The 144,179-nt window shown below is 34.8% G+C and overlaps 11 protein-coding genes and 2 long non-coding RNA genes across 16 annotated transcripts in view; 6 read left to right on the plus strand and 7 right to left on the minus strand.

The window, feature by feature from the left end:
* Positions 1-20,958: 20,958 nt before the first annotated feature.
* On the minus strand, positions 20,959-21,690 carry LOC130645913 (uncharacterized). The gene has a single exon (XM_057452038.1). The coding sequence runs from the start codon at positions 21,688-21,690 to the stop codon at positions 20,959-20,961; it is 732 nt and encodes a 243-aa protein (XP_057308021.1).
* A 1,629-nt stretch (positions 21,691-23,319) lies between these two features.
* On the minus strand, positions 23,320-26,036 carry LOC130646257 (uncharacterized). The gene is made up of 3 exons (XR_008982770.1): positions 24,673-26,036; positions 24,181-24,267; positions 23,320-24,008 (listed from the first exon to the last, which is right to left on the minus strand). It is a non-coding gene; the product is annotated as an uncharacterized LOC130646257 (long non-coding RNA).
* Positions 26,037-33,191: 7,155 nt separating this feature from the next.
* On the minus strand, positions 33,192-33,923 carry LOC130645914 (uncharacterized). Its single transcript, XM_057452039.1, has one exon. It carries the CDS (start codon positions 33,921-33,923, stop codon positions 33,192-33,194), a length of 732 nt encoding a protein of 243 aa, XP_057308022.1.
* A 1,629-nt stretch (positions 33,924-35,552) lies between these two features.
* LOC130646258 (uncharacterized) lies at positions 35,553-38,269 on the minus strand. Its single transcript, XR_008982771.1, has 3 exons — positions 36,906-38,269; positions 36,414-36,500; positions 35,553-36,241 (listed from the first exon to the last, which is right to left on the minus strand). It is a non-coding gene; the product is annotated as an uncharacterized LOC130646258 (long non-coding RNA).
* A 5,322-nt stretch (positions 38,270-43,591) lies between these two features.
* LOC130644258 (uncharacterized) lies at positions 43,592-82,046 on the plus strand. The gene is made up of 10 exons (XM_057449794.1): positions 43,592-44,240; positions 55,109-55,231; positions 56,320-56,446; positions 58,566-58,780; positions 59,490-59,705; positions 61,118-61,303; positions 61,409-61,585; positions 63,192-63,332; positions 79,179-79,465; positions 81,191-82,046. The coding sequence occupies exons 3-10, from the start codon at positions 56,352-56,354 to the stop codon at positions 81,296-81,298; spliced, it is 1,425 nt and encodes a 474-aa protein (XP_057305777.1). The 5' UTR covers positions 43,592-44,240; positions 55,109-55,231; positions 56,320-56,351; the 3' UTR covers positions 81,299-82,046.
* Positions 82,047-101,738: 19,692 nt separating this feature from the next.
* LOC130646259 (carbohydrate sulfotransferase 13-like) lies at positions 101,739-105,900 on the plus strand. The gene has a single exon (XM_057452432.1). The coding sequence runs from the start codon at positions 101,851-101,853 to the stop codon at positions 102,967-102,969; it is 1,119 nt and encodes a 372-aa protein (XP_057308415.1). The 5' UTR covers positions 101,739-101,850; the 3' UTR covers positions 102,970-105,900.
* Positions 105,901-108,225: 2,325 nt separating this feature from the next.
* On the plus strand, positions 108,226-110,636 carry LOC130644260 (carbohydrate sulfotransferase 13-like). The gene has a single exon (XM_057449796.1). It carries the CDS (start codon positions 108,415-108,417, stop codon positions 109,528-109,530), a length of 1,116 nt encoding a protein of 371 aa, XP_057305779.1. The 5' UTR covers positions 108,226-108,414; the 3' UTR covers positions 109,531-110,636.
* A 2,476-nt stretch (positions 110,637-113,112) lies between these two features.
* Positions 113,113-114,688, minus strand: LOC130644259 (autophagy-related protein 13 homolog). The gene has a single exon (XM_057449795.1). The coding sequence runs from the start codon at positions 114,526-114,528 to the stop codon at positions 113,176-113,178; it is 1,353 nt and encodes a 450-aa protein (XP_057305778.1). The 5' UTR covers positions 114,529-114,688; the 3' UTR covers positions 113,113-113,175.
* On the plus strand, positions 114,658-122,207 carry LOC130644261 (ELAV-like protein 3). Its single transcript, XM_057449797.1, has 4 exons — positions 114,658-115,287; positions 118,237-118,866; positions 121,635-121,721; positions 121,866-122,207. Exons 1-2 carry the CDS (start codon positions 114,784-114,786, stop codon positions 118,810-118,812), a joined length of 1,080 nt encoding a protein of 359 aa, XP_057305780.1. The 5' UTR covers positions 114,658-114,783; the 3' UTR covers positions 118,813-118,866; positions 121,635-121,721; positions 121,866-122,207.
* Positions 122,208-123,718: 1,511 nt separating this feature from the next.
* Positions 123,719-126,005, plus strand: LOC130644263 (uncharacterized). The gene is made up of 2 exons (XM_057449799.1): positions 123,719-124,631; positions 124,729-126,005. The coding sequence occupies exons 1-2, from the start codon at positions 124,454-124,456 to the stop codon at positions 125,217-125,219; spliced, it is 669 nt and encodes a 222-aa protein (XP_057305782.1). The 5' UTR covers positions 123,719-124,453; the 3' UTR covers positions 125,220-126,005.
* A 760-nt stretch (positions 126,006-126,765) lies between these two features.
* Positions 126,766-130,039, minus strand: LOC130644264 (TP53-regulated inhibitor of apoptosis 1-B-like). 4 transcript variants are annotated; one of them, XM_057449800.1, is made up of 4 exons: positions 129,491-129,628; positions 128,741-128,892; positions 127,321-127,476; positions 126,766-127,043 (listed from the first exon to the last, which is right to left on the minus strand). In XM_057449800.1, the coding sequence occupies exons 2-4, from the start codon at positions 128,774-128,776 to the stop codon at positions 126,954-126,956; spliced, it is 282 nt and encodes a 93-aa protein (XP_057305783.1). In that variant the 5' UTR covers positions 128,777-128,892; positions 129,491-129,628; the 3' UTR covers positions 126,766-126,953. The 4 variants fall into 4 exon arrangements, 2 of the variants coding, with proteins under 2 accessions (XP_057305783.1, XP_057305784.1); XR_008982594.1 differs by lacking the exon at positions 126,766-127,043 and adding an exon at positions 129,772-130,039 and having other exon boundaries at positions 127,337-127,476; XR_008982593.1 differs by lacking the exons at positions 126,766-127,043; positions 127,321-127,476 and adding exons at positions 127,486-127,873; positions 129,772-130,039.
* A 255-nt stretch (positions 130,040-130,294) lies between these two features.
* On the minus strand, positions 130,295-132,309 carry LOC130644262 (glycoprotein endo-alpha-1,2-mannosidase-like protein). The gene has a single exon (XM_057449798.1). It carries the CDS (start codon positions 131,762-131,764, stop codon positions 130,388-130,390), a length of 1,377 nt encoding a protein of 458 aa, XP_057305781.1. The 5' UTR covers positions 131,765-132,309; the 3' UTR covers positions 130,295-130,387.
* An 8,625-nt stretch (positions 132,310-140,934) lies between these two features.
* LOC130644266 (transmembrane protein 135-like) overlaps positions 140,935-144,179 on the plus strand; it is a 7,160-nt gene continuing 3,915 nt past the window's right edge. The window contains exons 1-5 of the mRNA XM_057449802.1: positions 140,935-141,094; positions 142,185-142,312; positions 142,573-142,699; positions 143,745-143,810; positions 144,042-144,088. Coding sequence (XP_057305785.1) covers positions 140,951-141,094; positions 142,185-142,312; positions 142,573-142,699; positions 143,745-143,810; positions 144,042-144,088 — 512 coding nt within the window. The 5' untranslated portion in view covers positions 140,935-140,950. The remainder of the gene's footprint in view (positions 141,095-142,184; positions 142,313-142,572; positions 142,700-143,744; positions 143,811-144,041; positions 144,089-144,179) is intronic.

The following is a 144,179-nucleotide window of genomic DNA, read 5'->3' on the forward strand; positions in this document are numbered from 1 at the left end:
GAATGGTTACCGTGCCAGAGATGTTGATCACAGACCATTGCGTACAGACTAGAAAAGCTGCAGGAAAGAACCCAATCGTACAAGCATCGTTTTTATTTGAACATTCTAGCTGCGTAAATATAATAAACGACTATGATGTCGATCCTAGAATTTATGCTAGAAAAGCTTCAATGAAATATAATTGGAATAGTTTAAAAATAAACGTGTCTTTCTTATTAATGCTCAAAGAAATAAGAAATAAGACACACACAACTTTAGTAAGAGAGAAATTCTGATCCTTTTTCTACTCTATCGACAATAATGACACAAAAAACCCCCTATTTGTGTACTGATTAGTTCAACTTTAATCAGAATAACACTCAAAACGAAAGTGCATATTTATTTATAAGTTTAAAGGAGTTGTACTTGTTTATTTTGGCCCGTACCAGGTAAAAGTAAAAGGTGTGTCGTGTATATTTCTCACACTCCGCATTTTAATATTATCGTTCCGTTACATCTAGCAAAATTTGCAACGGTAAAAACATAGAACTACCTGAGTTTTTTGACAGGTGTTGGGAAAGATCTGGGTTTGCGCGCCCACTTATAAAGTTCCCGCTATTACGTATTTGTCATGTCAGTTTTGTTATTCACTCGCTCTTTAGAATTATATGCTTTAATTTCTGTTATGAACGCCACTTACGTCTTTGACGTATCAATAAAGTTTATTTAATCGAATTGGTTATTAATGATAGCGTTTGTCCTTCTTCAAATTTAATAATGGTGGTAAAATTGCAATAACTCCCCCTTCTCCCCTTAAAAATCGGAACCAGAAACTCCCTCCTCTATCCCCTCCTAAAAAAATAAAAAATAAAAAAAAGAAGGAAGATACCTAGAGGTTTTTTAAGTTTTGCAAAACATGCAATGTCGTTATGTCGTTTATTTTACTCTATCGATATCTGAATGTATTAAAGAGATTGATCAATATAACTTACAGAACAACATAATCCTGTAAATACTCAGCTGGCCAACAACACTTTTTTTAATTTTCTTTCTTCTTGTATACTTTACCCGTTAGGTGGAAAAATTCTTAATGCAGAACAAAACATAGAAGTACTCCGTTTACCTACGCTTAACCCTATTCGGTTCGGGGTTTTTCGAACATACTATGATCGGGCGGGTAGAATCTGCCCCCCCCCCCCCCCCCTCAAAAACTTTTTATAGGGTTATTCAAGTTGTATCAAACTTGGCACACTTATAGTACGTCATAAAAGGAACAAGATAGCAGCAATAAATTTTTTTGCTTGCGTTAGCACGTTTTTTGTGACGTCATCAGAAGCTTCCAATTTGGTAAAAATGCCAGTATCTGCCTTAAATTTAATTACTTTCGTTTCAGAGCGAATTTTTGCATTCTGTTTGAATTTTCTGAAAGTTAAATAAAAGTTATTTAAAATATTTTCCGGTTTTTACTTGGTTTGCATAAAAAATCGCCCGAAAATCCGTTTTTTTTCTGACAAAATCGGGAAATCGGATTAATCACGTATCCAAACTATGCAAAAGGATTTTTCTTAATAAAACAAAGTTGTGTTGCAAGATTTAAGTTCTAAGGATAATCATAACAAGAGTTATTATATTTTCCCCGTTATAGGGGTTTCATAGAGATTTCTAGGGGTAGTTTTGAGTAATGGCCAATATCAAAGCCTCTAAAAGGTATGGGACATAAAAATTTGGCATGCAGGTGTCTAATAGATAATTATTGAAACTCAGTAAGTTTCATAGCCATATAACATAGTAATAACAGTTATTAAAAAAACCGTCAGGGGCGCGGAATCCCTCCCCCCTGGACCGAGAAGGGTTAAACTAAAATAATGTGATGACAAAAGGGCGGTCAATCCTTCTTACAGGCTAAAATTTTGATTAACAACCCTGATCACAGTATTGGAAAATATCCTCACACTGGTAAGTTCAGAATTTAATCCTTAACTAATTGCAGCTAGGATTCCGAAGCAAGGTTTTCTTAACTTTTTTCAAGGCGATTTCTTTACATCAAATCTATCATTTCTGTCATTTTATCAAATCTTCCGAATCCACAATAATTTTTTTTAATTTTTTTATTTGATATAAGAGAAATGGTCCACCCTGTTTTTAAATTTTGTTCCATGGCATTATCTAAAATATTTTTTCAGTTGAAAACAATTATGTGTGTAGGGGTAATTTCTGTGTATAAAATGTGTTTAGCCTCAATTCCTTCGTATGCATAATGAAAAAAGAAACATCAAAGTGTAAATTACTACGAAATTCTTTCCTAAGAGTTTTTCGTTTATTTTTAGGACTATGTACATGTGATTTTGGATTTCCTTCAATATGCAATCTTTTTTCTGAGTCAGAAGCTTGTGAACTCATTAAAAACATCATTAATCAAAAAAAATACTAATACTAGAGTACTAATAAGGTTGTAATGAAAAAAAAGTTTTTGTGCGTAGTGAATTAGTAAATAAAACTAGTCAGTAAGTCCGTGGAAACACCGACAGAAGAACGATGGCAGCTAAATATTTAGGTTGTTTTATGAGTTTTATTGACGTCAGCAGGGCATCATCTAAATTGTATTTCAGAAAATCTGTTTACGTAGTGCTTTTAAGCAGAACTTAAAACAGTTTTGTAGAAAATGTATGGGATGGTATGCCTTAACGAACCATTAAGGAAGTGTCAGGGGTTAACAATTTTGTTGACGTCAGCATGGACCTGCCAAAACACATGTACATTTTGTTATTAAATTTGTATACCTATTGCCTCCATTGAATATAGCTTAAAGCGATGAACAAGAAAATGTATGGGATCGTACATTTGACAAGGGGTTACAGCATGGATTAAAGCATTTCTGATGCCGTTATCAAGCCTTTTGTTCCAAAACGATTGGGTTGACTGCGGTGAAAACAAATAATGTTGTTATGATCCCAGGAGGTCCCTAGTTACCTACTCGGAAGATTACGTCCCTTCTTTTCGTCCATTTATTTGGCCTCAATTAAAATGTCCAATGTTCACTGACTTAATAAAAATATCGACGTTGATGTGATTTGTCAACATTGCCGCTTAATGTGAAAATTATTATTTTGTCGGTTAGTAATTATTATATATAGTTAAGTGCCTATTTGTGACGGGAAATAGTTGATCACAACGAAGATGAAAGAGGTTACATTCATTTTTTCACAATTGAAAAAAAAATACAAAACTGAAGCTACTTAGTTCATATAACACGATAGTCAAACGTAATATTACGAAAAACAATTTTGTTGTAAGGTTATTAGCAATTAGCTAACTCCTCAAAACCATATATATTAGCGCAAATTTATTGTACGAATCACGCTTAGATAGGTACAAAAAATTGTCTTATATTCTTCATTCAATATTCAAAAAAATATTGCCTAAAACCAATCGAGAATCACTGTTTTGTCAAAATTCTCGCCACAAACCTCTAAATTGTTGGAGTGTCTACACATAAATGTTGTTTCTTCTGTATGCAAATTGGGCATGATCAGGGGCGGCATCTAGGATATTTTTTTTTTGTTGGGCAAAATTTAATAGATTTTTGGCAAAATATCAATGGTCGCGGTGTTTTGTGTTTTTATTATAAAAGGAGCTAAAATATTTCCAAAAGTAACATTTTTAGTTATTTAAAATCCTTCCTAGATTAGAAACAAAAGTCTTTATATCCGAATAAAAGTAACCTCCGTAGTTTTACACTTGTATCCTCGCTAAAATATGCGGATGGAAAACGCATCTGTTTATTAAATTAGACTCGAAACAGGGTTAGCGTTTGCCATCATCATCATCTTACCACCTTTTTTCCGTTTCACGCACATAACACGCGTACAAGTAATCGCCGAGTTACAAATTCGGTAAGTTGGGGAGTTACTTTATTTCAAAATATGCAATAAGTCTAATAGCTAATAATGCAACAAAAAATTACATTACAAGATAATTTTATCTATAGATAGTCAACAGTAGTGAAACGTAGAATTATAGTTTGGAAAATTACAGCCTGTGTTAACAACCTGCAAATGTAAAAACAAAGCAGCATGTTAAAGTATGAAAGTTTCCGAGTAGACTTACAGTGTAAGATAGCAACATATGATAAACGTCTACAAAGAATACATAGTAATTACGGACTTTCATACCGCGCAGGTCTAGGCGCTAGCGAAGCGCTTTGTAGGGACAAATTTTTGGCTTGTTTTCATTTGTCTTGATAGCCCAAGTAATTTTCATGGTCAGTTTTTCACAACTATTTCTGGTTAGTGCTGCGAAAAGAGGCAGAAATGCAAAATCCTGCCTGATGTTTCTTCAACTAATTTTTTACTTTAACTGACGTTTTGCTTTTTAATAAGACATTTAAATGGTGTTGCTAACCCTCTTTGTGGTATATTGACATGGGTAAGATGTTGGAATCGAACAAAACTTAAATTACTGACTTTTATAGCTAGAGAGGCAAGAGAAGACATATTGTTGATGTTGGTTTTAGGGATTAGCTTCCTGAAGTAGCAAGCTACATAGACCATACATTTTGTGTTGTGAGGAATAAAGTAATGGTTAAAAAGAAACACTATTCTATTATTATCAGTGCATTTTGGCAAGAAAAAATAAAAATTACAGCTAGCTATAGAAAGACTTAAAGGAAGTTTTTTACAGTAAGTTATAGCTAGCTAGCTATATATGGATCTGCAAGTTTGACATGGATTAACGTGGAAGAGCATTTAATAAAGGATTTATTTGCAAAGTATAGATAACTAGTTATATAAAAAAGAGCACAGATGAAATCGACTAAAAATAAAATACACACTTCAATGATATAATGACTGGCTTTGGCTTTTCATTAGAAATTATTGTATATGAATATTACATTACTAGCAAGGAAGGGATATATATAATAGCATGTTGCACTGTATTACTGTGTTCTTAATTTTGGTAAAATGCAAGAATAAATTTACGCAAGGTCTACTTTTACAATTTTGTGATAGCTATAGTAATTTTGGTACATTGACAGAAGAAAAATTTGGCAACCGAAAATATTTGACGAAAATAGTTAAAGTCACTAAATTTGTTTAAAAAGTTATTTTCCAGTTTATTTTAACCACAGTATGTTATTTTATTTTATATTTTGCAGCGGTCGAAACTTTGTACTTTAGCTACAGATTAAAATTATTCCTATGCAAAATTGAGTCGTAGCAATTTTTAAGGCTGAGTTGGTGTTTGAACTCCACTGTTAAGTTGAGTGATATTAGAAATGAGTTTTATGATCCCATTTTAAGCATCTGGGCACTTACCCACCTATATATCTGATTACTGTATGAATAAATCTACGATATATGTGACCCCTAGCTAACAAAAACTACAACGAGACAGATACAGCCAGCTTTTTGACAATTTTTAATTTGGTTTATAAAAAATGTAGCTCCGGCCTGGTTAGTTAAACAAAGTTTCTAGCAAACACAAAATAAGAAATTTTGGAATTGTTTTTTAATATTATAGCTAGCTAGGTATCTGTTTAATGAGCATGAAACTATTAGTTTAGAAAAAAACCCATTGTTTTCTTTACTGTGTTTATTCAGCTACATTATTTTGGTTGTACTAGTAGCTATATAAATCTTGAATGATATGCTAGCAATCCCTCTTTGATCACCACTGTGATATTTTTAAGACTATTAAAACTTGTGATGTAACTAACTACCAAAATAAGGTTTCTTTCTCTTTTGAATGCCAACTTTTCATGATGAGTGTACCCCACAACTTGAAGCAATTAAATTAAGAATCAAGTTTAGGTCTTAAACCTTTATAATATACAATCTTATTTCAACACTGAGTATCTTTTCTTTAAATAATTGTAAAATCAATATATCGCACCAGTTTAAAAAGTAAAAATGCAAAGGAAAAAGTGAATAATTCTCTTCGTACTGCATGTTTTTCTTAGCAAATGCCTTTCGCTCTGCGGGGGATATAAAAATTTGTCCCTACAACCGCTTTGCTAGTGCCCAGACTTGCGCGGTATGAAACTCCGTAATTACCCCTTTATGAAGTTAATACAGTTTAATATTAAGGGGACTGGTGTAGTTTTGCACCAATTTCTATTAAGTATTAATTTTAATGTTAAGAAATTTCCACAAAAGTTAAGCAGTTTATTAATGCAGCAAAGAGTTAGAAATCAAAAAAATAACATCATAACATTTAACATGTCTGCATGTTATTTATCCTCACATGCCCCTGCCAACTATGTTTAAAAAGTAGTTTAATACTTTAAAATCTTTAAGAAAGCTTTAGTAACCTGGTCAACTCTGAGGATTCTCATATAAAAAGCAACATACATACAAATCCTACTCATATGCATAAGTATACATGACATTTTCATTGGTTTGCAGTCCGTAACAGAACGTTCTTTAACATGTGAAATTCTTGTGACGATCTGTATCATTTTACGTGGAAATAATTCTATCAGTACAAGTTATTTTGATATATATCCATCCATTTCATATACAGATATATATCCATTATTTACAGTTTTAAAGATTCATAATGAATCTCCTGTGTACTTTAATTAATTGTGATTTTCATTGTCAGAAGAATATTCATCACAAGTACCAGGCTGCTGTACTGCTCAACAAAAAAAGAAGGATTATTATGCAAAAAACTTGGACTATTTTTTGATTAGGTATTATTTCTTTTCTTTGTTTTTAGCAATTTTATCACAATTAAAAGTAACATGGGAAAGTTAAATATCTCCTCGTGTTCTTAAAAGTTTTAAAATAAGCATTCGGATGTTGTATATAAAATTTACTGTTTAAATTTTCCAACAAAGTCAAAGTTGTTAGGGACACTTACAATCGAAAAGTATATGCTAAACGTAAATTTGACGTTGGGACGAGGTAGAATCCTTTGATACTGTAAACATCGATTTGTTAGAGAACGGAAAGTATTTTGAACTGGTTGTCGTCTACCTGTTTAACAGGAGCACAAATCTGAGTGTGTATGATTTTAGGGACTGACAACATTCAAATTATTACCTTATCTGTAAATCCCCAGGGGACGGGAATCTACAGGCCTATTTACATTTATCTTACACCTTTGTGTTTATGAAGGAGCTGTCCCTTAGTTATCTTACAAGAATTATTTCTCTTCTATGCAGTATAATAAATGAACAATGACGCAACAATAATGGCAGAATATTGCAAAATCCAATCAACTACTTTTTTTGAAATTGACATTTGCTTTGCAAGACTAGCATCAAATAAGTTATAATGACGCTGGGTTGAACAACAATACAAAACACCCATTATCAAACACTTGGAAAACAGCGAAATTGAATTTTTTTGTACTAAAACGACATAGGAACGCAGCTAAGCTAACCGCAACCACTGTTGAATTTTTACCGACGTAACCAACTGCGATACGAAAAAACAGTTTTGAAACACCTGGGGAACATCGATACTGCGATTTTTATACTAACACGATAAAAGAACGTAGCCTAGCTAACCGCAATCACTGTGGATGTTTTACCGAAGTAACCTACTGCAATATCGGCTGCATACTTATTATATAGAATGTATCACAAAGAATCACCACTACCACGTGATCCAGATCAAATAAAATGGATATTATTCTATTTGTAACGAATTAGCATATTATGCGTAGTACATGTTATAGCTTGTATTATGTAACAAGACTGAATATACAACTTTTGTTATTTCATCAATTTTTGTTATCAACTCCTTGTGTTTTCAGTGGTATTTTCGGTTTTAGAACTGCTCCTTTGGCTATATTAATTTCAGTGTTCTCGGCCCTTTCTTGCGCATTTGGCCCTGCACAGACCCTACTCGCCGCGTAACTCAACAACCCCATGTGCGTTTGCAATAAATATTTTTTTACTCCAACAAATAGCACCAGCTCTGCAGTGTACCCGTGGTTTTTTCTATTAAAATTACTACAATAATTAATGATTTACGAGAGGATGGTATGGTTGTTTGTTTTTGTTTTTTATGTTGCAAACTACTTTTTTAAATTTTGTGTTAGCATTTGTGGGGAAAAGACCACATGAAAAAACAAATCCACTGAGGGCTGTTGTGTAAGCTAAAGAGTTTTTCATATTTGTTATAAACTGTTGTTGGGGAAAACTAAACTGTATGGTTTCACTTTTTTGTTAAGTGTTTTAAAATTGTAGTAACAACTGTGTTTGGTGATAATGAAAAGATTACTAATTGTTCTGACTAAAACTTTTTGTTTTTTTCATTGTACAAAATGTCTGATTTTTCTATAATTTGATGTGCTTTATAACCTTTTTGTGGAAGATTTATGGGCAATTTTGTGTAAACTGTTGACTCAAAATTTACTCCTTATTCTTTTTTGGCATTTCCGTTTAAAATGGTTGGTAAAGGTCAGTAGAGAGCATCTTACTAAGAAAAGAAATTGTGTCTTCTTAGCCGGTAAATTTTTACATTTTCTGTATAATTTGGGGAACAGGATCGTATGTAACCGAATAAATGATTTCCCAGATATAAATTTGATATTTGTTGACACTTCTGAATAAAGTATAAAAGTTTATCAACATAATCAAACGTATTCACTATGTAAGATGTAAATATTTGATATGTTTTGTGATGTGCATGATTCTATGAATTATTTTGATTAACGTTTTAAACTCTACACATTGGAAGCAATGTGTCAACAAATTTCAGGAAAAAATATTGTATTAACGGGTTACAAGTTGCGGTTCTCCTTTCCAATGTACTCCTGCCTAAGTGGACTTTACAGTGTGAATTTCTAAAAAAAACTATTTTTGTACTTTAGAGGACTTTACTGACGTCAGCATATTAAAACACTTATATTTTCTTATGGGTTTGCGAACACATGATCCTTTACATTATTTTTATCAACGTTTCAATCTGTACGCATTGCAGCCAACAGATAAGCTACATTTCGCCAAATTTGTTTGTATATGCACTGCTGACGTTTTAAAATCTGCAAAACAACCTGATCTTCTGCCTGAGTGGATTCTTCCTCGGGCTTTATCGACTAGTTGTATCATAAAGCGAAATCTGATGTTTCCTGATTTCTTATAGTGTAGCATTATACGAGGTTACAAATGAGATTAAAGCAGCATGTGTAGGTGTGTGTGAAAAAATTATAAAACAATTTTAATAACTTATTTTTAATTTTCCTTTAATAAGAGAGATTTTAATTTTCCTTTAATAGGAGAGATCGCAAAAACTAAATTTGTTTAACTTAGCAAAAAACATATCTTAACGATAGTGAAAGCTTTTTTTCGCAAAGCTAAGTCGCAAAATTAGTCTCTGTAAAACCTAATTTTATCGAAGAAGAAAATATTTTCGCAAATTGTGTGCAAGTGACAACAATATTGCACTTCGAAAGTCGTAGATTTGCTTTAGCGACCACCCACAAGAGAAACAAGTAATATTTTAAATAAATAGTACAGTAACGCATTAGGGTTTAATTTCACATGTGTTGCCTAAAATAATTTTCGGCAAAACTCAATTTAGTAAAAAGTGATACAAGAAAAAAAGTGGGTTTGAACACCTTCATGAATTGTCATGTTAAGATTTACATCCAATCTGTTTTCATATCAATGTTCTTTTAGGAAATCGATGCCGTCAAAATTATAAAAGTTTACAGCAAAAATCAGCACTTCATTGTCACGTTCAAATTTCGGAAGCAACAATAGATTATTAACAACAGCCAGGTTTTACAGCACCAACTTTTAATTTATAAAATTCTCACATTCATCTTGTGAATATGCTAATAAATAACTTTTCATAATATATATTATACATATTTGATTCTAAATATTCGTCAAGACAAAGTGCTTGTCAAAAAAGTATATAAACTATTTGTTTCTTTAAAAAATATTGTCACATTTTCACAGAAGTTATCCATTTAGTCAGATATTGTAGGATTTGGGAAGGTAGAGACGTTACATTGGATCGACGCCATAACTGTACACACATCGATCTCTACTGAACAGTTTTGAACACTTCAACATTGAGTAACAGCCACAGTCACTGTCTCTTTCACATTCTCTGAACAACATTTTGCAATGACGTAGCGAGTACTTGACATTTTCTTTGGTCATTTTCACCTATATAATAATTATCATGATGGTCAAATTGAAAAAAGAGACAAAAATAGACTTTCGTCACCTTTATTAGGTGTTCATGCCATAAAATGCTCACATGTAGGCGAATTACTTTCTACACTTTATTTATGCGGTTTCTTTTATTTATGGGATTGTTTCAATGGACCCTTAGTACGTTTTAATATCTCTTTCAACAAGACCTTTTTTAAACTTTTTTAACTAACCTTCATTTAAATCAGTACTTCAATATACTAAATATAATTTAACTCTTACCGTAATATCTTCTTTGGAATCTGAAATGGGTGGGTTCTTGACAGCATGTGATTTGTTTGCTAGGAAACACCACGTATATACGGTGAGAAGAACCATTAACAAATATACGCGAACCTAAATAATAGTAGTCAATATCATTTTATTTATGATGCCCTATCTCTTTCTCTTTTCTATTTTACTTCGTATAAATACATTTGACTATGCAGGATTTTTCACTTGAAAATACTAAAACAATTACTGCAAGGTCTTTGGTCAATTTTACATGACAATTAGAAATCAGATTTACCATATTAATGAATTCTCACTTCTTTGAACAGCAAAAACTTCTCTCAATTTTTTTTCTAATCGGAATGCGGGCAGCACTTTCGATAGCTATGAGTAAAGTGATGGGAAATGAATATAATAAGGTCTTAAACTTCGTGTTTCTTTGTTTGAATACACCAAACAGAAATTCAAGAAATGTTATCATTAGGCAATGTGGTGTTTTTAAATAAAATACTGCTCCGCCGGAGTTGTGCTTATTGTCAACCCAAACGACGGTCAACAACTGCACAAAATCTCCGCACCACTACTTAAATGTCAGCTCTCTAATAATACGACCTTACTGCGATATATCGAAAGGTCTAGAAGTTCTAGACACTTCAAGCAGTGGGGGCATAAAAGCATTCAAAAACACTCGGAGTATTAGTTAAATACACGTCCTTAATACTAATATTATAAATACAAATGTCCTAACAATAATATAAAAATGTAACTGTGATCGCCGACCGTACTGACCGAGATGCTTCGGGTGATCTTTACGTCCTGTCTTTGTGGTGGTGCGCAAACATCTTCTGTTTCTTGTGTTATACTGAGCAAACTGGTGCCAACGTTGTGCACTGGTGCGTGTAATTACAAACAAAAAGAGCCATTCATGTCGTTCGTTTAGTGCTGCGTTCAGTGTATGGTTGAGCGGGTTTGAAATGGAGTTTAGGTGTTAGAGGCCATACGTTATTCAGGTTTAAGGAGCTGACGCCATCCAATTTTTTTACGTTTTTTTTTAAATAAAAGGCAATAAGAAACTTAAAAAAAATCTCGTTAAAAATAAAATTATTTGCTGAAATATAAAAATTAGAAGATCACTATGATGATTCAAGTTCTTGACAAAAACAGTTAGGCATTTATCTTCTTCAACATGTGAAAACTATCCAGAATGGAAGCATGTCCATGTTACAATGCGTCATGTACACAATTATTTATTTTTTTTCTTGTAGCTGTGTCATCTTTGAAGCAACTACCATTACCATCATGTTATTCAAGCATTGTTGATTATAATATATGCTTACATGGTCTTTATGGCTCAAAGTTTGTTACAACATAGACTTAAAATCTGTTCCGACGGACAGTACCTTAGAAGTTATAAATGGCTTTTGTTGTTGTGTCTCCATGTTTTTATAATTTATTAAGACAAGTAACCTGAGGGAGACTGTTATAATTAATCTCAATAGTGATTAATTATTCTTTCTACTTTTTTAAACAAATTAATGATACAAAAATATCACAATTTGATGCATCAAACAAACAGAGGTTTTCCTCGACAGACACTAAAGAGGAGAGATAATTAAAAAGATGAATGAACTTTGGTTTCTAACGATGTTCTATTTCTAGAGTATTAATTGTATTCAAATTTAGCTGCTAATGGAAAAAAGTGGTTTTGTTAGATTTCCACCACCTTTTTTTAAAACTATTTTCTTTTTCGCATATAATTGTTTTTGCAAAGAATAAAATTTAAGCTTTTCTTTTCTGTAGTAGAATTTTTCAACTCAAAATAAAAGTGAAATTATCCTAAACAAAACGCTGTTCTTTTAATGTCTCTGTAATAATAGCCGTATTAAGTCTATCTGTTCGTGCGTCAAGAGCGACTTGTGTTAACCACGCACGAAATTACGCGCACCTCTCTCATCTTTTCGCTCCGATATCTTAAAGTTTTATTCCTATTTTGTCTTTTGCGTAGTCCAAAAGTTTAATTCAAAAAGTTTCTTATACAAAAGTCATGGATATTTGAATTTTATTGTTCCTTCGATGCAGTTTCTTTGTTATCAATAACTACACGGACAAACAAAGTTGCGGACAATTGACATTACGCTGTCTATTTCATTAAAGAAGAATTTAGTGAGTGATTTTTTGTTCCTTCTAAACATGAATTTGAATATTATTTTGTAAAATTTCGTTTCATCTTCAACTATTTTTATTTTTTTTTGAAACAATAATGCTGAATTAATTTTTTTGCCGAAACTTATTATGTTTTTAACTGAACAAAAAGTGTAAGAAAATGTCAAATTTGTTTTTTAAAAGCTATTTCCAAGAAAGGCCTCTTTTTTAATCTCAATCAGGTCGTAAAAATGCGTCATTTATTGTTAAATATATGAATTTTACGAGAAAGCGGCGTAACACTACTTCCGATAATCTATCTTATGAAAAAAAGGTGTAGTTTACACTGCTTCCGTGCCTATAAGTGTATACTTTCAGGAACCATGGCTACCACAGATTAATCTCATAACAGGTGCGCGAAATAATTTTATAACAGGTAAATAATTACGTCGGCTAATTTCCGTGGGTTGTTCTACGGGTTAAAGGAATAGTTTTGATAAATACCTGAATGTTTTTTTATGCAACATGTCACGATGAGACTCGACTTCAATACACAATTTACCATTCATAACTTTAAAATGGATAAATATGTTAAAGAGGAGAAGGGAAAGAAAAATGAAAGCAAGAAAAAGTGGAGAGAGTTGTGAGAGAAAAGAAAAGAGTTAAACAGGGAAAACAGAAGAAAAGGTCAACAAAGAGGAGAAAGAAGAGGAGAGAAGCAGGAAAAACGGAGATGGGAGAGGGGAAGGGATAATGAAGAAAAGACGGAGGAGAGGGAAAGCCAAAGAAATAAGAGAAGTAGGGAGTAGTGAGCAGTGAGTAGAAAAGAAGCTAAAAAATGGAGAGAGAAGGACGAAAAAATAGAAGGAGAAAAATAGAAGGAGAAAAATAGAGGGAAGGGAGGGAGGAGGGGGAAGAAGTAGAAGGGGTAGGGTACATTACAATGACTAAGGCATTTTAGCACTATATCTTCGTGGACTTATTTTTTCATATAGCAACGGTTTCATTGCAACTGTTATAGATCTTTTATATCCTCAAGAAATTCCAAAGAGAATTCCAGACGAAGCCGAAGCAGAAATTTAGTAAAGTAAAAGTGGAGGAAAAGGCTCCCTATAGAATTTCAAAACTCCACGAAAATTCAACGAATTTATCTCCATTCATTTAGAAGTATTGTTATCTATTTTAATTTGGAGTTGTGGCTATCTAGCTAGCTCTTGATGCATCCGAAACTAGAAAGTTAAATTAGCCAAATACAGTTTGCCGATAAAAAATGTCTTACTGATTTTTATGATTAATGCAGTTAGGTAGCACGCTTTAATGTTGTTATGAAAACTTATTCTGCAAAATGACTATACACTTCAACGTTTTGTTTTGAAACACATTTTGTTTCTACATTTTATTTAAAACTAATGATTGCAGCTACCTGTTATTATATTTGATTCGACAATATAAAGTATTAAAACCATATCCAACTAGTGCCTTAATTCGTACGTGAAAAGTCGTATGGTTGTCTGCTGTTAATTTTTTAAATTTGACGCGACCTTGTTTTTTTCTTCTTCATCTAAACGAAATTTTGATTTATTAAGACCATATTTTAACGAACGGAAGATTCATTAAATATGTATTCTTGTATTCTTCTTATCAAAATACAATGTTGTGTTTATGTCATTGGAGAAAAGTCCGTTGGAAAATTGCCTTACGTAGAAAAACAATAGAGAGTGTACACAAATATACAAAAGTATAATTTTAGAAAAAATTCTACTCGTGGCGCCTTTGTAGAGCTTGAAATACTGATCCTAACAAACGCCTGAGGAGATATAAGGGTTGTAAGAATTTGCTGACGTGAGACGTTTCAAAATACGAAATATTTATAGCTGTTTCAATGTATGGATCTTGAAACGCTGGTTAAGAAAATATTTAGGGTCGTGTATGACAAACGATTGCCGACATAATAAGATTTAAAAATCCCTTGATCTTTAATAATATTATCAACCTGTTTATTCCGAAACGAGGTCGGGGACCCAGGAAAACGATTAAGAAATGACTAATGACACCATCCTGTTTCCAAGTTATTTAACGTCAAAGTTTAAAGGAGAATTGAGAAAGACTGGGAGGAGGGAAAAGGATTGTACTTCCTTTGTGCCTCATTGGTAGATAATTGTGTACTTTTTAGGGAACGTTTTTTTTATAGTGTGATAGAAATTAAAACAAAAAAACAAAAAAGTAAATTTTGACATCAATTTTCCTTTAAGAACATTGTAATGACTTCATTAATTTAAATGAAGATATCGACGTTACATTAATGTAATTACCACCTTGTAGTAACGTCAGAAAATTTAATATTTAAGACATATCTTTTTCTGGCGTCTGCACCTAGACACAGTGTTAATAATATAGAAAATAGTCGTGAAAAAACCAATTAGACCTGATAAAAATATAAACCATAGGTTGAAAAAGGATGTTTTAGGAGTTCTGCTTCCGCTAGCAGGGCTTATATAAAATATATTTGACCCGTTTTAACCCGTTGCCTTTAATGTGTAGAGCTTCAAACGCTGATAAAACGTTATTAGCCTGTTGCCAAGTTATTTAGCCTCAAAGTTATATCTGCAATGCAATGACAATAATCACAATATTGTCAGTGGCGGCTGACGTAAATCCAACATTGATGAAGCTTTTAGCGCTAAAAATCCATGCAAAGTTGTACTTTTATAAAGTTAAAACCGTTATTTTGAAAGAAATGCAATATATCGAGTTGTACAATCCGTAGTGTGCGAAAATGTCACGAATTAAGGGGATGCGCATCGTAAGGTACACTCTTTCAACCGGAAAATAATACTCGGAACGCAGATAATAATAGAGACTTTCGGAGACAAGAAGGCGAACGAAGCAGCATGTGTTTTTTTTTTCACTTAAAAATAACGGCACTAGTTATGAAAACCGATTTCTTGAAGCCAATGAATCTGCTGCAATAAATTTTGTAAACTCACGGAAAACAATAAACAAAAACAAACAATCTACAGAAACGAAAACAATTTATTAACTTTATCAAGATTTATAAAACAGCTTCAAGTTTTTGACAGAAAAACAATAACAACGCGGGATGAGGTTTCGCTTTCTTCTTTTTATCTCATGTATATATATAGTAAAGTCTTTAAATACATTAAAATCCAGTGCCTTTGAGAGACGATATTTTGAGCTAACTTTCTAAACTATAAATATATATCTTTTTGGGAATAGAGTGCTCAAAAAGTATTTACTAAATACAATATGATTGATACATGCTTGATAGAATTAATAAAGCCATGCAACTCTGTTTACTTTAAGGGTTATCTTCTGTTGGGGATTAGTAGTTCAGTCGGTAGAGTGTTCACTTCATATTCATATGGGTTCAATCCCACATAATAGCTGTTCCTTATTGTACAGAAATTTAAAGGGTTTTGCAGCTCAAATGGAAGCTTTTTAGCACTCTAGAACCGTCATTTTGTCCCTTCTGGAACAATTGACAGGGGAAATTTATTGCAATTAATGAGGCTAACCACATAAAATATAGATCACTACTTTTTGTGGCCAAGACAACAAAATTGAAGACACTGGTTTCCATTTGGAAAGTACAAATTGTACTTAACAATTTGCTCAAGGTTGCCCTCATACTTATGGCTTTTTTGGCCAGTTGACAAGCATACTAATCTACCATAGTGAACACAAAAGTTACGAAAAACACAAAATTTGATTAAGGTGTATTATGTGGTTTCACATTCTTAAAGGGTCATTCAAGAGTAGTTTTTACATATCATAACTTAGCAATACCACATTATTGTAAGCTCATGAAACACAATGCAAAAACATAGGGTCGTAAAGAAAATGAAAAAGCCCTAATTTTTTTTTTATCTTTTTTAAATATTACATTAACGGTTGCCACCATTATCGAACAAAAGTCCAATTGGTCATTTGTGACTTCACACGTCGTACCTAAGGTAACTTCTTGAACAATTTATTGCTATAGGTTTGAGTGTTGAAGAATTTAACATGTGAAAGTAGGTAAACAAAGTAGAATTTCCAGGTAAAGGCACCATTTGATAAAATAGTTCAGATTTAGAACATATATCAGTAAAAAGACCCTAAAAGCAACAGTACAAAAGTTTTTAACCACAAATGAGCAAATACCTTAGAGAATAAAGAGGTATTTTCCCGTTAGTTTTGTATTGGTGACTTAAATTTATTTCCACGATGCAACAAAAAAAAGAATTAACTTGAGTTTTAGGAAATATTTAAAAATCGTGTAATAAAATTTAAAAAAAAGAGTTTTGTTAATCACTATGAATTGAATTTTCTTCTTCTGACTGTAGCTAGAAGTATCTAGCTAGCTAGTTAATGATTCGATTGAAGGATGACAACAAAAATAATTTTCCATGGTGGCCATAGGCACCAAAAAGTAATTTAGTTAGCTAGCTACATCGAACCAAAGAAAAAAACGTAAACATAACTTTCAAATCATCCATACCTTCGCAACTCACTTTTCTTCTGCTGTATAAAAAGGATACCACAAACATGCCAACTCATGCTGATAATTTGGTACTAAAATCTTCTTTTTAATGAAGCCATAAATATAACACGTTTTTGCACATTATAAACGTTCAAATTAATATAATGTGTCTTTAAAAGGTATATACAAGCTTTCCAAATCCTAATATTAGGAGAAATAGCATGCCAGCCAAGCCAATTATTATCAGGATTGGTATAAACTATGTATGTATTTGTGTTAGGTCTGTAAAATACACGATAATTCAAATTAGCCGATAGCCGTTTTCTGATTGCTTGAGTGTACTTCCCGGTCTTTCGCTTCCGGCAAACGGAAAATTTGGAAATAACGGGGCGGGGGGGTGGGGGAGGGTACGAAAGACGGAGGTAGGGGGTACAAAGCCTATTTATTGGAATTTTTTGCTAACATTTATAACAGCTGTTTGGTCCAAACTTACTTGTTCTATTAGACAAAAAATAACCTACCTTTTCTTGAAAAAATATCAGTCATATCTCCTTAAGCTGATTTTATATGATTTTTTTTCTGTCAAAATTTTGAAAATCTCAATAATTCTCTTGGTATACTTCGCGTAGCAAACGTGCTCCACGATTTCGCTTTGCTCGCTTCGCTCGCCAAGCTCAATTGCTTCGCAAAAACATCTTTCTCGCTTATATTAAAGAAAATTTTACACATCCACTTTTCCTGTCACAGAAAAACGGACACACCAGGTCAATATCTTTATTTGGGTTTTGTCTTAAACGAACCTGGTCGTATTTTTCGACGTCAACGAATCGTTTTTATTAAAATTGATTTCCTCCTAAATTCGACCACTAATCGATGGCGATTCATTAAAATTTACATTAAAACAATACCACATATTTGATATGAAATAATAATACTGAGCATGCACTTAAAATATCATGACACCTAAATACGATAAACAAAAATATTTTTGTACTAATTTTCTAAAATTTCTTAGCCATTTGCCTCCCGACTTTAACATTATCGAGGAAGTTTCCCAAGACACTGTGATTCGCAAACTTATTCTACAAATTTTATCTCAAATTCTTCAACATTCATCTGCGAATAATTTCTGTTTTGTTAACAATTTTTAGTGTTAAATAGTGTATTGATATTGCTGTATGAAATATGCAATTAAAATTTTTTCATTTCTCAATGATGTACATTTCTTCTTCGATTTGTTTACATCGCGGGGGTATAATTCAATCTTATTGGAAAATTTTAATCGATTGACAATATAATAAAAAGAAATCCTTCGTTTGACAACAAGGTCGACGCTAATGAAGATTAGGCAATGTTCTATTTTTAGTAACATCCATTTGACGTTGATTGATTCGACCACATTGTTGGTATGATACCTGCCTTTAAATTCAACAACAAGTCCAGCGGGTTAAAGGTTCTGGCCATTAGCAATAATTTCAAAAAGTACTGAACTTTAAAGTGAACTTCAGAACCGAGTAAATATATTGCATGTTTTAAAATTGTAAAATTCAATTCTCGATTATTATTATTATAAGTTTCAGTAATTTTTAGCTTAATTACATGCAATTATTTGTAAAGAAAAATAATAATAACGATACGGTTTTAAATTTTTAACCAATAAAACAAAAAAGCACAATGGCAACAATAAAGTTGTACCGATTTTCTCCTTGTTTCTAAGAAACAACATAGGAAATATGTTTCAAGGCAAATTCGACAGAATCAGAAATTTGTAATAAAGTGCAAAATACCACGCCCAGTGAAATATTAAAAACACTTGTATGACGAGGATGCACGATACATAGTATAAATAAGACAGTTACATTACAGATTTCCCACATAGTAGTATTTTAAAAAGAACTAAAATCTTTAGCCCGATACTTTTGCAATTCCCCGTTCCCTCTATACGGCTAATTCGCAATGCATTATGGTAGTTGTATTCTACAGTTTTCCCTCCCAGAAGCGAGAGTTTGTAAATAAATAACAGCATTCTTTTTATTGTGGCGATAATAACAAAAAGCCGTTATTGTTTGTGATAATTTTCAAATCTCCTCAAGAAAATCATTATCTCCCTTATCCAAAACCCGTGTTATTGATGTAAACATTTAAATATTGTTAGTTAGTGAGGTTTTAGGAGTGAAAGAAGTCGAAATGGAAGTAATAAATAAGGATACAGATTTAGATATAATTTTAAGCTCTACAGATCTTGGGCCTAGCTTTTCTCAAAGCTCTTGTGTGGTACCAAGACCTGTTTTTAAAGAATTAACAAATGCCGAGAGGGACGAAGAAGTGGAGGAAAGAACACACGAAGATATAAGTCAATGGTCAACTGATCTTGCAGCTATGCCTTCGATCACCCAGGAGAAAATTCACCAATATTTAGTTCTTGGAAATAGCTGTGATAGCAAGCCGAAGGGTGCTACAAAGCATAAAATTCTTGGATACCAACTATTCAAGGAGAGCTACGTGAAGAAAGTGAGAGTTAAAAGTAATGTTATGGCTGAAAAATTAACTTTTCTTGTGAAATGTTTTGTAGCTGCTTCCATGAAAAGAGAAAAATATTCTGTTTATGTCCACCTGTGTCAAAGAAGTGGTGATATTTTGTATGCGAAATGTTTATGTAAAGCTGGAGCAGGAGGATGCTGTAAGCATGTCGCAGCAGTTCTATTTCAATTGGTTGAATACAAACAGTTGGACTTAAAAATTGTCCCTGATGACAAGACATGCACAGATTTGTTACAAAAATGGCATGTACCTGGAGAAAGTGCAAATTCTGCACCAATAAAATTTTCTGCAATGGCATTCGAGAAAGCAGACCTTACGAAAGACACAAATGAAAGTCGCAAAAGACCGTTGGTCACAGGAAATAGAAAATTTTGTTCTACACCACTGTTTGCACATGAGCCCTCAACCGAAAAAGTCAAAAAATTAGCGACAGACTTATTTGAAATAGGGCAAGGAACTTCAATGGCATATTTATTACAAGGAAATGACTATAAACCATCATCATTTTATGACACATCTATAAAAGAATTTAATTTTGAACAGACAAACAGTGAAACAGTTGAATTACGTCCGACAGTTAATTTATTTTTGCAGGCTCTTGACTTTGAACCAGAAATAGCAGAGTTATCAGATGAGCAAAAGTCATTTGTAAACAATTTCATTCATGTCAATGCCGAACAAGTTCGAGACATAGAAAAATCCACATGTACTCAGTATAAATGTGATATGTGGTACACAGAAAGAAAGAAACGCATAACATCATCCAATTTTGGATCTATTATAAATAGAAGAAAAAATATACATCCAAAAAGCATATTACAAAAATGTCTAAATAAAAATAAAAACTTTACATCAGAGGCCTGCAAATGGGGCTTAGAAAATGAAGTTAATGCTCTAAACTGGTATCAAACCGAGAAAAATATTGAAGTCGAAAAATGTGGTTTCGTTATTAATCCAAAATGGCCGTGGTTAGGTGCAAGTCCTGATGGCGCAACAACTTTGAATGGGAATGCTCGATTGATTGAGGTGAAGTGCCCATATTCAAAAAAGGATTGCTCTATTTCTGACGCATGCAAAGATAAAAATTTTTTTTTACAAATATCGAATGGCAAGCCAAAACTCAAAGAAAGACATAATTATTTTCACCAATGTCAAGGTGTGATGGCAGTAACACAAGTCAATGAAATTGATTTTATTGTTTATACAAAAGTTGACCGACATGTGGAAACAATAGTTTTTCAAAAGGAAAAATGGAACAGAATTACTTTGCCTGAGCTAACACACTTTTATTTCACTTTCATGCACAGCAACATTACAGAACAACAGTGTGAGTAAATAAAATTGTTTCCTCACAATATTGTTTTGTCTTTATATTTCATGATCTAGTATATATATATATATAGTGTACGAAAGTTTATAATTTTTAGTCATTCGTATTTACATCTGGTACCAACTGTGGTAAAAAATTAACTAAATAACAACAAATAACCCATATCTTATTGAGTTCAGCAGCCATTGATAGTTTGAAAACTGTTTGTAAAATTCGGTAATTTTTTATACGTTCGATTGCTCGTTCGACATGTACACGTACAGATGCTATTCTTCTAGTTTCGTTTTCCTCTAATAAACTTAGCTGAGGTTTTCCATCTAAAAATGGTGGAATATTTAATGTTACTCCATCAGGTAAATCTTCCTCGAGCTCAAATCCTCTATCAGCCATCACAGAATCCCCAGGCTCTAGCAAATCGTATATACCACTATCTTTTGTTATTCGTTTATCCGAAAAGCGTCCACCATACAAATCAGAGACAAATGTCACTGATCCATCAGGAGCTATTCCGACTAATCCTTTTGCTGTATTATGGTGTTTGTAATTTGAAAAGGTACTGGACTGTGTGCGATATGACGTAGGCATTTCCACAAATACTTCTGTACAATCTAATATGACACGGGTATTTGGGTAACTTTTTTGAAAACATTTCGGCATTCTATTTTGTACTGTTTCTTTTGAAGCCCATATTGGAAGCATACGGAATTGTGAATGTAAAAAATCTGTCCATGTAATCAATATTCTGCTTATGTGACTTGTCGACATATTAAATCGAACAGCCATATCTTCTAACAAAAGTCCACATCGAATTCGAACCAGTATCATAAAGAATTCTTCTTCTGCGCTCAATGATCGTGATCGGCCTCGTTTTGTAGAGTTTATATTTTTTGTATTTTCAGTGTTAGTATTTGAACCCCAATATATTAGTTTATTTGCAGCTGGTTGTAAATATTCTAAAACTGCTTTGAATAATTTATAAGATTCGAATCCGGTATAAAACTTAAAGTGTGCTTCATTGTGTTTAAACCGGTCAATTGAAAATGCTATGTCACTTATAGTGGCTTGTTGTTTTTCAATAGTTTGATCAAGTTCCTTTTCATGAATTCTCATACAACTAATTTCGGCTCTCAATTTTTCCAACTCTTGTTTTAACTCTTCCTCCACAGATAATTCTGCAGCAATGTCATTTGTCGTAGCCCTCACAGGAGAAAATAGTTGCAATTTACAGTTTGTACTGTTGAGAGTTTTTCTTGGTTTGCTAGCTGTTGGTTTGATAGTTTTTGGGACTATTGTGGGAACATTGTTCATATATGTCTTCTTTCCACCAGTGAAATGAACAGAGCAAACTCTATGCGATGTAGAAGGTACAAAATCCTTTCTACTGATCATAAAAAGCCATTTCTTTCGAAGCTCTGAGTCTTTAGGAATGACATAAAAAGATAAGTCTGGATTCTTCTTTGAGTTGTTTTGACAGAGAGGTACACAGCAAGTTATCCCTCCTCCTTTACTTTTAGCTTGCAATAAAAAGCTTGAACTTGATGAAAAGTTTGAGCCAATGCTTGCAGGAGAGCCCAAGTTTTGAAAAAAACTGTTGTCTTGATTAGAATTTTGTATATCGCTTTGGTTTTGAGTAGAATTAAGGATGAAGTGTACTTGTTCGGCCATTTTTGTTACTACGAATGGTTTGTTTACGTTTTCGCGGAATACAACTACCATAATGCATTGCGAATTAGCCGTATAGAGGGAACGGGGAATTACTATACAAAATTTTGAATAGTCCATGATAAAAAAAGTTATTATATAAAATTTAATGATTCAAGTATAATAACTTCTCAATAAGGTATGAACTTCTTGTTCAATATTTATTCGATCAGCAATTAGCATGTGAATATTTCTGTATTTAGGCGTTTTATTCATTTACTCGTTTTATTCATTTACTCGTTTACTTATAGGCGTTTTATTCATTTATTTTATTTACTCATACTCCCTTGCTCAATATTTTTGATTATGCTAATTTACTTTCCTGGAACATCAACAAGGAACTTTTTAGAAATAAAAATATATTCCAAAGCGTAGAGATTCCTGTAATAGGTCTCATAATGGGTCACTGTTCTTATTATCTTATTGTTAAAAGTCGTACTAGCTTGCTTCCCAGGAACTCAGATATGAGTTCTATAGATTCCAGTACTTTGGATACCGTTAATTTAAAGCATAGAGTCTCTGCCTTCCCTCTGTCTCTAACCATCGGGCATTATTGAAGAGGCTATCTCACTTGGCGATAATCAAGCGATAAAGTCATTACAACCTATTATCAGTTTTAAGCTAAATAACTTGAAAAGAGAGTGGTGACGTCGGCGTTTTTCACTACGTTGGTAACTAGCACCAACTTTTAACTTATAAAATGCTCACATTCATCTTGTAAATATGCTAATAAATATCTTTTCATAATATACATTATACATATTTGATTCTAAATTTTCTTCAAGACAAAGTGTTTGCCAAAAAAGTATATAAACTATTTGCTTTTTTTAAAAAATATTGTCACATTTTCACAGAAGTTATCCATTTAGTCAGATATTGTAGGATTTGGGAAGGTAGAAACGTTACATTGGATCGACGCCATAACTGTACACACATCGTTTTCTACCGAACAGTTTTGAACACTTCAACATTGAGTAACAGCCACAGTCACTGTCTCTTTCACATTCTCTGAACAACATTTTGCAATGACGTAGCGAGTACTTGACATTTTCTTTGGTCATTTTCACCTATATAATAATTATCATGATGGTCAAATTGAAAAAAAGAGACAAAAATACACTGTCGTCATCTTTATTAAGTGTTCTTGCCATAAAATGCTTACATGTAGGTAAGTTACTTTCTACACTTTATTTATGCGGTTTCTTTTATTTATGGGATTGTTTTAATGGACCCTTAGTACGTTTTAATGTCTCTTTCAACAGGACCTTTTTTAACTAACCTTCATTTAAATCAGAACTTCAATATACTAAATATAATTTAACTCTTACCGTAATATCTTCCTTGGAATCTGAAATGGGTGGGTTCTTGACAGCATGTGATTTGTTTGCTAGGAAACACCACGTATATGCGGTGAGAAGAACCATTAACAAATATACGCGAACCTAAATCATAGTAGTCAATATCATTTTCTTTATGATGCCCTATCTCTTTCTCTTTTCTATTTTACTTGGTATAAATACATTTGACTATGCAGCAGTTTTCACTTGAAAATACTAAAACAATTACTGCAAGGTCTTTGGTCAATTCTATATGACAATTAGAAATCATATTTACCATATTAATGAATTCTCACTTTTTTGAACAGCAAAAACGTCACTCAATATTTTTTTCTAATCGGAATGCGAGCAGCACTTTCGATAGCTAAGAGTAAAGTGATGGGAAACGAATATAATAAGATCTTAAACTTCGTGTTTCTTTGTTTGAATACACCAAACCGAAATTCAAGAAATGTTATCATTAGGCAATTTGGTGTTTTTAAATAAAATACTGCTCCGCCGGAGTTGTGCTTATTGTCAGCCCAAACGACGGTCAACAACTGCACAAAATCTCCGCACCACTAATTAAATGTCAGCTCTCTAATAATACGACCTTACTCCGATATATCGAAAGGTCTAGAAGTTCTAGACACTTCCAGCAGTGGGGGCATAAAAGCATTCAAAAACACTCGGAGTATTAGTTAAATACACGTCCTTAATACTAATATTATAAATACACATGTCCTAACAATAATATAAATATATAACTACGATCGCCGACCGTACTGACCGAGATGCTTCGGGTGATCTTTACGTCCTGTCTTTGTGGTGGTGTGCAAACATCTTCTGTTTCTTGTGTTATACTGAGCAAACTTGTGCCAATGTTGTGCACTGGAGCGTGTAGTTACAAACAAAAAGAGCAATTCATGTCGTTCGTTTGGTGCTGCGTTCAGTATATGGTTGAGCGGGTTTGAAATGAAGTTTAGGTGTTAGAGGCCATACGTTATTCAGGTTTAGGGAGCTGACGCCATCCAATTTTTTTAAGTTCTTTTTAAAATATAACGCAATAAGAAACTTAAAAAAATCTCGTTAAAATTAAAATTATTTACTGAAATATAACAATTAGAAATTAACTATGATGATTCAAGTTCCTGACAAAAACTGATAGGTATTTATCTTCTTCAACATGTGATAATTATCCAGAATGGAAGCATGTCCATGTTACAATGCATCATCTACACAATTATTTATTTTTTCTCGTAGTTGTGTCATCTTTGAAGCAACTACCACCACGATAATGTAATTCAAGCCTTGTTGAGTATAATATATGCTTACATGGTCTTAATGGGTCAAAGGTTTGTTACAATATAGACTTAAAATCTGTTCCGACGGACAGTACTTTAGAAGTTATAAATGGCTTTTGTTGTTGTGTCTCCATTTTTTTATAATTTATTAAGACAAGTAAGCTGAGGGAGGCTGTTATAATTAATCTCAATAGTGATTAATTATTCTTTCTACTTTTTTAAACAAATTAATGATACAAAAATATCACAATTTGATGCATCAAACAAACAGAGGTTTTCCTCGACAGACACTAAAGAGGAGAGATAATTAAAAAGATGAATGAACTTTGGTTTCTAACGATGTTCTATTTCTAGAGTATTCATTGTATTCAAATTTAGCTGGTAATGGAAGAATGTTCTTTTGTTAGATTTCCACCTCCTTTTTTTAAAACTATAATCTTTATGCATATAATTGGTTTTGCAAAGAATAAAATTTGATCTTTTCTTTTTTGTAGTAGAATTTTTCAAGTCAGAATAAAAGGGAAATTGTCCTAAGCAAAACGCTGTTCTTTTGATGTTTTGATAAATACCTGAATAAACTCGGTATTGATTTTTTATGCAACATGTCGCAACTTCAATACACAATTTACCATTCATAACTTTAAAATGGAGAAATATGTTAAAGAGGAGAAGGAGAAGAAAAATTAAAGCAAGAGAAAGTGAAGAGAGTTGTGGGAGAAAGGAAAAGAATAAAACAGGGAAAACATACAAAAATGTCAATAAAAAGAGAGAGAATAGGAGAGAAGCAGGAAAAAGGGAGAAGGGATATCGAAGGAAAGAAGGAGGAGACAGAAAGCCAAAGAAATAAGAGGAGTAGGGGGTAGTGAGTAGAAAAGAAGCTACAAAATGGGGAGAGAAGGACGAAAAAATGGAAGGAGAAAAATAGAGGGAAGGGAGGGAGGAGGGGGGAGGAGTAGAAGGGGTAGGGTACTTGACGATGACCAAGGCATTTTAGTGGACTTATTTACCAAGGGTTATCATATAGCAACGGTTTCATTGCAACTGTAATAGATCTTTCATATCCTCAAGAAACTCCAAAGAGAATTCCAGACGAAGCCATCGCGCAAAGCAGAAATTTTAGTAAAGTAAAAGTGGAGGAAAAGGCTTCCTATAGAATTTCAAAACTCCACGAAAATTCAACGAACTTATCTCCATTCATTTAGAAGTATTGTTATTTATTTTAATTTGGAGTTGTGGCTATCTAGCTAGCTCTTGATGCATCTGGAACTAAAAAGTTAAAGTAGCCAAATACAGTTTGCCGATAAAAAATTTCTTACTGATTTTTATGATTAATGCAGTTAGGTAGCACACTTTAATGTTGTTATGAAAACTTATTCTGAAAAATGACTATACATTTCAGCATTTTGTTTTGAAACACATTTTGCTTTTACATTTTATTTAAAACTAATGATTACAGCTACCTGTTAATATATTTAATTTGGCAATATAAAATATTAAAGCCATATCTATCTAGTGCCTTAATTCTGATAAGTCGTATGGTTGTCTGCTGTTAATTTCTTAAATTTGACGAAAAACTTGTGTCACGTAACCTTGTTTTTTTTTATCTAAACGAAAATTTGATTTATTAAGACCATATTTTAAACCAACGGAAGAATCATTAAATATGTATTCTTCTTATCAAAATAAATGTTGTGTTTATGTCATTGGAAAAAGTCCGTAATAAAAATTGTCTTACGTAGAAAAACAATAGAGTGTGTACACAAATACACGAAAGTATAATTTTAGAAAGATTTCTACTCGTGGCGCCTTTTTGTATAGCTTGAAATGCTGATCCTAACAAACGCCTGAGGAGTTAATAGGGTTGTAAGAATTTGCTGACGTGAGACGTTCCAAAATACAAAATATGTATAGCTGTTTCAAATTATAGATCTTGAAACGCTGGTTAAGAGAATATTTAGGGTCGTGTACGACAAACGATTCCCGACATAATAAGATTTAAAAATCCTTCATCTTTAATAATATCATCAACCTGTTTATTCCGAAACGAGGTCGGGGACCCAGGAAAACGATTAAGAAATGACTAATCACACCATCCTGTTTTCAAGTTATTTAACGTCAAAGTTTAAAGGAGAATTAAGGTAAAAAAAAAAGCTTTAGTTTAACCCTATTCGGTCTTGGGATTTTTCGAACATATTTTGACCGGGGACACAATGCGGGGGCATGGGGACATAGGGACACATGGGGAGACGAGGATGACACGTGACGCAAATGTCCCACAACAATAATTTTGTTCCGGGACATGTTGCAAAAGGTGGCGACACGAGCAACATTTGCGATGCAAAATGTTCATCAAATTTTGTCCCTGGAGCACAGGCACAAATAAGATTCTGATCTATTTTGTCCCCGAAGTTGCGGAGGAAAATTTTTGCTCCATGCAACATTTTTTTGCTCTATTGCAATAAAATATAGATATGGGACACAAGAAATTTTTGCATTGCACGTGCAATGAAGCAATGTTGCGTAGCATGCAGATTAAAATGTCCCTCGTGTCCCCTTAGCTTAAAAATCGTAGCCATGCAGCACAGCGTTAAGGAGTTATGAAGAAAAAACCATCATTTTTAAATGTGAAAATAGAAGACCTGGTTCTTATCAACTGTTTGAAATTATTTTAATACTACCAATGGTGCTTTATTTAGGAATTATAGATTCATCGCCTATAGCCAATATTCTGACTGGTTCCATCATTATGAAAGACTGGGAGGTGGGAAAATGATTGCACTTCTTTTGTGCCTCATTAGTAGAATCCGCAAATTTTTAACCTTATATCTCCCTCAAAAATGATAAAATTGTATACTTTTTTGGGAACGTTTTTTTTTATAGTATGATAGAAATTAAAACAAAAAATCAAAAAAGTAAATTTTGACATCAATTTTCCTTTAGGAACATTGTAATGGCTTTATTAATTTAAACTAGTCGATAAGGCCCGTGGAAAAATCCACTTAGGCAGGATAACAGAGAAAAACAACCATCATTTAAATTTTGCAGACATCAGCAGAGACCTGTGAAAACCCAAAAAACATTTTTCAGAAATATGTATACCTGTTGCCTTCATCGTATAGATCTTGAAATGCTGATCAAGAAAATGTATATGATCATGTATCTTTGACAAACGGTTGCAGAGATATCAAGGTTTAAAGGTTTTTTGATGACGTCATCAAACCGTCCATTCCGAAACGGATTCGGGAACCCAGGTTTAAAAAACTTACCCAAATTGGTCCCAGGTTGTCCCTAGTTACCCACGCGGTGAAAAAACATTGACGTCACCACCTCGTTTCCAAGTTATATGGCCTTAAAGTTTTAAGTGCACTGTAACGGCTTCATTAATTTAATATAGGATTTTGACGTTAAAGTAGTGTTATTGACGTCGCGCCGTAACGTCAGAAAATTTAACATATTAGACATGCATTTTTCGCTTACTTTAAAGAAAATTTCGGTAAGATGAAAGGAAAATGAACATATCCACTTTGCCTGTTACAGACACACGGAACTGGCGTATTATTATATAGACTAGTCGATAAAGCCCGTGGATAAATCCACTTAGGCAGAAGGACAATGGAAAAATAGGTTGTTTTAGATTTTTTGCTGACATCAACAGTGCAGGTACAAAAAAAATTGGCCAAGTTTAGTTTATTCGTTGCCTATAACGTGTAAAGGTTAAAACGTTGATCACAATAATGTATAGGATCATATGTATTCGACAAAAGCCTAAGGAAATATAAGGTGTTAAAAATTTTGTTGACGTCAGCAATGGCCTGTCAAACACAAAAATTTATTTTTAAGAAATTTGTGTACCTATTGCCTTCATCGTATAGATCTTGAAACGCTGATCAAGAAAATGTATAGGATCGTGTACTTTTGACAAACGGTTGCAGAGATATTAGGGTTTAAAGGTTTTTTGATGACGTCATCAACCCACCCATTCCGAAACGGATTTGGGGACCCAGGTTTGGGAAACTTACCCAAATTGGTCCTAGGTGGTCCCTAGTTACCCACGCAGGAGATGACGTCAGTTATTTCCACCCGTTTCCATGTTATTAAGCCTTAAATTTAAAAGTGCAATGCAATGGCTTCACTAATCTTAATATACTTTCCTTTGACGTCAATATTGCTTTAACGTCAAAGTTTGCTAATTTACAGAACAAATTTATAGGCGATGTTTTATAGACTTTATCAAAGAAATTTTATCCACTTTGCAAAAGTCACAGACAGACAGAACTGGCGTATTATTATATAGATTGAAGATATTGACGTTACATTAATGTAATTACCACCGTGTAGTAACGTCAGAAAATGTAATATTTAAAACATATCTTTTTCTGGCGTCTGCACCTAGATACAGTGTTTGTATTAATATAGAAAATAGTCGTTAAAAAACCAATTAGACCTGATAAAAAAAAGGAGTTTTGCTGCCGCTAGCAGGGCTTATATAAAATATATTTGAATTAATTTTTTTAACCCGTTGCCTTTAATGTGTAGAGCTTGAAACGCTGATAAAAATTTCTTTTCTTGAAAAAATATCAGTCATATCTCCTTAAGCTGATTTTATATGATTTTTTTTCTGTCAAAATTTTGAAAATCTCAATAATTCTCTTTGTATACTTCGCGTAGCAAACGTGCTCCACGATTTCGCTTTGCTCGCTTCGCTCGCCAAGCTCAATTGCTTCGCAAAAACATCTTTCTCGCTTATATTAAAGAAAATTTTACACATCCACTTTTCCTGTCACAGAAAAACGGACACACCAGGTCAATATCTTTATTTGGGTTTTGTCTTAAACGAACCTGGTCGTATTTTTCGACGTCAACGAATCGTTTTTATTAAAATTGATTTCCTCCTAAATTCGACCACTAATCGATGGCGATTCATTAAAATTTACATTAAAACAATACCACAAATTTGATGAATGAAATAATAATACTGAGCATGCACTTAAAATATCATGACACCTAAATACGATAAACAAAAATATTTTTGTACTAATTTTCTAAAATTTCTTAGCCATTTGCCTCCCGACTTTAACATTATCGAGGAAGTTTCCCAAGACACTGTGATTCGCAAACTTATTCTACAAATTTTATCTCAAATTCTTCAACATTCATCTGCGAATAATTTCTGTTTTGTTAACAATTTTTAGTGTTAAATAGTGTATTGATATTGCTGTATGAAATATGCAATTAAAATTTTTTCATTTCTCAATGATGTACATTTCTTCTTCGATTTGTTTACATCGCGGGGGTATAATTCAATCTTATTGGAAAATTTTAATCGATTGACAATATAATAAAAAGAAATCCTTCGTTTGACAACAAGGTCGACGCTAATGAAGATTAGGCAATGTTCTATTTTTAGTAACATCCATTTGACGTTGATTGATTCGACCACATTGTTGGTATGATACCTGCCTTTAAATTCAACAACAAGTCCAGCGGGTTAAAGGTTCTGGCCATTAGCAATAATTTCAAAAAGTACTGAACTTTAAAGTGAACTTCAGAACCGAGTAAATATATTGCATGTTTTAAAATTGTAAAATTCAATTCTCGATTATTATTATTATAAGTTTCAGTAATTTTTAGCTTAATTACATGCAATTATTTGTAAAGAAAAATAATAATAACGATACGGTTTTAAATTTTTAACCAATAAAACAAAAAAGCACAATGGCAACAATAAAGTTGTACCGATTTTCTCCTTGTTTCTAAGAAACAACATAGGAAATATGTTTCAAGGCAAATTCGACAGAATCAGAAATTTGTAATAAAGTGCAAAATACCACGCCCAGTGAAATATTAAAAACACTTGTATGACGAGGATGCACGATACATAGTATAAATAAGACAGTTACATTACAGATTTCCCACATAGTAGTATTTTAAAAAGAACTAAAATCTTTAGCCCGATACTTTTGCAATTCCCCGTTCCCTCTATACGGCTAATTCGCAATGCATTATGGTAGTTGTATTCTACAGTTTTCCCTCCCAGAAGCGAGAGTTTGTAAATAAATAACAGCATTCTTTTTATTGTGGCGATAATAACAAAAAGCCGTTATTGTTTGTGATAATTTTCAAATCTCCTCAAGAAAATCATTATCTCCCTTATCCAAAACCCGTGTTATTGATGTAAACATTTAAATATTGTTAGTTAGTGAGGTTTTAGGAGTGAAAGAAGTCGAAATGGAAGTAATAAATAAGGATACAGATTTAGATATAATTTTAAGCTCTACAGATCTTGGGCCTAGCTTTTCTCAAAGCTCTTGTGTGGTACCAAGACCTGTTTTTAAAGAATTAACAAATGCCGAGAGGGACGAAGAAGTGGAGGAAAGAACACACGAAGATATAAGTCAATGGTCAACTGATCTTGCAGCTATGCCTTCGATCACCCAGGAGAAAATTCACCAATATTTAGTTCTTGGAAATAGCTGTGATAGCAAGCCGAAGGGTGCTACAAAGCATAAAATTCTTGGATACCAACTATTCAAGGAGAGCTACGTGAAGAAAGTGAGAGTTAAAAGTAATGTTATGGCTGAAAAATTAACTTTTCTTGTGAAATGTTTTGTAGCTGCTTCCATGAAAAGAGAAAAATATTCTGTTTATGTCCACCTGTGTCAAAGAAGTGGTGATATTTTGTATGCGAAATGTTTATGTAAAGCTGGAGCAGGAGGATGCTGTAAGCATGTCGCAGCAGTTCTATTTCAATTGGTTGAATACAAACAGTTGGACTTAAAAATTGTCCCTGATGACAAGACATGCACAGATTTGTTACAAAAATGGCATGTACCTGGAGAAAGTGCAAATTCTGCACCAATAAAATTTTCTGCAATGGCATTCGAGAAAGCAGACCTTACGAAAGACACAAATGAAAGTCGCAAAAGACCGTTGGTCACAGGAAATAGAAAATTTTGTTCTACACCACTGTTTGCACATGAGCCCTCAACCGAAAAAGTCAAAAAATTAGCGACAGACTTATTTGAAATAGGGCAAGGAACTTCAATGGCATATTTATTACAAGGAAATGACTATAAACCATCATCATTTTATGACACATCTATAAAAGAATTTAATTTTGAACAGACAAACAGTGAAACAGTTGAATTACGTCCGACAGTTAATTTATTTTTGCAGGCTCTTGACTTTGAACCAGAAATAGCAGAGTTATCAGATGAGCAAAAGTCATTTGTAAACAATTTCATTCATGTCAATGCCGAACAAGTTCGAGACATAGAAAAATCCACATGTACTCAGTATAAATGTGATATGTGGTACACAGAAAGAAAGAAACGCATAACATCATCCAATTTTGGATCTATTATAAATAGAAGAAAAAATATACATCCAAAAAGCATATTACAAAAATGTCTAAATAAAAATAAAAACTTTACATCAGAGGCCTGCAAATGGGGCTTAGAAAATGAAGTTAATGCTCTAAACTGGTATCAAACCGAGAAAAATATTGAAGTCGAAAAATGTGGTTTCGTTATTAATCCAAAATGGCCGTGGTTAGGTGCAAGTCCTGATGGCGCAACAACTTTGAATGGGAATGCTCGATTGATTGAGGTGAAGTGCCCATATTCAAAAAAGGATTGCTCTATTTCTGACGCATGCAAAGATAAAAATTTTTTTTTACAAATATCGAATGGCAAGCCAAAACTCAAAGAAAGACATAATTATTTTCACCAATGTCAAGGTGTGATGGCAGTAACACAAGTCAATGAAATTGATTTTATTGTTTATACAAAAGTTGACCGACATGTGGAAACAATAGTTTTTCAAAAGGAAAAATGGAACAGAATTACTTTGCCTGAGCTAACACACTTTTATTTCACTTTCATGCACAGCAACATTACAGAACAACAGTGTGAGTAAATAAAATTGTTTCCTCACAATATTGTTTTGTCTTTATATTTCATGATCTAGTATATATATATATATAGTGTACGAAAGTTTATAATTTTTAGTCATTCGTATTTACATCTGGTACCAACTGTGGTAAAAAATTAACTAAATAACAACAAATAACCCATATCTTATTGAGTTCAGCAGCCATTGATAGTTTGAAAACTGTTTGTAAAATTCGGTAATTTTTTATACGTTCGATTGCTCGTTCGACATGTACACGTACAGATGCTATTCTTCTAGTTTCGTTTTCCTCTAATAAACTTAGCTGAGGTTTTCCATCTAAAAATGGTGGAATATTTAATGTTACTCCATCAGGTAAATCTTCCTCGAGCTCAAATCCTCTATCAGCCATCACAGAATCCCCAGGCTCTAGCAAATCGTATATACCACTATCTTTTGTTATTCGTTTATCCGAAAAGCGTCCACCATACAAATCAGAGACAAATGTCACTGATCCATCAGGAGCTATTCCGACTAATCCTTTTGCTGTATTATGGTGTTTGTAATTTGAAAAGGTACTGGACTGTGTGCGATATGACGTAGGCATTTCCACAAATACTTCTGTACAATCTAATATGACACGGGTATTTGGGTAACTTTTTTGAAAACATTTCGGCATTCTATTTTGTACTGTTTCTTTTGAAGCCCATATTGGAAGCATACGGAATTGTGAATGTAAAAAATCTGTCCATGTAATCAATATTCTGCTTATGTGACTTGTCGACATATTAAATCGAACAGCCATATCTTCTAACAAAAGTCCACATCGAATTCGAACCAGTATCATAAAGAATTCTTCTTCTGCGCTCAATGATCGTGATCGGCCTCGTTTTGTAGAGTTTATATTTTTTGTATTTTCAGTGTTAGTATTTGAACCCCAATATATTAGTTTATTTGCAGCTGGTTGTAAATATTCTAAAACTGCTTTGAATAATTTATAAGATTCGAATCCGGTATAAAACTTAAAGTGTGCTTCATTGTGTTTAAACCGGTCAATTGAAAATGCTATGTCACTTATAGTGGCTTGTTGTTTTTCAATAGTTTGATCAAGTTCCTTTTCATGAATTCTCATACAACTAATTTCGGCTCTCAATTTTTCCAACTCTTGTTTTAACTCTTCCTCCACAGATAATTCTGCAGCAATGTCATTTGTCGTAGCCCTCACAGGAGAAAATAGTTGCAATTTACAGTTTGTACTGTTGAGAGTTTTTCTTGGTTTGCTAGCTGTTGGTTTGATAGTTTTTGGGACTATTGTGGGAACATTGTTCATATATGTCTTCTTTCCACCAGTGAAATGAACAGAGCAAACTCTATGCGATGTAGAAGGTACAAAATCCTTTCTACTGATCATAAAAAGCCATTTCTTTCGAAGCTCTGAGTCTTTAGGAATGACATAAAAAGATAAGTCTGGATTCTTCTTTGAGTTGTTTTGACAGAGAGGTACACAGCAAGTTATCCCTCCTCCTTTACTTTTAGCTTGCAATAAAAAGCTTGAACTTGATGAAAAGTTTGAGCCAATGCTTGCAGGAGAGCCCAAGTTTTGAAAAAAACTGTTGTCTTGATTAGAATTTTGTATATCGCTTTGGTTTTGAGTAGAATTAAGGATGAAGTGTACTTGTTCGGCCATTTTTGTTACTACGAATGGTTTGTTTACGTTTTCGCGGAATACAACTACCATAATGCATTGCGAATTAGCCGTATAGAGGGAACGGGGAATTACTATACAAAATTTTGAATAGTCCATGATAAAAAAAGTTATTATATAAAATTTAATGATTCAAGTATAATAACTTCTCAATAAGGTATGAACTTCTTGTTCAATATTTATTCGATCAGCAATTAGCATGTGAATATTTCTGTATTTAGGCGTTTTATTCATTTACTCGTTTTATTCATTTACTCGTTTACTTATAGGCGTTTTATTCATTTATTTTATTTACTCATACTCCCTTGCTCAATATTTTTGATTATGCTAATTTACTTTCCTGGAACATCAACAAGGAACTTTTTAGAAATAAAAATATATTCCAAAGCGTAGAGATTCCTGTAATAGGTCTCATAATGGGTCACTGTTCTTATTATCTTATTGTTAAAAGTCGTACTAGCTTGCTTCCCAGGAACTCAGATATGAGTTCTATAGATTCCAGTACTTTGGATACCGTTAATTTAAAGCATAGAGTCTCTGCCTTCCCTCTGTCTCTAACCATCGGGCATTATTGAAGAAGCTATCTCACTTGGCGATAATCAAGCGATAAAGTCATTACAACCTATTATCAGTTTTAAGCTAAATAACTTGAAAAGAGAGTGGTGACGTCGGCGTTTTTCACTACGTTGGTAACTAGCACCAACTTTTAACTTATAAAATGCTCACATTCATCTTGTAAATATGCTAATAAATATCTTTTCATAATATACATTATACATATTTGATTCTAAATTTTCTTCAAGACAAAGTGTTTGCCAAAAAAGTATATAAACTATTTGCTTTTTTTAAAAAATATTGTCACATTTTCACAGAAGTTATCCATTTAGTCAGATATTGTAGGATTTGGGAAGGTAGAAACGTTACATTGGATCGACGCCATAACTGTACACACATCGTTTTCTACCGAACAGTTTTGAACACTTCAACATTGAGTAACAGCCACAGTCACTGTCTCTTTCACATTCTCTGAACAACATTTTGCAATGACGTAGCGAGTACTTGACATTTTCTTTGGTCATTTTCACCTATATAATAATTATCATGATGGTCAAATTGAAAAAAAGAGACAAAAATACACTGTCGTCATCTTTATTAAGTGTTCTTGCCATAAAATGCTTACATGTAGGTAAGTTACTTTCTACACTTTATTTATGCGGTTTCTTTTATTTATGGGATTGTTTTAATGGACCCTTAGTACGTTTTAATGTCTCTTTCAACAGGACCTTTTTTAACTAACCTTCATTTAAATCAGTACTTCAATATACTAAATATAATTTAACTCTTACCGTAATATCTTCCTTGGAATCTGAAATGGGTGGGTTCTTGACAGCATGTGATTTGTTTGCTAGGAAACACCACGTATATGCGGTGAGAAGAACCATTAACAAATATACGCGAACCTAAATCATAGTAGTCAATATCATTTTCTTTATGATGCCCTATCTCTTTCTCTTTTCTATTTTACTTGGTATAAATACATTTGACTATGCAGCAGTTTTCACTTGAAAATACTAAAACAATTACTGCAAGGTCTTTGGTCAATTCTATATGACAATTAGAAATCATATTTACCATATTAATGAATTCTCACTTTTTTGAACAGCAAAAACGTCACTCAATATTTTTTTCTAATCGGAATGCGAGCAGCACTTTCGATAGCTAAGAGTAAAGTGATGGGAAACGAATATAATAAGATCTTAAACTTCGTGTTTCTTTGTTTGAATACACCAAACCGAAATTCAAGAAATGTTATCATTAGGCAATTTGGTGTTTTTAAATAAAATACTGCTCCGCCGGAGTTGTGCTTATTGTCAGCCCAAACGACGGTCAACAACTGCACAAAATCTCCGCACCACTAATTAAATGTCAGCTCTCTAATAATACGACCTTACTCCGATATATCGAAAGGTCTAGAAGTTCTAGACACTTCCAGCAGTGGGGGCATAAAAGCATTCAAAAACACTCGGAGTATTAGTTAAATACACGTCCTTAATACTAATATTATAAATACACATGTCCTAACAATAATATAAATATATAACTACGATCGCCGACCGTACTGACCGAGATGCTTCGGGTGATCTTTACGTCCTGTCTTTGTGGTGGTGTGCAAACATCTTCTGTTTCTTGTGTTATACTGAGCAAACTTGTGCCAATGTTGTGCACTGGAGCGTGTAGTTACAAACAAAAAGAGCAATTCATGTCGTTCGTTTGGTGCTGCGTTCAGTATATGGTTGAGCGGGTTTGAAATGAAGTTTAGGTGTTAGAGGCCATACGTTATTCAGGTTTAGGGAGCTGACGCCATCCAATTTTTTTAAGTTCTTTTTAAAATATAACGCAATAAGAAACTTAAAAAAATCTCGTTAAAATTAAAATTATTTACTGAAATATAACAATTAGAAATTAACTATGATGATTCAAGTTCCTGACAAAAACTGATAGGTATTTATCTTCTTCAACATGTGATAATTATCCAGAATGGAAGCATGTCCATGTTACAATGCATCATCTACACAATTATTTATTTTTTCTCGTAGTTGTGTCATCTTTGAAGCAACTACCACCACGATAATGTAATTCAAGCCTTGTTGAGTATAATATATGCTTACATGGTCTTAATGGGTCAAAGGTTTGTTACAATATAGACTTAAAATCTGTTCCGACGGACAGTACTTTAGAAGTTATAAATGGCTTTTGTTGTTGTGTCTCCATTTTTTTATAATTTATTAAGACAAGTAAGCTGAGGGAGGCTGTTATAATTAATCTCAATAGTGATTAATTATTCTTTCTACTTTTTTAAACAAATTAATGATACAAAAATATCACAATTTGATGCATCAAACAAACAGAGGTTTTCCTCGACAGACACTAAAGAGGAGAGATAATTAAAAAGATGAATGAACTTTGGTTTCTAACGATGTTCTATTTCTAGAGTATTCATTGTATTCAAATTTAGCTGGTAATGGAAGAATGTTCTTTTGTTAGATTTCCACCTCCTTTTTTTAAAACTATAATCTTTATGCATATAATTGGTTTTGCAAAGAATAAAATTTGATCTTTTCTTTTTTGTAGTAGAATTTTTCAAGTCAGAATAAAAGGGAAATTGTCCTAAGCAAAACGCTGTTCTTTTGATGTTTTGATAAATACCTGAATAAACTCGGTATTGATTTTTTATGCAACATGTCGCAACTTCAATACACAATTTACCATTCATAACTTTAAAATGGAGAAATATGTTAAAGAGGAGAAGGAGAAGAAAAATTAAAGCAAGAGAAAGTGAAGAGAGTTGTGGGAGAAAGGAAAAGAATAAAACAGGGAAAACATACAAAAATGTCAATAAAAAGAGAGAGAATAGGAGAGAAGCAGGAAAAAGGGAGAAGGGATATCGAAGGAAAGAAGGAGGAGACAGAAAGCCAAAGAAATAAGAGGAGTAGGGGGTAGTGAGTAGAAAAGAAGCTACAAAATGGGGAGAGAAAGACGAAAAAATGGAAGGAGAAAAATAGAGGGAAGGGAGGGAGGAGGGGGGAGGAGTAGAAGGGGTAGGGTACTTGACGATGACCAAGGCATTTTAGTGGACTTATTTACCAAGGGTTATCATATAGCAACGGTTTCATTGCAACTGTAATAGATCTTTCATATCCTCAAGAAACTCCAAAGAGAATTCCAGACGAAGCCATCGCGCAAAGCAGAAATTTTAGTAAAGTAAAAGTGGAGGAAAAGGCTTCCTATAGAATTTCAAAACTCCACGAAAATTCAACGAACTTATCTCCATTCATTTAGAAGTATTGTTATTTATTTTAATTTGGAGTTGTGGCTATCTAGCTAGCTCTTGATGCATCTGGAACTAAAAAGTTAAAGTAGCCAAATACAGTTTGCCGATAAAAAATTTCTTACTGATTTTTATGATTAATGCAGTTAGGTAGCACACTTTAATGTTGTTATGAAAACTTATTCTGAAAAATGACTATACATTTCAGCATTTTGTTTTGAAACACATTTTGCTTTTACATTTTATTTAAAACTAATGATTACAGCTACCTGTTAATATATTTAATTTGGCAATATAAAATATTAAAGCCATATCTATCTAGTGCCTTAATTCTGATAAGTCGTATGGTTGTCTGCTGTTAATTTCTTAAATTTGACGAAAAACTTGTGTCACGTAACCTTGTTTTTTTTTATCTAAACGAAAATTTGATTTATTAAGACCATATTTTAAACCAACGGAAGAATCATTAAATATGTATTCTTCTTATCAAAATAAATGTTGTGTTTATGTCATTGGAAAAAGTCCGTAATAAAAATTGTCTTACGTAGAAAAACAATAGAGTGTGTACACAAATACACGAAAGTATAATTTTAGAAAGATTTCTACTCGTGGCGCCTTTTTGTATAGCTTGAAATGCTGATCCTAACAAACGCCTGAGGAGTTAATAGGGTTGTAAGAATTTGCTGACGTGAGACGTTCCAAAATACAAAATATGTATAGCTGTTTCAAATTATAGATCTTGAAACGCTGGTTAAGAGAATATTTAGGGTCGTGTACGACAAACGATTCCCGACATAATAAGATTTAAAAATCCTTCATCTTTAATAATATCATCAACCTGTTTATTCCGAAACGAGGTCGGGGACCCAGGAAAACGATTAAGAAATGACTAATCACACCATCCTGTTTTCAAGTTATTTAACGTCAAAGTTTAAAGGAGAATTAAGGTAAAAAAAAAAGCTTTAGTTTAACCCTATTCGGTCTTGGGATTTTTCGAACATATTTTGACCGGGGACACAATGCGGGGGCATGGGGACATAGGGACACATGGGGAGACGAGGATGACACGTGACGCAAATGTCCCACAACAATAATTTTGTTCCGGGACATGTTGCAAAAGGTGGCGACACGAGCAACATTTGCGATGCAAAATGTTCATCAAATTTTGTCCCTGGAGCACAGGCACAAATAAGATTCTGATCTATTTTGTCCCCGAAGTTGCGGAGGAAAATTTTTGCTCCATGCAACATTTTTTTGCTCTATTGCAATAAAATATAGATATGGGACACAAGAAATTTTTGCATTGCACGTGCAATGAAGCAATGTTGCGTAGCATGCAGATTAAAATGTCCCTCGTGTCCCCTTAGCTTAAAAATCGTAGCCATGCAGCACAGCGTTAAGGAGTTATGAAGAAAAAACCATCATTTTTAAATGTGAAAATAGAAGACCTGGTTCTTATCAACTGTTTGAAATTATTTTAATACTACCAATGGTGCTTTATTTAGGAATTATAGATTCATCGCCTATAGCCAATATTCTGACTGGTTCCATCATTATGAAAGACTGGGAGGTGGGAAAATGATTGCACTTCTTTTGTGCCTCATTAGTAGAATCCGCAAATTTTTAACCTTATATCTCCCTCAAAAATGATAAAATTGTATACTTTTTTGGGAACGTTTTTTTTTATAGTATGATAGAAATTAAAACAAAAAATCAAAAAAGTAAATTTTGACATCAATTTTCCTTTAGGAACATTGTAATGGCTTTATTAATTTAAACTAGTCGATAAGGCCCGTGGAAAAATCCACTTAGGCAGGATAACAGAGAAAAACAACCATCATTTAAATTTTGCAGACATCAGCAGAGACCTGTGAAAACCCAAAAAACATTTTTCAGAAATATGTATACCTGTTGCCTTCATCGTATAGATCTTGAAATGCTGATCAAGAAAATGTATATGATCATGTATCTTTGACAAACGGTTGCAGAGATATCAAGGTTTAAAGGTTTTTTGATGACGTCATCAAACCGTCCATTCCGAAACGGATTCGGGAACCCAGGTTTAAAAAACTTACCCAAATTGGTCCCAGGTTGTCCCTAGTTACCCACGCGGTGAAAAAACATTGACGTCACCACCTCGTTTCCAAGTTATATGGCCTTAAAGTTTTAAGTGCACTGTAACGGCTTCATTAATTTAATATAGGATTTTGACGTTAAAGTAGTGTTATTGACGTCGCGCCGTAACGTCAGAAAATTTAACATATTAGACATGCATTTTTCGCTTACTTTAAAGAAAATTTCGGTAAGATGAAAGGAAAATGAACATATCCACTTTGCCTGTTACAGACACACGGAACTGGCGTATTATTATATAGACTAGTCGATAAAGCCCGTGGATAAATCCACTTAGGCAGAAGGACAATGGAAAAATAGGTTGTTTTAGATTTTTTGCTGACATCAACAGTGCAGGTACAAAAAAAATTGGCCAAGTTTAGTTTATTCGTTGCCTATAACGTGTAAAGGTTAAAACGTTGATCACAATAATGTATAGGATCATATGTATTCGACAAAAGCCTAAGGAAATATAAGGTGTTAAAAATTTTGTTGACGTCAGCAATGGCCTGTCAAACACAAAAATTTATTTTTAAGAAATTTGTGTACCTATTGCCTTCATCGTATAGATCTTGAAACGCTGATCAAGAAAATGTATAGGATCGTGTACTTTTGACAAACGGTTGCAGAGATATTAGGGTTTAAAGGTTTTTTGATGACGTCATCAACCCACCCATTCCGAAACGGATTTGGGGACCCAGGTTTGGGAAACTTACCCAAATTGGTCCTAGGTGGTCCCTAGTTACCCACGCAGGAGATGACGTCAGTTATTTCCACCCGTTTCCATGTTATTAAGCCTTAAATTTAAAAGTGCAATGCAATGGCTTCACTAATCTTAATATACTTTCCTTTGACGTCAATATTGCTTTAACGTCAAAGTTTGCTAATTTACAGAACAAATTTATAGGCGATGTTTTATAGACTTTATCAAAGAAATTTTATCCACTTTGCAAAAGTCACAGACAGACAGAACTGGCGTATTATTATATAGATTGAAGATATTGACGTTACATTAATGTAATTACCACCGTGTAGTAACGTCAGAAAATGTAATATTTAAAACATATCTTTTTCTGGCGTCTGCACCTAGATACAGTGTTTGTATTAATATAGAAAATAGTCGTTAAAAAACCAATTAGACCTGATAAAAAAAAGGAGTTTTGCTGCCGCTAGCAGGGCTTATATAAAATATATTTGAATTAATTTTTTTAACCCGTTGCCTTTAATGTGTAGAGCTTGAAACGCTGATAAAAATTTCTTTTCTTGAAAAAATATCAGTCATATCTCCTTAAGCTGATTTTATATGATTTTTTTTCTGTCAAAATTTTGAAAATCTCAATAATTCTCTTTGTATACTTCGCGTAGCAAACGTGCTCCACGATTTCGCTTTGCTCGCTTCGCTCGCCAAGCTCAATTGCTTCGCAAAAACATCTTTCTCGCTTATATTAAAGAAAATTTTACACATCCACTTTTCCTGTCACAGAAAAACGGACACACCAGGTCAATATCTTTATTTGGGTTTTGTCTTAAACGAACCTGGTCGTATTTTTCGACGTCAACGAATCGTTTTTATTAAAATTGATTTCCTCCTAAATTCGACCACTAATCGATGGCGATTCATTAAAATTTACATTAAAACAATACCACAAATTTGATGAATGAAATAATAATACTGAGCATGCACTTAAAATTTCATGACACCTAAATACGATAAACAAAAATATTTTTGTACTAATTTTCTAAAATTTCTTAGCCATTTACCTCCCGACTTTAACATTATCGAGGAAGTTTCCCAAGACACTGTGATTCGCAAACTTATTCTACAAATTTTATCTCAAATTCTTCAACATTCATCTGCGAATAATTTCTGTTTTGTTAACAATTTTTAGTGTTAAATAGTGTATTGATATTGCTGTATGAAATATGCAATTAAATTTTTTTCATTTCTCAATGATGTACATTTCTTCTTCGATTTGTTTACATCGCGGGGTTATAATTCAATCTTATTGGAAAAATTTTAATCGATTGACAATATAATAAAAAGAAATCCTTCGTTTGACAACAAGGTCGACGCTAATGAAGATTAGGCAATGTTTTATTTTTAGTAACATCCATTTGAACGACGTTGATCGATTCGACCACATTGTTGGAATAGATACCTGCCTTTAATTTCAACAACAAGTCCTGCGGGTTAAAGGTTATGGCCATTAGCAATAATTTCAAAAAGTACTGAACTTTAAAGTGAACTTCAAAACCGAGTAAATATATTGCATGTTTTAAAATTGTAAAATTCAATTCTCGATTATTATTACTATAAGTTTCAGTAATTTTTAGCTTAATTACATCTTGGAGGAAAGAATACGGAAGGAGAAACAACTCTTTAATTCTATTGAAACACTGCGTGAGGTTTTAGCAGGTGTCTGTATAGAAACTTAAGCTGAAGTTTTGGCGGTTGTGTGACTAAATTATTCGTGAATAACAATTCGCAACTATGATTGGTTATAAAAACAATTAGATAATTTGATGATGAATTTGATAGCATTATCAAAACAAGAAGCCATATTGAAATCGGTAAAATTTCTTTTGTTTTCATGTTAACATAATTAGCCAAGAAGCACATGCTCGAAACTTTTGTAAACAAAAAGAAAAAGTTTATAACTCGTTTTAAAACGACGTTCTGTTATAAGAAGTTATTTCTTTAGTTAGAATAAACATTAATCCAGCACACATTTTGTCGGCACTCGTCCAGCGCATATCTATCTATATTGTTTTTCATGATTAAAGTGGTATACTCAAGCCTGCAAAAATAGGTTAATATAACGGTTAAACGCTTATTTCCAAACGTATTGTTAAAGTTTTTAACAGCAATGTTTACCGACTTATATTAGGCACACTTTCCATATATTAAAGGAGAATATGAAATTTGATCATTTTTTCGTGAAAAAGACTCGGTCGAGCACCTCACGCACTTATTCTTTTGAAATTAAAAACAATACAAAATTCAATACATTTAAAGCGCACAGAAATGAAGTTGTTTCTCCTTCCGTATTCTTTCCTCCAAGATTACATGTACTTATTTTCTCTATAAGAACAATTTGTAAAGAATAATAATAATAACGATAAGGCTATAAATTTTTAACCAATAAAAACAAAAAGCACAATGGAAAATATAAAGTTGTACCAATTTTCTCCTTGTTTCTAAAAAACAACATAGGAAGTATGTTTCAAGGCAAATTCGTTAGAATCAATTAATACAGTTCAAGTCTTAGAAATTTGTAATAAAGTGGAAAATACCACGCCCAGTGAAATATTAAAAACACTGGTATGACGAGTATGTACAATACAAGAGTATAAATGAGACAGTTATATTAAAGATTACCCACATAGTAGTATTTTAAAAAGAAGTAAAATCTTTAACCCGATACCTTTGCAATTACTATACAAAATTTTGAATAGTTTATGATAAAAAAGTTATTATATAAAATTTAATGATTCAGGCATAGTAACTTCTCAATAAGGTAAGATCTTCTTGTTCAATATTTATTCGTTCAGCAATTAGCATGTGAATGTTTCTGTATTTAGGCGTTTATAACTCATACTCCCTTGCTCAATATTTTTGATTATGCTAACTTACTTTCCTGGCGGATCAACAAGGAAATTTTTAGAAATAAAAATATTCTCCAAAGCGTAGAGATTCCTGTAATAGGGCTCATAATGCGTCACTATTATTATTATTATATTGTTAAAAGTCGTAATAGGTTGTTTCCCAGGACCTTAGATATGAGTTCCATAGATTCCAGTACCTTGGATACCGTCAATTTAAAACATACAGTCTCTGCCCTCTCTCTATCTCTAACCATTAGGCGATATTGAAGAGGCTGTCTCAGTTTAATTTTGAATGAGGTTTGAAAACGTTAGAAACAAAACTGTAATGCAGCAAAATATTTTGTGCACTACTTGCTTGTTACCGGAATTGCATACAACCTGAAATGCCAATCACAATAATAAGATCATGTGCTTTTAAGGAACGCTTAGCAGACATATGTGTTTAAAAACTTTGCTGACGTCAGCAAGACACCGCAAATAAATAGGATTTTTATTTAGAAATTCTTAATCCTTTCTTGTATGTTTTTTTTGCGAATGGTTACAAAGATATTAAGGTTTAAACCTTTTTTAATAACGTCATTACTCCGTTCATTCTAAGACGCATGCCAGGATTCAGGTTTAAGAAAGTTACTAAATTTTGTCAGAAGTTATACCTAGTTACTAACGCAGTGAAAAACGCTGACCACTCTCTTTTTAACTTAAAAATGATAATAGAGTTGTAGTGATTTCATGGCTTTCCGCCAACTGATAGTTGGTGTGACCACTCAACTATCTTTGTTTGTGACACACAATAGGTACAATTAATAGCCGAAACTTTTATCTAAATCAAAACATTAAAACATTTTAAAAAAGGGATTTTTTGATATTTTACAAAAACGTTTTAAGTTGAATGCCAGATTCAATATCTTGATGTGGCAAATTTTTGTAGAACTTTTTTCTAGGAAACAAATATTTTCGCGGAAAACACTTAAATGATTGAACTAGAAAAAAATAATGTTTGCAATCAAAGGAATCGTATATTCCTTGAAAGCAAAATGATGTCAGGAGGGAGTTTCAATTGTATATATTTATATTTTAGCAGTACCATGAAGTATATAAAAAGATTACAAAACGTTACACAACGTTTGGTTACTCAAAAATACAAACCTTATCTTAACACTAAACCATACGAATAAATAATTCATAAACTAAACGACTAAATATTTTTTTATTTTCCTTTCTTTAAAAGAAATTTGAATTTTGATGAACAAATATGTTTTCCATTAGCTGCGCTAAAGGAATCAACCTCATAAACTCGCCGAGCTTGTCTAGTAGTTCGTCTCGCTCGCTTAAAATACGGTTGGTAATCGGGCAAACACCGCATTTATAGGAGGTATGCAGAAAACGTTTTGTAAATTTCCTTGCACAAAGGCTACCGTGATTACTTTCGGTTTCTTCGGCACGAAAACATTGAACAAAACAAATTTAAAATTTGAAAGAAAATAAATTGACCGAGCACAGATAATGTCGTATTATTTTTGGTGATACATCTTTACCCTTCATTCTCTCAGTTGTACTACAGAAACATATTAATATATATCGTGATGCAGACCAGAAATTTGGGAAAAAACTTCTCCCATCTTTACATCTGGATGATTTATACAGCAGTGCTCAATGCAAATCGAGTCTTTAGAAGCTTTTGTCCACTTAAGAACATTTTAATCTAACGATGCAAATTTAGAAAGTCTAGTTAAAAAGACCTACGATGGAGAACAGGAAATAAAAGTGCTTGGGATAATATTAAACAAAAATTGTGATTTTCTATTTTCTGGTTTTAACAAGATAAAAATAAATTCAAATTGAAAACGGCGACAAATCGCAACGTATTACAAGCCTTGGCGTCTATTTTTTATCCTTTCGGTCTAACTAATCCCATAGTTGTTAAGACGAAAGTATCTTTTCAAAGCTTTGCTCGCAAAAAAAATTAAGTGGGACACTCCATGTGAAAACTTCATTCATGAAAGGAATCAAATAGTCATAGAATTGGATAAAGTAAGTATCGTTTACTTGAATAGAAATTTTTGTTGGTAAGATAACGTTTCAGATCCATTATTAGTGTTCGATGACAAGGCTTCAGCGACCCTTCAAGTCAGCATATGGTTGTGTTTTTTACCTACGCTTGGAAACACGCTCTAGAATAATAAAGACTGCTCTTTGTACTATTAAGTCACGTGTTTCTCCTTTATAACCTCAAACAATGCCCAGGTAAGAACTGATAGTAGCATTAATGCTATCCAGATTGTTAAAACAGTTGGTTTATGTTTTTGAGAAAGTTTATACTATTGATAATGAATTTGACTGGATTGATTCTAGTATTTCATATACTCGTGGATTTATTTTAACCTTTTGCATAAACAGATTGCAGGAAAAAAGACTTAATTTAGAATGGAAAGTGATACCACCAGCAGAAAATCCTACTGTTATTATATATATAGGAATGTGCCCCACTTGTTGACATTAATTTGTGGTTTTGTGGTCCTGCGTTTCTTAGTTTAAAAGAAACGGAGTGGCCTCATTTAATATGTTGAAGATAATTTTTATAATCAAGATGAGAAAATTGATTTTGTGGAATTGATTTTCCCACATTAAATGGTGATGATAACTCGTGTTTACAGAGAGTTTATACTGATACTACTGTTAGTTTGTCAGCTTCCACGTGTTATAGTTGTACGAGTTAGACATGTCTGGTGGCGAAAGTGTACCGAGAGGTCAGAAAAGACGGAAAGACGACAGATCTGCTCAGGAAAGACTTTCTCTTTGTAATATTAAAAGTTAAACCAAGTTTGAAAAGGATAATTATAAATCAGGAAAGAAGTTCAAAAAGAAGCCCAAAGTTTCTTTTAAGCTTAAGGATAACAAAAAACAATACGAGTTTGATGAATCTTTTCCACGTGACCTTGAGACGTTGGGATATCTGACAAAGCAAGGCTCAAAGCACAGATCTACAAAAATGTTACAGGAGATTCTTCTAATATTGAAGAAAGAAATTATTAATCAAAAAGTTGTCGAATGTATCGTCGACGATCTCCAATCCTCTAGATAGAATTCAGTTTCAGAATGCTTAATCAGACCTCGAACGAGTTGTTCTCCACAGTGCAACTAACCTTAAGCCAACAGGAACTTGCTTCAGGTCCGGAAAAAAACAGACACGTGCGAACATGCTGCCCGAAGCTAAAAAATAAAAGCACATTTAAAGATAAGTTAATATTTCCTTAATTTCGTCTGCAAGATGTAAATCAAAATCCAATAATAAATTTGAAAGTGTAAGAGGCAATTTAAAAAACAAAAATTTCCTTTTGAGATTCCATAAAAGGAAACAAAACAATTATAGATATCCTAAAACATGGCTATAAATTTCTATTTTCCTCGACCCCGAAAAAAGTGCATTTTTAAGATAATAGATCATCTCGTATGGAGAAAAAATTCGTTACTGCCTCAATAAAAATACTGCTTGAGAGCAAAAGGATTCCGGAAACTGAATTTACTTTTCGCCGTCCCTCAAATACGAGCTAACTCCATCTCAGATTGTATTAATAAGATCATTCAAAACTTACCGTATTCAACAGCGAGAAATTTAGCAAAAATGCTTCTGAAAAAACTTATACAAGATCATAGATGCAGAAATGTCTTAAGATTCTCGAATTAATCTGAAAGAAAAAGATCAGGCTATCAAGGAAATTATCTTTTGGCGTGATAATTTTAAATTGTTTAACACAAGACACATCATTCCCTACAGAATTGTAGAAATAGATGTTTAGTAGTGATTACGTTATAGCGTACGTAAGAACGGACAGCAAAGCATACACCTGTTTTAAGAATTTTAAACTTTATGAGAAAAACTTTAGTTTCACATGGCGTGAATTATATACAGTTCTGTTTACATTAGAAACATTCAAAGCCATACTCCACTCACTAAATTTTATTTCTCTAATAGCGTCCTAAGTCTTAAAGAAATTACATAGACATTAAGGATCTTATTGAAGAAGAACTACTTTGTTCATCACTAACATACTGCCAAGCAGTGAGCGGGATTCGATCCGCGGTCCCCAAAACTGGGAGACGCAGGCGAACCCACTACACTACGTGCTGCAATATGTTAGTGATAAACTCAGATAGTTTATCCGGATGGATATCGGAGAATGATGTTGAGAATGAAATACGGATGTGCTATGATAAATATTCACCTATATGTATTAAGGATCTTCTTTTCCGCTCAGCAAAGTGAATAAGAAAATAATGCTTTTTATTTTTTCAGAATTTGTAATGTTATTCCACTTTGTTGTGATGCATATGTAAAGAAACATTATCAGAACTACTTTTCTTCATTCACACAATCACAGTGCCCGCAAACCCAGTTAATTTTTTTTATGAATTATGTCGTGACATCAAGTTAAGTAAAATCTATTTACACTCAACAATAAAAGTTATGTCAGTTGTAATAGTTATTCATTTAAATCGGTGTGACGTGTATTATGCGTAGCTAGCTGTACAAGGTAACAAAATAACAGGGTCACTAATTCAATGCGTATTAAAAATTGTAAAAATTTGTCAAAAATTAAATCATTCTACTAAACAATAAAATAAAGTACAAATTAAGAAGTAGAACCTATGTGACACAGAAACAAATTTGCATGCGATTGCAAACAATTTTTTCGTTGAAATTGCATAAAACTTTGTTTCTGTGTCCGCCGAAGCTCGAGGTATGGGACAATTAACCAAAAATGTTACTATTTGGCTAAACTTATGGTAAGAGTCAAGAAGTGGGTTTCTAACTGTTACCATTAGATTATCTGTAAAAACAGTGTACAGCTAAACAGTTCAAGTTTCTTATATAAAACTTGGTGAACGCTCTTTGAACGTGAACGAAGAAGGAAATTGTGTGTTTACATGCATTCATGCATACGTGCGTAGAAATTTCAATGTTCACATGCATGCATGCATGCATATAGCAACCTTAACATTACGGCTGATTTGTTTTTTACCTCTGTACAAAGAAGTCATAGTTTAACGTAGCTATAGTTAAAATGTAAAACACACTTTGGGTATGAACGCAATGGGAGTTTCAGTGTTAAGCATGGCTTTTTCTTCCGCAAAATAGTTATATCTATAATATTTTTCGAATGAGAAGACAATGACTGGATGCAAGATGTACTCACATATAATTAATATATTATATATTACTTGTTTCTTTAAGTTTAGGCTTTGTTTACCTGCCACAGGAAAAAGTAAGTTTTTAGTTTTGTTGATATTTGTCAAGTAAATACAGATTGTGACTTCAATAGAACTGCTGCATATATAAAATATATAAAGGCTGTGATTGCAATAAGAAGAATACAATGATACCTTTTTAAGCTTAGTTAAATGAAACAGCCAACGTATCGATCTTTAAAGCAAGTAATTTAGGAACCGAGGCTTTTTTGGTATTCTACTTTTCTTGCTTAGGGTATGTAAAAGAAAATAGGGTCATTATATTTTTGCGTTAACCAGGGGCGGATTTACACATTGGCGAAGTCGGCACTCACCTAAGGAGAAATTTAGCCTCCCCGCGCTTTCTATAATTGTTACAATTAGGTTCGATTTTCACTACTCTTTTTTATATTATGTTGTAGCAGTGTCTCCTTCACGGTGCTTTGCCGAGTCTGTAAGATTTTTCCTAGTGCTACGGTACCGATTTAATATTTTGTTCTATTTCATACGTCAGGCCTATTCCCAAGTGACTCCATAGGCTACCGTGAAATTTGGTAAAGTCGGCGAAAAGCACATTTTGCCGACTGTGGAGTGCTTTTCGGCGACTTTAGGTAAATTTACAGCAGTTTTCTATAGGCCGACAGAAGATCCACCTTACAAAGACAATTGTTTATTTTAATCATTGACCGTTGCATATGACAATCTCGGCAAGATAGGCTGAGATTTCCCTATTTCAATTCTTTTTGTTCACCATGGCTTCAGCAATGAGCACGAGAGAATGCGTAGAGTCTGCTGTAAGATGCAATAAAAGCAACAATGCTAAAATTTTGCACTCAAAAAAGAAGAAACATTACTGGAAAACATTTATTCTCGGTGTCGCCTGTGATTGCAGAAGAAAAGCAGTTTGGAAGAAAAGCAGGTTTCGACTTTACAAAAATAATAGCATTAACTCGATGACTACGCTTTCAGGTACATCTGTTTACTTTTAGTTCCATTGATCTTAGAGTAAGACACACAATTGCTTTCTATTGCTGTGCTAGCAAGTGTGAACATGAAACTGTTTATAGTTTTACTTTTAACACATTTGAAAAAGCTTTGTGTCAATTTTAAAAGAGCTTGAAAGAGCGTTCTCTTGGTTGTTTTTTTTTGTTTATTTTTTTAAGTAACAAAACATTATACAAATATATGTGCATATTTTACATGGCTAGCCTCACAAATATCGAGGGATATACCCTGTCTTTTATTTTCAGGAGGGGCCATGGCTTAGATGGGGAGTCCTAGAGTATGTAATGCTCATTTTGAGCTACGCAGACCCAATTAAGGGCCGCGCTCTACTAGACAAACCTCGGCAACATCCACAGTGTGCCATCTTCCAAATTCCTCCACATGGCTTGGGTTAACATTCACTCACCCTGTTGAATCGCCGTGAAGAGGAGTCGAACCCCGGTCTCCCGCACACAGTACAAAAGCTATAACCACTAATCTACTACGCCACAAAAAGTAATATCAAATTATAATGTCACAATAAATTGAATAGCTAGTCAGCTGGTTACTTTTTTGTAGCTGGTAAAGGTGTAATATGTATAACAATTTGTTAACTTCTTAACAACTTTGTATGTTTACTTTTGTAGATTCAAAACTTTTCAAACGATTTTATAACATGCCACGAGGCCAAGAAAAGATCACTAATTTTGGAAGGAAAACTTTGACAAGACTTTATGATGTTTTGGCGTAAAATCTCGAGCCTTGTATCGAAATAATTCCTGGAAATGGTGCTAATTATATACGATTCGAATAAGGAAAAGGCATGGCTTTATTTAATGGGTGAAATGACAAAAGTTTTTCACATTTTCACTAAAGAAGTTGTCATGCTGATAGACTTAAAAAATGTTTGTTGTTCTATCAACATGGCGAACATGACTTACCATATATATTTACTTATTACAACCATATCCAGATGGACACAAAAACGTGTAATAATCTAGCTAACGATATATATGTTCTTGAATGATTTTGTTTTGTTAAAAATTTCAAGTATTTATAGTAATTATCGCATAACAGCTAAAAGGTAATTTCAAGTTTGATTCAACATTTTAAGGGTGTGAACTAAAAATGGTTACCGAAGAAAAAAACAGTTTTTTTTCTTGCTATTAGGCTAATAGGGCTAAATGTTTTTGACTGAATGTTGTGCTAAATCAGTGTTCATTCTTTCGTTTTTGTAGGTTGTTGTGTTGTAAGGTTGTTTTTAAGTAGCTACATAATCATGCCATTTTTATTTTATTGTATTTATGTGTTGTTGTTTATGTTGTTGTTACTATGATGATTACAAATAAAGCCTATTCACATATGTATTTTGTGTTGCTGTTTTTTGCTTATTTTTCTTTCAGGCCTCCTCTTTCATGTTATTAAATGTTTTGAATAGAATAAATATAAAAAGAAAATTTATTAGTAATATATACTGTTTTGCATTACCGAATTATAAGAATCATATGTCTTTTTTACTCAATCTAGTTGCCGAAAATTTATAGCTTCTAAGAGATATTATATTTACCCATAACTTGCAAAAAAATTTCTGGTTGTGGCAGAAAGAAGAAGTTTTGCTAGCTAGCTAATTTTAGCCTTAATTCTTCTGAAAACATTATTTGGCTTTCATTTATGAATTTTATGATTGTTTTTTTCAAATAACATGTAAGAAATAGACTTGTAAAGGTCCTGTCTGCTGCATTTTGGAGTGCTGAAATAGGTAAATAAGCTAAAGCTTTTGGGACTTCGCCCCAGACCCCAATTGGAGGGCTTACAGGGCCCCCCAAAACCCCCATCTGATTTAACACGCGCAAATTTTACTATGCAAAAATTGCGCATTGCTTCGCTTCGCAAATCCGCCTAAAGGAAAAGAAAAATCCGCCCCTGTTAAATTAATAGACACTTCCCAAATTTATTTATTTCATGTGCCGCAGCTTTTTAAAAATTATTTGGCAGAAAATGGATAAATAACTGAAATACTCGACAAAATTTAATTATCCTGCATTCGAAAAATTTTAAAAAGTGTAGGCTGATAGAAGAAATGAAAAATTTAATGGTTTTACCCTGCATGTTTTAAACGCTGGCTGATTTTGTCGCTCTTATATCCTTGTTATTGTTTATAGTACAACTATGATAAGTTTCTCAAAGACGTAACTGTTTAAAAGTTTTACTAAGTAAGAACAATTATCTAGAAATATTATAGATTTTTAGCACAGAAATTTTTTTAATAAGATCTTTATGTTTCAAACGAGTTGTTAGCCTCTTGAGAGAACTATTTATAATGTTACCCTTTCTTGGTAGTTATTCCCTGCTGTTGAGAACAGGAATGTTTTTGTAATAAGCTGCTTCGTTGTTTTTTTTCGTGTTGTATCTAGTTCTGCTTGCAGATCTCGAAGTTTTTCAGTTCAATAATCGTATTCCTAAGTAATTACGCTCTGGCCTAGTTTGAAGTGGCAAATATTTTGTCACTTTAAGGTCAGGTCTAACCGATAAACCTATTACCTGCTTTTACCATTCGTCTGCTTTTTGTTCTTGATCGTCTGTGTGGCACAGTTTACGGTTCTTATTAATTGCTCCACAGGGAATGGATGGTAGCTTGGTAGCTAACACTTTTACTTGTGGCTTACCCTGGCGTGCGACGCCGGGTCTCCAGGCTGGTACTCATTAAAGTTAATCTTGCAGAACTGTTCAAACTGTTTATTCACAGAAAATAATGACCATGAATTTCTTTCATAGTGTCGACTTGTGAAATATAAAAACAAACATTTTGTTCCTGTTCTCACAAAAAATTTCACATTGTTGCCTCTGATCTAAGTTAAGGTGCAACATCAAAAGCATTTTAAGGACAAAATTATACAGAAATTAATTACTGCTTTTTTAGGCCGGAACCATTTGAGTAACCATTTTGTGTTTCTTTCAAGGAAAATTTTACAAATTGCTTTGTGAAGTAATCCTCAAGGAAAAATTTGTTTTTGACTGAGCAAAATTACTAGAGAATTTTATTTTCCTAAAAAAAACCAAGATGCTGAATGCAAATTTTAAGAGTTAAGATATCTTCCTGTTTGTCAGCCCTATATTTTGGACTTTTAAATAATTTTTTTACTAAATAAGCAAGAGTCTTAAATGTAACAAAAAATAAACAAGAACATTCCAAGAATTCCTAATTCTGAAATCACAAATGTGTAATATGTATGTTGTAAATACTTTCAAAAGTACCCTCACTTGAACAAAAATAAACACCCGCAACTTTTTTTTTAAAAGCCCCCCTTCCCCACCACCCATCCCCCCAGGAAGTATTAAAATTTTGCAATATTTTTTTCATCACAAGCCCCGCTAAAAGTAAGAAAACGTTTAAGGAAACATATTATTAATATTTATATACATGTCAAGCCGGCCGCAATTTCTGAAATAATGATGTTTTTTCAGCTGGCCAGCATTAGCTTTGATTTACGGACAGCATGTGATTGATATCTGAAACTGTTTAGTTACAACAAATTAAATCATGCTCTATACTGTCAGGCATTAACCATTTTCATATCATTCTGAGGATTACGAAAATGTACTGGGTTGAGCCTTAATACCATTCGGTCTAAAACAAGTCTGACAAGCTCAGTTGAACTAAAAATAAGCGTCATGTTTTTAAATAAGTCACTTTGATAAATGAATTTGTACCTATTTCTTTGTTTTTCGGTCCAAATCCATTATTTTCTTAAGACATTCTTTTCTTATAATTACTTTACTCCATAACAACCTTCAAGTCACTAATCTTGATTGTACTCTGGTTATTACATTTTTTATGTACACGAAACAAGCCTCCGAGACGTTCAAGCATGATAATATTGTCATTAAGCTTAATTAATGAAAATTTTTGTTGGTCTGTTTTCTACATACGAAATGCACACTAAAGTACAAGAGAAATTATTTTATAATAAAAATAATAACAGACAAAAATGGTGAAAAAGACATTTCTTCTCAGCAGCGGATCTTAAATACACTGTTGTGACATGGAACCAGAATTTTCTGTTACCGCTTTGTTGCTATCCAAAAATATACATTACAGTTGTTGATGTGAACAAGTAAAATAACAAGAGTGCCTATTTTCGATAAAAAAAAGTTAAAAAAGTTAAAATCAACCAAACCAAATGCACAAAACGTATCAAAAGAAGTGAAATGACATTGTTCACAAATTTTAGAGACGTCTACACTATCTAGCTAGCAAGAGTTTTACAAATATAATATTAGATTATGTTACTGAAATATTATAACCATCAGAGAATTTAGCTGTTTTTTTCCTTTTATCTATCGTTTTGCCCCAACCCCTTTTTCACTTTTGTTGCGACATTGCGACATTGAGACATTGAGTCATTATTATCCAAGGTTCACTCTCATGTGCCAACTTGCGCCATTAGTACTCATAACTGACTTTAAAACTTTTTCTTTTGTCTATCACATTTTGGATGACAAAGGAAGTCTTAGGATATCCCTGAAAACACTTTTGCATACTTGTGTGTCTATTTTCTCATTCTTATAGATACGACAACAAACATCACAGAAAGCGCGTTGCAAAAGAGTGTAATAAACCTAGACGAGCAGGGAGTTCCGAAGGGTATATGGTATACCAAAACAGTTCCCTACAGGATCGCACCTGAGTTCAGTACGTACATCTTGACTCGTCAAATTTTTTAAAGGAACAGTGTTAACAACTATTCAACTGTCTTTTTCGTAAGCCGGTCAATAGCATAGAGTGAGAAAATTTCCTAAATATTTTTTAAGTTATGTAAGTTCATATGGGGGTGCTATGCCCATTAAAAATAGCGAGGAAAATATATTTTTTCATTTAGCGATGTACTTTCCCACTTAAAATTATTTGTATTGTTGTAAATACGAGTTTGCGCAAGTTCACAAAAACCAACATGCTTGTGGGATGCATGTATATTATATAAGATAGCCAGTTTGAGTTGATTGATCACAACTTTTTTCTCACAGGAGGTAAGTTGAAAGTCAAAGCCTGGTATGAGAATGTGTCAAATTTGAGGAAATTATATTTTGTATAATGCATGTTATTCTTAGAGAAAATCTTTAAGGTAGTACTCACTAACTTTGTTCTTGGATGACATTCACAAAGCAATGAATAAATCACAACTAACTGGCGCCATTTTTATCGATGTTAGCAAGACTATCGATACAATAAGTTACAGCGTCATTTGAAATAAACTCCTGAATTATGGCATTCTCGATCATGAAAAGCAATTTTTTACAGATTACTTGTTTTACCGTTGGGAGCACGTTTCGTAAAAGACCGCGATATCTTCGAGTCAACCCGTATTTTGTGGTGCATACCAATTCATTCTTTGTTGGCTGATTTTCTGCTCAATTTTAATGAGGTTGAAAATCAACTCGAAAACTGCGAGAATATAATGTACCTCAACGGGACAGTCATTTACTTTAATTACAACTGTTCGTTTTTAACTAGTATTTTGAACCTGCAAAAATATTATTGACAGAAATAAAAGTAAATAAGTAATAAAAAATAAGTGTTCAAATGTTTCCTACAAGCTCAAACAAAATGTGAAAAGAACCTATTTAATGGAAATAAAACTTTCCACCTTAACTTGATAGAACAAGTCATAAAATTTCGGGCCTATACCTCAACTAGAACAATTAGTGTCAAAATTAAACCGTCGGAATTTGTAAGTATACAAGCATCTCACAGTAGCGCTATTAAAATAAATTCTCATTTAGATGCAACAGAAAAAGCGAAAATTGTAGCCGTCATGGATTCTATTTCGAAGAATTCTTGTGTTAAATTTCAAGAAATACCACAAACAGAAACTAAAACTCATCATATTCGAATCGTCTCAGGAATTGGGTACGTAGTTTTTTGTATTACATGCAATTATATACAAACAATTATATCGTATATCATATAATTCTAGGTAGCTATAATTATTATTTGTATTAATATGTGAAGTAAAAATAAATAAAATAATGGGGGGCATTAGCATATGAAAATCGATACACCTTTCTCGTAGCTAAATTATGTGTTGCAATATTGGCATATAAAGAAGAAACTTCTTAGTAAAATTCATAAACATAAAAAATGCAACCCGAAAATGTATATATTTATATGTTGGGAATGACCTTGTCTGTCTGTCTGTGACTTTTGTAAAGTTGAATATAATTTTATAATAGTTTTAACAATGTCTATAAAAAAACATCATCTATAAAATTCTTCCGTAATTTACCAAACTTTGACTTTAAAACAATAGTACCGTCAAGAATAAATATATTAAGATTAGTTTTAGGGTCCACACAAAATAGGTACTAGCTAAATAAAATTGTAAAAAAATCTTTGTTTATTCAAGGGTTATTGCTGATGTCATTGAAAGTCAAATGATAGATCTTTGTTATTTCTTTTTTGCCTAAATGGATTTTTCCACGGGCCTTACCGACCAATCTCTTATAAAAATACAAAGGGTGTGGCCGTCTGTCTGTGACAGGCAAAGTGAATGTGTTCATTTTTCTTTGCCAAAACTTTCTGTAAGATCGCCGAAAAAAGTATGTCCAATTTGCCAGTGGGTTTAATTTGTATACGTCACTTTCGTGAAAACGACTCAATTTATTTTGCTGAAATAAATTTATCAGCTAACCTTCAAAAAATGGCTACTCTCGACACAAAAAACAACAAAAATGGTTTAAACAAGCATATTTACGAAAGATGAAGAAAGTGAAGAATTGGTAGTAGAAAAGTCAAGTTAAAAGTGAAGAGTAGCGAAGTGATGAAGCAAAGTTAGAAATAGAAAAAAAGGCTAGGCTGTTTGGTTTTTTATGTTGCTGGAGGTTAGTGTTACTTTATTTATGTCGCACATGTTAAGTTGTCAAGCAGACTCAGGAAAAAAACACTTAAAATCTCAAATCCTGTAAGTTTAATATTGTGCGTCGTTTATGGTAAAAAACTTAGCTTAATTATTGTGTCTCCTGGGTGTGTAACTACTGTATTTGTCCTAAAATTCAAACTGTTGCATGAAGGGGGTAGCTGGGTTTTACATTACTAAGGTTTCTCTTTATATGCGTTTTACGAAGCAAAAACGGCTAGCTATTGGCCTAGCTAAGTCTCCACAGTTTAGGGTATTTAACTACCCCTAGTAATCCTTATAAAATCCTTGTAATTGAGAAAATATAATAAATCTCATTAGGATTAATCGTAGAACTTGAAACTTTCTTTCATCAAGTAGAATCCTTCTGTATGTTTTGGACACGTGATCAATCCGACTTCTTCATTATTTCTTGTTGGGCTTAATCGAAAAATCGAAAAGTCGAAAAAAACCTGATTCTCGGGCTATTTTTCGGAATTTTTTAGGCCAACTATGTTAAAACCAGAATATATGTTAAAAAACTTTTATCTGCCTTTTAGAAACTTCAAAATTTTAAGCTTTTGATGACGTCAGAGCAAAAGTGCTGACATAAGCAAAAATTAATTGCTATCATTTTGCTCCTTTTGTGACGTACAACAAGTGTGGCAAGTTTGATTCAATTGGAGGCGGGATTATTAGAGCCAGGATCCGTTTACCCCCCCACCTCCTTCCCTCCTCGGTTATAATTTGTACGGAAATCTCGGGTATGTTATTTTGTTGCAATCTGGTGTAAAACAGTTTATTTTGACCATATAGTAAGTTTATACTGCGGATAATTTGTGCCTCCCACTGGACCAGAAAAACTCTGTATCAAGCAGATCAAATTAACAACATAATAAAATAAAAAAATAAATAAAATAAAAATAAAATAAAAGTTAGAGTACGCTTCTTCAAAGAAATTCATTATTCTTCCTCGTACTTTTTATTAAGTGCCTTAGTCTGACCCTCCACATTGTCATCTAATTTTATGACATAATTGCATGCACTATTTCACTATTGTACTGTATAGAGTTAAAATCTTTGCTTAATACACAACGGGACTGGATTTTATTACCAAATAAAACCATTTTTTAGTTGTCACGCACAAGGTGTTGGTCGAGATCCGTTACGCTACAAGGACTTTCAGATAGTTTCCTTACAAAAAGATTTATGTTTTGAGTTGGTTCCGGGCACCATTGCACATGAGTTGTTCCATATATTGGGATTTACACATGAAATAAAGCGACCGGACCGTGACGTATACGTGAACATTATGTGGGAGAATATAAAAGACGTGAATAAAAATGAAAGTAATTGTACAATTTACTATCTAAATATTGTTACTTACTTCGTTATAGTGAACTGTTACGTTAGCCATATAAAACTCTTGTTAAAGAAATATCTGTAGTTAATTTTGTTTTATATGACTGTTTTACTGCTATGACGGGAATGTGACTGAATGTTAGCAGTGTTTCAAATAAAATACACAACAATGGATAAAATTCAAGCCTTTTCCAAAGTTCATTAATTTCACTAATTATAAAAAATACTTATTTAAATACTTGTTAAAAAATACTATTTCTACCAATATAATGTCAAGGTTATATGTTACAAACTCCATTCTGCTTTTCCAATTGACAAAGCCACTTCTCTTAAAGTATAAAACATTCTTCAGAAAACAAATAACTCGTAGTGGTAAACAAAACACTATCTTTTCTATTGTTGTAGTGAATGCAAAATAAAAAACCTTTCCTTCTCGATGTTTAAAGCAAATAACCCTGACCGAGACTTCGCATACCCATATTGCCTAAAATGTCTGCACAATCACTTTTTTAATTCTAAAAAGATCGACTAGCGGCTAGGAAGTGAAAAAAAATTGCATCTCGAGAAAATTAATTCTCAAAAGGCACAATAAGCGGAAAAAGAGATGGCGTGGATTGTTATTGTTCGAACGTTTTATTCACTATCTTTCGTCATTGACAGATGACAACCAAGTTTCATTAACCGTGTTTATTTTAGAACAATATGAACGTTCATCGCAGGATAGCGTTGAATTTTTTGATGCTCCATATGATTACAACTCTATTATGCATTATAAATGGTATTATGGTACAATCAGAAGTGACAAACCGACGATTGTTCCAACTTCGTTTGACCTGCCATACACACAGATCGGACATTTGGATAAACCTACAGAAATGGATTATCGCAAGTTAAATCTCTTATATGACTGCAGTATGTATCTTTTTTTTCCACCATTAGAAGTGATAGCATTACTATACAAAAATATTGTAAACTAAAGCCGATCTAACACGAACAAATTTTATATGACATAAATTATATGATCATAGAAACTTGATCGAATAATATGTCATTTACAAGTAATTTTTACGTCCTTTCTTCACTTCTGAACGCCTTTCCGGGATTAGAGTTCCATAAAGACCGAGTTGTGGCCCAATAACCCAATACTTTCTTCTTCTTGACTTTTTTTTGAAGACAATTACAATTATTACAGTAGCTGTGGCAGGTTCCTCGTCGTTCATTTTTATGAAGAAAAAGAAGTAAAAGTATAATTTAATGCACAATATATGATCCCAAAAGCTATGGAAGATGGAGAATTTTGGAGAGGGAGAGTTAATATGGTCCGGGAAACCCGCCCGATCCGATCATAATGATGATATGATCGTGTAACAACAGTGCATATGATTAGAAGACCAGATGGTTTATATGAACATATATCGTTAAAATTTGATCATATAAAAGCAGCTTAAGTCAAATGCGTTAACGTGTGAAATGAGAAATTTTTATCCGAATAAATTTACCAGTTCTCGATATTCAAAAGCAACGAGACATTGAAAGTGACTTATTTAATAAAAAAAATTAGTTATTTTAGAAATGATAAAGATAAAACACCGTTAATGTCAAATTCAAATGAAGTATAACGTCTTTTATGTTCTCGTTGTTCCGTTGATTACATCGGTAAAACAAATCGGAACCTACATGAACATTATTTCCAACATGCGACAACAATAGTAGTGTAATTTTAATCATTTAAATTCTTGTCGTAAATTTAATGACATTTAATGACATTATGATTTACTTGAACTTGATAAAGCTGAAGAAAAGATATAGGATGTTAACTGTGTTACAAATAATATTTCAGTTACTAGCTGATAAATGGAACATTCTATTACTAAAGGAAGTAAAGTTTTTCTTAAAAAACAGACTAGACGCCTCCACAAAACTTTTCTTATTTTCTTGTCACTAACTTGTCATTCTATTACTCCATAGTACTTCATAGACTATGGTTACTTTTACTGTCTTTTTAAGCAAACCTTGTTATTAGATTTTTAGTTGCCTGAGAGATGTATACGTTGCTGGAAATATAGCTTTTTAAGAACTTTCATTTCACCTCGTTGCTTTTCAACAAGAGGTATATCTCGTTGCTTTATGAATATCAAGTACGAATAAATTTATTTGGATTAAATATTTTGCTATCCTGGTCATAATTATCAGTAGGTTATGGTTAAAATGAAATCAAAATTAAAACGTGGAAGTTACTTGATAAAAGAAACACTCAAATTTTTTATAATTGTACTATTATGTGCCATATCGACTCTAAATGGTAAATATCGTATACCTTACAGGAAACAACGACAATCCAGTGAGCTCCTGGTCAAAATGGGGTCCATGTCTTGCATGCCCTGATCAACGTTTCAGAAGATTTCGTCAACAGTTTTGTTCACATGAAGATATCAGTAAATGCTGGCCAGACGTTCAGAAACGGGTGAAAACCGAGTCAGAAGATTGTGATGTAACGCTTTCTAGGGGTGGTAAGCTATTAATTATACTTTATACATAAAAAAGTAAGTAAGCTCATTTTACCTAATTTTCTTTTGCTAGAGAAAATTTACCATTTATATCTCTTTATATTTCAGGACTTCCAAGAACCAAAATAGGATCGTGGAACAAATGGACAACCTGGTCTATTTGCGACGCATCTCCCGGAGTAATTTTTGAATCACAACACAGAAGACGCGATTGTCCGGACAAACTAAAGTGTTGGGGCTCTAATACCCAATCAAGACCATGCAGAAACGATGGAACAGTTCGAGGTCGGCGTCGTTTTTATATATACACTGCTCGTTAAACCTGTTGAAAAATTCACTTAGGCAAACGGAATGACAATGGGAAAAATCTGTCACATAAGTTTTAATGATGCCAGTAAATATTACAGTATGTTGCGCACTGCCTTCACCAAAAAAATGAATCTGAAATTGTCAAAAAAGTTCGTTTGTAATTACTAATTCAACAAAATATTTCTTAAAATCTAAAAAAAATATCAAATGTTAAATCGCATTAAATCCTCACATAAAATAAAAAAGAACAGGTTGCAAGATGTAAAATTTAGTTGACAGAAAGTTGCTACGCCAGTCACAACATTGACACTCACAACATTGACACTCACAACATTGACACTCACAACATTGATACTCACAACATTGACACTTACAACATTGACACTCACAACATTGACACTCAAAACATTGACACTCACAACATTGACACTCACAACAACAAAACCAGCAGTAACAACACCGACAGTTATAACACAAATAATAAAAACGTCAGAAATAACACATTTCCAATTGATACATCCTTTAAGTGATTATGTTGAAAACTCAGTATTTTAAACTCGAATGTCAAAAGGAGGCCTGCAGGAGTTACCAAAAATCAACAAAAATAAGTTCTTCAAGCATTTTAAATATCGTTTTCCCCTAAAAGTTTATGCAAAAATACCAAGAAGCCATAGTTTGAAAACATCACATTTAAGTCTAGAAAATTAAGTCATTTTGGTTGCATACCATCCTCTCCAACAAAAATTTATACAAAATGTAAAAATCAACCGTTCAACAACACAAAAATTATTCGTTTTTGGTATGATGATCCATACTGTTCTTTCCCAAACATTTTGAACCGAAATATTAAAAATGAGGTGAGCAAGGACTAAATTTCAAATCAATAAAGACCTTTATTTGAACTCCTTTCTTTTAAAATTTTACACAAAATGCAAGACAAAACAGTTTCTGAGCAACAAATCCCAAGCAACATAAGTCAGTTCATTCAGCATGTTGTACATTGTATTTGCCCTTAAAATTTTACACTAAAGTAACTCACTTCAGTACATTGCATGCAATCCTCGCTCATAAAATTTTATGCAAAATATAAAAAATACAACTTGAAAGACGTAAACTCTTATTGCAAACAATTTTTTAACAAATATTAATTTTCGCAAAACTAAATGAACTTTTTCAAACCGCATTATTTTATGCCCATGACAATTGTCACTATAAAGTACAGAAATGACTATTTCACTAGATATAAATTTAAGGTGTTCCATACTCTGGTTTCAACTTCAACTTCAACTGAAATTTTTCTACTTTAACTTTTAATGTTTTTGATATGTTTTTTTGATTCACTCTACTTATCCACTTTGACTTTCCTTGCTTTTAATATTTGCACTTTTTTATCACTAAGAGATCATTTAATTTGTTTAACATTCGAGAATAAGACATTTTATCCGCTTCTTTAGTTCGCCTTTTATCGAGACCTTTATCGAGAATTTGTTATTCAAAAATCTCGAAAAACCCGTGTACTCAGGTGGTAGTAGAAATTCAAACACAAACAGAAATTTTTTTTATAAAGATATATATTTTACAGGTCCCGAAGATTGTACATTTGAACAGGGCATTTGCAAATTCGAAGACGAAAGCACCAGTAAGAAATACTTTTGGAACAGCAAAATTGGTAGAGGTGAGGTTCTAAGAGACGGACCTCTATTTGATCATACAACTATGGGAGGTAAGATATAACATTGATAAAAACCGCCATAGAAACACACAAAAAAATTAAAATAGACTTACAAACTTAAGTGAGTTTTAAAGATACGGCAAATGCACAATTTATTTCATAAATATTTTCAGAACAAGGACTCTTCTTCTCTTATAATGCTATAATATATTCTGTTTCTCACGCAATTTGTAATTAAAGAAGGGACGGCTCCTTACATTATAACGAAAAGTTGCCAATAAAAGCTCGGGTACTGCTTAATCATTTCGCGACGTGAATCGTCATACGGACTATAGAACATATCCCTAAATGTCATAGCACGGGTCGCACTAATTTTGACCTTATTTTGCCGTTTGAACGTAAAACAGCTATGACAGCTTCAAATTATGAGTTTGTAATTTCCTAATTACGTGCAGAAAAGCGATGGTAAATAGCGTGTTCTAATAATTTACAAAATCGCGGAGCAAAAGCAAAATTGAAATAACATAAAAAACATTTAGAAATTGTAATGAAATGATAGGATGTTATGTTAGTGGCAAAAGTTCATCAAAAGGAAAGCTCTAAAAACTGATTACATTTGTGCGGATTGTCCTTTCTCCACTAGTCTTCACCAATATAATGAGTTAGTGTTAATTGTTAATTGTTAATTTAACGCGATTTTGTTACCCGTGAAAGGCAACATGAATTTCTCCAAACGCAGCATGTGCGTTACATTATCAATACTAACCCCTATGCTCTTGTAATTCATTTTAAAAACTTTTTGTGTTTTGAAAGTCTGCTCCAAAAAGATTGTTTAAGTTTAGTGATTAAAAGAAGATTACAAAATGGCTGCTGTTTTCTTTTACTTTATTAACCTATACAGAGATTGTGTTGAATTATTATCATCACTAAGCTTATTTCCAATATTTTAAATAGTAGTAAATACGAACCACGACCCAAACATGGCATACATTTTACCTATACCTGACTTACTTCTATCTTAAAAAATGTTTTAGAGATAGGAAAATGTTCGTTCTGGGACAGACGACGACAACGTAAACAACAACAACGTAAACAACAACAACGTAAACAACAACAACAATTTCCGAATTCCCCGAATCCGACAATTCCGGGAAATCCGATAAAATCCCACGCATGCGTAATAGCGACTAGCGGAAATAATGCTGACATCAACAAAAATAGAGATTGTGCAATTGAGTAGGGGGAAGTCCCTTATTCGATGACCGTGCGTGAATTTGGGGTAAGCGACAGCGAGAGCGAGTGGAGGAACCAGACCTTGTTCAGTAGCTGTCAAGCTATTTGTAAAGACTATCCCAGCAGCGGGTCTAGTTATTTCGATGAAGATTCATGGAGTCGATGGATTCTCGAAAAATCCCAAGGTCTCACGCGTATAGGTATAGAGAAGCTTTCCCAAAGCGTAAGATTTTACGCTTATCTCATACTTACAGCCAGGCTAACGCGAGGTCCAACATCATCGGCAATCAAGGTAGTTCTATCGATGCGCAGCGCCTCTACTTGACGACTTTAGAGAATTTGTTCCTCCGACCCAGTGACACGGGTGAGGAAATAAGGCGATTCCAAAATGTGCTCAAGTATGCACGTAGCAAGGTCGATATCTCGGTGGCGCATGGAGTACACATAATACCCAGCAACATGAGCCTTCATATCAAGAGTGTCATGAATTTTACGAACAAGATACTCATCAGTAAGGAGTACTTCTCGATTGGTGTTAACCCCACGATGTTGCCAAGCCGATATCCGGCATGCCATGCCGCCCCCCTCAAGGCAAGAAATAAAGGGGGAGGGTGGCACCCTCCCCCGATCAGAGTCGCACACTGCGCCGGGAGTAGATGCAAGTCAGCACGAGGATACCAAGGCTAGCGTTATCACGTTGGGAGTAGGACTGATACTCGTATACATCTGGATGAAGAAATAGGTCTAATGTGTTTATCAACATATTAGACACTCTACGATCTCTTACCACCCTTACTCTTCCTGTTACCTACATACTCAACAATAATACCCACAGCAGCAGCCAAGGCCATGTACAAGTGCTTTGCCGCGAATTCAACAACTCTCGCTGCAACTCTGAAAAAGAAAGACACCACGCTGCCAATGATCCCTGGTAGCGCTGCGCCTGCTTTACCTGCTAGGTACTTGAGGAACCGTCCGAGTCTTTTGAGCTGCTTTTGCACAAAACCCTTGCCACCTCCTCCTGTACTTCCTGCTACGGCGCTTGTGCTTCTTCCAGTAACAGCGAGCACGATGGTAGATATGAGCAAGCCAACAGCACTCACGATACTTCCGATAGTCAGGCCTTGCTCTTTGAACAGGATCTTGACTTTTCGGTCTAGGCTTTATCATCTCCCGCGATCTTGATCAGGGTGTCTTTGATGCTCCTGAGCTGATTATGGATGCTGGAGGCTAGTATGCCGCGTGCTTCTGCTGTAGCCTCTTTTTGACCTTGGAGTTGTTCTAGCTCTTTCTTAGCCTTGGCTATATCCCTGTCCCAGATAGCTAGCTGTTCGTTGGATACTCCAGGTGTGTTAGCCTTCTTCCCCTCAAGCTCGATATCCCCTTCTATTTTTGTGATCTTATTCTCGTATGAAATCATCTTGCTTGTCAGGATTTTCAGGTTACCCCGGATCGTCTGAAGGTCAAGGTCAAGCCACCTTTTCTCGCGATCGCAGAAGCCGTCAAACTCATGCATAAGATTCTCCGTGGCATCGACGACGTTCCTGATCTCCCCCAACGATTGCATCTAAATATTTTCAGTGTTCTCAACCTTCTCGAACTTGTTAATGAGCCTCTTCACCAAGTCCTTTTTTGGCTTGGTATAATCTGTAAAGCCCAGGTCTCGTAGGCGGCTCACACCTGGATCCTTCTCTATCGCGGACGCTTTCCTCAGTGCACCACTCTCTTACGTAAGCTTTTTCCCATCGTAGAGAAGCTGGTTTCCTTCTACCTCAAACATGTCGTAATACCTCGCTGTTGGCTTTATATCCAGCTCCGCCTCACGAGCTTCGTAAAGGCTATTAAATTTTAATTTCAGTAGCTCTCCCCGTGACGTTAGTGTAGTGTCTAGTTCCGAGCCTTCTAACGTGGAGCTGGCGATGCCCGCGAATCTGGGCCCCTGAATATCCTCGGGTCGAAGGATCTCACTCTCGATACTGAACTCCTGAGGCTCGTCTGGAATGCCTTCCCCTGGCGTAAAGTCATCTCCTTCATATATTGGATTAATCGGCATTTATTCAACCTGCAATTGCCGGAACGAAGCTAAATCCGAATAAGGAATTAAAAACAATGCTTGCCATGAAAGGCAAGAAACAGCGTGTCAAGGTGAGCCATGTCCCCTCAACAATCAACCAGAACAAAGACTTATACGTTGATGTACCAAACATGGGTCAGAATGATGTAATTTTCCCAGGCTCTTTCAAACACCTTTTCGACCTGGAGCTAACGGGGACTAACACGAAACACACGATCGTTTCGAATATCGGGAAGGCGCTAGTTCAAAACCTTCGCATAAGCCTGAACGGTCACGAAGTGCAGAACATGTCGGACTACAACACCCTGGCAGTGTATCGGGATCTGTGGATCCCAACGTTTGACCGAGAGAACAACCTAATTCTTGAGGGCATAAATCCCAACGATGGTATCATCAGGGATTTACAAGTAAAAGCTAGTGACCATGTAGGAAATGATGAAGAAAAGGCGATCGTGGCAGCCTATGGCAATACTTTTGCTATTCCTATCGGCATATTTTTTGAACTCACGAGGGATCTGCCATTCTATCAAGCAGGCTTACACGACATGTTCCAGTTCGTAATACATTTTTCATCCTATGACCAAGTTATCAAAGACCCTGGTACGGCTGCTGCTGGAATCACGGAAGCTTAGCCCGCTGATAGTGGGTATAATATTACCAACATCTGCTTCAAATTTGATAAAGTGACAAACGAGGGTCTCGCGAGTGCTATGATGTCCAGATACTCGAGATTGGCCCTGCCGTACGAGCGTGTACTCCGCAGCAAGGTCATAACGATGATGAAAGCTGATACCAGCTATAATCTCCAGATCGACACTCCTGCCAAGACTTTGAAAGGCGTCATATTACTATTCGTAGACCTCGGGAAAGTGAAATCTTCTGCTGGCGCTAACGAGGTCTTCTATAACCCCAAGATCGAGAAAATCGCAATCACGGTAGAAGGTGAGCCTAACAAACTATATTCGCACGCGATGTTGCCGAAAGATCATCGCGAACAAGTTTTTGAACTTTTCGGATCCCATGATAGCGAAGTGACGATAGGCCAGTTCATGACTGAGCGCTATGTGCTGTTCATTGATTTTAGAGCGACACCCGATCACAGCCTACATGGTAGTGGGAGACCCCTGCAGAGGTTGTCAGACGGTATCACTCTCCACATGACGAAGAAAGCTGACGGAACTGGGTATATCAAGGCATATGTGTACTTGCTCCAAGATGCGCAGCTGAATATTTTGGATGGCAGATTTCACAGTGTGGAGTACTAGAATAAACATACATGACAACTATTGGTGTACTCGTAGCAGGTGCTGCTACCAACGCGCTCGCGTTTAGCGGTTCTAATTTCCTTTTTAGCAAGCTCTCGGGACATGGATAAGAGAAGAGAAAAAGACATGATAAAGTTATCAAACAATTACAAGCAGCTCAAGCGCAGTGGGTAAGGGATAGGCACTCAAAGATCGATTGGTATAACAAGCAGCGAGAGCTTAAGCGTCAAGCTGGCGAAAGATTGAAAGAGCTTGATGAAGGCATGGGAGAGTACTATATCCCGACGATCTAAAAAGCTCCCAAACTCTCCGACTATTATATACCCAGCTAACAACAACAAGACGGTGAAGTCACGTTCATTCTCGGATCTTTGGCACTTTTGGGTTTTGCAGTGTACAAGTGTATGTAAGAAGAACATTTTTGACATGTATAATAAACATGTCAAAAGTAAAGCATGTTGTTACCCCTGAAGAAGCCGAAAAGCTAAGCCAAACCTTCTACACCCCGGAACATCTCTGGACTGGACGGAAAGCCATTAAACTACTCTTCGAGCAGAGTAGTCTCTCCAAGAAGAGAGTTATTAGCTGACTTGTCAACTCCTGTGGCTCAGACATATCAAAGGCCCGAAGCGCATCAATTACCCTCATTTCACAATTACAAAGCCGAATGAAATGCACCAATTTGATTTGCTCTACATGCCCCATGACAAAGTCTATGGAAACACCTATAAATACATCCTCACAGGCATTGACGTGGCCTTGAGGTATAAGGTGGCTAGACCCCTGACAACGAAAAAGGCTAGTGAGGTCGCTGACATGCTCAAGGATATTTACAAGGCAGAACCTCTCCGTTATCCGAAGACATTTCAGTGCGATAATGGTTCAGAGTTCAAGTCTGCTGTGAGCAAGCTGCTAGAAAGCAAAAGGGTCGAGATAAAGCGTGTAACTACCAAATAGAGAGGGAGAGGAGTCGAATCGTATAACAAGGTACTCGCCGAGAGGCTCTTCAAACCCCAAGAGGCTCAAGAGTTGGTCAGTGATGAACAAAGTAGTACATGGGTTAAACACTTGTGCACTATCGTGAAAAGTTTGAACAACACCAAGACCGCCATGATTGGTATGAGACCTTTGGAAGCGATCAAACTTGAGGAAGTGCCGCTTGCGAAAAGCGAAGGCCATCCTGAAGAAAAGCCTCTACCTGATGACGGCCTATACTTGTATTTGCTGCAGCCCGGAGAAGAGCATGGGGATGCTAAAAGACGTGCAACGGACGCTTGGTGGAGCAAAAAGACGTATAGACTGGACCGTATTGTGACAGGTACCCGTCTCCTCTTCTATTTGACAGATGTGCCTGATCGAAGCTTTGTGGCGGGGGAGTTGAGGCTAGTACCCGAGGGTGTTGAAGTACCTCCCGAGCATGTCAAGGGGTGGTAATAATCTCGAGTCGGATGGCCATTTCACCGGTTCCCCCGGTACGGGGGGACTTGCTCAGTTGAGATGTGTCGGTGGCACCGACACATATCAATTTTGACCACGTGGATCGTGGTTCCGTCAGTAAAACCGTGTCTGGTTGGGGAGGTCAGTATTGACCCCATTTCCACAACATTTTTAACGTCTTTATATCGTGTTATATACTTTGTTGGGAACATGTTAAAGAGTGGTAAATTTTTCGAGTCGGATGGCCACTTCATCACTTGCTCTGTTGATACTTATAAACGTAGTTTTTGTGACTCATAATAGTCGCAAAATCTCATATAATGCTTATATCATATCGATGTGAAACATCCCCGCGAACAGCTCACGCGTATCATCGTCAGGCAAGCTGAAATGGTTTCGGAGAGAATTTTCTGTCCCGAGGGTGTCGTCTCTAAACCGGCACCAGGCATGCACAGCGTTAGGATCGTCGCATGTAGGTTCTCTCATAGTCATTTCAGGATACATGACTCTTAACGTGCTAATCTCTAAGCACTCTACGCTGACAACGTATCATGTAGTGGCGATGTTTGCCTTTTTTCCACGCTCATTAAGATCGTTCTTGTCAACAACCTGGAGTATCGTATCGTAGGGGTAGCGGTGCGGGACATGTCTTTTTCACAGCTCACCAATTTCTTCCTCCCTCTCCTGGAGGTCGTCCTCTAGGTTGGCGATGGCCACGTCCCTTTGTTCGAGGTCTTCCTGCAGCACTACAAGCTAACAATCCTTATCCTCGAGGTCATCTTCAAAGAGCGCCAAAGCTTGACGCTGCTCTTCGATGGCCACGTCCTTTTCTTTGATTAGCTTGCGCTGCTCCCTGACCTCATCCTGCAATTTTTCAACACCCTTTTTCGCTAGCCACCCCATAAGCTCGACGGCTTTGGGCTTTCTAGAACGACGCACGATGTCCAAGGCACCGTCCAATGTTACGAAAGAATCATGAGGATTTTTCGCCTTGCCAAGGGGATCATTACTAATTACACCTACCTCATGACGTGAAATGGTCGGGATATCTTGATACGACTCTCCAATTCTCCCAATACCTAAAAATCTTACAATGTCAGCACGTTTAAAAATCACTTGTTTTGAGTGCTCATCAAATAAGCTCTCGATGACTCCCTCGGGCACGGTATTAAACAGGGTAATTTGAGACATTTTCTTGTAACCTTGGAGCTCAACGAGCATCATCGTCAGGCAGACTCAGCCTCGGGTCTGCCACACCTTTGGAGGAAGCAATAAAGGCCTGCTTCCGTCAGTGGGTGTAGGTAATAACGTCGCCAAGCCGTATTTTGTACTTCTTGGGGACATGTCGCTGAATAGTTTTTACTCCAGCCCTTTGTTCATACCCTACAGCTCTCCAAACATCAGAGGCTACTAGGCATTTCACGTCATAAAATAAGGGTCGTTAGTAACGATCCCCTTGTCAAAACCACGCCTCGCCATGAGATCACGGACCATGCGTCGGACGCATGGTCCAAGGAATTCGCTGGAGACGACGCTTTCGTCACATTAGACGTCATGCGGATGTTTTGCCTTACCAAGGGTGTATGTAGTACATACACCCACTATTTCCGTCCTTGGATGGGTAGACCCAGATCACTCCAAGGTTTTCCAGGTCCGAGGGTGCTCCGGTCTAACGTACAAGCAAGCCTGCTTGGATTTGCTCAGATCGGCTTTGATAGTTTCCCAGTTGTTGATCATGTTTGTCTCTTCATCTATGAGCTTGAGGTCGCTCTTCTCGTAGGAATACCATGCAAAAATTTGTTTTTTCTGCCGGCGGAGGTTTTTCGGCAAAGTGGTGTATGACTGAGTTAACAACCAGATACTGTGCCCTCAATGTCTCCCGCTGATAGCGAGCTCAAGGAGCGGTTGTCGACGCTTATCCAGACTTTCATTGGCTATTATATCTTCAACGATAAACAGAGTCTCCTCCCCTGCCAGGAGCTTTGATAGTTGCTCGATCCAGTAAAAGAGTTGATCACCCGGCTCTATAAGGAACATGTAGTCATCTTGCCACAGACTGGGTCTATTGAAATAGGTCCTATTCCATCGAATAGTGGGGCGGAGTATAACTATATTGTTGAAATGGTACCTGTTTCATTATCAAGGAGATCCAGGACCCTCTGCGGTTTCCCGCAGCTTGTATGTCCTGTGAGGATTGCGGTATGCGAGTTTTTTACAATATCTACAGTCATTTATTTCTGTTTTCCAGAGTGGCAAACACAAACCTTGTAGGTATTTACTTGGGTTTTGGCACGATGGAGGCGAGAATCAACCCCTTGCCTACAGCCATCTCACGACTTCTACGCCCGGCTGTGAAGTAGGCCACCATCTTCATCACATCGCTGGTATCTAGCTTGGTGCTTGGGCTCGTTATCCCGAGGAATCTCTTACCAACCATGGCATATGCAAAGGTAAAGCCCAGGTCAACGAGAGTTTCATAGAGCATGTCGATGATTTCTTTCTCTTTGAGGGTCATATTAGAACTCATGTTTATTTTAGAGATTATCGCATGTGAAAAAAGTCGGTATCGGGCTGTGCTCTGGGTTTTGCTGAGGCGCACGTACCCCTCCGGATCCGTCAGGCGATGGTTCTGATGTTTCGGCGGGCTGCGGAGACGCTGCGGGCTTTTTACGGAAAATATATTATACCCCTCCTACACAGGCGAGTATAGCAACAAGGCCTCCACCAATGTATACACTACCTGACTGTACAGAACTCACCCCAGAAGAGGTTTTGACGGTAGATTCTACTGTACCCTCTTGTTGCTTCAGATCTTCCTTCCTCTCCTTCATCAGTGCCGCCAACTTGTGACCTTGTGCGACTCTCCCCGGATGCTTTACTGGTACTGTATCTACTCTCTCTTCTTTTTGAACAACGCTCATTTATTGTAACTCGAGAGAGTTACAAAAATCACTTCACTCTAGCTAGCCTTCAAACCTTCCCTGTCGGCGTATCTTATCTTACTCATATGTAGAACCCTCATTAAACTACATGCTTGTAGTGGAAATCGATCAGCCGCTGGTGTCAAAATCACTAGACCGCGTGCGTAACAGTCTCCGTGAACAGCGCACCAGTCCGCATACCGTGCTCGTACTCTGATTTTGCACAGGAGCTTACTGTTTGATCTATCAACTATTTCACAATTGTTCATGTGTATCTATCGCGGGTCACTACGTTACTTATAGCCTTCGTGTACATGCTTATCGCATGGGTTGACAGTGCCTTGGCAGTCTTTGTACCTTTTTCCTGGATCTCACGCTGAACGTACTCAGAGTACACCTTGTCGATAACCTCGTCTGATGCTTTGTCAATATAGGCTTCTGTACACTTCTTTGTTAGAGGGTGTGCCTTACCTTTACGTGCATCTTTCAAAGCCTGACGCTTGTCTATAGGTTTTTCACGGTGCTCAAGCGCTTCTGCCGGGGTATCAACAACATCGAAAATTTCAGCTAAATTAGACATCTTCATTATTAGTCGTTTTTATCTCAAATAGCCGAAGATGATCAAGACGTATGGGAGGAGAATAGCTATCAGTAGCAGAGCTTCCATCATTTATTTGCCGCTAAACGATAATGACCCCTGGCGAGCTTTGTGATCTGGTCCGCTTCACGATCCGCTTGTCGTCTGCCCTATTGAGTGCCAGCTTGTTCACTTTCTGCGTGTAGATTTGATGCCCCTTATTCTGGATACAGACCCAGGTTTTGTATATATCGACACCATCCTCCAGGCAGCGCTAGTAGTCTTCAAAGGTGATGGATTTTTTAGTTACACACTTCTTTACACCTTTCGCTTTGCGATCCCCACCCTCTTTCGTAAGGCTTTTGTATGCATACAGCTTAGCTCTCAGAGTGATGAATTCTGTCATGATTTTACCGCTTAACTCATCCTTCATCAAGCCTACCACCTTCTTATTTTTACCAATGGGGAGAGGCCTACCATCACCTTTGCTATAGGCACTCGTGTCGAAATGTGCTTCTACATCATCAGCAATATTGCGATAAAAATCCTCTGTTCTGATGTGGTACACGAAGGAATCAGTATCCATATAGCATATCCGCAGCTTGCTACCGTACTTGGGCTGCATATAGTCATAGTGGAAGTTGTACATCACGATTTTCGAGTTATCCAAGATAGCTTGACCAATATACACGGGCTTGTTCATCTTTACCTCTGTTTTACCCATATCCACGCCCATGAGGTCACTGCTGAAGTAGTTCCCGCCCTTGAAGTTGGGTTTCATGACGAGCTTGGTGTACTTCTCTTCATTGGTGACCAACTGGATGTTATGGTGGTTCCTTAAATTCTCCATTGTTTTACCGAATACTGAAAGGTTCATTAGCTTATAGAAATCCTTATCAAACTCGTTTTTGGCGGCTGTTCTAAGCCCCGTGTTGTGGTCAATATAACCCCTTACCCATTGTTTCTGGTTAAACTGGATGACTCTATACACTTCCCCAAGCACGAGCCTATGCTTTAAAGCTTGATGAAGGGCTCTGATGTGCACCACGTACTTGCGCTTATGTTCGAGATTTGGGATTAGTTTCTCAACCCTGTGAACCACTTTTCGCTCCGGTAGGAAAGGCAGCTCGTTGTGCTTGTCATGTAGGCTCTTTGGATAATTATTGTCAACCTCCAAGATGTATCCATGCTTAGTGTCAGCGACTAATTTCTCGATCCTCTTCTCTGTAAAGGTCTCAACGTTCGACAGCCATTTTAACCCATGCGTTGGCAGATCTTGACGCATGGCACAGCCATACAAATTGTTGGCATCGAGGTACTGCAAGTATGATGACTCAGCCTTCGGGTCGTATTGATCCCCCATGTAATTGTTGTTGGCTTTAGCATATCTGTGCACAGCTTGGGTTATACCTCCACGGATACCTTTTTCAAACATCAGCATCATGTCAGGATCCGTAAGGAGCTCCAGCTTGATATCTGTGTACTTCAACGCAGCTTTCCATACCAGGCCTGGTGCACTGTAGAAGTGGGGCTTGTAGTTCTCCAAGCACACTCCTCGAAAGCTCTCGAATACGTCTGCTAGTAGCAGGACGTCTGTAGTAAGGTACATATCGTGATAGTCGCCCATGGTAGTCTCGGAGTCCTTCGGAGTGATGAAATTCCAGACTTTTTGAGCGTGTCGTTGTTGCTGATTCCCTTCATATTCAACTTCCTATAGAAAGCCTCCTTTGGAGGCAGCTCCGTCTCCTTGAATCGTCGCCAGCCATCCATGTACTCGTAGAAATAGACGCCTTTTCGAAACATCAGTCTGAAGAAATCATCCCCAGCAATGAACCTTGCCATGGCTGGTACGTTTGCATTTACCTGCTCCATGTCTAGCTGCTTCGTGGTACTCGAGCCGCAAGCCTGGCACCAAAAGCTTGCTACATACTCAGCGCCGATGCTCTGAAATTTCATACATGTATCTGCGCACTGATGACATTCTATACCTGCAGCGTTTTTACCGATGAGGTTGCTTGCCAATTTCTCCAAGCTTGATGTCATGAATCGACAGCTGTCGATGAACCTGATCTCAATCTTCTTATACATTTCATCATCACCGTACCTCATACCTCCAATGGGTACGGTAATTTTTACGTTGAAGGAGATGTATTTTTTGGTGTTTTCGGCGATGCAACCAATATCCTGGGTGTCTTACTTCTCCCCTAGTTCTCGAAGGAATAAGTGGGCGTCCTACTCCGAAAGATTGTGGAAAATCACTGGCACGTGGCTGGGTATCTTATACTCGAAATTGCAGGTGTTGTGCGCCGCACCTTTGTATAGACCTGTGTAGTGACAGTGGTCTCGAACTTTGCGGTTCTTTGGGTCGTCGTCGAAGGGTTTCATGCAGATGTGACATGTCTTTGCCGCTTCGTGCTCTCTTTGTAACACCTCCGTTAGGGGCAGCATGTCATGCTGTGGCAAGGTAGCGTAGAGTTGCTTTACCTCATCCTCCAGATGTTGAATGAACATCTTCACACAGTCCTTACCACGGTGTCTATGCAAGGGATATGATATATCACCATAGGCGAAGGTACTATATGTACACCAGCCACATGGTACATGCTTGTTCAGCTTTTTCGTCTTGGTCTCCTTTGCATTCTCTTTCATTGGGATCAACAGGCTTTCAAAATCCGCATAGATGGCAAATGGTACCTTGAACTGCTGCTGACCATCCTTGTAGTAGAGCCACTTTTTTTTTCGCTTGGCATCGTGATCTTGACCGCTTCGTTGTCCCTGCAGTAGGTATAGTGCTTGTCTCTCGACTAAACCGTTGGAAAGGCCTGCAGACAGTTCATACAGAAGTGCATCTTTGGATGATACTTTGATGTCTCACTACCCAGGAGCCGTGAGAGATATTTGATGGCTATATAATGACTCATTTTATCATCCGTTAGGAGTGGCAGATTAACCTATTTCTTGCGTCCGTTGTGTGTAGGTCGACGCAGGATATTGAAAGTCTTCCCCGTCACATACAAGACGTTCACCGCAATGTCTGGGTTGTTCTTCTCGAATTTGGTGATATCCTTGATGCTTGTGGGAAACTCGATACCCTGCCATTTATACTGTTCCGTATAGGGTCTCAGCTTAGTCATGCGTTCTGGATGATCACCGATATCCCCATGATGTAGAGCGGCGATTATGCTCCATTTGAAGCCCTCCTCGTCTTTGTTCGCGGGGTTAATAATAGCTTTTTTGGTGGCTATCCACTTGGGTGCTTTGATATATGAGGAACCCCTTGTTAGTCGTAGCTTATGGAAGTCCACGTCGAGATGCATGATTCGACCGATTCTAAAAACGCTATTGGGAAGTGCTGGGTTCTCCACATGCGTTTTGACTTGGGCAAACATCGTATCCAGCACCTGGTCCACGACGCTACCCTGAAAGACCGGTGTCATGTTGCTTTAGAATACTTTATCGACTTTGATGAACTCGCTGGTATCATCCACTTCGATGAACTCGCTGGTACCATCCACTGGCTTCTTCCATAAATTCCTGAGGGGGCACTGCACCTTAGCAGACCCCATGTCTTTAACCTGCTTCTCAACCAGGGTTTTCACGTGTGATAGCACCATCCCCAAGTACCCATCGACATCCGTACCGTCTATGCCAGGGATGCGGAAACTACGGAAGGTTTTATGGCGAGCATGTGTATGTTCTTGAGGCGTGAAATCTTGGTTCGGCTGCTGCTCGTCTTGGCATGATCCTCCTTTGCCTCTTCTTCAACTTCACCCATCAGGGTCTTCTTAACTCCATCATAAAGAGCAAAGATGCGATTTTTTTACTGATGTATATATACTTTACACCGGATTTCTAATACCCTCTGGTACATAGTTCACAAGCCAGTAAAACCAGTCCCGCAGCTTGCTCTTGACTAGTGGACGTGTCTTCGCCATCTCTTGACGTTCAAAGACATTCATGGCTTCGGGTGTAAATGCTCCTGCTCCAGGAGCGTGTTGTGGAGATACCTCCAGGAGTGCAACAAGATGGGCTTTGCGTAGCTTGGAATAGCGCGGGTTCTCGCAATAGCGTGTAATTCTTTTACTGTGTGCCTATCCATTTATTATACATTGAGAAGCTCAACGTGCGTTCTGGGACAGTATTCACTTGCGCAATCTCTATTTTTGTTGCTGTCAGCATTATTCCCGCTAGTCGCTATTACGCATGCGTGGGATTTTATCGGATTTCCTGGAATTGTCGGATTCGGGGAATTCGGGATTGTTGTTGTTGTTTACGTTGTTGTTGTTTACGTTGTCGTCGTCTGTCCCAGAACGAACATTTTCCTCTCTCTGTTTTAAGGTTTTTTACATAACTATCTTCATCAGAATAATACGCTGTCAAAAGCCGTCCATCAAAATCATAATTAATATTAAATGTGGTAATGATTATAGTGGAAATAGTTTTCAGCTCCTAATCATTTATTAGTCTCTACCGAGTACATTAATAGAAGTCACATAGCTTTTGTTTTAAAGGAAGAGCACGCTTTATAGACCGCTTACTTTGCCAGGAAATGTTGCCTTATATCCTTTTTTATTATACTTACATCTTCCTTGTTACTGTATACAAATAGCTCAGATATTTATAAAGCGAAGGCTTATTATTTCCTTAACACGATAGTTAGTAGGCAACGTTTTAGGACAATGTACTCCCATCATTGGGCAAAGTTAAATTATGTTGGACATGAATTTATGTAATAAGGGAAAGTACCTAACGTGACCAGTACTACGAAGTAAAACCCTCTGACTGACCATCACCTAGATTCTACGGCGTACCGAGACTGAAAATCCATTATGACAAAATTGGTTATTGCATAACACCAATCATATGCCAGTATTTTACAATAACCAGATGACACTTTTTGTAAAAAAACAATGAACCAATCATCACTCTCCATCGACAAATCAAATACCCTGCTGAACTGTTACAAAATGACAAGATTGCTTTCCTTATCACATTGCTCAAACAGCTACAGTCATTTTCGAATTTTATTAGAAAATAAAGGTTCTTCGGTCATTTTTCGATATGGAAAAGCAACATCTTCTGTCAAATATATTCTGCAATCAAAAGGATGCAAGAGTTGTTTTTCTGCTGCAAACATGTAAGACCGGTGAAGGAATTTTAAAATGCGCTGGTAGCAGTTTTCACTATTGCAATGAACAATTGACGCGCATTCCCGCTTAAGTACAGGACAATGAGATAATTATTGCAATTTTAGGTATCGTATCTAACCAAATAACTCAAGAGCTTAACTTTTAAGTCTATTGTTGAAATTGACAGGTGAAATTTCACAATTCAAAGTGAGTGGTTATAATTTCAAGCTATCTCATTACTACAATCTAGATTACATTTGTCAAAAGAGTTATCTTCATTGCAAATGTAAAGATGGCTAGCTAATTACTTAATGTAACCTGGATCCAAGGGCCTGTAGCGTTTTTTGATTATGAGGATGAAACGCGTAGAAGCCCTGGTACAACAGACTGAAATTTACCCAAAATTAAGCATCATAGAAAAGTAATGTATGCGGGACGTTTTCGATCAAATATGATGTTTTAGTGAGTTTGTAAAAGAGTTTTACAGGATTTTTTGTGGCTAGCTAACCTTAGATACACCTTGAAATTCCAAAATAAATACAACCCTTAGTGGCTTTCTATTCACTTTGTGGTGTATGATACATATAGTAAAAGTTACAGCACTTATAGATGTTATAACGTGATTTACATCAACTGCAAAAATAACAGATGAAAGGATGGACCACTTGGACCACCAATGTTGGAGAAAATTCAGAGATCTCCAGAGAGCCAAAATCTTCATGAACAAGTAACCAAAGTCTTCGTAATGCTCATCGCCATATTTATTGTTAATAAAAAAACTTCTGCATTAATCATCTTTTTAACATAATTCAGAAAAGCCGTACACTTAATCTTATTGGTTGATTACGTCTGTTGTACCACTGCCTTGTACGCGTGTTGATGAAATATCGAAAAACGCTACAGGTCCTGGGATCGAGGTTGCTTACTTAATACTTTTGAGACATAATGCATTTCAGGAGATTTGTACCACTATAAAAACCAGTTTCAGGTTTGAAATAAAACGATGTGTTATAAACAGTTGAGCAAAAACAACCATCTTAAACGTGCTTCAAAAAGAATGCTGCAAAGTAATTTTAGCAAATATTCTTCCATATTCTTAATTTACATTAATTATTTTGATCGTTTGAAAAAAGGTTAATTGTAATGCATCTCTTAATATTTCATTACAAATGCAATATAATTTTTGAGGCTCACTCTCTCACAGCCATAAAACAACTCTTTTAACTTTTACCCACTTAACATATTTAAATATACTTCATAGACGGGGGTTATTTCTTAAAAGCAGTTGATGTTAGTGGAGGAAAGAGTAAAGGGAAAGACAAAGCGATTCTTTCACTAAAAAGGAAACCAACTCCTGGAGAAACCTGCATGACATTTTGGTACTACATGACTGGATCAGAAAACCATTTACTGAAAGTAAATATCGATTCTCTTGGTAAAAAACTTGAAACCTGTAAAACAAGCTTGGAATTGGGAATTCCTCCTTATGGCAGTGATTGGTGGATGCCAGGACAAGTAAACTTTGATTGCGGTACAAATGCTCACAAGGTGATTTCATTTTTGATATCTCAATAATAATTTAACTACACACTAATCGGACCTATTTATTTCTACCTGCCGCAGATTTCATTAAAAGTAGCGATCCTAAATAGATAAATACTTGAAATCCTTAGCTTATCTAATAACACGATGTTTCATATTTGACTGACTACAAAGAAAAACAGTAATTACAAAGTTCAAGAAACGTGAAGTTTGAAAATGTCGATTAGGCTCCTGATAATAAATTACACGGAAAACAAAAATATTTCACAAAATGGATATGTATAATTTGAAAATTTTTGAAACACGATAAGCACATTACAATCTTAACAGTAACCACTTAATTATGAAATTAATGTTCCATATCTTTATTTTTGCCACAATTATGAAACAAAACTTAACTTGGTTCACTTTTATATATTTGCCTTAACAACCTTCACAATTATTTCCAAATTTAGCCTCGGACATGTTGCAATAATTTTGGTTGTAAAAAATGAATTTTTAAGTACATTCCTATCAATCTTAATTGTTTACTTTTTTATGGTTGCGTAAAGCATCTTTATATTAATGTCAACCCAATTTGACTAAATGTCAGTCTAGGTTGACTAAATGTCAAACCAAGTTGAATAAGTGTAAAACCAATTTATCTAAACAAACCAAGATGACTAAATCAATTATTTAACTCAGTTGACCAACTGTTAAAGAAAGATGACTGAAAATAAACAGAAAATTTTTATCTGCATTGAGTTTGTGGTATTCAAGACGCTCATTCGTGTCTTTAAATAGTCAACCAATCCTTGCACCCATGGCGATCGTCCTTTGCTTTATACCAACTGACAACTTCCTGGCCACTGCCCAACCACATTCCTTATAACTCCGTTTCAAATTTCAAAACTCTATATTTCTTTGCTTTGTCTGCATGAATTATGTATGAGAGGCCAAAATATGTAAAAACTTGAAATATCAAACAGAAAGCAAATTCAGACTCTTTTTCATCTCCATTGGGAAAAGAAATTTACTGAAATTATTTGTTCAATCTATTTGAAACTTCCATCTGCTAAAGTTGACAGGTCAATTAAATTATTCAAATCAGGTTTGATAGTATGTTATAAGTCATAATGTTTTAACGTACATGTGCAACAAAGTTGAAAAAACTGAACGGCAGATTGGGAGATCGGAAGATCCAGTTTTTAACTGGGTTAACAAAAAGCCTGGAATAATGTTTCAGTTCATATTAAGGTGGGCAGAATTGCCAACTAACATACCTAGTAAATGTATTAAGATTCCATGAATGACTCATCTGTGAATAATGCACCCTGTACTATCTTTTTTTATTTCCGCTAAATCAGTATATTAAATAAATTTTGTAGTTGTATTCACTTCACCTAACTATTCCTTAAAACATTTTCTGTGGTTGTCAAGCTTGTGATCCGCCATTTTGAACACCACAAAGCGAGTAAATAAAATAGGTAGCCGCAGTTAAACCAGGTTAAGATTTTTTTATTTGTTTTAATTAAATTGTATTTTTCGTATCTTCGTTTAATATTTATCTTTTGTTACAACATACACACTACAAAATAAGTAAAAGACATACTTTGGCATTTTAGAGTTGAAGTTTTTTACGTTAACGTTTACTAAAAATATCGGCACTATTTTATATCGGATATCGGCTTATTTTGTGCAAAAACATAAAACTAGTTATATATGCTAATGACTATGCGAATTCTTGTTTAGGTGACTTTCACTGCATCAAATGGTGGAGATAAGTTTTCAAATATTGCAATAGACGATGTTTTTTTCTTGAATGGTTACCGTGACATAAAAACAGAAAATTTACTTTGACATTCGAGCTGTGTAAATATAACAAATGTATGTTTCTTTTCCTCGCGCATGAAACTGCTAAACAGCTATCTCAAAGAATAATGTTGTAATCAAATATTTCTGCTTAGAAGACTTTTGTCAAACTAATTATGAAAGTTAATGGCAAACTTCACAAATAATTGTGTTAAGCTAATGGTAAATTTCACAAAATAACCGCGGTGCTGTTATCTATTTTATTCCTGTTTTGTTTTTAAATAAAACAAAACGTAAAAGCTGCATCTCACTATTACAAAGGTGACAATAGTGATACACCCAATGCTGTTGTTTATTCCACACTTAGGAAAACCAAAGTGCTGTATGCTACTTGATCTGTGACCACAAACTAAGCTAGGTTTTAAAAACAATAAAAACTTAAGACGTCTAGATGTAGCCACTAAGTTTGCGCACACATAAAGCTGCTAAATGGGGCGACCAGCGATATGTTTTTTTTTTAAATATTTTTTTAGGCAAACAATTACGAAAATGTGACGGTTCACGGTTTATAAGCATATCAAATTCAAACAGGGCCTGTCATTATTCTTTTTTCTTCTATTGTTTTTCATTTATTTATCTATTTAGATCTTGCCTTACCAACAAACAAACCAGATTCTTATAAAAGCGTAATACATTGCAACCAAAATAAACAGGGGGCGAGTTGTTTCCGAACAAATGTTATTGCTAAACAAAGGAAAACGAGGGAAATGGTTGGATAGGGAAGCTTTAAATAAAGTGCTTTAAAACTAGTGGGTTTAACATAATAACTATTGTTTAAAAAACAGAGAAATAAGAATAATGGCCAACCTGGTTCGAATTTTAATATTATGATACATGAAGGCATGTCATAGATTTCAAATTAAATATATACGGCGAGTTAATTTACTTTGTCTATGACTTACGTTGGCTGGTATAATGATGGTAAGCTGGGCAATTTAACACTTTATTGCACCCGTCAATGACGTGGACGTTGTGTTTATTATTTTGAGGAAGAAATTACCACTTTCGGCTCACTATTAGTCAAAAATATATTTCGAGAAACCAAGGTATTGGCAATGCATACATTTAAAATCTTGTAATTCATTCACGGAAATCTTTGCATCATTCCTTCATGTATTGTACACATAGAAATTCTATTTCTTGAGGAGGTTGTTAATAAATTGACGTAGTGAGGTGGATTCTTAATCAGATCAGAGGTCTAAAAATGGGGCTGGGGTGGTGGTCTAGGTTGGGGATTTTAAATCAACACAATGCCTTTGATTTATGTGACTTCTTTGTTGCAAAGTATTGTTTAACGCATGAGACTTGTAGTTTTTAAAAATTGTATCTTTTTTAATCAGACGCTAGGTGAAAGCATTTTAATGTTATATGTTGTTATGATGGTTTTTCTTTACGAAAAAAGTATAATTACGAGGGTGTCGATAAGCCGTGTACGCCATTAAAATGCGGGCGTTTTAAGCGAATTCGGCGTTTTGAAAAAAGATCAAGTAATCGCCCGAAAAACTCTTCATAAACCCCGATCAACGCCTTAAAACATATAAAAACAGACACTACAAAAAATGATGGACACATAAATTGTGGTAGGCCGACCTTTTTCTTTTTTTGACAAGTTGCCATAGCAAATCCCATTTTAAAAAAAACCATTTTCTTAACTGGATAACAAGTCATGCTAAAGATTACCTTTGCTCCAGTAGCTTGCCTTATTACCCTTTTAAACGTCCTGACCCTTTATTAACAATATGACAGTATTGCTTAAAAAAAATGCGCTCGAAATATATGGCCACTGTGCCAAAATTGCGCACAAGGGCACAAGGTTCAACCGCAATTTACTCGCAAAGTAGCAGAATTCATCTGTGAAAAGCGAATTGCGGATGACTGGGCTTTAAAAGAACGGACGAATAAGCAACAGAGAACGCATACAGATATAAGAAGGGTTATTGCAGCTACCGAGCAATATGCGGACGTAGAGATCAAGCTGTTAAAAATAAAAGAGCAAATAGATTCATTAAGAGTAACTGCTAAAAACTAAGCATTGCCTTCTTTTGTGTTTGTGTCCACACTTTCTAAATACATTTTATTTGATGATAATGTGTCATGGCGTACAAAAACTTAGGTAGCTTCCTCCACATATTAAACCGTGGGAAAGTCAAAGACAGTATGTAAATTTAAAATAAATGTTTTTTGAAACATTTTTTATAGATATTTCATAAGATATTTTATAAAAGAAAAAAAATGTAAATCTCCTGAATTCTTTAAAAAATGAGAAGTGAATGTTGATATTTTACTAAACGCCTAATGGTCATAAAAAATATCTAATTTAAAATATTTATCCTACAGTGTGCATGTAATTTGGGTTTTAACTACAACCCTCACACAACCAATATCCCAATTTCCTGTTGAATTTCTCAAACAGCATTTCTAAAAATGCACAATTTCACAGCATGTCTAAACACATAAAAAGTCTCCACAAATTTTCACATTGAGAACAGAGACAATATTGCGGCTCATTGCATTACTCGAAATTACCATTACGGATAGTCATCACGGTACCAATTTGCGCCTTGTAAATGAAATTATTTAATCTTTTAAATTTCATCATTTAAACAACTTATCATTTCGCCATAATTCTCTAAAATGAATCAAGAAAATAAAAAGATTAAGAAGGATTTGAGCCTGACATATTTGCCCATGATGTAAACAACACAAAAAATGTTAGCAATCTATAGTTAGACCTACCAAACCTCTAAAATTTTGTGAATAAATTCACTGATACCTTCTCTTGTTTGCATGGCCACAAAATAAAAACAATAACTGGTTAAAGTTTAACTTAATAGTTTGCTACCTGTAGTCGATTGTTATTACAATCAACAAATAATATAGATGGCTCAAAAGACAAAGATTCCCCGCAAAAACACTCAAAGATTCACCACAGACAATGCAAAAAGTAAAGCTTTCTATGCGGTAGCGAACTTCTTAAAAAACTGTTTTTGATGCTACTCGATACGATGCACTTGATAAATATATATAAACTTTTTAAACTCCTTTCTCTTCACGCGCCTTCGTCCAACCGTCCGCATGGTACAAGAAATTGCATTTCAGGAATGCGGAATGCGTAGTGCTGGCGGTTTCGCTGGATAACTACCAATATAATTCGAGAAGTCGCACGAACTCGCCCTTATATAGGCAGGTGTTTACGGCAACCTCTTGTATATTTTTATTCCTTACAACGTTTTTGAAGAATGCACATTTTATTTTCGAGATTCCCAAATTTACTAAAAATTAATTTCAATGTGGATAAATCAGGGTCGACTTTAATGAAAAAGGAGTAGGTGGATTTTATGATATCTTTTTAATATGGGGGTTAATAATAATTGTAATGGGTGGCAAGAATTTTCGAAATTTGTTTCCCCACAATTCATTCTCTATCGATAGCAGTGTTGAAATAAATTATTGTTAGACAGTTAATAGATGTTCTCGGATTACGATGCTAAAGACTTTCTGGTCAGTCCTAACAAATATAACAAGCATATTTAAAAATTCATTACCAAAATGTTTGGAAACATGCAAATGTTTAAGTTTATACACTAAGTACAACTCTATTTAGCGGCCAAACTTTTGATGTTTTATGAAAAAAATCACCACTCAAATCAATACATCCTACTTATATCCTGCAAAAGTTTTTGTAGGTAGCTAGCTAGCTTGTTACATCATAATTCGTGCTCATAAAAGAAGAAACTGTAGTAGTTAGCTATAGATAATTAAAAAAAAAGAATAACAACAAAAGTAATAGGTTAGAGCTAGCCGTCATGGGATGGGGAGCTGGACTTGGAGGCTAACCTTAGCTAGGTAACAGTAGCTAAGACACCCAGTTAAATATACTTAAACTGGGAACACTTACCTAAAACTAAAGCTAGCTATTTATGCTTAGTAAAACACATATAAAGAGAAGCAATAGTGGTGTAAAATTAATAACACTACACTTCAACAAACCAAAGTTTTCCGTTTTTCAGTCAGCCAACAGCCTTAAGTAGCATTTTGAATTTTAGGAAAATACATTAGTTACGCGCCAGGGCACATGAATTATGCAACAAAACGTAAACAAATATGGCTACATATGCGGTAAAATATAAAACTGTGGCTTTTCCTGGGAAATGCGAGTCTGCTTGCTCCACCGACATAAAAACCAAACGTCTAAAAATATCAAAGTTCTTACTATTTGTGATTTCAAATCCACTTTAAATTCTAGCCTTTGTTTCCTACTTTTAACTTTACTTTACATCTAGCTCCACTTCTCACTTTACTTTTCTACTTCTTCACTTGGTCTCTATTCTTTTTAAATATATAGCTATGCTTTTTTAAACCACTTTTTTTCCTTTTTTTTCGAGGTAACGGGATTGTTCTTCTGTGATTTTTTTGGTGCCCTTTATTTTCTACTTCTAAAATTACTTTACTTCTAGCTCGACGTAGCTCAACTTTCACTTCCAAGTTCACTTTTCTACTTCTTCACTTACACTTTTTTCTTTTTAAATATACCTTTTCGAGCCACTTATTATAATTTTTTAAAGATCGTTCTTTTGTGGGTTTTTTGGTGGCGAGAGGACACCATTTTTTGAAAGTTATCCGTTAAATTTATTTCAGCAAATCAGATTGAGTCGTTTTCATCACGTGATGTAAACAAAGTAAAGCTGCTAGCAAAATGGACATAATTTTTTCGGTGACTTCAAAGAGAATTTCGGCAACATCAAAGGAAAATGACGATATCAACTTTGCTGGCACAGACAGACGGACACACTTAGCGTATTATTATATAGATTAAATTAATGAAACCATTACAGTGCACTTAAAACTTTGAGGCTTGGAAACGAGGTCATTGTTTTTTCACCACGTGGGTAACTAGGGACCACTTAGGACCAATTCGGGTAATTTTCCGAAGGCTGGGTCTTCAAATCCGTTTCGGAATAGACGGGTTGATGACGTCATCAAAAAACCTTCAAACCCTAATATCTCTGCAACCGTTTGTCAAAAGTACATGATCCTATACATTTTATTGATCAGCGTTTCAAGATCTATAAGAGGAAGGTATAAAAATTTCTGAAAAATTTTTTTACGGTTTTGACGGGTCATTGCTGACGTCAGCAATTTTTTTTTTAAACCCTTATATCTTATTAACCGCTCATTAAAAGCACATGATCATATACATTTTCTTGATCAGCAGTTTAAGCTCTACACAGTAGAGGCAACGTGAAAAAAAGATTCTTTTTTGTGTGGATGGGTTGCGGACGTCATTAAAATTCAAATGACGCTTCTTTTTTATTTTTATCTTGCCTCAGTAGAGACAGAGAATTGTACAGCAGTGACGTCACAACAAATCCCTGAATATCCGGCACCATGCCATGCTTATTCATGCCTAGCAGTGAAAAGTCCCTATAAAGTGATGACGTCATCTGTGGAATAAATGATCCAAAAGTTTTCTAGCACAATTCCCTAATAATCAACGCGCATACAGGGGAAATTCCCTATCATACAAATATGAGTAGAAAGGGGAAAGAACTGTGCTAGTCGAGCAGAATGAAATTTTCTGACAAAGCAAAAAGATCTATACAATAAAGAATGAACACACACATTGTCAAACAATTACGCTATATCACTAAAAGCCTTGGTCTTACGAGGTATTACGAGCTGCGTAAGGCCGAATTGGTTGCCCTATTGGAGAATGTACCACAGCAACCGGTCAGGCCTTTAACATTGGAGGATATGGACGTCTTCGAGAGACAGGAGATGGCCAAGGCCCGTCCAACCATTGGGGGTAAAATCAGGGATTGGTACAACTGGGTATTGCCCCCATCTGAGATGGGCATCTTCGAGAAACAGGAGCTGTCGAAAAATCGTCCCGTTGTAAGGGATAAGATGCAGGGATGGTACAACTGGCTTGTGGACGCTGTTCCAAAGTCTATAAAAGAAAGGGTCAAAAGTACCTATGCAGCATTCAAACGCGGGGTGATGGGGTTCTATAACAGGACAGTTAACACTCCATGATGAGGTAGTAAAAGAGGCTGAGGAACACTATCTGTATAAACAGCCAGGGCAAGATTTTACACCTAAGGAACATAAACATGCTCTTCACAGGACCTTCCGAAGTTTCCGAATTCCCGGCATAGGAATGACCGACGTTGACGGATATATGGGAATGGTGCGACCCAACGTAAAAACCTGGGTTGAAGACAAGGTGGAAGATATGGGCTCGGCAAAGGTACAGCTGTCAATATGGATTATGTGGAAGAAGCCGTCAAATATAAAGGGGGCCAACGATGAGTACATTGCGGTGAAGAAGGTCTTTCATAGTAATATGGCCACGGTATTCTAGGATAGCGATGTAGATGATGTGCTGGATAGGATGTTTGCCTAAATCAAAACAGGTGTGGAAAACCAAGCACTACGCCAGAGTGGCTTTACGATCTCTCAAATCCTATACCTCGATGCAGATTTTCACAAATTGAGAATAACGGTGAATGGGGATGAGGAGTGCTTCAAATGGGCTGTTATAGCATCCTTACATCATGAGCAGATAGGGAGGAACCCGAATCGAATATCTCAGATTATGAGGATATTGATGGATGGCAGCGATTTGAGGAGGTGGAGTTACCCCACAAGGAGGCCTTTGACAGCAAGCTAAACATAAATGGGATCAGCAATGAAGATTATCAATGCGCTAAAAAGGTATGGAATTGTATCAACCCAGAGGGTGATAGCGTCACCATGGGAGACTACCAAGTTCTGTACTTGACCACAGACGTACTGCTATTAGCCGACGTGTTCGAAACGTTCCAAGATGTGTGCTTGGACAACTACGAGCTTGATCCTGCACACTTTTACAGTGCATCCGGCCTAGCCTGGAAAGCAACACTGAAATTTACAGAGATCAGACTAGAGCTCCTCACAGACTCCGACATGCTATTGATGTTCGAGAAGGGTATAAGAGGAGGTATTACGCAAGCGGTACACCGGTATGCCAAAGCTAATAACAAGTACATGGGAAAGCAGTATAACTCGGATGAGGAGTCCTTCCATCTTCAGTATCTCGATGCCAACAACCTGTACGGATGGGCGATGCGTCAAGACCCGCCACGGATGGCTTTAAATGGGTGTCAAACGTTGAGGCATTCACCGAAAAGCTCGTTGAGGATAATAATCATGGGTACATAATAGAGGTTGATATCGACTACACGACAAACATAACGAGCTGCCGTTGCTGCCAGAACGCAAGATAGTCCACAAGGTTGAGAAACTGGTACCGAATTTGGAAGAAAAGCAAAAATATGTGGTACACATCAGGGCTCTTCACGAGGCAATAAAACATGGGCTTAAATTGAAGAAAGTGCGCAGAGTGATTCGATTCAACCAGAAGACATGGCTGGCGGGCTATATCAATCAAAGAAGAAACAGGAGCAGGAGGAGGTGGAGGAGGCTGAGACCGTACTATAATAATATAATGAGTGAAGAAGATCAGAAACAAGAAGAGGGGAGAATCATTACAAAGCGGCCGAAGCATCCGGGAAGGGTTGCACAGGGACATAAGTTGGCGGCACTGGTAAAGAAGAGGAAGAAGGAAATGAAGCAACAAGAGGGTACTGTAGAGCCTGAAGCCAAAACCTCTTCTGGGACCGGTTCCATACAGTGGGTTCACATTTATGGGGTAGGAACGATAGCCGTGCTTGCCATAGGCGTCAGGGTCTGGTATATGTTTAGCAGAGGTAAAAAGCTCAAAACACTACGTCAGCGGCCCATCCAGAGCCCCAACAGGGGAAACAAGGCAAAACTCAGCCTCAGATTGACATCTTTAAGATGCAATGAATTTTGCTAAAAGATAACACTTAATAAATGGCAAGCAAACATGATGAAAATATGAGGCCACAAGAAACCATGATTATTGATGCCTTATGGGAGTGCGTCAGGTTGGTTTCGTACGCGATACTGAGGGCAATGGGCGGAAAAAAGTCCTTGGGAGTTTTGAGGCACTGAGCGAAGATGGATATGGAGGACGGTTTGAAACTAGCTGGTTATATGAGTGCGGCAATCCTATTTGATGAATACGCGATAAAACAAGGTTGGTACAAAAAATCGTTAATATCTCCAAAGTAGACCGTCCAATAATATTTCTACTTGCCCCTAGGGCAAATAGAAATATGGAAGAGAAAAGAATGTCTCGTGTGTTCAAAATCCCTCCCCCTGGACCAGTTCAATGCAAAGGTTAAAGGCCTGACAAAAACATGCATTGCCTGTCTCGATCATAGAAGGATTTTGAAGGGTAACACAGGACGTCATATCTACATGCAGCCACTATATGAGTTAATAATTATACTCCAGGACCATATTCAGGCCTAGTGTTCAGAGGGGTACACGTGGGAAAATTTTGAAGTACATGTACATAATAAGGTACGCTTCAGATTCGATGAAACGTTTAATTCCCCATCGCTTGCCGAGGTTGCTAATGCATTACAGCGACCTCCCTATGTAATAATAAATGGACGTCAAATGTTGTAGAGGATGCAAAGATATATTATCCCTAGATCAGTTCAAAATCAGGGGGAATACTTGAACGAAAAGTTGCATATACTGCCTGGCCAAAGCAAAGGAGAGGCGGGGTGTTAAAAATAAAGACATCAAGGACGTTGACTACAAGGTAGATCCTATTATGATTGATATGAGAGTTAGAGGGTTCAAACAGGATAAGAATTATCTGATTCTTTATGACCTGCTCACATATAACATCATGCCCAGGTATATTGAGCTCATCGGGGATAACTCAGAGACGGCAAGGCTCGTTGAGAGGTACCGCAAGCCATTGCGGTGTCTGCGGGGTAAATTAATGTATACTCCGCCACCCCTTGAAAATAAGGCTCGAAATGCCAACCTATGCCCTGCCTGCCGGGGGTCTTTGGTAAAAAAATATGGAGGTGTATTAGTATGTGGGTATGTGGTCGAATTATTATGTCGGAAAATGGATGTCGTAAAGGAACCGCATACGGCAATCTTTACAAGCCCGACGCCTTGTGGAAAAACACAGCGCGTCCTGGACCTCCTCCAGCAGGAATATAAGAAGCAATATTACAACAAGGCAATCTCTGCTTGAGCTTGCTCTCAGTAGTAGGCATTGTAAACACAGTTTATGGATCTTAGCCTATTCGTATACCGCCTTGCCTAAAAATTGAGGAGACAGAAAAAACCCTGTTTTTGTGGTACCCACCTGAACGCAGCGACATGAGGCTAATCGACGAACAGATGAACATGATTTCGGACTGGGATGACATCAAGCCTGAATTGAAAAAATCTAAACACGCATGCTTGTACGTGAGATTGGAACATCATAGGACGTGGAAGGCTCTCGAATGAGCAAGATGATATCCTCTGGCCAAGCATTGGTATAGAGAAAATGTCTTCACAACTTTCCCTATTCAACCTGCAGAAGCCATTGAGACCTTGTTTGATAAACAAGGCCAACCCCTTTTCAAAAAAGCAGATCTTGAGAAATTCCTCTGTATTCACAATGCTAGGCAGTATGGTCTTAATCGCCATAAAACTATATCAAGGGGAGAAATAAAGGATATGATAGGATATGTAGGTAGCAAATTCAGTTCTTCGGATATAACGGGAGGAGTGAAAAAACGGCATAATGCATTTGTTACGCTGGACGGGGTTTTGGAAATTACTGTCAGATCAGGAAAGCCTAATGCCGTAGCTTTGACAAAATGGTTGGCCGGGAAGGGGGTGGTGGTCTCCAAGGGTGGACAGATCTGTCCACCCCCAACCAAACACGATTTTCACTATTCGAAGGTAGTGAAAATTGTATTCAAAAGTGGGTGGGGTGCCACCCCAACCCTTGGTAAAGTTCGATCCCTATCACCAATCCTTCACATGCTCCGGAGTCACTTCAACATCTTAGGAGATTAGCATCAATTCTTCCGAAACAAGGCTCCTTTCAGGACCGTCTTTTAAATAGTATGAAACACGGCTAGCTGCTACGATCCTATCCAGCCTGTACGCCTTTATACTCCAGAAAGTATCCGTTGTGCTCCGTCTCGCATCTCCATGCTCTTCCCCGGGTTGTAGGAGGTATAGGTACAATCCATCGTCGGGCAGGGGTTTTTCCTCAGGATATTCTTCGCTTTTTGCAAGCGGTACCTCATCGAGTTTGATCGCCTTCGAGGGCTTAATGCCAATCATAACAGTCTTGGTATTGTTGAGACCCTTCACAATGGTGTATAGATGGCCATGTTCCACGATGGCCATTAATGTATGGTGAAATTTGGTAGTAGCCCGTTTAATCTCATCCCCCTTATCCTCCAATAAATTCGTTACATTTGACTTGAATTCAGAACCATTGTCGCACTGGAAGTTTTTGGGGTGTCGTAAAGGTCCTGCTTTGTAGATGTCCTTCAACATCTCCGCGACTTCGCTAGCTTTCTTCGTTCGTTGATATTGCTATTGCTATTGATATTGCTAAGATATTGCTACCTTATATCTTGAAGCCACGTCAATCCCTGTCAGGATTTGCTTGTACGTATTGCCATACAATCGATCATGTGGCATATATAGCAAATCGAATTGATGCATCTTGTTGGGTCTGGTGATGGTAAAATGGGGATAATCGATACGCTTTGCGCCCCTGATGTGTCGTAGCCAGAGCAGCAGCCTTGATGCCAATGAATTACTTTCTTCTTGGATATGCTGGCTTCCTTCGTAAGGAGTTTGATAGCCTTTCGCCCGATCCACAGATGTTCCATCATATAGTAGATATCGCTCAGCTTTTCTGCTTCTTCCTCCGTAATTGGTGATTTTTTTGACATGTTTATTACATGTCAGAAAAACGTTTCTATAGGTATTTATAAGCCACAAATCCCAGTAGAGACAACAAGTTCCACATCCTGTTGGGGTTTTGAAGGGGTATAAAAGCAATATAGTACTGGTACATAGTATCATCGAGTTATTTCAGACTTTTGCCCTCTCTGAGCTCCAGTTCGCGTTGCTCATTAAACCAGTAAAATTTAGTCTGCTGTTTCCGTATCCATTGAGCCTGAGCTTCATTCAGTCGTTCTATCGTACGGTCATGTCTTTTTCGTTCCGCCTCACCGTGTCTTGAAAGTTTGCTAAATAGATAGTTCGTGCCGCTAAATCCAAGGCCGTTGATTAGCGCGCCCCCCCCCCCCCCGCCATGATCATCAGAGTAGCCATGTCTCTTTTATTTAAGTACTCCACACAGTCCAGTCTGCCATCCAAGGTATTCATTTCGGCGTCTTGAAGCAGGTACACAAAACATCTGAACTCTCCATTTCCATCACCTTTATTGGTGATGTTCAAGGTTTTGCCATCACTTAGACGTTTCAGGGGTGTCCCTGATCCATGCAAAATATTGTCGAGGGAGGCCCTAAAGTCAATAAACAGGGCGTACCTCTCTGTCATGAAATGCCCAATGGTGACACTTGAGTCGTGGCTACCAAAATTTTTGACAATCTGCTCCAGATGATCCTTGGGGAGCATGGTATGGCTATACATTTCATCACGTTCGCCTTCCACCGTCACTGATATTTTTTCAATTTTTGGGTTGTAGAACACCTCATTAACACCAGCATAGGGTTTCACTTTTCCAGGGTCTAAAAAGAGTGGTAATACGCCCTTAAAGGACTTAGCAGGGGCATCAATCTGTAGATTATAACTGAATACCTTCATTCTAAGAACTCTTTTATAGTGCATTGCCCATCTTGCCTACCTTGACATCATAGCACTTGCCAGGCCCTCAATAATGATCTTGTTGAATTTAAGCCTCAGATTAGTAATTTTATACGCAGCATCAGCTGCCTTGGCCGCCGTGCTCCCCAAGGCTGCTTTATCTCCATCTTTGATGACGTCCCTGTAAGGCGGGAAATTTACAATGAACTGAAGGCGGTCAAAAGAGTCCTGCCGGGTAGAATGGAAGATCACGAGTCAATTCAAACATTTTGCCTAAGGGTATGCAAAAGGTGTTCCCATAGGCTGCAACAATGGCCTTTTTTCATCGGTCCCCACATGGCCACTACCACGTACCTGCAGGGCCCCGATGGTTCCGTTGTTGGGATTGATGCCTTGCAAAATAAAGCTGTTGTCCCTGTTGAATTTCGGTAACGACAGGTCCCGGTACGCGGCTAGGATATTATAATCCGATATGTTTTGGACCTCTTTGCCGTTCAGGGTAACACTTAGATTTTTACCAAGCTTTTGCCTATATTCGACACGATCGTACGCGTCGTGTTTGTTCCCCTTAGCATCAGGTAGAATAGAAGCCTGGGAATACCCGGAAAGATGACATCATTCTGAGGCATGTTGGGTATGTCAACGTACAGTCCCTCGTTTTGATTAATGGTTGATGGGGTATGTGGTATCTGGAACCGTTGACGGCGTCCTTTAATACCTAGTAGCTGCTTGGTCTCCTGGTAGGAGTCCATCAGACTATCATATATATTCATTGTTGTTTATTATATGGGAGAATGCCGTAATGAAATGGCTGATAATCCAGTATTTACACCTGAGGAGGATTTAGTAGGGACGATAAAGGCGATAAGGAGGATAAGCAATCGACGAAACTCCCCGGAACGCAGCAACTTCCATCAAAATCGGGAGAACAGCAGGGAGGTGCGCGTAGTCGATTGGGGTTGGGCACGGAGTTGGCAGAGGAAACGCTATCTATGTCGAAGGTTGATAGCCTATACACGAAACTTATGGATGGGCTGGAAATGACACCAGATGCGTGCATTACGACAGATTTAAAATAGGGGAGGATAACCAACTTATTATTAAAAAGGTTGTGACGATCCATAGCGGAAGTAGTACTCACGCTGCAAGACGGTAACTTTCCAACCATTAGACAGATCGAGAGGTTGTTGGGTAGTACGCGTATGAAGACCAGAGGTTTTGATAAATATCAAACACCCAACAAGGGTAGCAAGGCAGAGGCCCAGAATCTCATCCAGGATGTTAATGTCCTTGTGAATAGTGGTGAAGAGGAGGCCCTGTTGAAGTAGGAAGAGGGTGAGATAATTGAGATGGGAACAATAGACGGTATTCAAAATTTTGCATATGATGTAGAAGTTTGTGTAGATACTTCATTTACTGGTATCGATCATGAGGAAGATATTAATAGAGGAGGATTATTATCCGAAATTGGAACCTTGCAGAATAACATCAAGGAATTGAAGAGTAAAAATATTTAATATGATAGCGAAATCAAGACGAAGGAGGGTAGGCTGAAGGAGACCCAAAAAGAAGAAGGCTAGGGTGCCAAGGCTTCAGAACATCGCCGATCTTGAGAAGGAGATTGATAATTTGAAGAGGGATAGGAAGGTTGCACTGGGAAGCCATGGCCTACGTTCCTCCGAGATTTTTAAACACCTGGAGAATATTAAGTCCGAGTTAATGAAGGTTGCCAGGGGTGATATGCCCTTGCTGGAGAAACTTAAAACCTATTTCTGTGAGCAGGGTCGACTGTAGCTAGTATAGTTTCTGCTATCGGTCTACTGGTTTCCACATTGTACTTGCCGTCACAGGAGGAAGGGATGCAGCGGCTGGTGCTGCAGGGGCAAGTGTTGCTGGGGGGTTGGGAAAAGAGTTTGTACAAAAGCAACTTGAGAGGCTTGGAAACTTTCTCAAATATCTGGCAGGCAAGGCAGGCGCTGTATTACTCGGTATCATCGGTACGGTAGTCTCCTTATTTCTGTAGGTAACGTCAGCCATCGTGATGTCCATGGCCATCGCAGCCCCTGCCAGGTTTTTTGTGCTCTATATCAAAAAAGAGATCTATTTTTTAAGCCATATGTAAGCGATTATTAGGCCTACTCCTATCGTGATTAATGTGGCCTTTGTATCCTCGTGTTGATTTTGTTGGGGTTGGTCAGACATAGGAGTATGTTTTGGAGGCGTAGCATGTTTGGGTATAGCCCGTATAGTATGATCGGGAGTATGTATAGGAGGTATAGGAGGTGTACTATGCCTAGGAGGTATAAACCCTTCAATTATGCCTATCCTAAGGTTCATGTCGGAAGGCAGCATGTACACGCTATGCATAACCTGCGAGGACCCATACTGTAGCACTTTTTGGAATTCAGTGATATCATGGGATAAGTTCTCATTGCATTGGACCATTGCCTCAAATTTTTGCAATAGGATCTGCCTTGCTGTGTAGTTGCCAGCACCGGACCCGATTAAGAATGCTTTGGCTCCTGCTTGCGATTCCAGTAGCAAGACCACGTAGGCACGAATACTCTCGCTTAGCTTAGTCAGGCCCTCCGATGTATGGCCCTGACTTTTTGGCATGAAAAATTTTCCCCAGTCCCCATCAACTTTGGGTCACCATCTACCGTTTGTCAATGATGACATCACGGCCTTGAATTTGTACAAAGCATCAGAATCTGCACCGTATTCACGGCATATCCTGAAGTGGAATAGGGTTTTTTAGCTAAGAAAACCCATCATCATACGGCATGGATACCTTCATTCTTGCCAGAATACGACGCATGTGGTAATACACATGGAAGGTGAAGATGGATTTGATAAGGGGTACAGAACCCGTCATGTACTTAGCACAGATGCGTAGGGCTTTTGTGGCGCAATGTGTGGCAAAGTTCACCTGAATGTTCCAATAGTCCAAGGCCTGTCGTTCCCACCCTACTTGAACAGGGTCATCAAGATAGGTTGTTGGAACTTTGATAGCATATTTGGTTAACTCGGAAAATACCACGGAAATATGGGAGTCTGTACTCACGTACAGGTCCTGGTGCTCAAGATTTGTAATACCAAGTGCCCATTCTCCCCTGTTACTTTTGTATTTTACCGAGGGATTATATTGGTATATGTTTATTTCCTTTCTTCAAACAAAGGATGAAACACCTTAACGGTTCACCCCTTTGTATTTTTTAAACCCTTGCAAAAGAATGCAAGGGTCAAGACATTCTCGTGATAGCTGCTCATCACATAGCTTCATAGGAATACTCCTAAATATATTATCACGTTATCTAGCCATGTACAAATCTTAAACAAACCAATTTTAAGATTTTAGCTAAGAACGTAGATTTCAAGATAGCACTCTGCTGAAGACAGCTAGCTAACTATACCTAGCCATATTTATTTCCATTCTTTTAAAGTTTTTATTCAGTTTCTATGTTGGAGCTTGGAGGAAAGAATACGCAAGGAGAAACAACTTCATTTCTGTACGCTTTAAATGTATTGAATTTTCTATTGTTTTTAATTTCAAAAGAATCAGTGCGTGAGGTGCTCGACCGAGTCTTTTTCGCAAAAAAATGATCAAATTCCATATTCTCCTTTAATAGGGGCTAACTTTTTTCTATTGAAATCTGACTGTAACACGCTGAAGGCACGTGATTATTGTGTGGAAAGTGTGCCTAATATAAGTCGGTAAACATTGCTGTTAAAAACTTCAACAATACGTTTGGAAATAAGCGTTTAACCATGATATTAACCTATTTTTGCAGGCTTGAGTATACCACTTTGATCATGAAAAACAATATAGATAGATATGCGCCGGACGAGTGCCGACAAAATGTGTGCTGGATTAATGTTTATTCTAACTAAAGAAATAACTTCTTATAACAGAACGTCGTTTTAAAACGAGATATAAACTTTTTCTTTTTGTTTACAAAAATGTCGAGCAAGTGCTTCCTCGCTAATTATGTTAACATAAAAACAAAAGAAATTTTACCGATTTCAATATGGCTTCTTGTTTTGATAATATTATCAAATTCATCATCAAATTATCTAATTGTTTTTATAACCAATCATAGTTGCGAATTGTTATTCACGAATAATTTAGTCACACAACCGCCAAAATTTCAAATTAAGTTTCTATACAGACACCTGCTAGAACCTCACGCAGTGTTTCAATAGAATTAAAAGAGTTGTTTCTCCTTCCGTATTCTTTCCTCCAAGGTTGGAGTTGTGACTGTCTAGTTATAGCTCTTGAGTGACCTCTGGCTAAAAAGTGAAAGTAGCCAAATACAGTTTTTAGCTAGCTATATCAATTTTTATGATGTTAAATGCAATTAGGTATATAACTACACATTATATTATTTTCATGAAAACATATTCCACAAAATAAATTTTTTAACTGGACAGGGTAATGGTGGGCTGTTTTGTGTGTGTTTTTATTTAATTTGAAGCTATGTTAAGTTTTTTTTGGAAAAGGTTATTACGCCAATAGGCATGTATGACACAGTTTACCTGTACCTCACCTGATATAATAAGTGATATTTTTCTGTTCCGTAGTAGCACTTATAATTTGAGAAATGAAAGAGAACTTTGCTATCGCACAGCAAAAACGTCCACTTATGGCACTGAAACTATCTCAAATTTTGCGCCAAAATTGTGGCAGATGATACCATCAAATATAAAAACATCTGAAACGTTACAAGAGTTTAAGTCAAAAATTAAGAAATGGAACCCAGAAAGTTGCCCTTGTAGGTTGTGCAAACCGTATATTAATGGATTAGGTTTTATTTGACAGGCAGACTTTTATTTAGTATTTATAGCATTTTGCGGTTTGTTTTTGTTGTTTTTTTTTGTTTTTTTTCCCCGAATTTTCTGGCATACCACTTCCTTGCAATATATAGGATCTCAAAAATAAAAGCTATAGTCTAACCATCCTTTATTTCAGGATGATGGTATGCAAAGCAAAGAAGTCAAATTAACTAAATTAATTGCCTTCTTCATTGACTTTAATTAGCGACTTTTCCCGAGAAGCTAGAATTTTTTAATTTTTTTTTACACGTCAATGTAAAAGAAATTGTTAATAATAATAATAATACAACGACCTTAGTCCAGTGACACAATTAATTTATTAACATTAACTGAAACTTATTCTGCAAAATAAAATTATATTGTAACAACGGGTTGTAAACTGTTTTAAAAGGTTTTTCTCAGGAAAGGGTATATATCACACTTATTTAGATGTGGAAAATTGTTTACTTGTACTAAGCTCTCAGCCTGAAGTAAAATTCATTTTTGAACTTTCACCGGGAACTTTCTTCCAAAAACAAAGCAGGTTGCTCGACTGTTTCTGCTTTGATGGGGTAGCAATAAGTTGTAAACTGTGTTTTTATTTCGGCCAAAGTTTATTTAAAAAAATACATATATATCAACCGAAACACTACGATGGCCTTACTAGATTTACGACATACTGCATACCTGTACTAAAACGCTCCACCTGAATGGGTGACGCTTTTTCAGTTCTTATTAGGTGCTCCACTGGGTATTAAATGCCAGGCAGCACTGTTATTTGACGTAGGTCTCTTAGCTAGTTGAGAAAACGTGCCAAGATGTTGTGAATTAGACTTACACGACAGTGTGAAGCTCCTTTTATATTTTGTTACTGTTTATAACTGAAGTTAGTTGTACTGAGTCTTGTGACTTTTCCAGGTTACCGTAATGATCCGATTAAGCGCCGGGCATTTGTAAGCACACCCTTAAATAAACGCCCAGGTAATTTCCTCAGTTCAATAAGCGTCCAGCAGTTTGAAGTTTTATTTTTCAAAAAAAAAAAGTTGAAAATTACCATTGTCTTTAATTTGTACATAATTAGGAGAAAATTATAAACGCCCAGCATTTTTTAAGTGACCCTCCCCCTCGATTAAGCGCCCATGCAAGAAACCCAAAAATTTATTAAGCGACGAGTATGGCTGAGTATGGCTGTGTTTATTTATCTTCATCCAGCCCTCATGCTCAAAAATTACTCGTACTATTTACGTACGTTCATAAAATAATATGCAAAAAGGTCTTTATGTATCATGAATGCTTTATATGCATTACATAATAAATTTTATATTACATGCCGCACGCTCTGGACGCAGCGAATTGCGTACGTATGACCATTTGATTTCTCTTGCAGCGCAGATGTTAAAGACGCAGGTCTTCTTGTTGTATACTAAAATTAATGTGATTGTTGAAAATTTTAATTTTGACATCTTTTTCGAATGTTGGTCTACTAGCCGTATACGTCTGTCTGTCAGGAAAAATGGTACCGCAAGTAATAAGCAAGAAAAAAATTACGCATACGTAAACATTAGTAAGGAAACATAAAAAAATCCGAAAACATGTTGTATACAAAATACTTTTTTTAACTTTTTGAAGCAGAATTACAACCTACATTAAGAAAAAGCTGTACAGTACGTCTACCATACTTTTATAATGTTTTATCTAAAAAAACACTCGAATTGCTAAGGAATCCATTAGAAAACTGCTCTGTTTCTGCTTTCTCCGACCAGGATTTAAACCTGGGTTTCCATAAAGTGGTGTCTTAAGAAATAGAAGATCAGAGAGCATCAATAATGAAAAGAACCTTTCTACTCAATAATTTTTAAACAGATAAATACTGTTTTGATCTTTCAATATCTTTTAATTATTAAAAATTTTGAAATTTTATCCTATTTTTAACTGTTTTTTTTTATTATTTCATAGAAACTTGACAAATAACTTAGCATTACATTTTTCAAATACCAAGTTATCAGTTTTGTTAATTTATGCTGATTCAGATTTATAATGGACTTTGACGTATGAAACATATTGGAACCTAATAGGGTAAACGTCCTTGATGGTACCCTGGACGTACCGGGGCGTGCATATTCAAATGTGAGTAGAATATGTTCTATCGCCAACCACTTTTTGCTGACTCCAAATTTGTCTACAAAGGTCATCAATTAATGAGTGTTTTACAGTTTTGTAATATTTATCTGGCGCGTAAAACTAAAATGCTTTAAAAAAAATGTATTCGTCATTGTATACTTCGTATAATTTTTGTTCTAATTTTCAAAGTTATTTAAAAAAAAATTTACTGTTAAAGTATTCGTGCTTTCTTGATTATTCTACTACTTCCTTCATTTAGCGGAGCGGAGTGGAGCCATATTGCTTTCCTTTCAACAGGTTAGTAAATTAAAAACTCAGAAGCAATATGAAAAATATATTTCACTCTTTCCAGACCAACATTTATTCTGATATGTTAAAAAATAAGGAAGGTGAATAACACTCTTCGCAAACAGGAAGTTTAAATCACACAGGTGGAGTTTTGCGTTACCCTGACGACTGTATTAGTTGCCTGCTAAATTTAAAAGGTACATCATAAAAAAAACATGATGATTTCAATTGGATAAATTAGAATGATGAAATTAACAGAGTTGAAAAACCAAATTTAATACGTATATATTCAATATTCAATTTCTATAAGATGATTTTTTAATTTTTAGTAGAATGTTGTTAATAAATATGAATAGTGTTGTTAACACATATAAATATTAGGTTTAATCGAGAATTAAATTTCAAAAGGAATTTAAAAGCCCACCTGTCATATCTATATTTGAGGAAGTGCTAGGTCTTTTTGTCTTTCTCACAATCTCAAATGGCTTAGTACTGTTTATATCGACTTTGAAACATATATATATATGGGTAGGTTGGTAGCATGTTATGCCTGCCCTTTTTGACTCTTATAAACTTGATGTGGAGGGGGGAGCATAAAGTGCATGCGCGCCATAAATCCTAAGCCACTGATGCTTAAGTGGAATTTAGGCCAGTTGTAGAATGTCTTTATACAAACACGCCAAACAAAAATATTTACTTTTTAAAATGTACAATTTCTTAAGTGGTATTGATGCTATAGGCACAAAGTGTCCAACGCCACTTTAATAGGTAATCATTCTCGACCCCAGAGCTCTTTGAGATAAACTCGAAAGTAGGCCTGGAGCAGACATTGTGCAAAATTTAGTCACAAAATATTGTGTTCACGTATTTTAATAGAACAAAGATGAAACATGTTAGTAAATATGGCAACACTTTGGTAACCACATAATTGTTTCATTGAGGCCCTCTTGAAATTTAGTGTTTTTATGCAAGATGGTGTACGCAAACGTGTGGATTGCTTTTAAAAAATTATTTTAATTAAACCACATTTTTCGCAACGCATAATTAAATCTTCCGCAGTTTTAACCTGTGATTGTACTTTTGGTAAAGTATTTTTTGTATGTGTGTGTGCGCGTTTGGTTTTTGATTGAATCTCTTGATCTGACCTGGATCACCTATTATACAGAAAATCAAAAACGCAATTTAATCACCTTGCAGAACAAATAGCCGCTTCTTTATATTTCTATTTTTACGATATATATAATTTAAGACGAGCTAATTCTCCATTCAACTGAACACCTGAACACCTAAACAACTCAATGTGACATTTCTTAGCAACATAATACGCAAAATCAGAATTCAGGTACAAGATGAATAAAATGTCAGCTTAAAGGAAGAATGCGTATTGAATTTAACATTGTTAATTTGATGTTCAAATTTAATAGAATCGAAATAATCATATTTTATTCATGATCTAAATTTAACATACAGGAACTAAAAGGGATTTTTCGGAGGACAAAAAGCCGCTCTTGATGTGTAAATAGTGTTCGTCTAGTCAAATTCTACTTTTGCTATCTTGCTTTAGTTAGACTTAAAGCACCTTAAAAAAAATTGACATGGAAAGAATCAACTTAAAAATATTCTTGATATTGGTGTGCATCATGGTGCTAATCTGTTTGAAAGAAATAATATGGACCCAGCAAAGAGGAGGAAGAAGACACTACCAAACAGAGTCAAATCAAAGCCAACCGTTTAACAAATTAAACACACTGAAAGATAAAACTGAAATTGAATTTATCGAACTTCTAAATAAGAAAGACCATTTGCAATCAGTTAGAAAACCTACAGGCAAAAGCAGCAACAAGGTAGCTAGTGAAGAAACACAAGAAGAAAGAAAACAACGATTAAAAAATTTCTGTCGAACTAATAAATCTAGGTCAACTTGGCAATACAGTCATCCTGAACAAAGACAGATATTAGTTAGTGATAAACAGGGATTACTTTACTGCACAGTGCCAAAAGTTGCTTGCACAAACTGGAAGCGAATGTTTCAGGTATTTGAAGGACAAATGAGAGACTTGTTTTCCATAAAAGACAAAGACAAAATACACACATTGAAATACAAAACTTTTTTTGGTATGACAGAACACGAAAAGTTATGGAAAAGAGGTTCATATTATTCTTTTATGTTTGTTCGACATCCATTTGAAAGGGTTTATTCCGCTTACCGTAATAAATTGGACAAACCATTTAGTCATTATCATCAAAAAGTTTACGGATCTCGAATTTTAAAAATGTTTCGTTCCAACTTATCAGAAATACAGTATAAAAAAGGAGAGAATGTCACTTTTGTCGAATTTCTAAAATTCATAACAAAATCCTACCAATCAGGTGGCTACAAATCATTGGACGAGCATTGGCAAATCATGACAAAAATATGCGTACCTTGTTCAATGAAGTATGACTATATCGGTAAGATGGAAACTTTGATAAAAGACGCAAATAATGTGTTAACTGAAACAGGTTTAAATGGTAAATTTGAATTTCCATCGAAAGCACTTGATCACTACAAAGAGAATGCGAGCTCTTTAGCGCTTAAAAACTTTTTAGAAGTACCTATAAATGTTAGACGAGAATTATACGAAGTATACAAAGACGATTTTGAAGCCTTTGGATACACGCCAGATAAATACCTTCAAACTGTGAGTCACACGAACAGTGTTCATCAGCATTGATAATATATAGCACTACTTCTCTTTTTTATTTTGGTAAAATAATGTAGTCTTCGTAACATGAGCATACACCTGTATGCAGAAACACTCAGTAAAAATATATTTCTCGCCCTATTTCCTTCATATGTATGAGATTTGAACATACACGACTTGCGATTAATTCATAGAAACACTATGACTGCTTGAACTATTATTAAGGCAGACTTAAATTAAGATGTGAGTCAATGTGGAAATGCTGTGTCCTAATGTTGTAGATACACATATCCAAACAGCTGTCTTACAAGAAAACTTAATTCATATAGCCGTTCCTACATTGCTCATAAAATGGGATCCTTAAAGATTGACATTTTTTTTAATATTATAAAATTATATTTAAGTTACTGAACTGCTTTGCCTGACTACAATATCGAAGCTCATTTATTGTAGTCTAGTAACAATTGTTTTTGCTGTAGCTACATTTGTAAATAATTAAGTTTCTTAATATTCAATGCTTAAATCTCTGCGTAGGCGAATCGGTGGTGTGGCTGTCATAGGAACTTAAAAAGACCACAAGCCACTCCAACGGTTTCAACACTATGGTTGGGAGGGAGCAAAAACGAATAATATATCTGTCCCATGGAAATTTATGTATTGGTTTTTTTTATATCGTCTTAGAAAACATCTTAAGACAAAAGTGATGCTTTTTCTCAACTTTGCAAAATGACCAAAGAACTGCCGTTACATCAATATTTTAGTTTAGAGTCCTAGGTCTTAAGAATCAAATACTGTAGCTGTGACCAATAACATGACTTAAAATGATAAAAGAAATTTTATTCTGCCGAGGAGTAACCTGAATTGGTTGTGAGTGAAACCTAGCTAAAAGTACTTTCACTTTTAACTATAATATGAAATAAAGATAGCTAAAAATCATAATTAAAAAAGTGTATAGCTAGCTAAGATGGCTGAAAACTTTAAAATAAATAATTTAAATTTTGAATGTAGCCAAAAAAGCGAAGGCAACACTGCAATCATGTTTTCTCGAAACAAAATTTCAAAACACTTTAACTAACTTGTTTCTGATTAAAAATAAAACTCTATTCATGATTTCGATTCAAGTTTTGCATAAATTATAGCAATACGGTGTTCTCGGCAGTCCGCATCCAATTCTTAACAAAATGAGAAAATTTTGAATAAATTAAAAATCAGCACGAATCGTGCTGATTTTTACCAGCTTGGCCCAGGGTCATTTCTTCGCGCCGTCTCGGATATCAAAAAAGCAAAAAATTGCCCTGGGAACGAGGTTGCTAATCGAGCTAAGGACATGTCCGACCAAACTGGAAATGTAGCGGGCATTTTGTCTGACGAGACTCCAAAAATTATTTCGAGGGCTGCCATCGTACGCTATAAAATGGGTTGATAGGTTGATTTTTAAAACCCAATATTTATTTTTCAAGCGTGCGATTAATTACACGCCTGAAACGATTTTATTTTTCTTTCTGCAGGCGCCATTTCTACACGGGGGTAATTTTTTTTACACAGTCCTTTTCCGCGTTCCAAGATGGCGATTGAGAAAGGCATGTTCAAGTAAACAAATTCAGTTTTAACTTTTGAAATACAATTTTGGTTGTATTTAATTACTTTTTTCTTTACTTTTGTACCTAGATGTAACTAATATCAAGTTTTATTTTTTACTGGACAGTACCTTTAAGAAAAAAATCACACGCAGCATTCTTTCAAAACCAGTTAGTAATAATAAGATCGCAGTGATTTTTATTAATTAGTCTTAATTCAGCGTTCAATTCTTCAGCGTTTTTTGTATAATGCTGGGGATTTTCTCTTTTCTTAATGATCTTTATAATGCTTTGAATTGGAGGACAGGTTAGATGAGAAAACCTATTCGGTCACTGTTAAGTGCGCAATCTGTGCATAATGCAGAGACCTATTTTAACGAGCATTCTTTTTGGCCGAACTTTTCGCTAAATAAAACGTAATATCTCTTTCCATTCCCGTGGACTGAAAAGATTGTGAAAAACGTTGACTGTGATAAGGAAAAGGTTTTTTTTGCCAAGAAACGTGCGGTAAACAGTAACTTTAAATCTGTTACGATTAAAAAAAATTCACTTTGTAACCCATATTAAAGGGGCTACGATACGGCTGTTGACTTTCGTCTTCAGTTTCTTACGGTCGAGCTAATGGCGGTGACAAAGTCAGGATTTATCTTATATACGTTTTTCTTTTATAAAGCATGACACTTATAAGCACCCATAGGCTTAAATTTGGTATTTTTTAAGCATATGCCAAGCATTATGTGAAGCCTATTAAGATAAGCTAGGATAATAAGTTTACAAAACAGGTCATACGGTTAATTATTGAAAAAAAATTTCCGAATTTTGTCTTCCCACTTTTCCTGATCTGACAGGACCAGGATCAAAGCCATACACGCATGAACTTCATCTTCTGTTGCATTCTTGTGATGCTTGATAAAAGTTTTTATGATGTAACAATAATAATATAAATTCTTGTCACGCATCGATGAAAGTATTTTTTAAAGTATACTGAACAAGTTCTTTATATTCAAGTTAGACTAAAACAAAGTTTACCGGTTTCAACATACTGCACAGAAATACGTCTGCAGATCATCTGTCGCTCTTTTCGCTTTTTTAAGGGATAAGAATCCACATTTCTAACGAAAGTTTCACGCCAATGCCTGCGAAGTTTATTACACGCGACAAAGTGTAAGGGTATGAATGTGTAAGAACGAAATAAATAAAGAGTTCTTATTGTATAATAAACTACAATTTGATAATATCGATTATATTTTAGATGTTAAACATTCGAAATACTACTTTAACTAATTTTTTTTTGATGGAAATACAAACACGCAAACCCCTTGAAAACTATTCGAAGAAATAAATCCGCTCTATTGAAAAAAGCCATTGTTTGTGTATGTTTTGTTTCATGAGTGTGCATAGTTGAAAACCTACAGCGAAAAGAGCTATTATATATACTAGCCGTTAGCCCGTGGAAAAATACACGGATTTGCACATCGCAGCTAAGCTACCATTTTGTGTGACAGACATACAGACAGACGGACAGACGTATACGGGCATTTTAATATAGATAAAAAAACATTACGTCGGCATAACGTGTTGTTGTTAATAAGACAGCTTTGGTGCGTAAAGAATGTAATAGTCATAGTCAGTAGTATATTTTTAATTCCTAATTTATGACGGTCTTAACAATAACATCGAGTAGCTACGCTATGAACTATGTTTGAATAATAACGTGCAAACCAACGGTCATGAATTTTTATGTGGTACTATATCAATCAGTTTGGCATATTTAAGTGCATGTGGACCAGTTTCCTCTCTTAAATAACTATAGGGAGTGCACAGCAGAAACCAGTGCAATAAAAAAACTATATCTTAAATTTAAGCTTTTCTTCAAGAAGACCAACTGCAAATATATGTACAACTAACAAGCACAATAGTACCTCAAGGGGGTAATGTAAATTTAACCGTTTCGTCAAATTAACCGTAGCTGTATAATAAATGTAAAAATTGTGCAAAAACAAGCCATATAGAGAACTTTATGAATGTCTATCTTAAAAAAGTTTCGACAATTTAAAAACACAAATATGTATAAGCTAAAAACACATATTAATTTCATTAGTACTTATGTACACAAGAATATGATCCTGTCTTTCACATAAAAATTCAATATATGTAAACGGTAGCTAGCTGTCGCTTCACTCACAGTTCCCTACAGTTTGAGTTATCCGAAGTAAATAAGCTAAAGGAATACAAAATATGATTTGAATTCAAAAAGGTTTAAGTTAGACGGCGTAAAGAAATAAGAAAAAGTTAGAGTCCTGTATTCGAATTAAGCAGCGCTGCATATAAAGAAAAACCAGATTCAGTTTAAAAGCTAAGAAAAATCCTTTTTTTACAAATATCTACAAAAAGAAGCTAAAAATATTATACAAATGATATAGCCCTAAATAGCCAGAAGAATTAAATAAAACACTGTGAAATTTCATTTCAAACGTTCCGTGATTATTTCGTACCTCCTTTTTATAACTAAATCAAAGATGAGTTTTTGAGAAGTTAATTTTTTTGTATCAACTATTCTTTTTCTCAGAATGGGCATTCTCTTGTACCGCAATTTTTACCCATTGACGTTGTTTTCGCTTGACTTTTGAAACCTTATTATATTGAGTGAATATGGATCTCCACAAAACGCATCTATATTACAGATAGCAGCAACTGCATTGCATTTACCACGTATTACTATGTAGTCACTTTCATTAATCCCGTAGTTTGTTTTTACACCGGCATAATTATTCCCCTTTGTCATCGATACTTTGATGGTAATAAATTTCGAACTTAAAGAAATTGACCCCCAAAATTTTTTTTTCATTCAATATTTAAGGAAACTAAAGGTACAACAGTTAAAATTTATAATAATATTGCTTAATTTTAGATCCTTTCATGCGAATTTTACTTTTGATGTCTAGCGTTACGTGATTCAAAACACACCCAGTATCGCCCATTCTGGCAAAACCTTTGTGGGGAAAAAACCATCAAAACATGCAGATAATGTTCGCTGAAAAAGTATTCTGATTTTAAATCTTGTTCATAACATTATGTTTGGAATTCTGTTCTGCATCCAGAACGATATTTTTAAAAAGTCCGTCATCTTATCTTTCCCAAGTGCACGAATTTTTATTTGACGGGATACATATAAATGTCGATCCTAAAGATAATGTCGATTTCTGAAAAAAAAGACGTTTCTTAATATAAATGTCGATTTCAAAAAATAATTTTTATTTTGAAAAAAAAAGTCGATTTCTAAAAAAACAGTCGTTTCTGAAAATAATTGTCGTTTAGGAAAATAAATCTCAATTTCTAAAGTAAATGTCGATTCTAAAAATAAATAGCAATTTTGAATAAAAGTCGGCCTCCGTAAAATATGGCACAAAAAAGCGTATTTTAAAAGCCTTTGAACAAAACTACAGGCGGATCATGTTTTGTTTGCTTCTACATAGGGATTTATTGAGGACGTACAAATTATTAATGCATGTGTGAAAACAAAACTATTTATTTTATTTTGAAAAGGAATTTTTTGCATGGCATTTCTTTACAAGACTTTTAAAATTTAAAGGTACTAAAATAACGTTGGATTTTCAAAGAATAAAACAAAGTAAATGAGAAAAAAATCTTAACTTAGCTAAAATACAAACCTAATTAGATTGCATGGAGATGGGAAAACGAAGAATAAACGTTGAAACAACCAGAATTAGCCCCACTGTGCTACCGTTTTAATATGCTTCGTGTTGTTTACGCAAAGTTGGTTGTAATTTTTGACAAATTACTTTAATGAAGGGAGAGAAAAAATAGACGTTCTTATATTCTTTCATTGGTTTGAAATCCAGTCCTAATCATAGTATATTTTTTCAATAAAACGAAGATGGAACGTGTCTGTACACATAAAAACAAAGAGATTTTGAAACTATTTTTTATCTTCACTATCTTTGTTTTTTGTCTATCTGTAGCTGAATACAATATGTTTTTTCGAAAGTGTAAGATAGTAAGACGAAAAGTACTTGAACACATACAAAAACCACACGTGGAGTATAAAGTGAATATATCGACAAGTTATCAAGGTAAAACGTTGAGCAATGACAGTCAAACAAGTAGAAACCAGTCAGCAAGTATCATTAAACAACAAACAACAGATGCAATTCTTTTATCTAAAAAAATTAGAATGGAGAAAGTGATAGAAGAGCAACATAGGCGACAGCACCTCTTGCGAAGTCATTGTCGTGTAAACAGAGGATTTAAAAGACCAGAAGCTCGACAAATGTTAGCAAGTGATCGTTACTCTCTTCTTTATTGTTCTGTACCAAAGGTTGCTTGCACGAACTGGAAAAGAATGTTTTTAGTGTTCGAAGGAAAGATGAAAGATATGTTTTCAATTAAAAATAAAGACAAAATACACACTCTTCGCTATAAAACATTTTCTGGTATGAGAAATTACGAGAAAGAATGGAGAAAAAATATTTATTTTTCTTTTATGTTTGTCCGACATCCATTTGAACGTTTATTTTCTGCATATCGTAATAAATTCCAGAATCCAACCAATCCACATTATCAGCGAGTCATAGGTTCCACCATCTTAAGACTTTTTAGAAAAAACTTGACAAGAATGCAGTACATACAAGGAAAAGGTGTTACTTTCAGAGAATTCTTGCAATATATCCTTCATATCTTTAGAAGGAGAGGCTCACAGGGCTTTGATGAGCACTGGCAAATCATGATGAATATATGCAGCCCTTGCACAATGAAATATAACTTTATCGGAAAGATGGAAACGTTAATGGACGATGCAGAATATATCTTACACGTCAATAAACTTGATAATTATAAATTTCCTTTAAATGCTACAGATAATTACCGTCGCAGTGCAAGTTCTTTAGCTTTGAAGTATTTTCTTGACATACCAAAATCATACAAACAAGAACTGTATGAAATATACAAACCTGATTTTAAAGCATTCGGATTCAACACTGACAAATATCTTTAAAAATGTCTTGCAACTTAACCATTTACCACCGAACATTTTTCTCAAGAACGCACCGGTCTGACTAAAATCGCATTTTAACTGAATGCATTATGTAACATTTCGATCCTTTTGCAGGGAGGGCAGGGAAAAGTAAAACTTCATAAATCGTAATAAATCGTTTTTATTTTGTGAAAATTATCATATGTTAAAATGCTTAAACAAGGCTCGATAAAAAAAATTAGACTGTATACAATGAAATTAGAATGTCAAAAAGTTCTGGCGTTGAGTTTGCGACTTAGGTGTGCATATGCAGTATGCAGGCTCTGCAAACACTGTATACTGAGGAAAAATTACCTCGGCCAACTTTTTTAATTAGGTGACGCACATGGTACAGGTATAAAATATTCTAATATCAGGAATATTTACTTTAAAAAAAATATAGGTTCAAGGTTCGTCTTGATTTGAACTGCTATTAATTGAAACGTTACGTTAAAGTACTATTAATTCAAACATTCGAACAAATTTTCCGTACCCTTATATAAATTACTTCTGACTTGTATGATCAAATTAGTATACTGTTCTCTCATAAACTCATAAAAAGAAGAAGCAACCGAACTCTTTATTGTTTTGTACTTTAGATGTTTGTGTGTGAATTAAATGGAGCTAAACACAGTTTAGCTCATGTTAATTGCAGTTCCCAATACTTGATAGTTGCTATGCAGATGCATCTTTAAGGGTACACAAGGTTGTCTTGCTATCCCAAGGCATCTTTGTCTCAATTAACCAAATCAAAGCTATGTGTCATAACTTGAAGCAACTTTCTTGTTGTTGATACTTTAGAGTAGGGGACTAAAGGTTTGGGTATAGTCTGTCCATATTAGGAGGTTCTAAGTTAGCCAATCAACAATCCAGGGGCCCTATAAATAGGAGAGAGTTACTCTGATTTAGCTTCTCACCAGTAGTAGCAATAACTTGCTTAACTGAAATAATTTTCCCACCCACCCACCCATATATTTCGTTAATTTTATTTTATTTTTCTCTTTATGTGACACACCTGCATCATCGCCACACTATGTTGGAACGATAACGGATTATCTACAATCGAACTGGTTCATCGAGGCTACATAACGTCGAGCGTAAAGAGATGTCCAATTGCTTTAACTACATGGATTCCTTGAATTGGCGCAGTTTGGCTTAGTTCGCCCAACAAGGTTTTAGTACAGTGGTGGAAGCAATTGGCAACTTTACTCAATTATGTCAATGTGTTTAATTTAACTGGTGGGGCTGCTGGACTGCCCTGGGCAGCCACAAAGTGTAGCGATGTGCGTGTACCCCTGGAAGAGTATGGTGAATTAAGTACAGGTGCGAGGAGATGAACGACGGTGCACCACGCGAGAAGGACAGATGACTGGGGAAATAACAGCAGGGGGATGCGGTGCTGACAGTCGGAGGTGGGGCACCAAGAGGTTAATAACAGGTGTAAAATGCAAGAAAAGCTAGAGCTCATAAAGAGTAGGTTCTTGTGAGGTATGACAGAGGAAATGGAATCACAGGAGCGGATGTGATTGAGAGATTAGTTAAGCCAGAAAACACTACTAGGAGAAGAGCTCCGGATGTGGTGGAGAAGAGCGAACACTACTAGGAGAAGAGCTCCGGATGTAGTGGAGAAGAGCGAATTTATTGGGAACACGCACGTGAGCTTGAGACAATATCTTCTCTTCAGCCTAGCATCCTCACCCGATTCCGCCAAATTATCCTCAGTTTATTCTTACAAAATTGAAATAAATTTTCTACTCCAAGTTTGTGTTTTTATTGGGAGCTACAGCAATTAAAGGGGCCTTAAAGATTGTTACCGATTTTTTTATATCGACTTGCGCATACTGGCTGTCAAGTCTTTTTTTTCGATTTCAGAACTTATACACTTTTTAGAAATAAATATAGATTTATAATTTATTTCTAGCTATATGTTGGCTTGTTTAGCACCAAAAAGTATAAAATTTGTCGACTTTGCCAAAAATCCAAATTAACTCCCCGCCAATTTTTTTGCTCTGTTCCCATAAAACTAATTAGTTTTGGCAAGAGGAAATACCTTAATACTAATTAGATTTATTCTCGCGAATTGACGTCTCATGGAATTTTCGCGAAATTCCATGGGAAATTTATCTGCGTGAAAATTCCCCGAGTAGTTAATTCGCAGAATAAATCTTCGGGAAATTAATAGAAACTTTTTCGCTAAAATTAGCCTAATCGCGAAATTAGTTAAACTTAGTTAATATTTTTTCGGTTTTTTTTTCTTTATTAATTAAAGCACTTTAAAAGCTTTTTTAATTAAGTTTTATTTTGCTTTTTTGAACATTTCGTGAGTATCTTTGCAATCCATTGGATTTTCCACTAATTGCTTCAATTTTCGCACCTTTGCCTCCTTCTTGCCAATGTCAATATTCGTTTTTTGTCTAAGAAAACTACCTATGATAATCTCTTCTTTGAGCTGACGGTACATTTTTTTAACTATATTTGGTAGCTTTGTATTAAAAGAAGCGGTATGCTTCTTTTGCTTGCAGGGGAATTGTAGAATGCTAGATTTTCAAAAATAATTATCTACAAAATTTTAAAAAAGATCCATTCGCGAAAAACACTTTATGAAGTTTCTGAAATAAGATCGATTCGCGAAAATAAGTCTTCGCAAATGAATTTTTTCGACTTAACTTAAGGTAGGACTTTGATGGCAAAATTTTTACTATTTAAAAACATTAAATTTTTTACCAAAATTTATAGTTTTTTTTGTAAAAAATATAATATAGCCGGATCTTAAAATAAAAAATCAACTTAGATTTTCAAACAAGTTTTTCTCGTCCTCCAAATTAAATTCCCATCAAAGTTATATTTTCGCTCTCCTCCAAATTCACCTTTTCACCAAATTTTCTTCCTGACAGAATGTCTTTACAATCTTATGATCTTTTCTGATATCAGACAACGGGATTGTATTGCCGTCCCGATGTCAGAAAAGATACAAGATACCCTGGAAACGAGGCTAATGTCTTTAGTTCTACGGAAAAACGAATACATAGATTGTTTATGCCTGTGGTTTTATTAGTTAATTCTAAAAATTTCGCAGTAGTTTTGGCTCTATAGAAAATTTTCTCTTGAAATTACTTGTGGAATGGCATACCTTAATAAAAAAAAGATTTGCGAAATTCAAATTCTTGCTTTTTCATTGAAACTGCAAAATTTAGTTTTATATGATTTAACATTTTGGTTCTGAACTCTTATATTAATGGAAACTAAGAAAAAATGAGAGCAAGAATTTCTTTTAAAACGTTAAGTATATATCACAACATAGTATTAAAATGAAGTATCAAGTAAGATACATTCTCTAAAAGCATTATAGTTTATTCATGGGAAAGAATTTCACAAGTTTTACGATTTATTAGAGCCACCCTTGGTCATTAATCAATTATTTTTTACTTATTTTTGTGATTTGCTCTTAAAATTTCAATTTTCTTAATCCTAATTTTGCAAATAAAGTCCAAAATTGCCAAATTAATTGTGCAAAAATAAGTTTTATAAATATCTAAGGTGATTCAACAATTCAAAGACTGCCTCTTTTATAATAATCAACATGTAATAACTTTATATATGATATTGGAGTTTGAACAAATCATTTGTTTAGTTTAATACTTTAAAGAAATTCTGAAATTCATTTAGTTCTTGCCGATATTTCTCAAGCTGAGTATCCAAGTCAATACATTCACTCTCATTGTCCTCCTTTTCCAAGGATGAAAATATGTCAAGTGCTTCAGGTGACTGGCACTGTCGAAACAACATTCCAACAGAATCATCATCAGTACTAAATGCTGGTCGTAACTCAACCAAAACAAAGTCATCTTCAAATCCGACAGCTTCTGCCCTCCTTTGTAACAGCGTTGGGGAATTATTTCTTTCGTGTTTAACATCAACCATTTTTTTGTCCTTATTATTTACAGGAGCTGTTGTTTGTGGTTCCTTGTTAGGTTCATGGAGAAGGGATAAGAAAGGAGGAGTTGATGATAGTGTTGGCAGTTCTAGGTTAGGAAGACTGTTATCTTCCAATGTATTAGGTTCAACAAATGCTGCAATTGGCCTTGATTTTTCATCCATGTGACCCACTGTAGGTCCAGACACTATCATCAGCTTTTCTGGTGATACCCTTTTCTTCGAATTTTTGAATACCATATCTAATTCGCTTGAAGCTGAGGAAAGCGGTGAAAACCAATCTGGCAAAACCGTTCCAATGTCCGATGCAGCTAGTGCAATCTCATTTTCAAACATATCTACAGACTGAAAGGATGATCTTTCTTTATCTGATGTAAGAGAAAACAAAGTCTCCACATTATTTATCACATATGTGTGTGCTTCCATTGATCCACTTAACCATATTTTATTTCTATAAAGCACTTTGATTGATATCTTTCCAAGTGGACTCACTACAGATCCAATATCAATCTGGTTGTGTAGTTCATAATTATGGAGCTGGTGCAACTCTGTATGCAACTTACAATACAAAGTAAAATCTTGCTGCTCCTTTCTGCTCAAATGGTAGGATGGCAACAGTCTTCCAATCGATAAAACTGATTTCAATAAAACACCAAGTCTATTATAAATGGAAAAGCTATTTTTCATAGTATCAGATTTTATTCGTTCATCTGTCATTATCTGCCATGTCTCTAAAACTGTTAAACTTCCTTCTGCAGTTTTCAAGATTATATCGACGCATATAGGAGCGGAAAAACCAGGTATCTTTTTCCCAAAAATATCCCTTATTCTACCTTGTAACTTACTATTCGCATCGCCATCTGGCAATGACATATTGAACCAATCCAAGCCTTTAGCGGAAGGATTACATCTAGTTTTACACTTGGAACCCACTCTGGATTGTACAACACACTGCAATGCTTTGATAGCAAAAAATTTAAAGTATTTCTCCACATCTTTGTATTCCGAACTTGAATTTCGTTTTAAATAAGACTTTGAGCGTTCCATGTTCTCAAGGAACTTTTGTGAACACACGGCTGTAAAATTTGTAAGAATATTGATAAAAAATCCACGTCCAATTCTACCATATTTGTTATTCAAACCCAGTCTTCCTTGTGACGCTCCATCCTACAGGCAAAAAGAGCTAAAACTGACCATCTGCATAAAGGACGACGCGGTGTTCTGAGCTACCTTGGCTTGTAAATCATTTTATGCAGTAAGCTGTTCTGGATTTTAAAATACTGACTTTTGTTCCTCAAAGTCATGGATGGAATTGGCTCGAAAGGTTTAAAAACAAAACTTATTGTTAACTACTTACCGCAAAGTATGAGTGATGCCCAATTTGAAAGTTTTTTTTCTTCTATTGGTCCTGTCACCAGTCATCGAGTAATGCGTGACAAGACTACATCATATAGCTTTGGATATGGTTTTATTGACTATGAACAGCCAGAGCATGCTGTTGCTGCCATTGAAAAATTAAATGGTTACAAAATAGAAAACAAAACTCTTAGGGTAGCGTATTCGAAACCTCCAGGATCTACTAAGAATATTAACCTTTATGTTAGTGGACTGGCACCCAGTGTTGATGAGAAAAAGCTTAAGGAAATTTTCTCACACCATGGTGAAATAGTAAATACTAAAATATTGAGAGAGAAAGACAACTCATCAAAGGGAGTTGGTTTTGTTTTGTTTAAAGAGAAGTCGGCAGCAGATGCAGCCTTACGAGTACTACAAGGGTATGGAGATGGATATGGAACCAATTTGCAGGTATAAGTAACTTTAATTATAAACATAGTTTTTAATTTTTAAAATGCAGGAATTGACTTACTATAGAAGCATGCATAGACAAGTTTCTCTAACATTTTTATTCGGTAAACAGACAAATACCCTGGAGTTTGCCATTGCCTTCCGGTGCTTTTCTACGGATTTCATTTAAATTCTGATTTTATCCCAGCAGCTTCTGGATAAAACAAAACATAATTTAAAAAAGCTTAACTTTAGCTTCCAAACCTGTGTAGAAACATTATTATAGACTAAAGTCTATTCCATTTCTATTTTACGTAACACATTCACCTCAATCACCATATCTTGAAAGATTTTATCACAAAAAAAATGAATATGTTCTTGACAAAAGGAAAATCGAAAATTCGGTTTAACTGTTCGGATGATTAACATGTGCTGAAACGTGACTTTCTTTCATAATATAAAAAATATTTGTCCCAGGTGTTGTTATTTAAAAAAAAACATGCAAGTCATGTAACAAGGTTCATGTCCCTTTGTTCAGCGCCAAAACATCTAAATCATGTGCATAGGCCACACTTTGCAGTTGTTTCCCATGGTTCTTTAATTATCACAAACATGCCAAGAAAGGCTTATTTCTGTGTTGCCCTGGACAGCCCTCAAAAATCTATGTCTGGGATAAGACGTCTTTTTAGTTCGAAATTTACCCCAGCAAACGTGTATGTAGATATGAAAGTATTAAAATAAAAATCCAATAATAATAATAATAATAATAATAAATATTTGAAGTGGCTAGCCCAGAAAAATACAAAAACCTATAGTTTGTAGATTGTTTCGCTCCTCTTCAAAGGAATACCCATATAGTTGATAGTTTTGTTCTCAACATTTTTTAAGTGGCTGTGTTTGCCAAAAAAGATTGTTTCAGTTTTGTCCGTATTAAGGTGGCAGTAACCCTTTTAAAAATCAGATTTTTTTTTTTACATAATTAGTTACAAAAGGTTATTTTAAGACACTATTATTTTTCACCAAAAATATTCAGCCTCAACAATTCCTCTTTAAAATAAAATTTATAAATAATGAATTAGTTTTGCCAAATATAGTTTAAGTTTATGCGCTTGTGAAATTGTACAGAAAGAAATGACGTAATTATTGAAGAGAAACATTAATAACAAAAAAGATGGCGCTGAGACTATCTTCATTATGCTACACTGCACAAACTTTAACTTTCGATAGCATTTTCGTTTTACTTTAAAATTTTCATACATGCTTGGTGAATCATGCAGCCATGATACGGTGTGTGGAAATCTTTTTAATCAGAATATTTTTATTTTAACAGCGTTCGATGCTGCAGGGGATGCTAACAAAGAATCTTTTGTTAAAAAAATAAGAGAACAAAAACACTGCACACTGTTTAACTGGCTAAAAAGGTTCAATTAAAAACAGAAGTTAATGAAAAATAACGAGATTTGTAAAAAGTTGGAGCTCGTAGAAGCCGGTTTTTTTCTTGTTTATGATACATTTTTAAATAGAAATTTCTGCTGACTTAGCAATTTTAGTGTTAAGTTAAAATCATTTTTTTATGTATTAAGGCCTATAATTTCAGGAAACAGTAACAAAAAAATGGTAAAAATAAAACACTGAGTAAATAATTCAGCCATTTGGACAGCTAAAAAAGGGTTACTGCCACCTTAATAGTCATTTGTTATTATTCAGCCAGGGATCGACTTGCGAGAGTTCTAACTTGACCTGCGAGACAAAGGTATCCAAGTTTTTATGGCATGAAATAAATATTGTATCATCCGCATATAGATGGTGATAGTTTGAATTGATGATCTTAAGTCATCAATACACAAAAGAAAATGAAGCAGATCCGATCTTGTGTTGTTTACAAGAGTCAGCTTCATTCGGCCCGTTAAGTATAGGACTCGAACCAGTCAAAGGAAGCATCTCTGATGCCAAAACACCATAGTTTTTTAACAAAATTTTTTGATCAGCAGCGTCAAAAGCTTTTTTAAGGTCAATGAGCACAGCACAAACAAAGTTTTTTTAGTCGAGCTCAGTAACAATATAATCAGAGACATTGACTACTGCAGTTTCTATGGAAAAGAGTTTTCGAAATCCGGACCGTCTGTCATTTAGGAAGTTCTGCTCAGAAGTATAATGAGACATTTGCTCATGCACTAACTTTTCAGAATTTTGTATAGGAATTGGCAGAATGGGGATAGGCTGATGTTTGTCTTTATAAAGCGATTTAATTCTAGATAAAACAACAAATTTAATGTCTATAACCGTAAATTATCAACGTTGTTGAGATATATGAAAGAAGTTACCAATGAGTTTCCTATATTAAAATATATATTATAACCACTTTTTAATGTTTCTTTTGTTACATTATAACTGTTATCTTATGTGAAAAATGCCTGATTATGGGCAACTTTGTAAATATAATATGCAGGTTTTTCCTGATTTCTCTCCTGTAAATGCCAGCACTCTTTGTGGCTTATTGGCACCTTTGTATTGTTTTTTGATGGTGGGACTTAACCTTTGGCATTTTAGGTGGGATTTATTGCGTTTATAGGTGGGAGCAATTTTCTGTAGTTTAGAGTTTGACCCCTCTATGATAACACCCTGCTAAAGAAGGAAATTAGTTCTTTTTGTTTTTACAATATTTGCTTGTAAAAATTTCAAGATTAGGGTATTTTGCATTAAAAATTATTTATTATTTTTCTCGTCAGTATTTTGGACCTGTTAAGGAATATGACATTAACATTTTCAAAGGCATTATTGATTATCTACAGTAAACATGATAAAGTACTCAAATGGATCTTATTAACTTGCCTCAGGCCTAGTGAAGATAAGCTGTGAATGCGAACATATATATGTTCTACACAAGCTAACATGCGTAATATATGAATAGTCAAAGATGGTGCCTGATATCAATCTTATTTTGTTTAAGGTTCATGTTAATTTGTTTAGATAAAATATGCTAAAGACTCATCAGAACAACAGAAGTCGCATCCTAAATACCATGAGTTTATTCAATCTAAATTTCAAGAAAGTCATTCACCATTGCATCAACCGTATGTCTATGGCATGGTTCCACAGTATAATCAGATGCAGAATCAAACAGGTGGTTATATGGACATGAATATAGGAGCAAGCTATGGAGGAGGCTATACAACTATAGACTATTCTGGTGCAGTACTGGGAGGTATGGGTGCTCAAAAGTCCATGAGAGGTAGAGGTGGAGGCACACGGTACAACCCTATAGCACGTCCGACCCAAGTAGGATTGGGTATGTCAATGGATAGTGTGGAACAAAACGTGGTAGTTTTATTTGTTTATAATATTGGACCAAATGCTACCGAAAGTGATCTATATGGATTGTTTTCAAGGTATGGTCGCATAACTAAAGTTAATGTTATTGAAGGAAAAGGTTATGGATTTGTACATATGCCAATCCCAATGGAAGCAACCGAAGCTGTCAAAGCGCTTAATGGTATGTTTTATAATGGTAAAACTCTTCAAGTCTCTGTAAAAACCAAGAAGTAACAAACCATCTGGAAGAAATGACAGTTGGTGTACAACATCAACGCAGGATAAAAGGTAAACACGTTGTTCTACTTAGAACGTCATTTAGTGTTAATGCGAAAGATTTTTTTTGAAAACCTTAGATCATTTTTGTGTGTTTAGTTTATGATTTTTTTCAATTATTTTTTTCAATTTTTTCTTGGAGTTTGTTCTCATTGGGTTTGATTTTTCAATATTTCTTTTTTTTTCTATGTTTTGATTGTTGTTTTTTTAACTTTTTGAAACTTAGTTCTTCTCGTGGAAACTGAATAGAACTTTACGTTCATTTTTAGGTGAAGAATAAAAAACGGTTTTTTTTTTTTTAACTTTTACCTTTATTCTTAGTTTTTGTATTTTTTTTTGTTTGTTTTTTTTTTAATCAAAACGAGATTGTTTTTTTATTTTGAAAACATTTTTCTTGTTTCAATTTTTTTGTATTTTTTTCACTTGTTTTTTTTTTTCTTCATTATCCGCCTCTTTGACCCGGTTTGACGGGTGTGGCCCGCTTGTTAAAGTTAGGATAACTCTTTTCAACTCTTCACAAAGAGCGTGCTTTACATTCCTTAGTTTTTGTCTTTTTCATTTTCAGACAATCTGTTCAAAGAGGCCGGTTACACGTACCCAAATTGAAACTTGCCTTAGCGTATAATTTTAGCTCGGTAAAAAAAACCTCACTGAAAAAACCCTGAAATCTAGCACAAGCGCAAAAAAATAAATTAAAGCGACACCAAAATTCTTTCAGAAGTAGTCCGTTTAGTAGGAAACAAATCTTATTATAATTTCTTTAATCGCGGAAAAAAAGGTTTTCAAAAGAGAAGTTCGTTTTGAAAAATGGAAGAATAATAGTGTGAAACGCGAATTGGAGTTCAATTTAGATGAATTCCTACCTAAAATCAATTCAGGAACCAAGAAAGTGCTAAATTATTACGAATGCAACTATCACAGCTTTATTGGACTTATCTACAATGATGCCGAGAGGGTACAATGATGATGAGTTTTCTTTCGACGGGAAAGTCAAGAATAGGTTTAGTGCGGTGATGAACAATTCCCCTCGAATACTCCGCCACCTAAGATTTAGGATAATTCCTGCCTTTTATACTCATGTTGACATAATTGTAGGCGAGAGGGAGGACGACACCAAGTTTCGAAAGTACTTTAAGGAAGTAAAATCCAGAATTGGGATTGCAATTTTTTGCAAGAAGTAGCAAATCAACTTTTTAGCAAAGAAGTGAGCAAAAGCGATTATGTTGCATAAGGTCTAATGAAACGATGTCACCCCAACTATCAATTGATTGACACACACAATTATTCTTATCAAGAGTAATCCTATCCCGTCGTCAAACATTTGCAAGTATACAGATTGTCGAACCAAATGTAACCTGAATCACATTCAGAAGAATAGCAATTTTCAGCGAAGCCTGATTTTATCGATCTGAGAAACTGTATGACAAGAACAAAAATGTATTTAAAAGTTGTATTTAAATCAGGGTTTCGGACAATAAAATATTTGTCCCATTCAGTCATTCATCCACCGCATGCAGGTCTCTATTTGGCCAAGCAATTTCCACCAATTGAACCCTTGAAATCCTACATGTCATCTTTAACTGCTTCACTCCGGCATTTTGTACATTGAAAAAAATTGAAATATGCACTAAAAAGAGGCGAATGGAAATTCAGAGGGTCAAAGTGTTTCGTTGAGAAGCGTGTATTATTTTGCCGTGCAACAATATTCAATATCTTTCACCATTACAATGAAGACTTAACTACAATATTACATTAGCTGAAGTTACATAAAACTAAACACTCAGTCCTGCTGTTAAAACAGTTTTTATTTTACCTTTGTATGCTAAGCTGTCATTTGCAATACAAAAAAATTTATTTCCTAGCACATATTAACTCAATGTGCAAACGGTTAGTAAAAGCAATTTAGGTATTATGAATCAAATGTATTGGCAGTTAGTCCAATTTTAATGAACTAAATTAGAAAATGCTAAGAAATTATCTTTCGAAAAATATTTAATCAAATGATTGAGAAGATTTAAAGCATGTTATATGAGCGGCTTTCTCATTTCAAATAAGGTGACTGAAGTAGCTACCACATTTAGTAATTAAACAAGGTAAGCTTTTTTTAGCCATGTGAATTCTATTTTAGTAATTTTACATCATTGAAAAAATAAATGTACACAAATTTCAAACATGTAAGAACAGATTAAATCACGGAAATCATATAAAATTAATACGATTTATTACTCGAAATCAGTTTTTGCTTCACATTTCTTCACATTGTGGAGAAGATATCCAGGATTTGTTAATGGAGAGAAAATATGAAAATATCATTTTTCTTGAGATATTGGGCTCCCAAACCGTGTCTTCTGTATTACTGGAATATTATTTATTTCAATATTACCATGTAAATCTACAGTGGACAATAAAGCACAAAAAACTCATTCCTGATGTAAAATTGAAGCTACGATTTTTCTTTACGGCAGCCAATTTTAAAGGGGTGTGTGACGGATACTTATGAAACTTAGCAACGCTTCTAGACTGATGTCTAATTGTGTCATTAGCAACTGAGGCTAAAATGACGAATGAATGGTTACATAAAAAATTTTTTGAAAAAAAACCCTGAGATTTTGTGCTCCGGTGGTATAAATTTAAAGGTATGGTTTTCACGTAGTTTTCTTGAAAAACTCGGCCTTTTTTCATATGTCAGGGACTAAATCTTTCTTTCTTTTTTTTGTCCCATAACTTTCTGCGATTCTAGCTACTAATAATTACCTTTTTTACTCTTTATTTTTATTTAGATGAAGTCGGTGTTGTTCATCACATTCGCGTTTTGTTTCCATGCAGTAGTGGGAGACAGAACATGCGAAAAGTTCTTTTCTTCTGAGGTAGGTTTAGACTACTAACTAGATTGAGCAAATGACTTCCTGGCAAGTGTTGACACGCTCGTGCTAATTTTTTAACGACGCTTTTCATGTTGATAGTGGTACGTCTAACAGAGAGTGAATCTCAAGTTAAACTTTGATTTTTAGTTGTGCGATGATTACGAAACGTCAACTAAATCCTTCGATGTCGATGATTTGATTGCGAGTGACGGTCGAGTCAAACGTCAACTTCCACCTGGTGGCGACGATGTCATCGAAAGGCGTAAGTGCAAATACTCGACAGTATTAAATAATTTAAATACCATTTCAACAACGTCATAATACAATTTCCAACACCCTCTTAATACCATTTCCAAACCCTTCCCCTCATTATGATTTCAAATCTCTTCCCCCTCCAACAATCTTCAACAATCTTCCCTGTTTTTTAAAATAGGTTTCTAATATTCAATCTAGCTAAGTAAATATTTTTGTCCAGGAAGTTATTTTTTTCTTTTAGTCATCCAAGAAAAATTGAAGTTTTTGATCAATATTGGTGTGTTTAAACACATCCCATTTTTGGGGAATATTATCCATGATCTGATTCAGAATGATCCAGAAGGCGTAGCACGGGCATTAAAAGATTCCATTTTTGGCGCCATGAAGCTAGCGCAAATGATTCTTGCGGCTGCAGCTTTAGGATAAATGTAAAATGTTATTCAAAGAAAATTCTCTCCTAAAATGTGTCTTTTCTTGACTAAAATAACATCTTTGTTCGACTTTCTTGTCGTTTCCAGCGCAAGTGACACGGCAAGCTCCTACTAGATGTTCTTTCGACTGTCGTTGGCCCAATGTTGTATTAATACAATATAAAGCTAGTATAGTTAGTATAAAGCCCATCGTGAAGGCTTTTTAGCCAATCAGCGCTGCGGATTCCCATAAACTGGTTGAAAAATCAGTTAATAAGTCCGTTGTTTAACGAGTTACGAAGTCGATTTCTTGATATCATAGGATAATTCAGGAGGGGTTAATGATTTTACCTTCTGGCACTAATTTTCCAATTTTTTGTCATCTTCGCGAAATATAAAACTGTTTACAACTCGTGCTATTTTTTGTAGTAGTAAAATTCTGCAATTGAGTTTTCACTTGCAATAATTTTGGAAGAGATGTTGAATATTGAAATGTTTTGTTGCCAGTGCAGCAAATTTGACAGACGATTATTACAAGATGAATTCTGATTTTTGCCTATCTATGAGTGAAACTTATTGACCATATACGCACTTATATTCATCTCTTCTTTTCATTATGCAAGCACAAGATATCTTTGACAAATGTGGTTAAACCAGGCTCTAGAACTTTCTCTCATAAAACAGGTGGTTGGGCGCCTGAATCGGCAATGCTTGAGAGTTTTTTCAAATTCCAGTACGGACACGTTCTCCTTCATTTCATGCTTACATTATGCAGTCGAATTAATCTCGTGGAATCCGCCGATAGGTTAATCGCAAAACATAATTCCGCTAATTTCACCAGAGATGGCAAAATCGCAAAAGTTAATTCAGCTAAAATTTCTAAAGGGAAGAAATTTGTGCGGAACTTTTTTTGCGGAATTAATTTTTGTGGATTTTGCACAAATCCGCAAAAATCAGAAGTGAAGAAATTTTAGAATTTTTTTTCGGTCGATTCATAAAGAAATATTTTCGATATTTTTAGTGACCGTATTTGATCTTACATTTGTTAGTATTCTTTTTTTAATATATTGATGGAAATTAGAGAGAGATGATATTCAATAAAACGAATGTTTTTCACACACTAAGGTACTAAATTAGATTTTTGTCTGACTTTCGATTTATCATCCGCAAAAAGTTATAAGGTCGCTGTCCGCAAAAATTTCTTCCGCAGAATATGCCATTTTTGAGTCACTCATCCGCACTAATTTCTTCCGCAAATAATTTCTTCCCTTAAGGTAGCTTCGAGCCAAACTTTCTGAAAACTGCGCCTTTTAGTCAAGTATATGATTTCACATTCAGCAATTTTTTGTGGAACAGCTTTTATCACATTCGGATTTACTTGTGTACTTCTAAACTCACAAAGAGAACTCACAAGGAGATGTTTACACGAGCATATATTTCTAAAATCTAAAAATTGACGTGGTCGTCACACCTATATATATGTATACAAAAGTTATAAAACGCAGACTCAAGATCCATGAACTACTAAAAATGCCAAAATCGTCATCCTGCTTTTTCTTACTTCTTGCGTGTTGTTCGTTTGTTCAAGTGAAATGGGATATGAGAAAACCCGCGTTTGGCGGCGTAACAAGAGTAAACTATTTGTTACTTACAAATATAAGAAAAGAAAAATTGAAAATTGTCAAATATTTTGCTAACTTTGCTATGGATTTAATAGCAGTAATAAAAAAGGGTCCTCTTTCTCAAAAGTTATTTTCAATTGTGTTTTTAGCATATGAATATCCCAGCCTGATTTCGAATTTTCACCTGCTTATAAAAACAATGCAAGGTAAATTGGCGATTCTTCTTAATTTATAAACTTTACCTTGATTCTTTTGTTTTTAAATAACATTGTAAACTGGGTACGAAGTGACCCCAACACAAGCAACAACATAAGCGCCAATCATACTGAGCTGTATGTGACGTCAAATTGATATTACGTCAATAGAAAGATGTTTACAAGTTTCACTCGACGTCAAAATATCCAGTGCAAGTGGTCCATTTTAGAAAAAATATAAATAAAAAAATAAGATGGATTGCTCGCCTGAGTATGTTGAAGGTGTTGAAAGTAAACAAAAGTTGACGGCTTGTGTTGGGGTAGACCAACTGATGAAAAGAAAAAACCGGCGGTCACGCCATATGACCATGAAATATGACAACATGTCAAAGATGATTTCAGATCTTGATGCAGCAAAGCAGCTTAATAAAGGTAATATTTCTTGATAAAATATATCTAGTATCGAATGAAGTATTCAGATACCTTGATTAGATACATCTTTAATAACCACACTCGTATTTTTTTATAGGCGAATCGATGCAAAAATTGTCTGCGCTGGAAAACGAACTTATGAAGCAGGGTACGGGGAAAGCTGGGCATGCTGAGGATGCCACCCCTGCTAAGAAAGATGATCAACGAGAGCAGCTAGGGGACAAGGTAAAATCTTGTTTGAAGAAGGGACAAGGGCAGTTAACAGAGATTGTAGATGGTTATGTTGGCAAGAACAAAGTAACACGGCGCGAGTTAACCAAAAGAATGCTGGGATTTTACAAGTTGCGAAAAAAAGTGATCACCATTAAGAAGGAGAAGGCACGTCTCATGAAATCCATGGAAAATCTTGTTCAAAAACACCAGAATATAAAGCTTAAGCTAGTGGAGGAAAGAGAATCTGCTGAAATCAAAGCAGCTGAATTGAAGTCACTCAATTTGGTTCTTATTGGAAAGGAAGGAGAGCTGAAAGGGAAGGAAGAGGAAATTAAATGTATGAAAGTCAATGTGGCTGACATGAAAGTAAGTTGACAATTTATGCAAAACATAGTTCTCAGGACTTCTAAAATTATTTTAAATACTTAACTACTTGGGGTTCCCTCTCACACAAAAAATTTCTAGCAAGCCTTGGAGACGAGGTTGGGTTCCATAAGTTTAATAAATTTGAAGATGAACTTTCTTTTTGCTTAGGCAACAGTCAGTAAATCCATGCACAAGTCGGTAACTGCATTAAGCACAGTAGAAGAGACCATCAAAGCTGATATTGAAAAAATTGATAGAAAGCTAGCACAACGCTGGCGCATTGTTGGGAAGAAAAAGCTTCTGGTTGAAAAGCAAAAGCTTGCTGCCATGCTGGATACAATCTGCACAACATCGCAGACATTACAGGAAGATGCTGTCCTTTTGGACACCTTCCAATTTTAAAAACATTTTACAATCATGTATATTTGAAAGGAATGGGTGGTGGTTGTACATTCGTTCGTATTGTACAGATGACCACTTACTTTTGTTTTTACGAGCACAAAACAACAATTGGATTAGTGAACTGATTATCTTGGTCTTCACTGGTAGCTCAGTTGGTAGAGCGTGACATCAAACAGTGTCAAGGTCGTAGGTTCAAATCCTACCCAGTAACTTGACCAAGACATGAAGCTAACGATCTTTCTGTTGTTACAACATCTCGAGTGTTCGTACGTTGCAGAGAAGTGGTTGTCGAATGTGTTGTAAACGTGTTGTTTGTCTGTTTTGTACCGTGCAACTACGCCCTTTTCTTTTGAATCCTTTTTTTAATTTTGTTAATATATTTATACTTATTTACACTTGTTTTTTCTTTGCGTTATGCTGCGCTAGCCTGTCTTCTCTTGTATCAAATAGGCAAGAGCACCTGGGGATGAAAGTGCGTGCACGAATGTCCTTTTTTAGATATATACTAATTTATTTGCTCTTTTCAGCGCGGCCCTCTTTTTACTAATTTTCGTTTTTCCTATAATGTACTGTGACAAAAATCGAATTTTCCTTTAATTATAGCGCGAGGCGGTCATTTTTTCCTGAATAATGGAGATAATGAAATCCAAAAGTCGGTTCAGAATAAAACATATTGAGAAATTTTTAGCAAAATTTACATTCTTTTTTTGGGAGAAAGGAGGAACACTGAAAGTAGTAAAGGCGAAAAACGATACTCGTAAAATTTTAAGCAGGGAGGCTTGACCCTTCCTGTCAAATATTGGCAATTTCGTGAGACCAAAATGGCCGAAAAAAGACGAAGAGTGGTAGCGCAATTCAAAAACAACCAGAGTGATAAGAAAAAATAAAATAAAAAATATAGTATTAAATAAAATGTCATTTAGTGCGACAATAGTCAAATTTCCCTCAATTTTTCGCGCGAAACAAACTAATTATTTCGTTGGCTGCGTGTCATTAGAGAAATGACGGTAAACCTAGTAGCTTGAAAAAAATGCGTGGATAAAAGACATTTAGATATTCTACTTTAATGTATTTTGTCAGAATATCTGTGAGGTACCACTCATTGTTATCGTACGCTACAAGCTTAAGTCATTACAGAGAAAAAGAAGAAATATTTGTCGCATTGTTTAGTTGTATTTTCGTAAAAAAAATTAGAAAACTAGGAAAAAAATCTGCAATGGTTGCTTATTATCCCATGATCCTGTTGCTTCACGAATTAATCTGCTTATAAGTTCTTGCTCGCAAACATGAATACGTTACTTCGTATGATCGATAAACACTTCGCTGGCTATAGTAAAATGCTTAATTCTCAGGTGGTTTCTTCTCATCATTTGTTCCAATAATTTTTTTCAATACTTCATCAATCTCAATATTCTTCTCCTTCAGCGTTTTCTAAAATAGACCAAATACAAACTCATAAATATAGCTATAAATACACGTTACATTGAGCGGCTGTTACGACTGCCTTTATAAGTAGCCTAAACTTCATTCAATGTTAAAACCTTTGGGTTAAAATACAACAGACACAAACAAGAAACAGACGACCCAAAATTGGAAGCAAAATAAACAAAAACAAAACAAAACAAAACAAAAAATCAAACAAACAAACCAGGAAACAGAACAAACAAACGAACAAACAAATAAACAAAAACAAACAAAAGAAACACACCATGACACATGCTTTATACTTCGCAAACAATTCAGCACATGGTTCGCCATTTTTTACCTCCCAGTTACCATTCAAAAATTGTTCAGAATACCATTTATTAAAACATTGGTCATATTCATGTTTGAGGGGTGTGCATTCTTTACCAATACTATCCATCTATACATATGATAATAATTAACTAAATTCGAGAAAACGCATTTAAAAAAAAGTTACAAGCCATTTTAAATTTCAGTATTTAGTTGCAATCCAATATTTACTTTCATTTTTTATTCAGATGTCTTTATCAGAAATAAACACAAAACAAGCGAATAAAATCATTTTTCAGATATAAGCACCAGACTTCATAATTTCAAAATTCAGCTAGATAAGTTGCTACATAAGTTGCTATAAACAAACATAACAACATAAGGCTCGAGTCCATCAAAAAATGGAGTGAACAGAGAGAAGAAGAAAAAATAAAAAACAACAGCTACATTACGAAATTATAAATTTCATGCGACGACAAACGTGATTCAAACAAAACTTTTATTTTGATTAGCGCACCAGCCTACAACTGAATGAATTTGGTTGTCACATATAGATATAGACAAGCAACTAGTAATCAAAGATAGTTTGAAAAAATACAGGCAATATAAAACAGTAGGTCTTAGCCAAAATATTGTGTTGCTTATAAAAAAAAATGATTGCACTTTAAATAAATATATTTTCCAGAGAAATGTTCGAGGTGTTTCGCGGATTTACAAAAAAGTGGCGAAAACAAGTCCATCGAAAAGATTTTTTATCGTCAACTAGGAAGAGAAAATGATACAGACACATCCAACCTTGCTTTGATGTGATGTTCTCAGTTAAAATATATTATAAATGTTATCATAAAATATGAAAGAAATCAATCAATCAAGTTGGAGTTGCTTCATAAAAAATCAGAAAATTGACCAATTCGCGTTAAGTATCACTTCAAACAGTAAGTTTATACACTAAATTGAATCCCTACAAAAATATATAAGGGCCCGACCCAAATTGCAAATTTTTTTCCCAATAAAATAGTTAATGTGTATACCTGCATAATTGAGGAAAACTACAGTAGGACAGTGGAAGAAACATATGACAAGAATTACGGAGAAATACCCGTCCCTTTCTGTACGATAAGCATAACCGGATACAAATTTTTACCTCTATATTTGTTAACACAAATGACTTCGAAAACAACAAAAAGTTAAAAACATGTCAATAACAAAAGCGTCTAACCATCTTGAAAGCTAATTTTATCAAATATATAAAAATATACAAAAATGCTAGAGAGTTGCAAAAGGAAGAAAGTTGTAGTCAAATAAATTTGGCGCAACAAAAAAATATGCATTTTTTCAAAATACAATATTCAATGGTGCTACACAAGCAAAGAACAAACAAATTGAACAATTACTTCATAACAATTTGCAGGACTCCTAACTGAACACATTGAGCAAGCAAAGCAGCTGCTCGAACCACCATTATTTTTTACTTGGTCATGTGAACGGCTGAACTCACTTCCCTAAGAGCCAATCTTCCCCGCGACAATTGCATTTTGATGTCAGTCTAAATAATTGTACAAAATGGCTTTTATTGTATAAAATGATAAAACTGTGCAGTGAATATTTATCAAAGATCTTAAGCATCCACTATTGAATGAGTTTTTCTGACTTTTAATATCAAACAAATAAAGTGTGGATAAATGAATGCGAGTGTAATTTTCGTTTTAGTTTGCGTCGATTTATTAACGCGAATTCACAGTTTCGTGAGAAAATGCGTGGATTTATAAATATGGATTTTTCAATATGTAAGATTTAAAGAACGAGAGAAAACAAATTAAACGCTTTCATTTCGACACTTTTAACAAAACGCATTTATTTCTACAAAATTTTGCGTGGATTTGTTAATTTGAATCACCAAAATTAAAACATAATTTTGCGGTGAACTATTAATGGGTCTCTGAGAAAAATTCGCAATAAGATATCACATTTTTTCTGACTAAAAGTAGCAATGTATAATTAAACATTTTCTGAGAATATTTGCCAACGCTGACAAATTTTCTTCCTTTCCTTGTGTTTTAAAATATACACAAAGCCACAACATATTTGTAAGATAAAGTTATAATACGTTTAAAAACTGAACCAATATTGCAAAACTTATATACCTCATTCTTCCAATGCATGTTGTTTTTGAAATCTTGTCTCACCCAATCCTTCATGGACTTGCGCTCATTCTCTGGTGCTTCGTTAATCAACTTCATGAAGTCACGATATAAACAGAGCACTTGTCGTCTTAACATGAACTAAAATAACAACTTTCTGAAATATATCGGTAAACTATGTCGCAAATTATGCTAAAACATACACTTTAATTTTTTTTTTCTAAAATTATTTTAAAATGTTAAGATACACTGAATATGCTGAAATACTCTATAAAAACATGTACCTGTTGAAGGCTCATAGCATTCCTTGGTAACCGTGTCATACTTCCTCAGTGTTAGTTCAACTCGAAATTCTTTGCATTTTTCATTGTTCTGTAATATATATACTGTCAGATTTCTTAAACAGAGGACTGAAAAATAGGTTTCATATTTGGAATAATTTTTTGCAAAATACAGAAAACATCTTGCTTTACTTCCAATCTAGCAGTTAGCCTAAACATCTAGGAAACAGCAGAAACTTATCATATTGAATTTTCACTTGTGTAAGCACGTTTTTTTTTAAGTATTAACATTAAAATTTCTATTTCTGCCTTAGAACAAAAAAGCTTTCAAGGATGGCAAGGAAGCTTTAAAAGATGAAGAGATTTCAATAATATTATAACAAAATTGTAATATTTGTCATCAAATAAATATTACAAGTATTTACTTCTAAAATTGATGAAATATAATTTTAATGAAGTTATTAAATTAACAAAAACAAAATGTTTTCCTAATCACAGGTTACTCAGAAAGATATCAAAGTACATACACCACATAGAAACGTTTTTTTACCTGCCATACTTACTTAAAACAAAGTAAAAGCCTTGAAAAATAAACAAGAATGAGAAACAACAACGAAACCTAGAGTATTTTCTTGCGCATAAATGTTTTTATAAAATCTCTTGTCAAATCCAAGTAGTATTCTGGCTCAAATGGTTTGTAATCTGAATACTTGAATCCATCAATTCTTTTTGGGACTGCTTTTTCAATTTGTGTCCCTTCATGCCATTCATTGAACGATGTTATTGATATTAATTCTGTGTTCTGTTCTAAAGCTTCTTTCCATGATTCAGAATAATACTTTCCCTTAAGTCGACTTCTTGTATTTTCGCTATTCCAAGGTCGCACCCTTGTATCGACATAACCAGGTCCAACACTTGGTATAAATAACAATTGATTAGCATCAGCGAAATTTTTTAAAGCTTTCCAATTACCCCTAGTTGACCCATACGTAAAGCCATTTGAAGCAAAGTATGTATAAAATCCATCAAATCCAGCATTAACCATCTCAAACTTATCTTTAGATTCAACAACTAAACCAATAACAAAAGCATCATATGGACCATTGCGCATTGATAATGGGCCAGGTTTTAATAATTTAGACCAATCACTCGATTGAATATGGTACGAGTCATATATATAAATCAAAGGAAGAGTTTTCTTTTTGTAACTAAACTTATAAAATGATTGATATGCAGAGTAACTTTCTACAATATTTTTAATATCTTCTAATACTGTTGATTCTGATCGACCTTCATAGGGTTCTATTTGAAATGTTAGTTTGATTTTAAAACTTTCAGCAGCTTGTAAAAGAAGCGGAAAAATGTGTGCCCAATCCTTACCATTATCATCAGCTTTCCCAGGTGGGTAATATGAAGCAGCAATAACTCCAACACCAGCCAAAGACAGTTGCTCCATATGGTCTAGTATAACATCTGGATCACCACTACTATATGGCCCTAATACTGGATAAAAATTGCTACTAATGTCATTAGGGGGGATATGGCGACCTAATGGATACTTCTGTGCAATTCTTTTATCCCAATGTGGGAGATATTTGTGATTCCAATGCACATACTCACCATCACGAGATGGATTTCCATACCAGGGATAGTAGAATGCATGAATATTATAACAAAGCTTTGACTTTATGTTGTCCACACGAGGCTTTCCCGTTTTACCATTTACAAGACTTTTATAAATATCACCATGGACGATTATATTGGTGTCATTCTGAAATGAATTTTTGTAGTTATATTTATCAAGTTTGTTACTACTTTTTTTAACTATAATTCCGTCAAACTCATTTTTACTAATATCTACATGATGGTCAAATTTTCTTGTTGCATACTTTAAATAAAATAACACTGCAGCCAATACACATAATGCTACTAGCAATTTAACATTTCTAGTGAGTCTTCTTGCTATTGTAACACAAATTCTCCATGAAGATACCATCTTGTAAACAGTGATGGAGAGAGCTTAGCATTTCAAGTTGGTGCTGTAATATAACAACTAATATTTTTAATATTTCAAACATAAAGGAAAAATAAGCATGGTGAAGCTGAGATTTCATATAATACACACTTATTATACAGCTAGAAAAAAGCAAGTCGCTATGTCCTGCTATTAATAAACTGTTAAAGAACACTTTTGTCACTAGGAAAGGCATCCTTAGCCCACGCAATTCTAGTTTTGATGGACAAAGTAATGTTGACATGAACTCTGTGTTTTGCTGATATAGTAAAGCTCTGCACCCTTATTGTGAATTCTTTTAAAGTAAAAGTATATTTAAATTAGTGTGATGTCTAATTTGCAGTTGTCCCTGACTACCCAGGTATCCCTGTTTAGAGTTACAGTCTAATTTGCAGTTGTCCCTGAAAGTGTTACATTCCTGCCCACCAGTTGCGTTCTAAATCTGTGCATAAGTTTATACAAACTGAACAATTTAAATTAAAATCAATTTTTTAAAAATATGAACATTTCGAACTTGTATATATATAATGCCTTTCACTATGTGGCCTTGTATATATAAAATGCCATTTGGACCTTACCAATGCCATTTGGACCTAACCTATGTACATAACGTCTGCTATGGCGCAAGTCAAGGTTCTTTCTTTTTTAAGGCCATCAGTCACTATGAGGTGATAACTGAACTTGTCACAATTTATACACATTTTCATGTATATAATTTTCACTCTACCCTCTTAATTTCCAAAATTACCTGCCAGCTAAGGCAAATTTTGAATGTATTAATCCCCCTAGTGTTAGCCGTTAGTCCTCTCCTGTTAACAAAAAAGACTCCCCTTATGACACTCATAAACATTGTTTTAGCCTCCATCCTCCAAGATAGCCATTAGAAACCTAAATACCATTTATAGACTTATTTGGGGAGAGATATTTATAAGAATGAATAAAAAAGTAATCTTTATTAAAAAAGCACCATTTGGAAATTGCTATTAAGAGTAATTTAAAAGGAGTTTCTTATTTAGATATATATAGCATCAAGCCTAAATGACGGCACCTACAGACCATACCAAAAAATCAATGTATCATTGAATCATCGAATCATCTCAAGCACATCATAAAACAATTACCAAAAAATAAAAAAAAGTAAAACGTCACTCAGTTAAGCCTATAATAAAGCCCTTAAAACAGCAGGGTAAAAAAAACACTTCAATTTAAACAACACACAACAAAAAGGAAACCAACAAATACAAAATGTACATAACATGATATGGTTTAACCCACCATTTAGCAAAAGTGTCACAACAAAAATTGGCAAGCGGTTCCTACAGCTCATTGACAAACACTTTCTGAAACACCATAAATTTTACAAATCGTTCAACAAAAATTCAGTCTTTTTTCAGGAATTTTTGAGTAGGTGTGCGATGATTCGCACGTATAAATTAAGTAATGCGTGCGATGTAAAAATGAACGTACAAAGGATGTTAAGCGTGCGATACAGGCTCCAAGGTAACTCTTTGTTGCGCATTCATTTTGCAGTAGAAAAGTGGGGGACGTTTTGAATTGTGAACCCCAAACACGATAATCGAGCATCTACTTATAGCGACTCTCTCAATCTTAACTTCCTTTTTTACAAGTCCGAAATAGTATGCATGACTATACTGTCATAGGTCATCACAAGCAAATAGGCAAAAATATGCTTTGTTTTCAAATTAAAAAAAATCTTTATCCGCGTGTGTAAATAAAACTAATAAATAAAATCTCTTTTTAAAAGGTATATGTCAGGGACATAAAATTTACACAGAAAAAAAATTATACCGCACGCAGGTTTCGTTTTTAAAATTGTTTGAATAACAGTTGCGGCATAAAGAAAATAATTCATTAAATTTAAACCGGCTATGGTTTAAATTTAAAGAGATTTATGTCTACGTAGCCTTTTAAAACCAGGAGTCAGTGAATTAGCTAGGATGGCCAGGTTGGCTATGAATAGGCTTGCTTGTGGATTTAAAAGGACCAGGACTATTGAATAATTCTGAGATCTAAAAGTGACCAACCAAGACGGAAATCTATCAGACGTTTTAACTGACAAAGGTTCGAAATAAGCTACGGACATGTCCGACCAAACTGAAAATGTGGCGCATGTTTTAATCACACGCCTGAAATGATTTAGCTGTGTGCCAAAGCGCACGCCTCTCCTGAAAAAGATGCCCTGGGAGACTAAATGTAAAGTTTTTTAAGCGAAAAATATGGCGAGCAAAATTGCTCGCATAGACACTGTTACGCGACAATACATACGATAATTCAATTGTACATGCGTTCCTACGGCTCTCCATCGTTTTACAATATCAGAAAAAAGGAGGTAAAAATCGTGTTTTTATGAGAGTTTGTTAGAGACGAAAGCGTGTTTTCTCCTGTTTTTCAACTTCCGTCGTATCAATTTCTTTCAAATTTTCAGGAAACGTTAATAATAATAAGATACAACTTATGTGTACTTTTCATTAAAAACAAAACGCGGCAAGAAAAGTTATCACGAAAAAACGTGTTTTCTCATTAATAAACTCGATGGAGTGTTAGTTTTCCAGAATTATTGTAAGGGTGTATTAATTGCTCGGGATGTTATTTGCTCCTGACAAGGCCTGAAATACATCAAATACATTTTTCCTTCTGATATACAAATAAATGGCTAGCTAAATATATAGCTGGCAAGTATATTTAGCTAGCTATATCTATATTCTTCTGACAGCATAAATAAAATATATTCAGGTCATCAAAAGTAGCTTTAATGGATAGTTTTTAGCTAAAAAAATCATTGCGACTAAGCAACCAAAGAGCGATGGACAGAAAAAACCGTGTGAATATCCTAATTAGGAGACACAAATAAACACAAATCTCTCAAATGCATAGCTAGACTACATATCCTAAGCTGATTTAATTCGCAGCTAGCTAGCTATCCCTGAAATTGCTGTAGAGGGACCACAAAGCGGGTTCTAGAGCAAAGCTTTCATTCAGGCTACAGAAACCTGATATTTCTGCGCAACTAAACTGTGACGATAAAAAAAATAACTGGGATGATGAAAAACAAATCTGGGATATCACAAAACAACACTGGACCTGTGGACCTGCTGCCTGCAACGCTGCGAGGCATTCCAAGATGTCCCGTACAGTCCACCCGCTAAATCTGGACATTTCAAAATCTGTGTTGGTGTGGAGAGCCCCTGCACCATCTTTATAATTGACCCAGCACACACACGGTGTGCGCTGCCCCAGCCCGTGGAGGAGATAATGATCATTAACTTTTAAGCATTGAAATGTAAAAAATAGATGTTTTCTATATGTTTAAGTCATTTAGGCAATGCAGCTAAGTAATCTTTGTACATAAGAGTAAATAATAAAAGTGCCGAGTCGACTTGGAGACTATTGAAACCCGTTGTAGTAAGCTGCCTATGATATAATTCAATTTGCATATATATTTAGACGAGTTTCGAATATGTAAAAAATTTCGTAATGTAAGCGCACACGTTAACATTGTCTAATTACCTTAGTTAATAAAAATTCCCAAAAATACAAAATACACTGAAATTAATTCTTACTATGTGAATTTCTTCGTTTCTGTGGAAATTTGGGCTTTTTGTTTATAGTATTTTCCCCCTGTGTAAATCTTGCGCATGTCACAATCACAACATAATGTCACACACAGAAACTAAGATATTCTAGAAATGTTATGCGCAGTGCATCTATCTTGCACAATACGTGTGACAATTATATATATATATATATATATATATATATATATATATATATATATATATATATATATATATATATATATATATATATATATATATATATATATATATATATATATATATATATATATATATATATATATATATATATATATATATATATATATATATATATATATATATATATATATATATATATATATATATATATATATATATATATATATATATATATATATATATATATATATATATATATATATATATATATATATATATATATATATATATATATATATATATATATATATATATATATATATATATATATATATATATATATATATATATATATATATATATATATATATAACTTTGCAACTTTGTGGAAAATGGATTCACCTAAATAAAGATATACACAGTTCATTTATCAACGAAAAAATATGCCCTGGGTGTGGTTATAGACCTTTCAAAAGCTTTTGAAACTGTTAATCATAAGATTTTATTAGACAAATACCTGCTTACGGTATAGACGGAACTACACTAAATTGTAAACAGTTTGTCGATGTTGGGAATGGCAAAAGAACACAAGGCTCAATACTTAGGCCCCTCTTGTTTTTGATTTACAGTAACAATCTTAACTTTTCTACTTTTCTAAATTTTACACTTCATTATGTTTGCAGATGACGGCAATCTTTTCTATTTTCTAAAAACTCTTTTTAAAGAACTGTAAACAATTAATTAATAACGTTGACAGACTGGTTTCAAGCAAATAAATTATATTATATAAATTATTTAACGACATAGCGTTATTACTTATTTTGCTATTGTAACAAGTTATTATCGTCTGATTTAATGTAATAACATTTAACTACTGTATTTAACCTTGTTTGCGAAAAAAAGATATCTATCTATGTATGTATACGTTCTTTAAACGTGCAGAGGGCCAGGGAGGGGGGGGCAGAATTTTGCTTGAATTTGAACTTTACTGACCTGACGGAAGCCCGTCACACACGGAAGATGCTTTATCCAAAATGCGATTCCGTGGTTTTAAATTTAAATTATTATTAGAATTACGTCATTCAAATATGACGTATTGTTGCGTAATACCGAAATGCATTGGGGTGCGCATTTAGCAGGAGTTCGCGGAAAAGTCCTGGACGCACACGCACGTGTTTTTGAGATTTTGTATACCGTTGAAGTTTTCAACTAAAATAAAACCTTTCGAACTGTAATTATCGTTCAATAATCGAAATAAATAATTAGGTTTAAGGCCTCGTGTTGCAGAGAAATTTGGTTGTGGAAAGACCAAAAGTTATAGGATCAACAGATTTAAGTAAAAAATTCCCAAAACCAAAACCAAAAAAATCGGCGTTTTCGGGAAGAGTCGGTTTGGCTGATGAAAAAACGTTTTCATCCATAATCAACATTGTCTCTAAAAAAAGAAGAAAATCATGCGACGTCTGTGGTTGAAGAGTTCCCTCAATACGATCCATCTGTCATTTGTGATGTATCAACGGAGCAGGAGCAGCTTAATGACACTGCTGCTCAATTACCAATAAAATCTGGGTAAATCGGGGATCTGGGTAATAAGTGCGTCTAAAGGAAGCCATATTTAATGCCGAAGTATTTTAAAGAAGAGTTAATTTTAAAATTTTAAACCACGGAATGGCATTTTGGATAAAGCATCTTCCGTCACACACGCTGTGCGCTGTCTGGCTGCACACTGCACTGCAACCAAGGTAGATTAGATAGCGTCACTCCAGGTCACTCCAGCAACTAACAATGCAACTAACTGCACTAACTGCGCAGTGATACATTGTCTTCTGGTTTCCATCTTCAAGTTGCAGGTCCTAGCTAGCTAAATTGTGTCAAATTTACAGAAAGAAAAGAAGTTTGGATTTCAATGATTGTAAAGACATTTTAGTTTTAACTCCATGAGTTTACCAACTGTATTATCCATTCCCTTCTTTTCTTGCTTTTTTATTTTTATTTTTGCTTTTTATTGTCCCAATTATTGCAACAAGCACTAACACCTCATTTTTTATCAAAACGCAAAGAACAGATGCAACTCTGTCAGTTGGGATATGTGTATGTTAAAGATGAATTCCATTCATGTCACTGTGTGGCATTTTAGTCAGGGCGCTGAGAGCCAAAAATTATTAATAACAACCCGGACAAATTGAAATTATATTGGTATGGGTTATTAAATCACTTTACTGGCCTTTGTGAAATTTCTTGTGGCGCCAATACAGGTCGTTTGTAGGTTTTGATGACGTCACTAAGTAGGACAAAAAATTGATGAAGAAACAAAAAATGAATAAACACTATAGCTATATTTTAAATCCGCTTGAAGTGTTTGTGACGTCACAATTTTTCAATGTCATAACTGTATAGTGTGCCGTCCAATGCAGTTTTAGCATAAATTCTAAGCTTTGCAAAACAAATCTGTTAAGAGACTTATTGTTCATAGGGAAAATTTTATCTTTTTATATTTCTCCTGACCAATAGGAACCGTTAAATTTTTGACTGCGTACAAAGTTACAGATATAAAGATTTTTATACACTTGTAGTATATAAATTCGTAAGAACAGAATGCAATTAGTAAAAAAAGTGTTAAACAAGTCTGTAAATCAATTTTTACATTTCGGCTTCTTTCTCAGATTCATCTTTTAAGTCACTCGAAGACTCAGAAGAAATAGACGATCCTTCCAAACCTTTACTATTTTCACAGCTGTCAACACATCCACAAAGATCGCTACTATTAAGACCCTGCGATTTGCATATGCACTGGTTGGTGCGAATCAGTGATCGTCAACAGTCACAAGAGATAAGATCTAAGATATCCTCTGTTGCTGCTTTTCTCGACACCCAGTGGATTATTAAAACCCCATCTTGCAAAATCCAACCATGTCATCAGGATATGGCACCTGTGGGAATTGCTGAAGTGACTTTTTGATAATAACTTGCGTACAAAACTTTTACAGTGACACAACAGAGCGACACATTTTAGTGCAGGTTGTTGGGGCTGGAGTTTTTTTTCTTACTGCAAAACAGTTTGTAACAAGTTGTGTTACTGTTTTTGCAGTTAAAGGGAACGCGAGGTATAAAATGATGTTGGACTTACATTATAGAGCTTAAAAAGTTCGCTATAACAAGTCTTTTTAAATTTTTTAAAAAGCTCTTTTCATTCTCAAGATATTCACATTTAAAAGAATTTCAGATTTAATTATGCTGCATGAATTATGATGTCATATTTCAGTAATAGCAAATTTAGACATTTTCTTCAGTAATTTTAGACCTGTTAAGGGCTGTGCATTCAAACTTTATCAATGCATAGATATTATAAAGGTTAATTGATTGACATAAATTTTTTGCCAAAATGACACTCGCTAGCTCATCTGAAGCCTCTTAATTTTTTGCTGAAAAACTCATAAACTTAGGATCTGCATATCGATTTGCAATTAAATTTTGCGAGTAAACATATAGGGCTTATACAAGTTTACCCACAAAATTTGATTGAAAACCAAGTTGCAGATCCTGAGTTATTAAGTTGTCAGCAAACAAATAAGAGGCCTAGCACGAGCAAGCGAGTGCCATTTTGGCAAAAATTTTATGTTAATCACTTAACCTTTATAATATCTATGCATTGATAAAGTTTGAATGCACTCCCCTTAACAGGTCTAAAATTACTGATGAAAGAAAATGTCCAAATTTGCTATTACTGAAATATGACATCATAATTCATGCAGCATAATTAAATCTGAAATTCTTTAAATGTGAATATCTTGAGAACAAAAAGAGCTTTTTAAAAAAATTAAAAAGACTTGTTAGCTAACTTTTTAAGCTCTATAATATAAGGCCAACATCATTTTATACCTTGGGTTCCCTTTCATGCCTTACAACTATGGCAAACAAATGTTTCAATTGTTGGAAACTGTTGCATCAAACGTAAATGTGCCAATGACTATTTAAACTCTATTGGATTTATCTTAAATAAAATACAAGGTTTGGATAAGCTGTATTTTTTTTTTAGACTCGTGATTTTCTGATCCTTATTGTGCTCACAACTGTGTACAATTTTGCCAGACTTCATTTTGATAGATTTAAGGGGATTTTATTTGTAAACCCAATTTTTAGACTATAGGTGAGTCACAAGGGACTTGAAAATAGTATTAAGCTAGTTATATTGATTATGTACCCAGAATATATCTTGCTTTTTTCACATTTAAAACCTAGCCGGAGAAATTGTTTCGCTCCCCCCATTGTTCCAGGCCATCTGTTAGGCAGGTTAAGGATTTAAGTAAGGATTTATAACTTTACTGTTGGTGTTCGGCAATTTTAATCTCCAAAATAAAACACAACACGTATAGCACAAGGTAAATACTAATAAAGTTTTTTGATAAAAGTGGCAAAGTTGTACCATTTAAATTTAAATTTAAAAATAATTTTTAAGTTTAAACAGAAAAACAGAGGCATCCAACTAATTAACGTAAAAATATTGTAAAGAACTGGTGCTTACTTCAGAAGTTCTCTCTATTGACTTGTTTATTAAATTTAGCCAGGCCTATCAATAAGGGGAGAGCAATTGCTCTTGCTCACGCGAAGGCTCACCCAATTCTGAGAAATAAGAAACTAGCTGAGCTATTAATTGCTCCCCCAATTCTAAAAAAAGTTTTTCTGGCAACATTCAAGCAATATTAATTCAACTCACATGGAAATTAATGTTCCCTTTCTTATTATTTAAAGTAAAAAAGAACCAAAATATATAAAAAATAAATTAAATAGATAAAAAGACTGATAAATATAAACTTATTCTTTTCATTCAGATAGCTCACCCAGTTTAAATTCTTGTAACCTTAGAGAGCGATTTGTAGCTCTGGTGTTATTTTCTTATTGATAGGCCTGTTTAACCCCATCTCCAAGCTATTTATATAGAACCAGCAAAATTATTTCTGTTTTTAATACAGTTTACGAATTTAAAAACAATTTCTATTTTATGAAAAAGAATTTAAATGTTAGGAATTGCTTCTCTTTTCAGAGGGTCTTCAAATATGGAAAAAATGTCAAATTGTTCGTGCATCTGGCTCTTAAGACTTAACAAATGTGCTGCTTATCTAAAGATGTAATGCCTGAACTATTTCATTAGTAAATATATTTCAAACTACTAAGAAAAAGAAATTTAACATGAATTAAATACGGCCATTAAAAAAATCACTTAAAAATTATAATAAAAACAAAAAAAACACAGAAATTTTCATAATAGCTTTCCTATTGTAATGTCTCAGTTTAGTGGTTCAAAATAAATTTTTGATACTCTTCTGCTAAATTTGAAATTGATTTAGCCATTAAATAAAATCCTTTCAAAATTTAATTTACCTAAAATATTTTGTCCTTTAAATTTGTCTTCTTTATTTTAGACAATAACAAAATGCCAGGCTGTCACTCTAAACATATTTCTGGTAGTTGTTATGAACTTGCTCACACCTGGTCGAGTAGCTGTTCCCTCAGTGCAATAGATGTTTTCCTTAATTGTTTCAAGTATGCCCTGAGGCTTTATGCACCACTTTATTTTGTAAGTACAATTAACTAGTTTTTTATAATTGTCAGAGACCAATTTAATATGAAACCTTTGATTTAGATTTGAAAAATATTTTCGGCAAAGTTTGTGCAACCTAGGAAGGCTGGGTATCCAAGACAAGAAAAATATAAGATAGTGTAATGGCTATCTAATCCAACTTTAAAACCACTTTTTCCTTTTTCAGGAATTTAATTATGCATTTGCCTACACAAGCATATTTTTTGTATTTTTTGTTTTTTTAAAAACAACTAAAATTCATGTTGAGAGATTTTATGATGTTTTTCATTATATATACATACAAAGGCACATTTTTGCTCTTCCTTGGGAATTTTATGTATATATTCCATTAATTTTATATATACATATATAGAACGTTTTTAATTATTGGGCTGCAAATGAAAGACTCGTTATATTCTAAGAAATCAATTAAAGTCCACACTAAACTTTTTTTTCCATCTGATCACATACCTTACATAAAACAGGTATTCTGTTTACAATTACTTTGACAACCTCCTCCCTTGATTAGCCTCCCTAAAGCTTATTTTCCACGAAAAAACAAATTGAGATCATATAAAATGCTTTTTGAAGTTATCTACTGGGGATCTTTTTTTTTTCTTAAAAAAATCTTTATTGGTTCTCCAGACATATCTTCAGACTTTTGTTAATTATGTGACTAGCTCTAAATCATGTGATATCTGTTATTATGTAGGCACAATTTAGTAAAAAAATAAAATTTATGAAATGCTTAAAACACCAAACTGAACGACCAAAGAAAGATATATTTGACATACTGATATATATTGTGAACTATAGCTTTGTTATACTAGTGGAACTAGTTAAAAATCTTTACCAATTTTATTTTATTTAAAAAAAAATACATTTGCAAATTCGAGACAACTTTTCAAACTCTTTCTTGAACTAAAATTGTTTTTCACAAGAGGAAAGGCTTTATAAGTAGAAATTTCCATTGGGATTGACCTTTATGTATAATTTATCACTGGTTCAACCTCTAACAGGTAAGTGATGCTAATTAATTTGGTTAGTTGGTTGCCTATAAGTGAATTAAGTTTCCACTAATGTTTAGATATCTGGCGTGATGACTCGGAAAAGAAAGGAATATTTTATGAAGAAACTTTTAAAGGAGATCTTACAGTCATCGCTTTTTTTAGCAACAAACGGTGGCATGATGGTGGTAATGTTTTGTACTTTCAGGTAAGATTTTTTTGTTTGAAGCTTACCACTTTTTTTGACACACATCGCTCTAGGTATAGCTGAAAGCTTTATGATATTATGACCATTCTTCATTTTTTATATATCATTTATATATTCCAATTGAGCTTTAATCTTTATAATGTGGGTCACCTAACAAACATTTTTAAATCATGTCTGCTGTTCCAAATTTTTATTTCTTGACATGACACTAACAAGTTCAGCTGATAATTCCAAAATAAATGAAATAAATTGTTTTTTAGAAAAGTTCTTGGAAGTTTCTATTTTTATTCTGTTGGATTAATGCCTGGAATTTTGTCATCACTTTGTGCTATACTGATTGAAAGAAAAAATCGACGTGGTGCTTTGGCGGTTTACATGTTTAATCAGGTATGTGTATTTTCAAGTGTCACTAGAATCGTAGAATGCTGGGTATATGACTTATGAGGATGACTTTTAATAGGGGGGGGGAGGTGAGGGGAGACAATGACAATGAACAGATGATGATGAAGTCGAATAATTGTTCGACTTGCACTATTCTCAGAAATGCGATTAAGGAACAGGCAAAGGTGAAGAAAAATGTAAATGTTATTCTGAAAAGTTGTTTTCAAATTTTTTATTTAAATCTGCTGAGATCTGATTCACTTGTGATTTAATGGGTTACGACAAGTCAAAAAACTATTATTTCAAAATAACAAAACTTTTACATTACTTACTATATATTTCTACTATATCAGTATAGTTTACTTAATTGCGTTCATGCATATTTAAGTTTCCTGAAACTTTTTTTAAAAAAAGAGAACAATGCAATTAGTTAACTGCCAAAAAATTGCCATCATAAGAGAATTAAAAAGTAAAAGATCTATTTTATGCAGAACAGGTAAAGTCTACCTTCAGCAGATGAGAGATTTTCCAACATGATAATGAATGCGATTGTTATAAAAACAGAAGAATTAGAAATAAAGAAATCTTATAATAATAAGATTAACATAAATATAGCATAAGAAACACAAATTAAGAAACATGAGGCTTAAATTGAGTTTCAAGAAACATTGAGTCTGCCTTACAAAACTAGTTTCTTGAAGAGAAAGATGTGTAATGACAGAGTTTAAGTTGATATTGACTAATACATCCTCCAAAGTTTTAGTTTTTAGGAATTATTTTAACAAAATGTAAAAACATTTAGCTCTGCCAAGATCTACAACAAATATAAAGAATTTTCGTCTTTGTCAAATTATATTCACAACAACAACAACAACAAAAACAAAAATCATTTTCCCTACAGTCAAGTTTGGACAAATAAGGTACCAAAAGTTTGTTCACTAAATAAGTGGTGCTTTCGTTATACATAGCCTGTCTAAGACAGGTAGGTTATGGTAGAAACTTATTTTTTTTTACTTTTTGTGAAATGTGATATTTTTGTGTGTTTGTACAGGCATTGGATACCACTTTTAACATTCTAAAGCATGATGGATATGCAAAAGATATACGTTACGGCGAGGTATGCCAAATTTCCTTTTTTTAAATTTTAGAGATTACTCAATGCAAGAAAGCACGTCATTCCTAAAGTTTAAACGAAACGCATATGCTAAAAAAGCACAAAACATGTTTACCAATTGACCAGCTCTCTTTTACATTGTTGTATTTGAGTCATATTATACCAAAAACAAGTTGGGCTATAAAGAACATCAAGCAAAAATGACGATAGCTTTTTCATTTTTTTTATTTGTAGGTTTACCTATTTGCATCAACCATGGCTCTTCTAATGTACATGTATAGGTAAGTTTTGATGTCAATTTTTTTTTCAACTTGTTAATTGACCATTTTACCTCGCCTGTTATTAATTATTGCGCAATAAAAACAGGTCTAT

The sequence above is a fragment of the Hydractinia symbiolongicarpus genome, chromosome 5 (assembly GCF_029227915.1).
Source record: "Hydractinia symbiolongicarpus strain clone_291-10 chromosome 5, HSymV2.1, whole genome shotgun sequence".
Classification (NCBI taxonomy): domain Eukaryota; kingdom Metazoa; phylum Cnidaria; class Hydrozoa; order Anthoathecata; family Hydractiniidae; genus Hydractinia; species Hydractinia symbiolongicarpus.

Coding starts and splice junctions, on each gene's coding strand:
- LOC130645913 (XM_057452038.1), bottom strand. CDS start 21,690: ATGATACTGGTTCGAATTCGATGTGGACTTTTGTTAGAAGATATGGCT.
- LOC130644264 (XM_057449800.1), bottom strand. CDS start 128,776: ATGTGTTCAGTTAGGAGTCCTGCAAATTGTTATGAA. Junction 127,477..128,740: donor GTCCTGCAAATTGTTATGAA/GTAATTGTTCAA, acceptor TCATATGTATAG/ATGGATAGTATTGGTAAAGA. Junction 127,044..127,320: donor AGTATAAAGCATGTGTCATG/GTGTGTTTCTTT, acceptor GGTCTATTTTAG/AAAACGCTGAAGGAGAAGAA.
- LOC130644261 (XM_057449797.1), top strand. CDS start 114,784: ATGGATGGAATTGGCTCGAAAGGTTTAAAAACAAAACTTATTGTTAAC. Junction 115,288..118,236: donor GATATGGAACCAATTTGCAG/GTATAAGTAACT, acceptor TAATTTGTTTAG/ATAAAATATGCTAAAGACTC.
- LOC130645914 (XM_057452039.1), bottom strand. CDS start 33,923: ATGATACTGGTTCGAATTCGATGTGGACTTTTGTTAGAAGATATGGCT.
- LOC130644262 (XM_057449798.1), bottom strand. CDS start 131,764: ATGGTATCTTCATGGAGAATTTGTGTTACAATAGCAAGAAGACTCACT.
- LOC130644258 (XM_057449794.1), top strand. CDS start 56,352: ATGGATTCTATTTCGAAGAATTCTTGTGTTAAATTTCAAGAAATACCA. Junction 56,447..58,565: donor CGAATCGTCTCAGGAATTGG/GTACGTAGTTTT, acceptor ACCATTTTTTAG/TTGTCACGCACAAGGTGTTG. Junction 58,781..59,489: donor AGACGTGAATAAAAATGAAA/GTAATTGTACAA, acceptor TGTTTATTTTAG/AACAATATGAACGTTCATCG.
- LOC130644263 (XM_057449799.1), top strand. CDS start 124,454: ATGGATTGCTCGCCTGAGTATGTTGAAGGTGTTGAAAGTAAACAAAAG. Junction 124,632..124,728: donor AGCAAAGCAGCTTAATAAAG/GTAATATTTCTT, acceptor ATTTTTTTATAG/GCGAATCGATGCAAAAATTG.
- LOC130644260 (XM_057449796.1), top strand. CDS start 108,415: ATGGAACGTGTCTGTACACATAAAAACAAAGAGATTTTGAAACTATTT.
- LOC130644259 (XM_057449795.1), bottom strand. CDS start 114,528: ATGGAACGCTCAAAGTCTTATTTAAAACGAAATTCAAGTTCGGAATAC.
- LOC130646259 (XM_057452432.1), top strand. CDS start 101,851: ATGGAAAGAATCAACTTAAAAATATTCTTGATATTGGTGTGCATCATG.